The following is a 144,179-nucleotide window of genomic DNA, read 5'->3' as shown; positions in this document are numbered from 1 at the left end:
CACACACACACACACACACCCCACAGCATGCAGGTTATTTACAGTAGTAGGTGAGATGCAACACCCATTAACTGAACTAAAGCTAATATATGCCTAATTAGATTTAGTTTTCCCGAAAAAGCAGATCTCTAATGTTTTGCTGTCAATGTGTAAAAGTCCAGAACGCTATGAAGCCTGCCAGAAACTTACTTCAGGGTCTTTTTTAAGAATTAAGTCTTCATTTATTTCCAAAATTATAAACAAAATTACATAGTGGCAGCCATTTTACATGCAGTAAGAAAAAAAGAATATACTAAGAACCTAATTACGTAGGGTAAGTTAATCTTAAATAGCCTATTATATTATAGAAATATTACTGTTACCATCTACAAAAGATAATTTTGGTATGAAAACCCGCATTTTAATTTAACCAAGTATCCTGTATCATAAATACATGTCTGGCATTTGTAACAAACCAAACCGCTTGAAAATCGGTCGAAAATTCAGTGAGTTATGATGATTTTAATTGTGGATAGACCTCCTGCCTCCATACACACACATGCATTAGGAGACGCGGCTCCGTACCAACACGTTGATGCACAAGATTTAACCGCGAGGTAATGGAACAAAATGTAGTCTGGTTACAATTGTGAATGTGTTTTATTCTATTGAGTGGTAGAAGTAAAGAAAAATGTCTGACACATCCTTTGTTTTAAGTTAACCTTTGCGAAGCAGCTACTTATTGGAGGTCAGCCACCACTGACACACTTCCAGAGATCCTCCACAGACACTCGTACCGAGGGCTAATGTGTGTGGGGGGGGGGGTTCGGGGAGGCAGGTAGGCAGTGGACCAAACCACTGTGAGGCATATGAGGGGGGGGGGGGGGGGGCGCGCAATCTTTAGAAACGTAAAAACGCATTGTTTTGTGTCTATAATTAGCACAAGTGCTTTCAGTGCATATTATTATATTATTTTAAATTATATAGTTATGTTTACAATGATATATTGAGGGGGACAACTCTCTGTTTTTCCCAGGAAGGGGGGGGGGGGTCCGGACCCCCCTGTCCCCCCCGTAATTTCCGCCCATGGATACACTGTCATGATATTCTGATGGGTGCTAATTGCATCAGTTATTATCAATAGTCTAATATATTTGGTTTTTATTCCAGGGGAGGTCCTTCTTATAAGCCTATATGGCTTCTGACCTCTCCTGCACAACATAAAGTAAAGTAGTAAAGTAGTAAAGTAGGCCTACAGGAAATTTGTCACTTTTCGTGCCCTGCCATTTTTATCCACTAGATGGCGAACTTCCACCAGACTTTAGCTGAGAACACTGGGAGTGTGCAGTGTATGGATTCACATGCTGTAGATTCAAATCTTTTACCATAATTATTAGTCATGTTTCAGAAAAATAACCTTCCACAACACAGCATGATTCATTCAGTATACAGCCAAGGATGTGGTGGTAAATAAAAATACCTCCAGTTATCTAAGATCTACTAAAATGTATCCATGATAGTAGCTTAATTAGCATTATTGGTTTGTGTTTGCTGGTTAGTGTCTAGCTAGTTTGCTAGCCTTGCTAGCTAATTGGATAGCTAGCTAGCAAAAGAAACTGTACTAAAGTTACTGAATAAGGCCTTGAGGGTGGACATTGACAGATAGAATAATGATGTGAATTTCAGAATATCTTACCTTTATAATGCTCAACATGGTCTGTAAAGAATATCACATGAACTCTCTGTCCTCTCGTCCTTTTTGCAATGTTATTCAGTTACTCAGAAATGTTTACTCTGAGCACATTTTACACCAGTAATTTTACATCTACTTAAGTAACAGTCAGAGCTTCTTCTAATTGAGTTGCCTAAGATTTTGGTACTCTTGAAGCCCAGCTGTCCCTGTAAGTAAAACACACTAACATTTACAGCACAACACAATGAAACATGATGCTTCCCAAAACGTCACTTCACTTTCCCCACTTGTAAAAACCACTGGGAAATGATTGAGGAAACAAGGGTCAACAGAGAGGAAAAGAGAGGAAAGCCTAGCAGGATATGAGCTGTCATCACTAATGTGGTCATAACCTGTGAGCAGATTAAATGATTCAAGATTAAGTAGTTCTTAAAGATTTTTTTTTTTCATATTTCTAAAAAGATTATTGCTCCGGGTTTTTTTTGTTTTGGTTTTTTGCCAGTTTTTGGTGTCTGTCCTCTACTGATGGAGACCATGGGAATGTGTGTTGGATGTTGATAGCAGTTTCTCTCATCTCCTTCATTTGGTTTACAGGTCATAGTTAAAAGGAGTGATATACCCCATCTGTGGGCATTAGTACAAAAATACAAAAATCGCAAATTATATAATATACTTTCTGCACCGTCTCTGTCACACCTGCTGACATTGTGTAACCCTTTTAGATTCAACTGTTGGAGTATGTTTTGTCTCCAAATAAACATGTAGGTTACATAAAATCTAATTATATATTTTTCTACTGACATAATTGTGTGGAAGGATGTTTTGTTTTCTTTCATTCATTGTTGAAATCAATGTATAATCAATACTCAATCTATTTTGTTATGATTAAAGATGACATACAGATAATCCCGCCAGTGTTTTTTGTTCATTGGATAAAACAGGGAAGGAGTTTCTCTTATCTTTGAAATGTATGTAGGCAAGTCATCTGTATTTCTCCATGGCAATTTAATCTTTGTGCAGCATTACCAAAATGAATGCAATGTCTCTTTATGCAAATATCAGAAATATTAAACAGTTACATTCCATTTCTAACATAATAAACCCAATATACTTTTGTATTGGAGCAATCCAACATTTTAATTCCATAGTTAGGTCACTTATCACTTTCTATGCACTATCTATGATCTTACTGTAATAACATCTGGTGTAACAGCTGCACACAAAGATGTGTTTCATGAGCAACTCACAGCAGATATTAGAGTCAACATTTACTGTGCACAGCAAGACAGCAATTGGCTGTGGACACAATTAGGGTGACACAGATGAGATGCTGTTAAAGGCCCAATCTACTGTGGCACCCTCTGTTGAAGCTTGATACCCCACTGCTGGTTTTGTCTACTGTACATACAGTAGGAATTGATTCGATTGAGGACATTTATTAGTTTGAAATTGCTTGTCTAGGTGTCTTATATGAGGACTGAGAGTATGGGAACTTTAATCATGAGCTTTAATCATATTTCTACAGTTTGCAACAGGTTACATTGGTCATTTTCATCAACACCTGTATTTTGTGTTACCACAGGTTAAGAAGGTTTCCAATGGCTTATTTTAGATCTACAAGTCAATCTCTTTAAAAGCATCTGAATATACCCCAAATTTAGATGGTCAGTTAAGGTGTTGATTGGATCCATGTCTGTTCAGTGACATGGATTGCACTGATTGGAAGTATAATAACTGAGCAGAGACTAACCATGTTTATGTTCTTAATGGCACAACTACATAAACCTAGCAATGGAACCATGTGATTTAAAATCACATCTTTGACTTGTTCAACTCTGTGCCGGAGGTAAGGACTTTTCTTTTAGACATTACTTGTTGATGTGATTGGCATAATGTATTGGTGGTTGTAATGACACATTAAAGTAGTTAGTTGCTAACGTTAGCATGCTTGCTACCTATGTTGGCCATTGCTACGTTACTTGCTAATATGTTTTCATACCGTTAGAATACTTGGAACCCGCTTGGAACAGTTGCTTCACAACATTTTTTAATATTGCAAAGTTGCAAAGTTATGGAACTGGTCTGGATATCTTCATACGTTTGTGTTGACCCAGAGACATCATGTAGGTGCTGACCCAGGGACGTCATGCAGGTGTGTTGACCCAGGGACATCATGCCTAATGTTGACCCAGGGACATCATGCCTAATGTTGACCCAGGGACATCATGCCTAATGTTGACCCAGGGACATCATGTAGGTGTGTTGACCCAGGGACATCATGTAGGTGTGTTGACCCAGGGACAGCATGCCTAATGTTGACCCAGGGACATCATGTAGGTCTGTTGACCCAGGGACAGCATGCAGGTGCTGACCCAGGGACATCATGCAGGTGTGTTGACCCAGGGACATCATGCCTAATGTTGACCCAGGGACATCATGCAGGTGTGTTGACCCAGGGACATCATGTAGGTGTGTTGACCCAGGGACATCATGTAGGTGTGTTGACCCAGGGACATCATGTAGGTGTGTTGACCCAGGGACATCATGTAGGTGTGTTGACCCAGGGACATCATGTAGGTGTGTTGACCCAGGGACATCATGTAGGTGTGTTGACCCAGGGACATCATGTAGGTGTGTTGACCCAGGGACAGCATGCCTAATGTTGACCCAGGGACATCATGCCTAATGTTGACCCAGGGACATCATGTAGGTGTGTTGACCCAGGGACATCATGTAGGTGTGTTGACCCAGGGACAGCATGCCTAATGTTGACCCAGGGACAGCATGCAGGTGTGCTGACCCAAGGACATCATGTAGGTGTGTTGACCCAGGGACATCATGTAGGTATGTTGACCCAGGGACAGCATGCGGGTGTGTTGACCCAGGGACATCATGTAGGTGTGTTGACCCAGGAACATCATGTAGGTGTGTTGACCCAGGGACATCATGTAGGTGTGTTGACCCAGGGACAGCATGCCTAATGTTGACCCAAGGACATCATGTAGGTGTGTTGACCCAGATACATTGAGGTTTTTAAAAGTTTAAATTCAAAGATATTTCATAGATACAATTTCCCTCTTTCCTCTCAAAAAATTGAAGAGGAAGTACTGCAGACCCCAATCACAGTGCCTCAACTGTGAAATCTTGCTAATTAATAAGTCCTGCATTGCATTGCACAGCTAATAATGTCACCAGCTAAACCTGCTGTCTGTAGCAGCGTTATGAAACATATTTGGCCCTTATGTTTTTCTGGAAGCTGGAAGACCATAACATGTTATGGTAGCTGGCCATCACCCTTGCTGTGCATGAACTGCTGTGCTAATGAGACCCCTATATCCCCTGTGTGTGTGAACTGTCTGCAAGAGCTTGAGGTTGTCTTGGGCCTCACATCATTGGATACTGTTTTATTTCATTTGCCTTCGTACAGATGTGGGTCAACCATCATTAACTACCACCACCACATTTCAGCCAAGAGATTACACGGTCATAGGTGCACACAGTAGGGGTGAAGCGCATGCAGTTTCATCCCTGCAATGTTCTGTACATTTCAGTGAGCCTGTACTAAAAGTCTGAATAATATATGAAATAGTGTAGCATGAAAGAGCAGCATTTGTACCCAGTGTGTGTGTGTGTGTGTGCCTCTCGGTTGGCCCCTACTCCGAAGGGGAGGCGGGGTCGCACCCTCAACATCTCCTACTTAAAAAGGCTCCCGGTCCTCTGATTCTCCCCATCCTCTTTCTAAATGATTAACGAGCTCCTTTGTTGTGTGTGGCGCCGTCAATCTCAATACCTGATGAGGCTGTGAGATGAAAAGGAAGAGAAGCACAGACACATGCGGCTGTTAGTGCTGCTGTAAATTTAATCTCAGCTGGTAACTGTGACCTGCGATGCTGAGGCAAAGTCGGCACGCTCAAAGGGATCGGTCAGGCGCCACAGTCAATTTCAGGACATAGACTGTGAAACACGCTGCCGTCCCCATGTGTTCCTTTAGGCAGGAGTGACATCACCCAATATGAAAACAGGTGGCCGTTAAATCCGAAGAAACTGCACTGTGAATGTAGTCTACTTCATGGTGTTTTTCTTTTATGCTACGCATCAAGGCAGGTTGCTTTACTTTTTCCCAGCCATGGTGACTTGCAGCATCAAAATAGCCAGAAAACATCAGAAACTGCACTTTGAACATCATCTACTTCTCTTTTATGCAGCGCATCCTAACAGGGAGTTTTATATACTGTATCTCTATCTGTTTTGCATAGTGCTTTATATCTGGCAGCAGAGCAACAGTATGGCAGAAAAGATTTATTTGGTTGACAAGAAGGTAGCTGCTCAAGGACAAGCATGTGATCGATGATTTGGAAGGCATTCAAAATCTGAAAAAAGGAGAGTTAATCACCTCAGCCACTGTACTGACAACCTGTAATGAGAAAGCTCAGCCAGGCAAACAAATACAGAGGATTTACACACAGCAAAGCGTCATAAAGTAAAATATTCATCATATCAATGGCGATTTGATTTCACTGCTGTCAGGTAAAAAAACCTCGTAACTGCAATTGTGGCATTTCTCTCTTTTTTACTTGAACTGACAGTTTACATGGTCAGTTACAGTATGTGGTGAAAGAGTTTCATGACCCTTGACCCTTGAACCTGGTTAAAATCCAATTGTATAATTTCAAAAATGCATGGGTGTCCATGAGGAAATAAGGATTGTTTTCTTCATTCCTGAAAACCCTTTTTTTCTGATACATGGTTTTTATCTGACAGTAGCAAATTGGTGTTAGTCTATGGGATATTAAATGTGGTACAGAGAGTTCCTGGGTGTGCTCTCTGAGAATACAATATATCTGTCTGCAACAGGATGTTTTTATTATTTCAAAAGTGAAAGAAAGAGCGGCATCCATATGAATCACCTGAACTGCTGACCCAGAGCTTTTCCTATTATCAGTCCAATCTCAAGCTAACATGTGCAGGTAATAATTCTCAGTTCCAAATTACCTGCGGAGGTTGACAGTTGTTGATGGAACCAAATCGCCGTCTGCATGCCTGCATGCTTGCCGCTTTCTGCTGGCACAGCAGCCAAACAGTAGAAGACTACTTTATTGTCCAATTTACACAAGATAATCTGAATTTGTCTTCCCTGCTGTAGACACACAAACACGCACTCTAACACTCGTAGCCCCTTGGGAATGCATTTCATCAGAGAGACTGCAGTGCAGCAACCCTGCAGCAATTTGGGATCAGTGTCTTGCTCAAGGGCACTCTGGCAGAAATAATGGGCATCGTCAATGTCACCAGCCACCCTTGTAGTCACCTGCATGCAGCTGGAATACACCCTCCTGTCAGTGCCAGGGACCAGGGACCGTCCTACAATCAGGTCACAGGTTCGATTCCCTCAACAGCCAATGTTTCCATCCCTGACAAAGTGTCAAAATGGGGGGTGCCCTGGCTGCTCAGTGGTCTAAGGCACATACCATGTAAATGTAACATCCTGGGTTTGAATCCAACCTTGGACCCTTTTCACATGTCATCCCCCTCTTTCTCCCAATATTTCCTGTCTCTCTCTACTATAGACTGTCCAATAAAGGCAAAAATGCCCCAAAAAATAATCTTTAAATACAAAAAAAAGTGTCAAAGTGCCACTCCTGCCTTCCCCTGCACTGTGACCCCACTATGTGTATGTACTGTATGTCTTAAGCCCTATTCAAATGGACAAGTATTATGTGGGGACTTCATGTGATTAATGAATTACCCCCCAATCTCTGCGTTTTGTGGAACTTATTTGCACGGGATAACGAAATTCACTGGTGGAAATCAATGGTGTCCTGTACACAGTTGTATAAAGTCAAGATTTATAATTAATTAATAATGAATTAGCAAAGTAAAACTTTGTTTGTGCCAACAAGTTTGTGCCAAAAATGCATTCAGAACCTTCCTCTATAGATTCCACTACTGCCTCCATTTTTCATGACAGGAGGAAGATAGAAATCACACGGAAAAAACAAATTACGGCTGAAATCACAGAGAGTTCGATTCACACAAGATTAGTATTTTCAGGATTCACACAGGATTAAAATCATATCTCCACATTTATTACAAATCACTAGACATCTCCAGGTAAATCCCATGCAAATAGGACTATAAAGTGTACATGTATGTATGGCTCAGAAATAAATGACACATTCCACTGTATATTTTATCTAATTCAAGTTCAAGTTCATTATTGTCATATGTAGAAAACAAGTTGCCCTGAACAATGAAATTCTTAGTTTGCTGTCCTCTCTGATGCCAAAAACCAAAAAAAAGAGAATGAAATATTATACATGACCACTTGTTTAACTAGCATGAATGTATGCAATGCTCTAAATTCATTAAAAAAAAAATTAAAAAACATATGCCAGTGTTATACATCCAGCTGGGCATCAAAGCAGCAGTTGTCTAAAATCCCTGCTCCTGTCCCTAACCCTGCAGACCCCCATACTGCAAAGTGTGGTCAGCATCATCCTCTCTGATAGGTGCTGTGACAGACACTAATGAATCATGGGAGACATCTAGAGCAGTGGCTCTGAGGAAGGGAAACACACCACAGGCTGCAGGAGGAGGGAGGTGATTTTCTGTTTACTACCTTAGAAAAATCAGGCTATTTCTAAGGTCATTTAAAAGAGGAGCAGCGGGATGGATAACTGGGGTTTTGAGTTTTTCCTGACAAATTTAATCTCAGAGAAAAGTTTCGTGTCTTATGATTTTGCTAGGAGCTCTTTCACATCGAGATCACAATTTCTTTCTTCTTAGCCCTCTGATCTACCAGAAAGGCCCCCCACAAAAGGCAGCAGTGGGCCTGTCATCTGTTACAGCCATGTTAAGATGGGGGGTTGTAAATGAAAAAGAGTTAAAGTGAACTAAAAAAAGATGTGAGGCCCTTTTGAACGAGGCAGAGGACAACGTGAATACAAAGAGACCGTATAGTCTGTTATCTCTTGGTCCTCTTCAGGATGAGATAAAACTTTAATGATCTCCTGGGGTCAATCCAGTCACAAAAAATGGGACATAGATAAGAATACAGCAAATAAGACCAAAAAGAACACGTTGAAGATAATATAAATAAAGAACATATTGAAGATGTACACAGAACGGACACTTTATTATGCATTATTGTTTCCCTGTTTACAAAAAAGATCACTCCTCCAGACAGTAAGTCACATATAAATAAAGCATGAGTATAAAGAATGCAGAGAAGAGTTGAGAGGTTCAGTTACTGTTCGACTAAACATTAGACTGGCCAACATGCGTGATTTAAGCGAAAGTGGGTGGCTCATAAGTGACAGATGCACCGGTTCCAGCATCTCAGAAACAGTTACTTGCCTCGAAGAAGGTCTGGAGGCAAAAAGGGAGTTCTACCTGGTACCAGATAGGTGTACCTAATAAACTGGCCACTGAGTGTAGCTGCAACATCTTTCTCATGCTTATACAGAACTTCTACAGATGATTGCAGTCAACAAATTTACACCACATATGTGTAAATGTGCAGTGCTGAGTCTCCACATTATTCGGTTTACAGAGCAGTTTTTCGCAAATGTGCATTATCAGCTATTCACATGATCGAATTTACAGGTGGAGGCAACAAATGTACAGAAATGTGTCTAGATGTGTCGGCTCATGTGAGATATGTACAGAAATATGTACAAGTTAGTGGTGGAAAGAGTACTTGAATGATCTACTCAAGTATAAGTTACTGATATTTTACTTAAATAGAAGTAAAAGTACTGGTGTAAAAATCTACTTAAGTAAAACTAAAAAGTAGCTCATTTAAAATGGACTCAGAGTAAAAGTTACTTTTTCGAAAAGAAAACATTATTAGATGTGATCTTTTCCATCCAATTCTAAAAGAACGAGAGAACAGAGTTCAAACTAGATTCTTTTAATTGGAAAATGTGGAAATGACAAAATAAAGTGCACAAACAAAGTAAAGCTCTTCCCTTCTCTGCTGACCGTTAACTGTGAATGGATCCACAATTTGTCAATTTGCCTCGGTCAAGTTTCTGCTGCTGATGGAGAGGCACAAAATCTGTACTCTGTAATGGATGTGATTTAAAATGTAGTGAAGTACAATACTACTACTACTACTACTACTACGTCTTGTGTGTACTTGTGCGTCTTGCTCTTCCTGATGTTTGTCTTATATCATTCTGTTCTATGGTTGATTGTTGATTAGTTAGATCTAGTTAGGCTCATTCACTGTACAGTCCTTTAAGACATGCTTGTGATAAAGGGCTATATACATAAACAAACTTGAACTTGTACTTCAAAAACACACTTAAGTAAAAAGTAAAATTACTGACTTTAAAAAAAAACAGTACACAAAAAGGCTACTCAATTACAGTAACGTGATTAGTTACTTCCTCCCTTGGTACAGGTCATATGTATACAGATCAGATTGTGCTGAGCAGAGTAGTCCAGTCCAGACTAATGCAGATCATAGGAGAGCAGTGCATAGACACAATGCCGGCACCCAGCCATCAGTACCCACCTAATTGGCTGAGGCTGAGGCCATTTTGGCAGGAAGCATTGTGCAGCCGGAGGGCAGGCCAGTCCAATTTGTTGTTGATATAAACTCCCAAGAACTGGTAGGAATGTACCACATCTTCCCCCCGGTGACAGCTGTCGGTGGCTTATTGCTCCATCAGTCGTCCAGGATCAGCTGCTTTGTTTTACTGATGTTGAGCTGCAGGTGGTTCTCACTGCACCACACGGTAAAGTTCTCCAGAAACCTGCACTTATCCGCCTTGCCCCTCACTAATGCATCCAACGATTGAAAAGTCATCAAATTTCTGGACAGGTTGCATGACCTCAAGTTGACTGTGGAAGAAAACTCAGGATGAGAGAGTGGCAGTTTGACAGGTTTATTCAAGTTCGAGTTTTATAGTGCTGAATATTCATGATTATGTCAATACAGGTAGAATATAATAAAGCTATTGGTCAAAAAGTATAAGGTCATATGAACAAGACTGAACAACCAATGATAAGTATAGTTCTAGCACTTTAAGGAGATGCGTAATAAGAGGTGAGCACCTTCTTCTAGAAGACAAGTTACCATTTTGTCAGTGTTTTCTATGAGATTTGGGCATTTTCACATTCCAGGCTCACAGTTCTGTGAGAAACACACAAGTTTAATCTTATAATGGTGAAGCTGATTCAGTATTCATGAGTTTTAGGCACTTAAGGTGTGTATATGGGTCAAAGGTTAAATATTAGGAATGTTGCTTAGTATAGGTACTTTTCCCTTTTTTCCTCAACATGATGTTTGAGGTTTAGATAGCGAACAAGAAAGGTGACGGTGCTTTGAGCATCATGGGGCTAAAGAGGACAGACTTAGGTTTGATTTGAGTTGCAAAAGCATTGAACATTGTTTTTTTCACATTAAAGCCGAAACAAGCATGGCAGATAACTTGGTAAAGTGCGATTAACTATTGTTATCCACAGCATACATATGTACAGTGTGTGTGCAAAGGGTGTTGACAAAAGCCTGTGTTGGTAGGCGTTGTATGTGGCATGAAATTATGCTGCATGGCTCCTTAAAGAATTCCCTTAAGCCATACCTAGACTATGTCAGGCAAAAGAGAGTAAGAGAGAGACAGACAGAGACAGAGAACAAAAATAAAACTCCTCTTTTCTCCCCCAGGTTGATTCCAGTTAGAGGATAAACAGGCCTACCACAGGGAGCTGGGAGTCTGCGGATGACAAAGAAATATCACCGAATGCTTGGCGCTGAATGCTGCAGCTTTTCTTGGTGGAGTGTAGACAGATCCAGCTGTACTGTGTAGAGAGGATACTCATATTTTTTGTTTGATGCAAAATTTAATGGCATATGTAATATTCATACCTCTTTTCTGCTCCGTGGGCCCGGGGGGTAGAAGTACAAACCTGGAATAATATCAAGCATATCAAATGAGCTGATGGGTAAGAGGCTGTTGCTAAGGCCGAGCTCCAAAACATCAAATAAACTTTCATGGGGTTAGTGTCATTGTAATCATGCATTTGAAGCACTACAAAGGCCTGAGCTAGTAACAGGTTGGCTCTTGATTGGATTTGACCATGCTAATTACAGGCTGAATCTGATTATGTTAATTATGATCTGCTTTCAAACACAAGACCGCTAGACTGTACGCATGAGTCATGTGAAAGATATTTGCTGACATCGCAGCCTGACTTTTGCTTGCATGAATCAATGAACTTATTACCTGAGTAAACTCCACAAATGGTCTGTGTGCGAAGCAAACTGTTAAACAGCTTCGGTTGTTAATACGCTTTGATTGGTTCCCTTCTGCAGTACTCTAAGGTAGTTTGTGGTCACTTAAGGGGGATTCTGAGGTATTTTGGCAGTAACATATGGAGCATCCTGAAATAGCGTGAAGTGCTCTGAGGTAGTTTGAAGTGTTCACAAAAGCAAAAAATGCTGACTAACTGAGCAAGTAAGACTGTAATTTCAAGGCTTTATTGTTCCTAATTGGAAAACTGACTTGCAGCAAGGCTAGATAAGATAAAATACAGGAACATACATTCATTTTCATACTTGTTTACTCATATTCAGGGTAGAGCATGCAAACTCCACACAGAAAGAACTAGGGTTGAGATTAAAACCAGCACCCTCTTTTTTTTTTATTTTCCTTCTTACATCTTATGAAAAATGAACATTATCTTCCCCATCCCCCACCCTGCAACTATAGAAGTCCCATACATACATTAATGATTCTAAGCTGACATCACAGGAGAATAGATCAAATAAATATAAGTGAATAAATCAATAAATAAATAAATCATATGACAAAGATATACTTTGAAAAGAAGAAAAAAAAGAAATATACATATATATTACTTGTATATATATATCTATTGAATTATATATTAAGGAGAAGAAAGGAAAAAAATAGTTTGAAACAAAGACATTATTACTGATCATATAAAAACGAATTAAAGGGATACGGACAGACTTTCTTTGGTTGTCTGAAATGCTTTCTGCAAAGCTTCACACAAACCCAGCACCCTCTAGATGTATTAAATAAATACAGAAGCATACATTGCACACAGTGAAGTTGTGTTTCTCTTGTGGTTTCTTTAAATGAGAGATGGACAGAAGCCACACAGAAGAATGCCGTTGAATGCTGACGGAGAAGTTAATCTGCATGTCACATGTATATGAGTTTTTAGACTTGGGTTGATAGGATTCCTTTAGGTTTATTGAAACAGTATAAAGCGTCTGGAAGGCAGTATGTTTGCCCTTGAGCAAGCCACAGAGCCGCCTCTTGATTGTAAGTCGCTCTGGACGAGGGTGTCAGTTGAACATGAGTGGAATATAATGTGTTGATTGGATTCCTCCGTTTATTTTAGGCCGCGAATCCCAGGATTCCAGTAAACTCACAGTGCAGCGGCGTATTTACAGCTGAGAGGGATGCAAACGCCACATTTTAAGAGATGATGCTCTATATCAGATGCTTTTCTTACCTCTAAGGAGACGGGGCGGGCTACATCTCTCACAGCAGCTGTCATCCTGCCTAACACCGTTTTATTACTGTTTGTTTCATTGCCACACAGATGCAGAAGTGCGGGGAAAACACACACCAAACGGGTATATATTTGTTCCTTCCTCGTAGATGGTTTAAATGATGTTCCCGAAGTTTTCCCCACCCTGCAAACAAAACAAGAAAACAAACTGAGTGCCCTAAGCTATGTCTATCTCCATATAGCTGGTGGAATAGCTGTTAACAGCGCTGCCTCAGCTTCAGTTGCTATAAGCCTAACGCTGTGGTTTCAGTTTGTACGCACATGGCGTGAGTACATAAAAGGGCTGGGTGTCTGGGAGGGAGCTGTAGCCGTGTTGCCGTCTCTCCCAACACTGTGTTATTTTGTTCTGACATCTGGGCTAATTTGTAGCTACAGAAGAAGTCCTTTTTCTGCAGGTTAATGACTGCAGGTAGAAAAACAAAATCTTGGGAGGGGGAAATCGAAAATGGAAAGAAATCCTCCAGAGACGCCACCTTGAACCAAACAGCTGGAGAGAAAAAAACAAGTCACTTTGTCCCTAAATAGAAAATAATTAGAGTGGGGGGGGGGGGGAGTGAAATTCCCTAAGAAGTAAAAGATCAGAGAGAATACATGAATTTAGCAGATAAGGTTCTTGCAAAGCTCTTTAAATTCATGCCGCTGGAAGGTTAGAGATGCACGCTTGTGTCTGGAAAGTTGCTGGTTTGAATCCCCGTCAGAGGCGGAGGTGCTTAGAGCCAACAGTATTACTGCAGCAGGTGTGTGAGTGTGTAAAAGTGTGTAATCCTTCCTGCCTTCTCCCTGCAACTATTCCCCCAGGCCAGGACAGGTGCTGAAAACATAGTAAAGCTGCACTAAGCAAGATTTTCACATAAAAATCCACCTGTCTTATTAGCCTATATCACAAAGTGGGGCTGCAGTAGAGACATCCCCCGTAATCGAGATCCTATTGATTCACCGTTTTTGCCCAAATTACATTCTGGTTTGGGGTTTTGGATGTTTCTCCACCCATAGGAAGTGAGAAGTTGAAACTTTAGTGTGAAATACAAGCAAAATCAGCGAGCACAGTCCAGAAATACGTCTCTCTCATGAAGTGATTGGTAAACAGGAGCGTGCTGTGTGCAGTTTACTCACATTACATTACATGATTTCTGGGTTTACTGGATTTCTGTTATCTCTTGCTGCCATTTGGAGCCCCCAACATGTGAAGTTGCCTACTGCAGCTTTAAATCAGCGTTTAATTAGGTCTCTCAGTTTCTTGTAACAGTATGGAGCTAGAAGGTCAGTGACAGTTATTATTCTTTATTTATTTTATTTATTTAGTTAGCATTTATTTTATTTTGTTTTGTTTTTGGTGCCTTATTCAGTTATTATGCTCTGTTACTCCTGCTTTATTACCTGTACATATATTATTAAAAAATGGGTCAGGGTTAGGGTTAAATGCAAATAATAATTTAAAAAAACAAGGTAAATCTTATGTAAAAGTTGTAAAGGTGTAAAAAGGTGATGATGCTGTGTTTCCCCCGCTACTTAATAGGTGGAGTGAGCCTGGCTGTCATTGTGTGCTTATACAACAGGCAGTTGCAATCTGATTGGTCAAAGACGAGCTACAACAGTGCTGGTGATTCCCATAAAGCATGGCTAGATGTTGCTTTATTGGTTGCTATGCCAACTCTTGTTGGTAACCAGGGAGCTATAGAGTATCCGTTATTGTTTTCTCTTTTTTTTTTTTTTACCTCCACCAGCTCCACCAGGCTGTTTTCAACCCTTCTTTCTGTTTGTCTGTTTGTTAGCAAGATATCTCAAAAATGTACATGGATGAAATTTGGTGGACAGATAGCCTTTGGCCCAAGAATCAGCCGATTAGATTTTGGTGGTGATCCAGATCTGGGATTTACCCCATTAGATGATTATTGTTTTCTAGCCAAAACTGTTATGCTGCGTTCGTGAGCTGGTGGGAAAGTCAGACATCCAGGACTCCCAAGTCGGCTGCAAAACAGCGTTGTGTTCATATGCTATTTTGTTGAAAAATCACACCTGGAATACAAACGATAAACAAACATAAAGCATTATGGAGGCTGCAGCTTGAGTGACTTCTACTTTATTCTGATGCACATATACAACTCTGATGAAAACCTCTCTTTTGCAGCAATAGCACACATGAGGGTGTTATTTACTGTGATTACTTCGGCACTTCGGTACTTCAGCGACACTCAGCAGCACTTCATACCTATTGTATTACACTCATACCCTCTCAGCTGTTATTGTTGTAATGTGCAAGACACTTCCCACTCTGAAATTCATACATCTGCTGTGTGTCTCAGAGGGATATGCAAAGAAAGAAATTCATAATTACATTACTATGATATGGAGGAGTGCTCTAAACCTAAAAAAAATGCAAATCTTCAGCTCTTCATCCAGTTGCATTGACTCATTTTAGTGAAAAATGTCTTAATTTAATGTAATTTGTGATAAGTTGTAAATGTCTTAATATGCCATTATACGCCAGATAGCAGTATGTCAAATATAAAAGTCCTTTTGCATGCTGGGATTGTCTTAAAATTATTATATATAAATTATAAATTATATTACGCACACCCTCTCACTCATATCACACAGTTTAATCTGGTTTGACCGTTATTGAAATTTGATAAATTTGAATTTTTTTCTCCGAGCGATGTCATTTGAGGGCAATGAATCCTTGTTTTAGCCCAATAAAATTAAGTAGATGGGAAAAAAAGAGCAATAGAAATGCAGCCCTAAACCACAGTCAGGAATTCTTCTGGGGATTTGTGGTTTTAAACTTAATGAGAGTGAGTGGGATTGTTTGAGGACGTAAGAGAAAACAAAGCTTTAAAATAAAATATCTGATGAACTAATTTCTATGGAGTGCAAGTCTGCCAACAAATATAACAACAATACAATACAAATCAAATACAGTTACTTATCCCACAAGGGGCAATTTAGATAACGTCATTAAAAGTACAAATAATCGTTAAAAACAAACATATAGTACACACATAAAGAGAGACAGGACAGGACAGATTAACAGTTATCTATTTGCCTATTGTGCTATTAAGGTGCAGAGTGCCAGCAGAGTGCCAGCAGAGGTCAGCAGTCAAATGCATATAGCTAAAATAGTTTATAATTGTCCTTCGTTGGAAACCTTGCGATTCTTATTGAAAATTTGTATTGCTTCTGGTATTTTTCTTTCGACTTGTCCTGCACTGGGGAACCAGAAAACGCAGACTTGATGGGAGGAGGTTGAATTCATTGTGCAGTATGTATGACTTGTCATCTAACATTGCCTTTCTCAGGACCAGCTGAGAGCAAAACTCTCCGAGACTGTTAATAATAATAATAATAATACCAATTTTGGTATTACTTTTATCAAAGCCATAACTTAAAGAGTTAATTCCCAAAATGCTATATATGCACTTTGGGGAAAGAAAATGGTAACACTTTCCTCCGGCCTTTTAATAATGACCTTATCCCAGTGTATTAATGTGTGTATTAACTATATGGAAAGGTGTCTAATACATAATTTGCAAGGTAGGCTACTAATAAGGGTACAACACATTGTAACTACAAATATATTGTTTGTATACACTAACCCTAACCCTTCCACCAATGTAACTAACATATTAGGGAGATTTTCATTAGGTACTTACAAAGTATTTTTCTGTTCTTACAATACCTTTCCACAGATTGATACACTTGGATAAAACAATTGTAAAGTGGTTAGGGTTAGTGTTAGTGTAAAAAAAACACTAAGTCATTACCTGATATCTGTAGAAGTGCTATAAAATTTGTTTTAATCTTGTGCTTCAATCAATGGTGGCTATCTCATTTTGGACTGAAACTTTTTGTTTCTTCTCTGGAACTGCATATTCATCAAATCTGCATGCAGACTCTGTTTCAACATGACAGGCTGATTGGCACTCGACACTTACGAGGCGACTCCTGCCCTTCCTCTCAGCACTGCTCTCCAGAAATATTTCTATTCTGCAGATAATTGACTTGATTAGACACAGGATAGGGTAATCAGGTAGATACTGCCTTCCTCTGAACTGAGGCAGTTTGCTCACAGTCAGTATTCCAGACTACAAAGAGCATAAAACAGTCTTTAGATGACAGCAATGCCAGAGATGCACTCTGAGGAATTTTAAACAGAATTTAAGCCACTACAATGCAAGACATTTCACATCTTAACAAGTCATTTAATCTTTTATTCAGTCTTAAAATCTTCCTTATATGAAAGAGAATTGATTGTGAGAAAATCTGCTACTGCTCCTGCTACTGAATGAATGAAAATATAGGAGTAATGGGCATTATATACAAAATAAAATTAATATTCTTAACATTTCTTCAGTGACAAACCGAGATAAGGTTATAAGAAGTTAGAACAAGATGTCTTTTGAAATTTGGGTAGATAGATTTTGGTGGTGATTCAGATCTGGGATTTCCACCACTAGACATTGTCATTTTTTTACCCATAACTATTATGCTGCGTTCAAGTGCCAGTGGGAAAATCCGACATCCGGGACTTCTAAGTCGGCTGCAAAACAGCATTTCATTCCCATGCTGTTTTGCCAGAAAATGAAAACCCAGAAGACGAACAATAAACAAACATAAACTGTTAACGAAGGCTCCAGCTTTTCAAGTTGGACAATTGTTCAGCGTTGGCGGAGGTTTGTGTTCTACTGTGTCTTCTAGTTTGGTTTGTGTTTACAGCCAGACTCTAGTTTTTGGCAGGCAGCTGTCAGAGTGCAGCCATTACAAACACAGTGAACATTCCTTGTGCTTTGTTTTAAATAAAATACTATTTTTGTTTAAGTCCTAATCCGTGGTATTTTTTGCAGTCATGTGATTTTGGATTATATGACTTTTAGATTATACGACAGATGTAGATCAGTAAAGTAATTTGAACTCTGAAAGTAACTTTAGTTGACAAAACTACTTTTATCTTGTGGGTTGCTTTGTTGTAGCTTTGCTGTAGTTCAACCTCTTCCAGTATGAAGTAACTGGTAGTTTGTAAAACTCGACTTACTTCCACAACAATAGTCCTTGATGAAGCAATTTGTGCCGCATCAACACATAATCAATTACAATCAAGAGACTTGTCAACTCTCACTTCAGCAATTTCACAATTGTTTAAAGCATATTTAATAGTTTATTAAATATTCTAATGTAATAGTTAATTTATCCATTTTGGTAGGATAGAGAGATTGTCCACATGCTCCAAGCTATCGCAACAGTCTGTTTTTGAATTTACTTGATATATTTTCAATGTGTTTTCTGGGACCGAGGGTCGTGGCATTTACTCAAAACAGAAGACTATATGGTAAACTCATGGTAAAATCAATTTGATTAAAAAAAAAACATAAGAGCTCTTATTAATAGCCTCCCCAGTGAGGATGAACCCAGAGAGCGGGGAAGCCGTAATTGAGGACGACTGCCAGTTGGGAGCATCGCTGCATGGGGCGTTCTCCCAACACCTTTAATAAGCTGTGGGTATTGCTATGGCTGCACTGTGCTGCTGTCTTAAGCTGTTATCTTGTGCACATTCTCACATTAGTTCACAAGTCTCTCTCCACTGGTCTGATGTGTGACACCGGCCTATTGCAGAAGGCATTTACACTTACACACAACAGGAATCTTTGTCAGATGTACTGGAACACATAGTCAGCAGTGAGTTGCCTTTTAGTGACCGCCAAAGGCATAACGATAAATGACAGCACCATGAAAAGTTAATTTGGTCCTAGAACTCTTTGATAGGCCTTGAGTGAATTCACATTTGCATATTGCTAAAAATAGACTTTCATGCAGAGAATAAAGCGGCTGTTCAGCTCTCCAAGGACTTGAGGTTACTCAGGAGAATAAGGAAATGATATGGGAAAATTCTGTCAGTCTCAGCTATACTCAGCTGTGATGCTGATTCTCCTTTAATCTTTCATAGTATCTCTTTTTCTCACAGTTTCAAATATAGATTATAGCTGCTGCGCAGCAGTGTCGGGGCCCGGCATTTTGAGGAGGAAGAGGAAGAAGAAGAAGAAGAAGAGGACAAAGAGGAAGAAAAGGAGGAGGAGGAAGAAGAAGAGGAGGATGAATGAGAAATACATGAGGAAAAGGAATTTTGATTCTACGACCTACGGATCAGAAGTTATAGGCCAAAACGTAAAGTTGCTTGCTGTAGCGCCACCATCAGGCCAATTGACTTGGATTTCGTTACCTGAGTAGCGGCTGAGACTTTGGACCTATCTGCCAAGTTTGGTTGCTATAGCTCTTACGGTTTCAGAGATCCAGATACTTTTAGGGCAGAAACAGAAAAATAATAATAATAGTAATCCTAATAAAAACAATAGGGTTCCAGCACCGGCGGTGCTTGGACCCCTAATAACATTAACAAATACAAGAGGGACCGGCAGCAGAGCTGCTCGGTTTCATTATTTCTGTGAGTAGTGTAGTTATTTGCATAAGCCTCTTATTTTTATATTGTGAGAAAACTATTCAGTAGGTTATTTTGAATTCAAGTTTTATTTTCATACATAAAACATAATAATAATAAAAAGATAGGCTATATATAGAATAATAATAAAGTCCCATGACCCAGCACAGCTCAACAGAGATGGCATGAGGAGACGTGCAGCAAAGCATTTCTCTGCTTCTGTGGGAAAAAAAACACTTAACTGCAATTTTGTTGTCTTCCTTTTTCTTCCTTGAATTGAACACTTACCTGGTCATTTATGTGCTGAGACTTTCATGACCCTTGCGCTGCAAAAATGACGTTTTCCAGTGATTTTATCTTGTTTCTAGATCTATCAAGCTTTATTTCATAATATTTTTAGTCAAATTATCTCACTGCACTGGCAGATAATCTTACTGCTTTCAATAAATTTCACTCGATTCATGCCAATATGACTTCTTACAAGAAATCATCATAAAACAATGAAGAAAATCTGGAAACAAGAAAGTAAATGTCCTGAAACGAGTTACATTATCCTGAAAAAACAGTCAAATTTGTTGAAACCAGTAAAATGATCTGCCAGTGCAGTAAGATGATTTTACAAAAAAATAAGCTTGATAAGTGGATACAAGATAAAATAAATGAACAAATCTGTCAGGTTTTGCAGTGTGGGCTCTTAAAAACGTGTTAAAAGCCCATTGTATAATTTCAAAACACTGAATAAGAATCTAAATATTTCGTTTTCTGTCCAGCAGCAGTGTTGTGCAGCTCCACAGCTCGGCTAAAGCCGCTGCTGCTGCTGTCACACACCATTTGCCCACAATCTGCTAACCGGGGCAGAGAGGTCAAAGCTTGTTTACGTTCACGTTTGGTGTGATTTCAAAATACTACGCAAGGAGAAATCATTTGTGCAAAGCTGCAGTATGCTGTGCTGCTTGACCGCACACAGCTATGACACACTGAATATATATGTGTAGTGATATATATATATATAAATATATAGTGTACTGTCCTGCACAAATTCATGCACTGTCCCTTTTCATTTTTGTAAAAGGGTCAGTGTTGCCATGTAGCAATATGTAAATCTCTGTCAGCTACCAGTATTTCTGCACCAATCCAAGACAAATTCCTGCACATTTATTATTACTTGACAGCTAAATTGATTCTAAATCCGTGTCCTCTCATAGTGGCACACTTGCTCTCCTGGCATGTGAGTAATTATTATTGAGTTAAATTGAGAGGGAATGCGATTCGCAATTAATGAATTCACATGTATTCATATTCTTGCGGTGTAGGACAGCCTAATTAGTATTTATGAACAACTCTTCCATAGCTGAGAAAGCAGAGGAGCGAGACTCTAATCCGTGAAGTCAATTTTATCGACTCATCCGAAGTGCGTCTGTACCGTTACATCTAAATGAGCTTAATGTTATTGCAGTCTGTCAGTTCTGAGGCAAAGAAAGTCGGCGTAGTCAGAGTCAGAGTCGCAGTCACCCGCTCCATCTCTTCTAATGCATTCCCTACAGAGCTTTGTGTCATTAGGGGAGTGGGACGAACTCTTCCCTCTTGTCTCTTGCTATGGCAAACAGAATATTTATTAATATCGGATCAAATTTTCCCATGTTAGAGGAATTTCATATTTCAAATTTGGATCCTGTACGTGTTGACGTCAGGTGTAGAGGAGAGAGGTTATGGGACACCAGAAGCTGCTGTTGAGCCTCCTTGAGTTGTTGTGGGGATAATTCAATCACCTCCACACACACACACACACACACACACAGACACACACACACACACACACACACACATACCAGGTTTCTACATACTCCGCTGACTCCACAGTTTAATAGCCCAAGGGACAGATACATCAGATCATGTGTGCTGGTACAAATGCTGAAAGTTAGTGCCGTTCCCCTTTAAATAACTGCGATGAAGTTTGGCTTTCAAAAGAAGGTTTCAATTTTTCAATTTCAGGAACTCAGACGTCAAATTAGGAAGGTTCACAGAGGGCAAAGTCAGAAAAACACAGTGCATCTCCTTGTTTTGCAGAGTAATTATAGATGCGGGAGATTTTTAGGGTAATTGCTTCGTGTAACAACCAAGCTGTTTGTCCAGTCTAAACCCCTAAACCCCTAAACCACAGTCCGTCCGCTCAAATCAACCAGCTGACTGTGCCAAGCAACAATGTGGAAATTGAAAATCATGTAATCAAGGTTTGGCAAGTCAGCATTCAAGATCATCATCACTCTGACGTTTGAAATTAGCTAACAATTTGGATTACAGGTCACTAATTAATGCTTAATTCGCTTAATTATTGCTTAATTAATGCTAACAAACAATTAATTAAGGTGGTAGTTAGCACTGTAGTTATTAATTAATTATTAAGTACTTACACATTAATCAGTATATTAGTTGATCATGACTGAATCATTTAAAATCATGTAATCAAGGTTTGGCAAGTCAGCATTTAAGATCATCATCAATGTGTCATTTGAAATTAGCTAATACTTTATATTAATGGTCACTAATTAATGCTTAATTATCTTAATTATTGCTTAATGCGAACAAATAATTAAGCTGGTAGTTAGCACTGTAGTTATTAATTGATTATTAAATACTTACATTAATCAGCATATTAGTTGACCATGACTATATTAAATAACTAATATATTAACATGTGATTTTTCAATGCTTAATAACTAGTTAATTAAATATTAATTAGTGTACTGTAATGTAAAGTGTTACCAAAACTATCATTAGAAGAGGCTCACCTTATTGATTAGGTGATAAATATACTGAAACATTTTCTGTGTTCTGTCTTACATGCTATCCAACAGTTATTCAACACCAGTAAATAAACTTTATGTCTTTAGATTTTTCATCCACAATATAGCAAGCAGACCTGCGATGAAGAATAATTGCTTGGATCGGTGGAGTTTACCACACCAGGACAATCCAGATAGTGTCAGCAAAGTTGTCAGTTACAGAAAAATGTGCTAAATTGTAAATATCACCTGACATGAAATCCTTCATCGCACAACAGCCACGGAGCAGGAATGTGGACCAGCGTGGCTTCCACTGAAACCGATGTCCACACTGTGTCTATCAACAGTTTTGGCTCTCATCGTGAAGCCATTATAATTTCGGTGCCCACCTTGATCTGTTTACCTGTCTGGCGGAGCAGCGGGTGGAGGAAAAATGCCTGGGAGTCAGTGGTGATTGGGAGGCAGCTGAGGAGCCCAGGGGGATTCTGGGAAGCCTAATGAAATCTTTATCAAGGACATTCTCTGTGAGAGGCCGCCAGGGGCTAATTAGCCCCAGTCTAATACTCAACTAGTCAAAGAGAGAAAAGAGAAAAAGAGCCCACAGATTAATAAATCATACAAGCCAACTGTTCATAGAAGTTTAAGGGTTCAAAAGGAGCTCATTTAAAAATAATGAATGGTGTGTGCTGGGGTCTTTATAGAGAGGTAGCCTGGGAGGAGATACCGCTCTTCACAAGTTGTTCCCCATTGACAGTGAAACATATAGCGCTGTGTGATATACAGCGTGTTTGTGGGTTGTTACTTCTTGTTGCTGACAGTCAGGAGGATATCGTTAGCATGTAAACAACAGCTTGGTTTTCATGGTTTGTTTGAACATATTCAGGTTACAGATCGGTGCGGTTGGTCAAAAAGATCAATACAGTGAATGCCAGGAGGAAGAGGAGTGACTGACAGCTTGTCAACTATGGCATTTAGAGGGATTTCTACTGCTTTAAATTAGTAATCAGATTAATTACCTTCAATTAAGCGCTCATTAACTGATCGCATGAAAAAATGCTACTGTCAGAGAGCTCTTCAATCACACAAACACAGGGCCCTTTATAGAGTCCTGGCATTTCGCCCATGAAGAAAGGATAATAAATTTGACCCAGATTTTTGTGATGCCACTGCTTCTGTTGGTAATTGTTTCCATACTGATGTGAGGAGGGTTTGGATCTCCATGGAAACACATTGGATAGTGGCGACAGTCCGCTGATAATGAAGGTCTGGTCACTGATTCTGCTGGTGGAAAACATGTGAAGTGTTTTGATCCAAATTTGGATATCCACCTTTACAAAAAAACACCTATTCGTGTAAAATCGTTGATAGAAAAAACAAATAATGGTAATTTTGAAAGGATAATACGTGACTTAAGTCCTTGGCTGACACATACTGACTGATGAATGACAAACTTCAGGTAATGATTTTTTTTCCCAAATGGATATACAATCTTATCCTGCTGTGGTCTTTATCATGGGACAATACCTGGACGTTCCTCCAATATCCCTCCATAATACACGTATTACTGAAAATCACGTCCTGGGGAGAGAGGGAGGATATTGTCACTGAGATACGTTTCCTCATGCAGCATCTCCCGCAGAGTGCAAAGATGCAGTGTACCATACAACACCATTTATTGTTCAGAGGGAAATTCAGTTCGCAAGTTTGCCAGAACGGAAAACGTCAGCTCCCTACAGAACAACGGAGGATATATTCAAAAATGAAAAACACAAATAAGACCTTGTGATTTGACTGGCCCTCCTGAGTCATGCAGTTTGTGGAAAAATCAGCCTCTCTTTGCATTCAGGTCAGAGATGCAGGAACTTACACAAACATGGAGTCCAGTAGAAATCAGCTAATATCAACCCAAGGTAGTTTAGATTTTGTTTGTTTGTTTATTTGATAATCAAAAATAATGCACATGCCATCAGTCATCCTTTAATTAAAAATCATAGAGGATAACACATACATTTTCCAGAACTTATTTCCAATGTGGTCCTCTTTTAAAAGACAAGAAGGCTAAGAAAACGTGTCATTGGCTGAGAGTCACAGTCCATACAATAAGAAAACACATCAAATAAATAATTATAGAGGTTCATGAAGTGGGACTGTGAGCAGAAAGTCACTGGTTTGAATTTTCAGTCCAGCTGGGTAAAAATCAGTTGGGGATGAGTGACTCTCTCTCTCTCTCTCTCTCTCTCTCTCTCTCTCTCTCTCTCTCTCTCTCTCACACACCAGGCTATCTCTCTCTCTCTCACATCAGGCTATCTCTCTCTCTCTCTCTCTTTTTTGTGAATACCTGTAAATAACATCTTTGGTACCATCTTTCTTATGTTGATCACGTCCTTTTGTGTGTGTATTTTATCTGTCTGTCTTTATCTATCTGTTGTATTCTATATCTGTTATAACAATATGTTTTTAACAAAAGCCCATAGGGACAAACATTGCAAATTAGCAATTAGACTGTGTAGATTGTTTTTAAATGTTCTATGTCTATGTATCTGTCCCTATTCAAATAAACATTGAAATGAAATTAAATGAAATGAAAAGCTCTCCCCTCCCTCAACAACTGCTGCTGTGGAGCCCTTGAGCAAGGCACTAAACCCTCAGTATATAATCAGTATATAATTAATTGAACTGTCTCAAGTGTGAATGTGTGTGACTGTATGAATGTGAATCAGGGAGGTGCTTGAAAAACAGCATGCATGCTTAGCAAAAACTATTCCCTGGATAGATAAAGGTAAAAAAAGAAAAAAGAAAAATCCCAAAGTTTCTCTGTCTGCGTTCAGTTCAGCTCCGCAATAAACTTATAGAAATTGATAATGGATTGCCGGTTTGAATGGGAGGGTCATGCAATTAGCTGCCGAGTTCGTGTCCTGCTGAGAATGCTTGCTGACATGGTTAAATATGCCTCCCTGACATTTCGGCCCTCCAATATGGTTTGACTTGAAAATAAAATCTTGATGCGCTGGATGCGGTCCAAGATGTGCTTCAGTAACATTAATTGGATAGGCCGCTGCAATTTTCTGGTACGCCATCTGGATCATTTTATCCACTTAAAAGTTACAACCAAAACGTTCTCAATCTTCCAGACTTGTTTTCCCAGGACTGCAGGCACTAATAAGTGAAATATTGGGGTGTAAATATCATTAGCATATGAAGTGTCCATGCGAAATTGCACTAATGGCATAAAAATGGGAATGATGATGGATTACAAAAACCCTGTGAGGCCTCCACTCTGTTCCATTTGTGGATTACCAACCGGACCCCAACAAACCGGTGGTGGTGCCATGTTTGCATGCTGATAAATTGGCAATATCTCATTAATTTCAGTCAGACTATGTGGTGATGACAATGTTTATGACGCTATGAACTGTGAAAACCGTACGCTCCGGTCTCTGCTCTATCATTTTGCAGTGATTCCATATTCTTTAAATATTGACGCTCGTTTTGTGCAAAATAGTAGATACTATTTTGACTATCTTTAATATTTAGTGGGTGAAACTTGAGGGGGCTGATGCATAATGCACAGAGTTGGATGGTAATGGGGGCAGGAGTTTTTTATATTAAGCTAAAAGCTAAATGATTACACCATTTACAAATTTAGATGCTGGTTGCACTCTGTCCTTTTTTCGAACTTGTTTTGATGCCTGCACCCGCTGAAGGTGAACGATGTCTTCTTCTGCTGAGATAAATAGCCTAAGATGATAAAAACCCATCACATTTGCTGGTGTTTCAATCAGCAGATGTGAATATTTTATAAAACCTCTGTAGGGACATGGGAGCAATCTCAATACTCGTCATGTTCTCCAGTGGGCTAAAATACATGAAAAGCATATTGCAATGCTGACATTCTTTTTACTGCTAATTATATACCTAAATATACAGTTCTTGCATCGCATAAGTCACATAAGCGGAAAAACGCTAACATGAACAATAATATTCCCAATAATATTCTAAGGTTTTAGATATGACGTTAACATGGAACGATCAGTACCCAGTTTTCTCACATACATGAATATATGCAGATGGTCTAGCGGTCTATACAGTTTTCCCGCTGTGTTCATTAGTGGCGTGTTATTTTGATGCTTGTGACTCCATGGAAACAGCACTTGTGTTGTTCGCCAAACCCAACATAAACAGAATATTTGAATATCCTGAATATAAAGAGAATTTTAATGTTCATGTAAACACACTCGATGGCATGCATATGGTATGAAAAACAGATTTGGCAAAAAAACAAAAAAATTGGCTTTCCTCGTAAGAGACTTTGTGATGTCTTTAATTAGGTATTGAGGTGTTGTGCTTTCTTGTTACACATGGTTGACACCTACTTGAATATGAGTAAAATACACATAACACCCTGGCCACAGAGTATTTGCAATTTTTTTTAGTATTCAAGAAAAGGAAGCCAAGGCACTCTTCTTTTGGTATTGGTGCCAAAACATGTAGGGTAGCCACAGAAAAATAAAGGCTTTTTTAACTTTTGCACACAAAAAAAGAGTGCCTTGGCTTCCTTTTTCAACTATTCTTTCAACTATATCGACTCCAAACAGCACATTTCTTTTGCAAACAATCTTTAAACAGACTTTAATACTGAGAAGCATAAGCAAGCAAGGACGCACTCTGAAATTCCCTCACAACCTGCAACTGTACACATTTGGCATAATTTGTCATTTCAGAATTCTGACTTTAATCTCAGAACTCTGACTTTAATCTCAGAACTCTGATTTTAATCTCAGAAGTCAAATAATTTTTACACATATGGCCCTAATCCTCTTCCATAGTCAGCCACAGAGGAGTCTGCTAAATTGACACTGAAATATTGGCACTCTTTGATTTGTCCTGTGCCAAACTCCACATATCTGGTTACATGTGGAATAAAACACAAAGAATTATTTGACCCATATCTGATGCTCATACAGAGTGTGGAGACGTGCAGCATAAATAAACACAAAACATGGCTATAGACTATTCAATTGGACAAAATGCACATCATGCCTACGCCATTCAGCCGGGAACAAAATATCAGACGGCACTGGGAGGGAGTGAGCGCGCTGCCTCCGCCCGACACACACACAATCATACAGAGCACGGGAAGTGCTAATATATCTCATCAATCTGGAAAATCTGAAGCTATGACGCCGCACGGTCCCTGACTGAGAGTGAGCCGGCTCCCTGAATGTCTCTGTCACCCTGACCCCGGATTCCCTTTCATCTTCTCACAGCCAATTTGACCATCTGTCTGCATCCATGGTGGCACAATCAATAGAGAAACAGTATTATTATAGAGGGCCACTCTGTTTTCAGACAGTTTGTCATTATTGAGAAGCTCCCTGTCTCCCCTCACAGATTCTTCACACAGGGTTTTGTGAGGAGAACCTAAATTGCTTCACGCCGACTTCAATTTCTACGTCTCACTTCCCTCCATGCTGCACATAGTTATTGGTTATTGATTGTATAGGCATGTAGGGTGTCTATCATGTCTTCCATTGTCCCCTCATACTATTTACTATGTATGCGAGGTCCTGTTTTCTTTGTTTTAGCTTGTACTGTGAAACCCTGTTAGATATCAATAGGTGCTTCGCCAGTGTCACCAAGACAAATTCCTGTACATTTATTATACATTGTACATTTACTCAGCTTGGTCTCATGACATTTTGTGAAATTACCACAGTGTCTTGAAATGAAAATAACATGCTCTGTGCACGAGAAGTGATAGAAATATATTGCTCACCAGGAAAGGATTACATGGAGGAGAAACGACTAGAAACAGACAGGGGTTTGACATTTAAATAGCACGGTGCAAAGAAAGGTGCGGAGGTTTGGGGGTGGAAACATTTGAAAACGACAAAAAGCGTGTCGCACACTCTAGCTCCATAGAAAATATTCTTTATTTGATGACGTTTCGGCCTCAAGATCAACTCTTGATCTTGGTGCAGGGCTGCAGGGTCAAAACGTCATCAAATAAAGAATATTTTCTTTCTTGTTTTCTCCTCTCTACTCCTCTCTACTTCCAGCACCTCTAAACAATTTTTGGTGTGCGTTACATCTTTATCTTTTAGCAAAACTTTTCCTTATTGAATCATGACCAAAATCTTAACCCTAACCTCAATCAAAGTTGTTTTAGTTGCCTAAACTCAGCCATTAGCCAACCTTTGAACACGTGAAAATGCCTTGTCCTATTCATGGTATTATCACATAATACATTTGTGGTGGAAGAGCATAATCTGCATAGTATTTGTGTCCACAACAGGTAATCTGCGTTTCAGAGCTCGTGCCCATTTTACACATTTTTCCCACGGCGCAGCATGTGAGGGCATCACACAACAAATTCAGTTCATGCATTCAGGCAGTCAGTCAGTCAGTAACGCTTATTGAGATGTTGCTCCATGAGCGTACTGTGCAGTTGATGTCATCAGCGTGGTAGCATGAGCTGTAGCTCCCAGCTCCAAAAAGCTGCATTTTGTGAAAACGGAAGACTTTATTGAAACTTTTATGGTGGCGTGTACATGATGCTAAGCCCAAGGACACTCAATGTAAGTTTGAGCCACCAAGGAGCAGGCATTTGGAAGGCTTTGCTAATTGAAGTTCTCGGTAACTGTGAGTTGGATAAGAGAGGGTGGGGCTCACGGTTAGCCCCAACGGGACGCTAGTAATCGCATAGCCAGGTTAGCCAAAGGTCCAAAGGCTAACCAAATGGCTATGCCATTACTAGTGTCTAGTGTCTTTGGGGCTAACCGCGAGCCCCACTGCCGTTAATTTACATACATCCACGTTTTACATAACGTTATTACCTGTGGTGTTTAAGTGACGTTATTTAACGGTGTCGTAGTGCTTCAGTGCATTGAATTGAACACATGTGCCGTGGGTCTGTACAGGATCTGTGCTTGTTTTAGATTGTGTTGCAGCGCAGCACTAGATGATTAAAGTGATTCTGGTATGTTGAGAAAACTTCAGTATCTGCCTGTAGGGGCTTATTGGGGTGTTGTGCATTAGTGCAGGTGAGACATGTGAGGTATATCTATCCCATGTACTGAAAAATCAAAACCAGTTCATCTTGCAAATGGCAGAGCTTGTGCCGTGTGATTCCGTTAAGCACAGACAGAGCAGGCATGTGCACAAAGAGGCCTAAAAGCGAGATTTAGCGCTTGCCCTTTTTGCCAAATTGCTTTTTTCCGTGGACATTTCCAGTACATAACCCCAGGCTGCGTTTCCACGATCCACATTCATGATTTCACACCAAAATATCTCATAATTGTTTCCTTTTCCCTGTAAGTTCCCTCTCAATGTCTTTCTTTAGGGGTTTTTGGTATTAAAAAGTCCACCCAAAATGTCTGTGCGTGGTCCTGCAGGAGGGAAGTCTAAATATCGCTTCTGTCGGGTCAAAACCTTGTAAATCGAATGATGTTGTCGCAGTTTTTCGAATTAAAAATGTGCATCGTTATTTCCGGGTTCAGTGAGTTTCCATAACCTTTAGGCCAATAAAACCTGCTGTAAACACAGTGTATGGTTTCAAAAAGCATCAATTTAAAAAAAGAAAATCCTGTTCGCTTGATTCCTTGGAAACAGACCTTTTGGAGATACGTGGTTCTCGTCCGACAGTAGCGATACTGTTCATGGGAACAGTATCGGATGGGAAGACGGCAGGCAGCTGACAGATCTTTATGTCTCCAATTATCTTGCTACTCCACTCTCCATGTGGTAAACTGGTTTCACACTCCAGCAACATTCCAGATGGCTTCATTAACTTGGACGCAAGCTCGTTTGGGCCTCTGCCAGACACCCGAGAATGACAATAAACAAAGCAGAGGTTCTGCTGAATGAAACCCACTGCTGTCAGGGGTCGGTGCCACGCAGCCGTATATCTGGACGTCCCGCGTGACATTAGTAGTGTTAGCGACTCCCCCATATAATCCTTATGTAAGTAGTTTTATGTCAAAACACCACACATCCATCTTGTCTATAGTCAGAATCAGTTTTATTGGCTAAGTAACTTTGCATATACAAGGAATTTGACTTGGTTGGTTGCTCACGCAGGTCACGTTATAACACAACACAAATATGATAATAAAAAAACAGCATGTAAACAATTAAAAAGTAGCAATTTAGGGAATAGGTCTCTTTTAGAAGTGGTATATAAAAAAGTATAAGTAGTATCCAAGTATCACTGCAAAAAATCTTAACATCTTAACAAGTCGTTTAGTCTATTATTGAGTCCTAAAATCTTACTTTTCTTACAATAATTGAAAAAAAAAATCTGCCAGTGGAGTCAGATAATTTCACTTGTTTCCAGATGCAAATCAACTTGTTTCAAGAATTTTGTAGAATCAAGTGTCATTTTCTTGTATTGTCTTTCATTCATTTTCATTTTTCATTCAATTTCTTGAAAATTCCTGAAAGAAGTGGAACTGCATTGGAAGCGAGTGGAGTTATCTCACCTCACTGGAAGGAAAATAAGATCTGAACACTGAATATGAGACTAAATGACTTGTTAAGATGCTTTTTTGCGGTGTAGTGTACAGATCTAGAGAATATTGCACAGGGTTCTGAGTGTTTTGACCACTGCATGGAAAAACAAACACTGTAGACATGAGTTGGAACAGTATAAAAAGCATATAAATAGGTATAAATGTATAACTACACAGCCAGAACAGTGTTGTTATCTGATGCTCGCTGCACAGTTTAAGAAAGAGTCAAATCCCCCATAAACTCCTGCAGCAGTAATCCTTCAGTATCACCCAGCTCAATCTATGCACCTGCTACCAATTAATGGACTCACTCACTGCCATTACCCAGCAAACACTGCGTTCCCACAGTGCCAGAGGACGCTGTGTGTTGCTCACTGTGTACGTTTGTTGAATTTAATTTGTTGATGTTTATGAAATATTAAGTTATGCTTACTGGTAACGTGTTAGGGGCAATAAGTATGGTTTTTTTCCTGCCGTAGCACAACATGCCCATAATCTATCTGTGGGTGATGGATAGGGTTGTTGATCAATACCTCAGTGATTACTTCGCTAACTTTGGGCTTGACCCTGGCTTTTCGGTCTCATGGCGGTGACTCACTTTATAGCGGGGTTGGTCGCCATGGTACCATACATGAGAAAAGCCCGCTTCCTCACTAATCAACTGGATCCCATGGCCTTGGGTGCACAGATAGTAAGTAGGAGGGCAGCGTTTTCTTTCCCTGATGATTTATTAGATCAGAGATATAATAAAGCATAAAGCATTTACAGGCCATTTGCTGTAAATGATGGCTTCTGGTAGCTTACATTTTTGGACTGTAGTTATCCATAATGAATTAAATTTACTGTTGCATATTAAGTGCAATGAAATTCTTTCATAGGATAGTGATTTGTCCAATAGGTTGCACTCAAATTCCTTCACTGCAGCCCTGGGGACATGAGGCGGACTTTGTGAATAGAAAATCTTTGTACAGACTCAGTATGATGACAGAATACTGTATCCATCAAAAGTACGCCCACTGTGCCTTAATGACGGGCAGTGATAAGCCCGTGGCACAATCTGCAGGTTTCCTCCAGCAATTCTCTCTAGCCTTGACTATGCTGAACTTGCTCCATGAAATAGGACCAAGAAGTGAGATTTCTGGTTTTCAAAACTCACTTTCTGGGCTGTAGAACAAAAACGAATGTTTAGAGCGTACTTCTCAGATACAGGGAAGTAGCTAGTAGTCGTTAAGTATCGAAAACCCATTCACGCAGCAACACAATGATATTCCTCTTTGAGCTGAAGCCGATACTCAAACAGAATATCTCCATGATGTACAAGGAAGTCCAGAACAAAGACCTGGAAATTAAAAAAGGTATACATTTCATGTATGGCGGTTGCACAATAAGTTCCTGGTGTTGACCTCTGTGTAAATTAATAATGTTGTCCAGACAGTTGTAAAATTTGCTGCTTCATTCATTGAATTGTAAAATATTTTGGTATCCTAATCGGTAGCCTAATTGTGTGAAACACCAGATGTCAATCCAGACATCAGAGTTTACTCATACAACACAGTAGGTTGGTAATTTCAGACAGAATTTCATGAAAACTCACTGACAATTAATATTACCAGAGCAGATGTGGTAACGTAGTTTTTGAGTGAATCAGTGATTTCAATTCTGTGAAGATCAATGTTAATAATCTGTTTTTCAGCTAAATCCTCTGTCAATTCTAATACTGTCCAGATCGATGCAATGTGATTCAGAAATTACAGATGCTTTCCACAGTAGGCATAGTCTGGAATCTGACTTAATAGGCTAATTTATGGGAGAAAAAAGTAATATATATATGCTGTCCAGATTGTATTAAAATCATAATGTACTAGATTCCATTACCAACGTTGTCCTGCAATACTAATCCCCTCCAGACAGCCAAACAGGATCAAATTCCTGTGGTCTTAAGATAAAAATGACAGTCACCAGACCCCCCCCCCGGTAATAACAACGGCATCCAGAGAGCGGGAAATCTGGGGACATTTCCGGGGACAGTGCCAAACGGGGACAAAGCACCAAAATCCAGGGACTGTCGCTGAAAAACGGGAACGTCTGGTCACCCTTTGCCTTACAGCATCCACCCTAAAAACACATGACAAGATCCTGTAAAATGTTACTGTTTTGTAAGAGAATGGCTCAGTGTAGCGTTTTACTTTCATGTCAATGTTCATTTATCAGTATTTTATTAGTGCATAAATGGTATGTCACATTTGTTAAATGTTGGCTATCGTTTTGGAAAGGGATCAACTCATCTTTGTATGTAGGGAGTGTCCTGCTGGGTTTCTTTAGCCTCCTACTGTATATTAAGAGCCCATTAAAGCTCATCAAGCTCATTAAAATTACCATTGGACTCAGATCCTGACAGCATGTATGCTTTTTAAACCACAGAGCTCATGTCTCTGGAAATAATTGGTTGTCAATACGAGACGCTGGAGCACTATTGGCCTAAACCAGATGGTACAAACCATTCATACACAAAACCAGGCACTGGTTTCAATGCAGAGCAACGCATGAAACTTCAATGTGTAGCATGTTCGTGAAGCTAAATGGTCTGAAACAGTGGAAAATGTATATGACTTGAGGGAGGCATTGGATTAGCAGATAGTCTAATAGTCAGATAGTCTTCCTGTATTATGGTGTTTTGCGTAGAGAGATGTATTTCTCTTCCACACTTTATACTTTGAGTAGGATTTGTAATTATGTTGAAAGATATTGGATTATTTTGCTTGTGACATTCTGCAAACCCATCGGAATCAAATCACTCGCCTGCTGGGAGAGATGAAAAATGGCCACCATAAAATGGGAGTGGAGGGGAACTGCTACATCAAGTGAGACCACAGGATAACAAATATACTAATTTACTAATACCAATATCAAGACGGAGGGATTTGGGGGAAAAAACAACAATTTAACCAGGGAGTTGAGTAAGCATACATTAGTTCACCAGCCAGCTCGGGGATTCAAACCACTGACTCTCAAGTCATACGTCTGCTTCTTTAATTGGTGGGCTACAACCACCCCAAAATACCCTCAAATTAAAGCTGATAGCACTTAAACCTCATAGTCACTGAGCCATTTAACATCCAAAGTAATGAGACTACTGATCCAAAACATCAAAATGTGTTGTTGTGCTAATGCTGCTGAGACTCAGTGTGATGTGGCACGTTTGAAAGGTTGTTTTTTTTTGCATTAGTAAACCTTACACACTGAAGCAATCATACATTTCCTTTTATTCTGTACTCTCTTTGTGAGCAATGCCATTCAAAACCTGCATTTGGTGAGCAGGGTAATCATGGGTACTTGGCTGTAACAAATAAACACCTTGTTAGTCAAATTCACCAAGGCACCTGTTTTGTTTTTTTATACGGAAGTCTGAAAAATGGCTATTTGAACACATTCACACCTTACACCAAGTGACAGACACTGGTAGGAAAGAGTAGCTGTGTGCTTGCTTGCTCTGAGATATTCCAGCTCCCATGTGTGGTGCAGCAGTGTGAGATATGCCCCGTTAAAAGCACAAGCTGCTCCCAGCGATGGCTGTCGCTTTCAGACAGTTGTCCTTTTTTTTGATGAAGAAGAGGACCAGAGAAGAGAGACGGTAAAAAGGAGAGAGGAACACAAACAGTATCTCTCCTGATCCTCCTCGAATTACAGATTCAGACAGACAAAATAACGCATAGTACTAGAGTGGAGATGCACAAAATTACTCATGAATGTTGAATGATTATCATAGCATGATAGTGGATATAGTTCCTAGTGATAGTGATAGTGAACTGATGTTTTTGTTGTGTCCATAGAGTTTACCAGAAACCCTTCAGATATCAGCAGTGAGAGGTATCAGCTCCAAGGGGGAGAAGGGGAACAGTAATATTTGGTATTCAGGGACTCTCAGCAGTAGCTGTGCCAATGCCCATATCTCTGAATTTTTCAGAAATATTTTAAATTCATATTGGGCTGGTAAAGGTAAAGCCATCCTGTCATTTCCAGATTCTTTTGGACAAACTGTACCTTCCCTTAATACAGAACCTGCACACTGCTGTTGCATACCGATATGACACACGTACATGACTGACTGCAGAATAATTTGGGCACTGGTTGAAGGAGTCTGAAGGTTGGAGAAGGTTGCAGGTTTAAATCCCTGCAGGAAAACCTTAGCCTGATATTCAGATTGAATGGCCATTTCATTCCCACTCCATTATTCAGCCTGAGATTGAATCCAAGTTAGCTGTTTTCTATGTGGGGGGGTTGATTTTCCCCTAACCAATCACTAGTGACTGACGTATCCGGCCGCTCTGACATTATTTTCAGTCCCACTGATGCTGGACGTATTTGTTAACTTCACCAAGAAAGTCGTTTTTGACAAAAACATCGTCTTTGCAAAGAATGTTGACTTTAAAGTCGAGATGAAAACGGCATTTCGAGAGTATCTAACTTCCATATCGTGACGTATTTCCGAGTGAAACAGGAAAGATAGGCGGGACATAACGTTGGGAGGAATTTGATTTGAACGTTGAAAAGTGGGCGTGTCATAACACCCGAAGACACACCAAAGTACCATGCTGTTGCTAGCTAGCTAACTAATGAATCTTAGCTCTGTGCGCTAAAAGTTGAAGATTGATTGATGGGTGGATGTCATGATATTATTGGTTGAAATCGGTTGAGGCATGCTTACGTAAGCACACGCCATATTTTGTTTTACAGGAAGAAAACATGATTGAATTTTGATATAAGAATACAAAGAAATTGATTTTTTGTATTTTTTTTGACATATATTGTTAAATAGGTGCACAATATGACCGGGGATGTGATCTAAAAGGGTTAAAAAGGCATTTTTCATTCCATCTCGACTTTAAGAAAAAACATAATGACTTTAGTCCCGCCTGCAAAGGCACTGATTGGCTCGATTATTTCTCAGAGTGAGAACAACCCGTTGAATAAGGCAACACCAGACTCTCTGAATCGCTCGACAAAATCTGAAGAGTGGGCGGGACGAGATTCAGGATTCAGGAGTCTGGAACCAAGCTAGGAAAACCTAGGTGGAGAAGTGAATTAGAGGTGCTCTTCCTTCCCTCAGTGACTACAGTTGAAGTGCCTTTGAGCAAGACAATCAACCTTTAACTGCTCCCCTCCAGTGGTGTTGCTTAGTGGACAAAAGACTGGATATACTGGACCGCCTGTGTGTATAACTGTATGATTGTGAAGCAGGGTATTGCTGAAAAAGAGTATGTCTGCTCAACAAACATTCCCTGCCTAAACAAAGTGTTACTCAATTGCTCTATAGTGCGACAAAATGAGTCAATTTTAGTCTCAGCAATATCAGATTTGCTCTGCAGCAAAATAACTTATGGTTCCCTCAGAATCATCAATCTGTCATCGATTCCTATGGCACATTGAGTGCATCATCATTATTGCCCGTGTCAACCGTTATACATTATGCAATTAGCAGAGATTAATGTCATCATTATAGGGAAATAGGGGAGCGTCATTCGGTATTCATTTATTAATTTTCAGCCTAATCTTGTTTCATTAATCAAATCATGCTCAACACACTCGAGTTCAGGTTTGATATCGAGTTTCAGGCAAGTAGATCTGCAAACGGATCTGCAGCCCTGTGGCAGGAACGGTGCTGTCTTCAGTCACTGGAACATGATTTCCACTACAGCTGGCAGTGTGATATGCACAGGCAAGACAGCTAATGGAGAATAAGGACAGTCTGAAACCAAATGTGAAGAGCTGCTGTTGCTTAAACCTATATGCTGTGAAGTAAGCGTTGGTGATGTAGCCTTGGTTGGGCTGCGAGGGCTTATCACTACCTGAGAAGGGGAAGGAGCAAACAGTCTTTGACACTATTTATAAAACAAGTAGTTCTGCTTCTCAGTTTTGATTGGCTGAATCTGGTTTGAAGTTGTTGTAAAATACCCCATAAACGCACACCTGTGACCGCATAACAGTTAATTTAAATTTTAATGCACCAACTGAAAATCACCTCATACTGCCACTTATGTGTTGCTAAGCAACCACGTTGTTTAGCTACTTTTCAAGAGCTATATTGCTTGGTGAAAGAGTAACAATTATTTAATTATTAGTGATTCAATATCAAAGAATTATTGAAAAAAAAAATGTTTTTATTAGAATGATGCATTACCGCTGTTTTATAAAAGCAGTAAATCATTCACACCACTTAGGTTGTGCTTAACTGTTTTCAACCAGTTTCTGCCTAGTACACAGGGTTTTTTTTGTTTTGTTTTTTTAAGATTACTTTTTTGGGCATTTTTGCCTTTATTAGACAGATCAAAGTAGAGAGAGACAGGACAGACTGGGAGAAAGAGGGGCATGACACGACAGAGAGAGCAAATAGGGGTGAGTGTCTGTGATAATGGACCACTCATCTATACAATTTTCTGATCGCAAAGCATTTGATGCTGCCAAAGGTGAAATACCTGCCTTGACATCACTGATTGAGGTTTGGCCAGAATTTCAACCTAATGATTTTCTGCCCCTAGAAGCAGATGCAGGACTCACTTCTGAAAAACATGATTTAGTGCTGATTCACTCTTTCACAATGCCTTGTACACTGAAGCCATTGTAAAGTACGACCACTCGTTGCTTACGGCTTAAGCTAATAATTAGTCGCCCTGTTTTTTGGTCAGACTACTATTTTTTCCTATTTTTAATTCATTGTTAGAACAGTATCCACACAATCAACAATTTTACAGAATCTCTGGACTTATTAGACTGTCTAAAAGAAATGTACTGGATGTACTTAGAAACTGTAGGATTTTCATTAGCTCCTTGTTGAACTGTGCATGAAATGCATGTGGTAGTAACTGTTTACAGGCCAGCTGATGGCCCTTCTGTGGTTATTTTTCAGTGCAGTTGCATTGGAAAATTGTTTTTTCCATTTCACATTTCACTGCAATTCTGATTGCTTGTGGGAGCGTTTTTTGTAGCTGGTAGAAGATTCATTTCAAGTTCCCTGGTTTCCTGATGAAGTAAGTCAAGTCATTTTCCAACATTAAATTGTTTGATCTAGGTTTTGCATTTCATTTGTCGGACTTGTTCGTTCTATGTTTGCTTAATCCTTAGTTGAGGATGCAACATATCCACCATAGAAGGTCTTAAGTGTATGTTAGCAGTAATGTTAGTTGTAGTATGAGTTATTACTGGTGATTTGATTAGATTTTTCATTTTTATATTTTCAGGTCGCGTTTCAAAACTTGAAAGTGTGGAGTTTGTTGTTTTGTGTGCTTTGTTTTCTAAGTGTTCAGCTTTGGTCTGTCAGCTGTAGCCGGTCACATTTGTTGCCTGTCTTGGCTTTGTGGAAATATGGAGTTTGCCAAGATGCTCACAGATGGCAACAGTGTTGCCAACTCTCTTCCAAGGAAAGTAGCTACTGGCTGCTCAAAAAGTTTCTACAAGTCACCAGATGACGCCACACACTCATCTGCATATTAATACATTTGCTACAGCCTTCCGCTCTCGGCGAAGGGAGGGGGTTACGCTGTGCATGGGAAGTGCTGCGGTCATCAGATCTCTTTGGATTAGACAAGCACAACGGCATCAGCTGTGCCAATTTGTCACCAAATGTTTTGGGAGTCAACACGTTGACATTGTTCCCATAGTCTGAAAAATTTGCTAGATTTGTCGCTATTCGCTTTTGAGAAATTGAGTCGCCAGGGAGTCTGAAAAGTCACGTAAGTATTGTTCACATTTTAGCTCAAGGAAGATTTTGTGACATCTCCGCCTTTGAGTTCTATGGAGACAGTTTTTTGCGAGCCAGAGTTGTGCACGGTCCCGAGCAAAGTTCAAATAAACTGAACTTTGACCCCCCAGCCGCTGACCTCACAACGTTCAGCTAACGGCCTTACAGTAAGTGGCTGTAGTACACCCACCATCTTTGCAGTCTTGTCATGATTTCCAAAATGGAGGAAAAACTCATATCGTGTGTTGCAGAATTTCCCAAGTTGTACAGCAACTCTATCAGAGAATACCGAGAACACACAAAGACTTATGCATAGTGAAATGTTACATGTCACTCGTGTTATTCACTCCAAGTCTTCAGATGTAGGCTACTGCGCGGTTAGCTGCACGGAAACCGTAGGCAAAGGCAGATTCTTCATTGGTTTTCAACTGGCACCACCCAGTGTGCTACAACCCAGAGGCTACAGCGTTACTGCACTTTTCAACAGAGAGAGAGCGCAGTGCAGGAGCCTTGTTCTTTTGCTGAAATGTGAATAGACGAGTCGGCAAAAGTAGCTGGCAAGAATGTAACTAGAACTAAGCTAGTTTTCACTTCACTTCAGTCTCCCCCTGGTGCTCAGCAAGACACGTTGCCTTCAGAAGTTACTTTTAAGCTCCTATTTCTGTACGATACGTCATGAATTTGACTTTCAAATGCTTTTGGTGGGAAACATTAATGAAATGGATCCTGTAACAGAAGTATTCTTTAGTGGCTGATGTTTTATTTAGAAGTCAAGCAGCACAGAGCTCCTTTGTGCTGCAGCGGTATAATGAAGAGGAACATCATCAGGCATGATGCACATTCATTTTTTAATACCAAATGCATGCCAACTCATTCACCGCCCCGTAAACATCACATCTCAGCAGCTCGGCGGTGCGTTTCATTAGTCGTTTTAATCCGCCCTCGTTGACTTCCCCTCTGCCGTCTCAAGTACCGTTCCATTACTCTGATAACTCAAATGAACTTTCTGAGATCGACCCTTGGAGGGCCGAGGGAGTCACCAACGATGTACTTCAGGAGCGCATCTTACCCAGAATTCATTGTGATCATTCGTCATTTCCTGTGCATGACCCACCATGGTGGAACAAGTGATGTATAAGTGTAAGTAAACAAACAATATTTAGAGGATTTAAACTTATTTATGAAACGAACACATCTGCAATATTATATTAGCTACTCACTGTTCTATTTTTTTTTATTATGATTTATTATTATTAATATTAATTATTAGGCCTGCTTAAGGGCAAGTGTGTTCTGTTTCAAGTATTCTGCCCCCACCTCTCAGAACCCCCCACCCCCCTTCCCCCGCGTGACGTATGGTACTACGTATTATCAAAATTTACCAGGTGCCGAGGGGAAGTTAATGTTGGGGGGGGAGGGGGGTGGGCTGTTTAATGACTTATGAAACGGGGCTCGGGTATCAGAAAATCCCACTTGGACCACTTTGCCGGGTCATTCATGTGCGCATAATCATGATATTTCCGACAGCACTTGAAGGCAGCAGCAGAATCTGACGACAACCTCAGCAGGCAAAGAGACGAAAGCGGTCGGCTGTGCGATGTTATAAAACTGGCTCATGAAGTTATCCTGCTTTATTTTCACGGGTAGAGAAATAGCAGTAGGCTGTTTATGTGGATTAATGCGAACCAGGCTTCATGAGTTTATTTTTCTTTTTTGCACAATGTGAAGACACCTGATGAAACGCCGGGAGCTTTGTGCAACAGAGAGCGCAAAGAGAGACAGCACATCTATTTTGGTTTCAGACTTAAAACACGCTTGATTGGAGAAGAATGTGACAGAAAGAGGGGTTGGGGAGAAATAAATGGTAAGTGACGTGCAGTGCTACAAAACTCAGGAGATTGGTATTTAGGTGAGTGGGTAAAGATGTGATGCGTCTGGCTTGCCGCTGCCACAGGTTGTCTCATCTTTTCAATTAGCTTCCCTGTCTGTTTTTGAGCATAAATGTTGGCTGCAGTTACACTGTAATTCATAAAAAGCCTGTTGGAGCGCCAGGGCAGCTGTCCTTCAGGATGACTTAACCTGACATCTGGTCGTTTTGTTCAATGGATGCAACGTTAACACAATAGACAGTCACTGCAGTACCAGTCGGGATGAAAATGAACTACAGAAATCTTGTAATATATTTTAGGATACTTGCCAAAATAGCGTGCAGCTATACTATTGGTGAAAATATGCCACCTAAAATCCTATAAAATACCATAAAGTACCATCAGATCATATTCACTATGGCATAGCCTACTATAGTATTATAGGAATATTAGTGTCTTTTGTTTAAGAACCAACTCAGGTGCAATATGTTAATGATTTTCTTTTACTGAGATACATGAAGCAACATGTCAATTTAATGTTTAATAATTTTGCAGTTTACAGTTCATTTCTGATGTGAGATCTCCATCAATTGAATATTTGTTGGTTTAAAATCCTAGCAGTTTGAGTATAGGGCTAACTCCCAACTTAGTGACTGTGACAATTAAACTGGGTTAAAAAGAAAAGATACCAATTATACCACTGACTTGTCTGTTGTTTTTCCTGTCAACTATAACTGTAATATATGCTTTTTTGAAGTAACCGGAAGTGTTTCAAGATGTTTCAAGTCGTTCTCTTAGTTGATCCAATACCTATTTCCATGTCAAGTGGATCATATTACACTGTGGTCAGAAGGAAAGCAGTATATTGTCATAGACTCTAGTGCTGCTCCAATAGGTTGAAGTGGCAAGTGGGTGGACTGAGTGACTTGAATAGCTCATGACTTGAATGTGTGTGTGTGTGTGTGTGCGTGATTGTGAGTGTATGTGTGTGTGTGTGAGAGAGAGAGAGAGCGCAAGAGAGCGAGAGAATGGGTAGGTAGGGTACCTAGGTTACCTGGTGTGATTTTTTTTACTTTATTTACTTTATTTAACCTCTATTTAACCAGGCAAGCCAATTAAAAACAAATTCATATTTACAATGACGACTTGGCAAGAGGTAAAATACCTCTTGGGGTGTGTGTGCATGTGTGTGTCCATATATCCATTTGTTTGTAGCTTCTGTTTGTCTTGCAGATTGAAGTTATAGTTATTCATAGTATTCTGTCACATCACCACACGGCCATCTTGGTAGGAGAATAACAGGTGATTGTAATAAATTAACAGGTGATTACAATCAAATGACAAGCGCAGCCAATGAGTTGTGTGTATTGTAAAGCGGCATATTGGTAGCAAATGCATGTGACATCATGGGAATACTATGAATACAAAGATTTTGCGGAGGCAGAGCTACTCTGGAGGCAGAAATAATCTGCTGTAGGCTGGTATAGCTAGTTTGAACTTGGAATGTCAGCTAGGCTAACTAGCTAACCTAGAGAACTTAGTATCGCTAAATTGTTTTTTTTTTCCCATGGTGCAGCCGAGGGCATCACAAGGCATTCAGGTCAGTTAGTCAGTCAGTCAGTCAGTCGTCAACACTTCGTCAGATGGCCTCTAGAGGGCGTCTTTGCTGCAAGATACAGTGTTTCCCATACAGGCTCATCTGTGGCGTCTCCTGTTGTGAAAACGAAAGTGAACATTCCACAATTTGCTCCAAACTCGCCTGTGTTAGTAACAGGATTTGTAAACAGTATCTTGATAACACGTCTTACACACTTTAACGGTAGGTAAAGTTATTACTTTGTGGTATTTAAGTAATGTTAGTGGAATTAGGTAATTTTACCACTAACCGTGTCGCAATGCTGCGTGGGCCTGTAGGATCTGTGCTTGTTTCAGTTAGTAGCGCTATAGGAGTAGAGCACTAGGCTTCATAATATTAGCTTCCTCCTCTCGTGCCTTTTTCGCTGGGCTTCAGCCTAACTTACTTAACCAGAAAAACTGTTGTTCTTTGGCTCCACCCACTGACATTTAACTCAACCAATGGGATTATTTCTTCCTTCAGAGCACCTCTGCCTCTGAGAAATGTAGATCTAGAACTCTAATCCGTGTCTAGTGCTCTTCTTTATTCATTTTACTAATTCCACCATATCCATGCAGGTATGCACCTCCTCGATGGGCTGTGTCTTTAGGATTAGGCCACATCTCTCCAGCTGAGTATTTCCCTTACTGGTGTGTGGCCCTGGCAGTGTAATTACAGATAAGGCTCTGGATTGTGATGGAGCTCTGGAGACAAAGGCAGTATCGCTCTCTCCAATCGCAGCAGGAGACGATTAAACTCTTTGCCCTGCTCACCGGGCGTTAAAAGACTACTCGCATCTGTTTACTTTAAATAATATAACAATAAATTTAAGGTCTTCTTGAAAAACAAGGTTGCAAAGCGCACTTAACGTGTAAAATGACAGCTGAAGACATAAAAAAAGGAAAGCTGTTTAAGAAAAAAGTATTAAAAGAGAAGAAAGAGAGAGAGAGAGAAAAATCATCATTTCTTCATCACTTTCTCTGCACCACAGGTCATTTCTAATAATTACACCTTTCTACAGAGATAGCTTTACATCAGTAGAGTAGTTAAACTCACAGTGAAACCGCATTTTGAGAGCATCTTGCTTCCTTAATGTGATGTGTTTCCTGTTGCAACAGGATGTTGGGGCAGGACATAATGCAAGGAGGGGTCATTCAAAAGGGTAAACCAATGGGAGATCAGTGAGGGAGAGAAAATAAATTTGATTTAATGGGAGGGGCAGAGGGGCGGGATGGTTTGTTTTATTGGCTGGAATTTTTATGTGGCCTCCTGGTACAAGATCAAGTCATTGCTAAAGACTTTACATTTTCCAGGATGTAAAAGTAATTCAATTTTCATATAAAAATACAAGAAAACATTATTTCTTTTGTCATTTTTGTGGCATAAATTGTCAAATAAGTGTATGGTATGATAGAATGAGCTTATTTGAGTATAATTGTACACCCAGGTATACACACTTCATTTAGGCTACAGTTTTTGCTGTGCATTCAGATTAATGACCGTTACCAGTCTAGTTATGGTCACAGTATATAGTATAGTATGTCCACCTCCTCCTCTATTATCGCTACACCGCCGCGTTCAACCTCCTCTTATTAAAGTATGGTGTGTTGATGAAAACCCTGTCATCGATCCGTTCTATTTATATGTTCTTCTTTAATAGAATCTACTGAGATGATTGACAGCTTTAGCCGTTCAAGCAGTTTCTTCTAGCTGGAGGCATGCGACAGTGATCAGTGATAATCAATCATATACAAGCTCCAGTTCTATAAATGCATCATTCCAATGGGACAATTATTTATAGATATAAATATGATAGACATACAGCACATAACACCTATATAGCATCTGTCACAATGAGTGGCAGGTTCACAGGTTGGTCAGGCTGCATGGGAGTTGAGGATTGCTGGTTCAACCCAAATAGTGCCAAAATCCTTGTCTTTTTATCAGCCTAGTCCAAAGACAGGTGTTGAAAACATTAAAGCTGCACTAGGCAAGAAGTTCATGTAAAATCACACCTGTCTTTTCAGTCTGAATCACAAATTGGGGCTGCAACAGAGAAGAGCGTCCCATCTACTCTCCACGCTGCAGATTCTCCCTATTTGCCCATATCAGTTTCAGGTGTCGGGTATATGGTCACTGGGAGGAAATATTCTCTGCACATAGGAAATGATGAATCGAAACTCAAGGGCGAAATGCAAAACTTTTTCCTAAACAGCAGCAATGTGCTCCGTCCAGCTACTAAGAAATTTAAGTCCGAGGAGTGCGCAGTTTACTGATGTCATGTTACATGATTTCTGGGTAATGAAGTCCTTCAAACTCTCAAAAATGCAAACAGTTATCTCCTGCTGCCTCTTGGGGCCGCCAAAGTGCAAAGTTGCCTAGTTAGCTAAATACTATAACACAGTGCAGCAGGCAGTTGCTTGTAATATGGCATTGTGTTTGAATCTGTCCTAAACAAAAAACAAAAGCATACATAAGCTGTACATTGTATGAACTTGGAACTGTTTGTGAAGTATGTGAGTTTTTCCAATCTTTCTCTCAAAAAGCAAAAGCACAGTGTCCCTACACGGCTGTTAACAGTGAGTGATGTTATGTAGCGCCACAGGCAGGACTTGGCTACTGAACCAGGACTACCTGGCCAGCCTGCCTTTGCAATTAAAGACAAAAAATCAATAGTCTCCTTTTCTTTCCAAGGCGCCACTGAGCGCAACATTGTAGACAGACAAGCATTGCATTCTACCTGCCATCCTCTCCAAGCCCACTGCAAACTTTGACTCCAGGTATACAAACCCTGCTAATCTCCTGCACTGAACACACTGAACATAGTGAATCATCGACCTGCCGGTTTTCTCTGCTGCTTCAATAATGTAGAAAGTTATTGCGCTTCTGTATGAAGCGCAATAATCTTGGATTATGGCACTAAGGATTGTAAAATCAAATCCTGTGTATTGGTAAATGTCATCAGAAAAAGCTATTATTGAACCGTCTGACAAAGTGGATCACTAGTTAAACAAATCAACAATCTAAGAGAAACAGCAGGGACACTGTCTTGTTTCAAGGTTCCTGCGCCACAGTAAATCTTATTACAATATCGACAAGCAGCAAAATAAGAGAGGCTGATTACCTGCCTGTAATTCTGTCGCACCAGGGGTTAAAGGCCCAGTTCGCAACTGAAATACTATCGCCCCACTGTTGGCTTTACTTACATAGCTTGACATGAGTTTAGACTTGAGGTTGGAAAAGGTTTGTTTAAGAAGTAAAACAGAGCTGCATTTAGAGTTATGATGAGTTAAGAAACTTCCAAAAAGCTCATTTTCTATGTACAAGTTGAACTTTTTAAGAAGATGTGTGAATATGCCCAGAATTTAGATGTGTGAATCAATCCCAGATTGTATCTTTAAATTCAGCTATCTGGCTGAATTGTTTTACTCTGTCTGACACTGTGGAGATTTCTGGCATAACAAAATACAAAACCAAGGACAGGCAGGCCGGGGCACTGTGAGCGCTGGAAAAGGGGGTGATGATTCTGGCTCCCCAATTGTGGGCTGACCTTCATGCCTTCGGGAACAATTCACATCCCAATCTCCTCTGTCTTGCTCTTCTTTTTGCACCTTGCTCTTGTCTTGTAAAACTAACTTTTCTCTGCTTGGCTCTTTATGCAGCACTTCTCTGTTGTCTGAGCAATGTGGCCCTGACCCTTGCCTCTTATCACTGGTTGTGTTTAATGTTGATGATCCAGGGGTTTAAAGCATAACTCTACCTGAACCTTATTTCCCCATCTTTTTCCATGATACCAATCAATTCTGACCAAATCTCGTCAATTGCTTCACGATAGATCTACTTATGTCTGCTGCGGCTTGCTGCGGGTCTCCTATACAGTCCCATTAGGCCAATGGACTCTCCAAACATCAACCCCAAAAGCATCCAAAGCATTGTTTCCTCGCTCTGTAATGTAAATAAATGTAAATAAAAATGATCCAAAGTTAGGCCTTTCTCCTATAGTTTTGATGCTACTTTGGCCATTGCTTTAGCACTTCCTTGTTTACTCTTTGCAGCTGCAGTTGCCCGATTTGTTTTAGGATAAGTAGCTCTATAGTGAAGCAGATTTTGGTCAGACTCAATCGGTATGATGGAAAATAACGGAAAACTAGGGTCCAGGTCGAAAATGAGTCGGTATGCTTAAGTATTCTGCTGTTGCGTTCACTGTAAGGCATTCTGTAAAAGGGCACAAAATAAATGCCTGCAGTGTAAATGTAAAATCTCCAGTGGGCTGGATGAATATGACTTTCACATTATGTGACCAATGTTTGGGGGCCCAGAATTCCTTGCTGTGACCCAGAGGAGAGGCAATGCAGTTTTTCCTCTGTATTCATTAACAGCGTTACGCCATCGCAGCAAGACCACTACCACTACTGCCAGGGAACTCAAACTTAAAATTACACCCAGTTCCCCCTAAAACAAGTAATCTAGTCTTTATGTTTAGAATTCATGCATTTATTACGATCCAAAAGTATCCAAATAACAACATTTATTATTGCAAACTCATAGCCTGGACCAAAACAGGGAAGGATGCAGAACCGAAACTAAAATTAGACCGAAGCATCGCTGCTATATAAAACAACAAAAGAAACTCTGCAATATCAAATCAGCCATCCAGCGCTGCTGTCTGCCGTTGATTCCCATCATGATAAATGTTGCATTCATCGTGCGGCTTGTCCTAATGCCAGCTAATTTTGTAAAGCGACAGCTAAAGACAGCAGGAAAGAGAGATTTATGTTTCAGAGTTGTAAAACCTTTCACTGCTATGCCTCTCTCTATGTCTCTCCCTCTCTCTCTCTCTCTCTTTTCTCTGTCTCTCTCATACACTGGTTATTCTTGGGAGACGTGTTTTGTGTTTTCATGTGGCAAATCATGACATTATTGACAATCTGTTGTGATCTAGATGTTAAATAGCAATAATGAAGGTGCTGGATATGCTTCAAAAGCAGCATTCGCTTTACAGTATCAATACTGGGTCAAAAAAAAAACAATTTGGCAACATCTGCTCTTTCCAAGAAATAGACTGAGCAGGTGGAAGCTATAAACCAATCTTATTGATTTCACCTTGTAAATCCACAACAGTCACGAAGAGAAGTAGATAAAGGGAAAGAGACTGGTTAAAGAAGGATTTTTAAGTCTTGAGACAACAGAGATGTGGATTGTATAGTATTATCATATAAATAAGTGTGGCAGTCTGGCACAGAGGAAGTGATGTTTTACATTTGCAGCAGCAGTTTCTTTGGAATGAATAGAAGAAGAACTAGGTTAGCATGAGCAGCGATAGCCACCATGGCTGAACAGACAGAGAAAAGAGCGCCACCTACAGAAACTCAAACTGCATCAACAGAAAATCCAAGGAGAAAGATGTCAGTCTACACTGTTTGATTGACAGGTGATCTCTGGGAAGTGCAGTGCAGAAACACCACAGCAGTGAGCGCTTATAGCGTTAAACATGTTGTCAAAATAAAAACGAGGATCTCGCGGATTACCACTTTAATCAGAAACAAGATATATATTTATTGCAGCCGTGACAGCTGCCTGTACGGAGCCATGTGTCGCCGTGTCGACCGCTCCGTCACCGTGAGAATTACATCCTGAAAGCGACTGTCAGTCAATGTCTAAGTGACAAATTGAATGAGTGTGTGACATTGCCCTCTGCCTCGGGTGCTCCTCCTCCATCTTCTTCTCTAGACGACAATGTGAAGAGTCAGGCAGGAAGAGACATCCACCATTTGAAAAAGTGACATTTTATAGCATTAAAACAAAACAAATTATGGTACTTTTAAAGTATAGTAGGTAACTTAACAGTAGATGATCACGTGTTTGCAGTCTGGATTTTAGTGATATTGAATGATTAAGTTCAGGCTATTTCAGGTATTATGGCTTCATTTTTGAGTGTCAGGGCTGTTTATTAAAATAGTGACAATGCTGCTATAGATTTTACCCTCCAAAGTGCGTCAGTGCTGAAAAATTTCATTACCAAATGCTATGAAAAAGAACTTTAAAATCGGACTTGAAATCAATCATGCCATTGTTCAAAAATGTAAATGATTCTATTCTCAAAAGATGTTTTTGTTAGGGAGAGGTACACTACCAGTCAAAAGTTTGGACACACCAAATTTTTCTTTATTTTTACTATTTTCCACATTTTAGAATAATGGTGAAGACATCAAAACTATGAAATAACACAAATGGAATTATGCAGTGATCCAAAAACGTGTTAAACAAATTTTATATTTTAGATTCTTTAAAGTAGCCGCCCTTTGCCTTGATGGAAAGGCAAAAGGCTTTGGAAAGAAATTCATACATAGGCATCAACTTCACTATTTATATTTGTCTAAGAAACAAATTTCAAGCATTTAAGCAGAAGCCTTTAGATCAAAATGGCTTTAAGAGAATGAAAAACATAGAACATTCAATCAGGTGGGTCCAGACTTTTGACTGGTCGTGTATAAAACTAAAACGGCTAATAACGTAAAAGTGAGTTTTACTTCAATGTGTGAAGTCATTTTGTATCACATTGTGGAATAAAACTCTTCAGTGTTTCCTCTGCCAAAGCCCAGATCAGACAGCTCTGTTTTCTCCGTGATTTCTCGCCTGTCTATTTGTATCAAGCAGGGTTGTTGCCTCGCATGATCCATTGCCCTCGGAGCCTGCTCTTTATACGTGAGTGCAGCACCCAGCAAAGGAAGATGGACTGTCAGTAATACCTGGCTGTCAGAACACCTAATTGGATATGAAATGGAAATGGAGATACACTTGACCTGTCCTTTCGTCTATCTCTATCTGTCAATTCGGCTCGTCTTGGACCGTCACCTCCCCTCTCCGGTCGGCTCCTTGTCCCGTACTTGGTGATATCGGCTGACAGCGCCTTGTCCGTCTTCATCTTCTCATTTTCCACTTTTGTTCTGCAGTCATTTCTCCCTTTCCACAGTAATGCGTTAAGCAGAGTCATTTCATCACGGGAGCAGCGTGGCACCAAGCAGTCATTACTGAGTTTAAGAGATCGAGTCTGACGAGTGATGTGCGGCGCTCATGATAGACTGTCTGCATGTGGGCCGAGCAGTGCCTCGCCGCTTAAATTGCGGAAGTGCCAGAACCTCGGCGGTTTTACGATGACGCAAAATCACCTCTGCAATCTCCACTCGGGGAAAGGTCATCCATTTTGCAGGTGAGATGACAGCTGAGTAATGGCGCCGCTGGCCGGCTCCCCGGGTGTGACTGGGCTTCTCTGCGTTGTCACCGCATGATTTAGGGGTGAAGTCCTTCAGGCATCGCTCTGAATTTACCATTGTTGTAAAAGTCAGTGTCTTATCAGAGGCTGAATTACAGGCATCTGCTGCTTCGGCCCCCGCAGAGATTATTACATTGTACTCAAGCAGCAGCTCTTTGTTTGCAGAACAGTATTTGAGGATGTACTGTAAGATTGGAGGAGAATAGAGATGTTTGAGGTTATCAAGACACATGGCATTTTAAAAGGGCTCTTTATCCTCCTCCTCCTTGTAGACATAAAGCAGATATAACACAATGTAAGATTACTGGAGAACTGAAGAACTCTATGTCTTCATTGATATCAAAAGGACCTCAAGATGCTCTATGAACAACGTTGGCGTTCAGTGATTTGTCAGACAAGCTGCTAAAACCCTTTTATGTAACTAACTGGCAGGACTGGCACTCAAAAGTGAGAGAAACCCACACACTGCTCTTGCAATACAACACCATCTATTCAAATGTCGAAGGTCAGACTGGACTGAAATGAATGAAGTTGAAAGTTGAATGAAGGAATGGTGTTGTATTGCAAGAGCAGTGTGTGGGATTTCCTTCGCATTTCATCTTACTGGGAAATCATGTGGTGTACGATTGGATTTCTGCAACATGTCATGATGATAAAAGAAGGTGAATGTTTGTAGAATGCCTACAGTAAATGAAGCTGTACAGTACTTACATGAAGATACAGATAGAACAGATCTGAGGGGGGGAATAGGGGTACTGACTACCCAGGGGCCCCAAGCTGAGGGAGGACCCCTAAAGTTTATAATCATTTTATAATTGTATTTCACACTGCTCTGGTTTTGAAACAGGGTTTGGTTAAAACCACAAACAAATGAAACTTTCTCAAAAATACAATATCGCAACTGTTGTGTTGTATTATCTGAGACTGGAACAAGCAGGAATAAAATTTGGCCGAGTTTTTTTTGTGCAGACTAAAATAAAATTGTCCTTAATTGTCCATAATGGGGAAAAAACTTAAGTATCAAAAGTAAAAGTACTATTCTGAAGAACGGTCCCTTTCAGAGTGTTAAATGATTGCTGATTTAACCTTGAAGAAGTATTTTAATGTTGTAGGTCTAACTGCTCCATATACTGTTGGGGAGTTTATGAGCTTATTGGATGTTTTGCGTGTAAAACCTTATTCTGCAAAGTAACTAGTGACTACAGGTGTAAATATAGTGCAGTAAAAAGTACAGTATTTCCTTCTGAAATGTAGTGGAGTAAAAGTATGAAGTCTCACAAAATGGAAAGACTCAAGTAAAGTGCCAGTACCTCAAAATTGTACTTAAGCACAGTACTTGAGTAAATGTATTTAGTTACTTTCCACCTCTGCTCCCTAGACAGATTTTGAACAGGAGACTTAACTACTACAGAATTTCAGTCAGTGATTTGTCCGATAATTGATCAGTAAATGAATGTGTTTGAGTTGTGGATAGGTAGAGATACATGTTTGGAATAATGGTGGTGCGGGACGAGACGTAACTGGCGGGGGGGTTAGAGTCAAACATCAAAAACTTTAACCATATACGGCCCATAATTCCTAGCTACGCCCCTGCGACAGATACTTGCCTCTTAGTCCTCTCAGTCAAACTTCTAATCTCTGGCAGTCATGTGTGTACATTCCTTGTCACCCCAAACACGGCCTTCGGATACGAGACGCTGACCTTCAAAGTGTTTTTGTCCCTGACTGTTATGCCCAAAAGGCAGTTTATGAACATCGATCAAGGCAGATCAAGGGATGAATATTAATGCCATTCAAACACTTTGCCTTCCAGCTGAAACCGTAGTTGCGGGGGCATGTCAGCCGAGTTATTTTATTCTGTAGAACAGAGTTGGGGCATCACATCGCATCTATACGGGCCTCTGTTCTCATTAACAGGCAGGACCGAGGGCTTCTTCACAATCACAATCCCACGCTTAATGAGAGCCTCGCGGCACTTTTGCTCGAATCAAAAAAAAAAAGGGAATATATTCTACACTGGGGGGAAGATAAGACAATGATACATTCTGGCATAGAATACTCTTTTGATGTTTGACAGTCTTAAAGTCTCCAGTTCTATTTAGATCCAGGGGGAAGTAAGTGTTAAAGACATAGGCCCCTCTACTGTATATGTCTTCCCCAGGGGTGTGCGTGTGTTTCTGAAGCACAGGGTGTCACATGGAATTAGTTCCGTCTGTGACAGACCAGAGAGCTCGGCCTCGCCCAGAGGAGGGCTACTCCACCCATGTTATTAATACCAAGCTCACTTGAGGGTTGCATTTGTTTTCAGGGAAATAGAATAATTTAGCCGGCACAAATTGAATATCAGTTTCTAATTCTTATAGATGAGAAATAGTATGCTTTGCTCTAATCTCACAGAGAACACTTTCTTCTTCCTACCATAGATGAGAGAGAGAGAGAGGGAGAGAAAGAGAGAGAGAGAGAGAGAGAGAGAGAGAGAGAGGGGGGGGGGGGGGGGATAACATAAGACTACACTGCTTTGATCCTTCCTATTATGTTCTGCAATGTTCTGCAGAACGGACATTAATGGAACCAGCAGTGCAAATCCTTCCCCTTCATTATAGCTGATGGCTTGCTGAGATGTTTGTTTTGGTCTTTATTTCATAGCACTTTGTAATAGAGCTGAACGATGTTGACAAAAAATCTAATTGAGGTTATTTGACAGAATATTGCAATTGCGATTTAAACGGCGACTCATAATGACAAGTTTTTTTCTTGTCATACATTTTTTAGAACCTCCAATTTTGATTGTTTTTCGATTAATTGTTCAGCTCTACTTATCACTCCTCTCCTCCACTACCTCCTCTTTTCCTCCACTACCTCCTCTTTTCCTCCACTACCTCCTCTTTTCCTCCACTACCTCCTTCTTTCCTCCACTGCCTCCTCCTTTCCTCCACTACCTCCTCTTTTCCTCCACTACCTCCTTCTTTCCTCCACTGCCTCCTCCTCTCCTCCACTACCTCCTCCTTTCCTCCACTACCTCTTCCTCTCCTCCACTACCTCCTCTTTTCCTCCACTACCTCCTCTTTTCCTCCACTACCTCCTTCTTTCCTCCACTGCCTCCTCCTTTCCTCCACTACCTCCTCTTTTCCTCCACTACCTCCTTCTTTCCTCCACTGCCTCCTCCTTTCTTCCACTACCTCCTCCTTTCCTCCACTACCTCCTTCTTTCCTCCACTACCTCCTCCTTTCTTCCACTACCTCCTCCTCTCCTCCACTACCTCCTCCATTCTTCCACTGCCTCCTTCTTTCTTCCACTACCTCCTCCTTTCCTCCACTAACTCCTCCTTTCCTCCACTACCTCCTCCTTACTTCCACTACCTCCTCGTTTCCTACACTGCCTCCTCGTTTCCTCCACTACCTCCTCTTTTCCTCCACTACCTCTTCCTTTCCTCCACTACCTCCTCTTTTCCTCCACTACCTCCTTCTTTCCTCCACTACCTCCTCCTTACTTCCACTACCTCCTCGTTTCCTACACTGCTTCCTCGTTTCTTCCACTACCTCCTCTTTTCCTCCACTACCTCTTCCTTTCCTCCACTACCTCCTCTTTTCCTCCACTACCTCCTTCTTTCCTCCACTACCTCCTCATTTCTTCCACTACCTCCTCCTCTCCCCCACTACCTCCTCCATTCTTCCACTACCTCCTCCTCTCCTCCACTACCTCCTCCATTCTTCCACTGCCTCCTTCTTTCTTCTACTACCTCCTCCTTTCCTCCACTACCTCCTCCTTTCCTCCACTACCTCCTCCACTACCTCCTCCTTTCCTCCACTACCTCCTCCTTACTTCCACTACCTCCTTCTTTCCTCCACTACCTCCTCCTTTCTTCCACTACCTCCTCCTCTCCTCCACTACCTCCTTCTTTCTTCCACTACCTCCTCCTTTCCTCCACTACCTCCTCCTTTCCTCCACTACCTCCTCCTTACTTCCACTACCTCCTCATTTCCTACACTGCCTCCTCGTTTCCTCCACTACCTCCTCTTTTCCTCCTCCACTACCTCCTTCTTTCCTACACTACCTCCTCCTTACTTCCACTACCTCCTCGTTTCCTCCACTGCTTCCTCGTTTCCTCCACTACCTCCTCTTTTCCTCCACTACCTCTTCCTTTCCTCCACTACCTCCTCTTTTCCCCCACTACCTCCTCCTCTCCTCCACTACCTCCTCCTTTCCTCCACTACCTCCTTCTTTCCTCCACTACCGCCTCCTTTCTTCCACTACCTCCTCCTTTCTTCCACTACCTCCTCCTTTCTTCCACTACCTCCTCCTCTCCTCCACTACCTCCTCCTTTCTTCCACTGCCTCCTTCTTTCTTCCACTACCTCCTCCTTTCCTCCACTACCTCCTCCTTTCCTCCACTACCTCCTCCTTACTTCCACTACCTCCTCGTTTCCTACACTGCCTCCTCGTTTCCTCCACTACCTCCTCTTTTCCTCCACTACCTCTTCCTTTCCTCCACTACCTCCTCTTTTCCTCCACTACCTTCTTCTTTCCTCCACTACCTCCTCCTTTCCTCCACTGCCTCCTCCTTTCTTCCACTACCTCCTCCTCTCCTCCACTACCTCCTCCTTTCCTCCACTACCTCCTCCTTTCCTCCACTACCTCCTTCTTTCCTCCACTACCTCCTCCTTTCCTCCACTACGTTGTCCTTTCCTCCACTACCTCCTCCTTTCCACCACTGCCTCCTCCTCTCCTCCACTACCTCCTCCTCTCCTCTACTACCTTCTCCTTTCCTCCACTATCTTCTCCTTTCCTCCACTACCTCCTCTTTTCCTCCACTACCTCCTCCTCTCCACCACTACCTCCTCCTTTCCTCCACTACCTCCTCCTCTCCTGGTGGAGGAGATGAGAGAAGCCACTCCTGAAGTCTCCTTCGGCGGAGGATACACAGGTGTTTCCTCCCCAGGAAGTCTTTAAAATTTTTGGGGGGATAGAGGTTGGATCACAAAGCTTTTTGACTCCTCCTCCTGTCCTCCCCTCCCTCACTACCACTCCTCTCCTACCAGGAAGCAACTTGGAGGAGACGAGGGGGGGAATGGAGTGGAGAGGAGGGAGGGAGCACAGTTTATTTGCTACTCCATCATCAAAAATAGACGTCTGCTATTGATGAAGTGGCCCCAACTGACACAGCCTGAATCCATAATACACCTCATGGCCCATCAAAGTTTTTATGCACACCCATCAGGATGGCAGCACAGGCGAAATATGAATATGACATTCATATTTCATTTGATTAAGTAACATAGGCTATACAGTTGGTCTGTGTAGTCTTATTGTGCATTCATGCGCTATTGGATAAATCGTAAAAACAAATTTCCTACTCGGAAATTTCACATGAACGCCCTCCAAAGTCGGATAATTAAGTCGGAAAGTGTAATAAAATTTTGCTATCTGAGCTTCAGAAATAAGACGCAATGGTGACCTTTAATCTTCTCAACAAGGTGAAAAAATAAATAAATAAGAAGAAAAGAAAACACATATCTATGCACCTTTATTGCAAGTTTGAGTCAGCCAGACTAATCTAACATTTGTTTGAATGAAGTTTGTCAAATTAACTTGTTACACTGCAAGTTTCTTCTTCAGGTTTTGTCGATGTTATTTTCTCGGTATGATCATAGTGCGCTCACCCAAAAAATTTAAAAGACTTCCTTATCAATTTTAGGATTTTAGGTGGAGGAAACACCTGTGCATCCTCCACCGACGGAGACTTAAGGAGCGGTGTCTCTCGTCTCCTCCAGCAAAAGCATCGCGGTGGCACAGACATCAATTTCCGGGTCGTGGAGGAAAGGAGGAGGTAGTGGAGGAAAGGAGGAGATAGTGGAGGAAAGAAGGAGTGATTTTTTTTTCTTTGGAGCTTTGGGACGCACCCAGGGCCATTTCATCAATAGCAGACGTCCATTTTTGATGATGGAGTAGCATTTAAACTGTCCCAAATGGCCTCCACTTTCCCTCCTCTCCTCATCTCCATTCCTCCCCTTGTCTCATCCTAGTTAGTTAGAGGAGTGTTAGTGAGGGAGAGGAGGAGGAGGAGGAGGAGTGAAAAAGCTTTGGGACGCAGCCCAAACTAGAACAATGAGAGTCCTCAGAGGTGAGACAGCAGGGGGCACACACCTCCACACGGCTCTCCGGCTGTATTATACTTTGAGAGATAAGTAAATGATGAGTCATCTTGGACTGAGAAGTGGCAGTTTTTTGCCAAAGCCTCTAAACGCTGCCAAGGAGCGAAACCCTACTGTGAGACAGAAAATGGGAACCTTTCATGCAGGTATTTTCAATGAAGTTCTTTGAGAATATTCTTATGCTGTTTGATGACTGGAATGCAATGGAAGGTAGGGGTTATTATTCATTCATGAAAGGTATTATCTCAGCTGAGAGCTATATTGTAAATCTAAATAATAAATGTTATCTACCACTTAAAGGTCCCATATTATTCAGTTTTCATTATTTTGTTTATAAATATACTATGGCTCAGGATAACAATACTGTCCATGATGTTTTGCAAATAAGTTAAAGGGGTATTTATTATATTTATCGAACTTGAAGACTAAATCCTCACAGGCAGAACAGTGCCAATACTGGATCCTGATTGACTGACAACAGCAGCTCCTCTCATTCAAATGAGGTAAACCTGCTGAGTGGAGGCTTTCCAGTTCAAATGCTGCAAACTGGCCTGATGAAGGATTTCAGTAATTGTTTAGTGAGGGGGGCCAATTAGGACCAAGTCCAGTTATGGTGCGTTTACTAGAGTTAGTCTGAAACTGCTTGTAAAAGTGGGTGTGTTTTTGAAAATGCACTGAAAACTTTAAAATTAACCACTCAAACAAAATATAATTTTAACAATGTCTGCATTAAACAAATTAGATCATACATGTATATAAAAAGAGGAACATTTGAATTCCTACAATAGTGCCCCTTTAATATTAGATATCTGCTAAGTAATGCTTTCACAATTGAATTTGTTACACAGTGAATGTGGTGTAAGCTCAAATCAAACAGGAAAATACTCTAAGGGCCAATAGAGGACAATGATATAGCTTGCCATTGAATTTTGTTTTATAGTTGAAGATGCCAAAGCCTCTGATTCTGTTAACATGCTGAGTGACTAACGTCAAGCAATTTAATTCCTGAACTTGCTTTGTATTCCTCTGCCTCCACCAAGTGGCTGAGTCATTTCAGCAGATTTTCCTTGCTTAGCAATTCTGATTCAAAATCAAGACTTTGTCACGGTTGCACCGGTGCAGAGACGTATTGGCTACTGCCAGGTTTTCACAGCACATACTGACACACATGGTGCAAGGACAGGATGTTAGATTAAGTGTAAAGGGACAGGAAGGTCATTGTTTCAATTCCCTAGAGCAGCTGGGAAGTCTGGGTGGGGAAAGTGAACGAGCAACGCTTCTTACTCAACGGCTATTGTGGAGCTACACTTGAACTAGACAATTAACCAGAGTTAGTGGAGCTTGTCCATAGTAAACAACAGAAGACAGTTTGTACTAACATGTGAATGTATGAAACTGCATGAATGTGAAGCAAGGTGTTGCTTAAAAAGAGAGAGCATGCTTAGCAAACCTTCCCTGGATGAATAAAGGTTAAAAAATATTTAGCTATTGGGCTATCTAGCATATCTAGGCTGAACCAACACCGTTTAATTTAGTGTAATATTAGTGATATTCAGAGTTTAGTAATACTGGGTTTAAAATTAGTAAACCTAGATTTAATCCAGTTTAAAAGTTAAACAGGATTAATTTGTGTTGTGTGCACCTAAACTGGTCTCTTGTCATGTGTGTTTTTCCCCTCGGAGCCTAGTTGTATTCATGCCATGCTGCTGGTCTGGCCCACCTGTCTGCAATTATTGGTTCAGCTGAAGTCTGTTGAGAGGTGGTGTGGGTGCGGCAGTCGACCGTGTCCGTGACGACAGCTGCCATTGAGATGTTGTGTCAGTGACAGTCACCACTTAGCTGTTCTGCTCGACCCAGTCCGGTTTAATAAGCCCTTCCTCTCGGTGTCTGTCAGCAGTCGCTCGTGACTCCTCGAACCGCACAACATTAGCATGCAAGGTACGGTTTTTGGAAAGGTGGGAGACGAGCTTGGCATACAGTAACCACACAATAAAACCAATTTTCAGATGGAAATCAATTTATTTGGTTGTGTTATATTATAGAGAATGACATGAATTTCAAAACCCTGATAGTACTGTTCATATATCAGTATTTTTTCCCTTGCGTTTCCAATCTCCCCCTGGGAAATTTGATGGAATTGTGTATTATTATTATTATTTTTGTAAAGGTGGCATCTCATAGATCTCACAGTTTACACGCCTGCTTTAGCTGCTAACAGCCTCTACATCCTTCGTGCTTAGGTCTGAGTTTTACCGTTGTACCTTTAAAAAATAGCAAAGGGATCAGTGAACAGCCAAAACTGGGGTCGTCATCTCTATCTATTATCTCTCTATCTATTTATTAGGATTGTTGCCCTCTTTTACACATGCCAAATGTTACACATATTGATTATGTCCTTATCTTTTGGGGTGAGATTATATTTGTTTTGAGTCTTTTAGGTTTCTCATCTGCACATGCTGCTTCTTTTCTATCTGTTTTCAGTGTTTTTATAATTTGGATAAATAAACTGCACTAAACTACAGCAGATTATGAGGGCACTACTCTTGGATGTTGAAAATGTAACATCCCCATGTCTGTGTTGGGGCCTCTGGCCTTAATTGCTCCTTGAATTGATAAAATAAAAAGAAAAAGTGGCAGTTATCATTATGCTTTCTGTTTACTATTTTTTGTTTTGTTCTATAATGACTCTGTTTGAATGACATCTCTATGCAAATCACACCTAAATGGCTCTACTCAACTCAAGGATCAAATCTTTGAATTACTCAGATAAGAACTGGCATGTCTTTACCTTGAACACCTATGTGATGATCATGGCAAAGATTATCTCCTTTTCTTTGCACACAGTCAAATGGCCAATGAAAACACAATGTAGTGATGGTATTGATTGTGAGGCCTGCCTCATGATGTCTGATCAATGTATTCATGAGACATAAGAATGTTTAGGTAAAAAACTGAGAGCCATATATTTTCATTCATTCATTGTCTTTACCTGCATATTCCTATTCAGGGTCACAGGGGGCTGGAGCCTATCCCAGCATGCACTGGGCAGAAGGCAAGGAAACATCCTGGACAGGTCGCCAGTCCATCACAGGGCGCTACACAGTATATTTTGACTGTCACTGTAATATGCTTCCTAATGTACCATCTGTCTGTTTTGTCTGTCACAGAATGACCTCTGACCCTTGAGAGAGCGCTGTCTCCCTGGGAGTGGTTCCAGGGAGGGTTAGGCCCCGCCCCGCCCCGCCCCGCCCCGCCCAGGGATGGAGATGGAGAGGCACCTAGGGGACACGACCACAGGACCCAACATCTCAAACTGCACAGGCCCGCCAGCCAGCAGCCTCCAGGTGGTCAGGTTCACAGACAAGATGGTGGTGGTGGTGGTCGTGCTCGGGCTTCTCACCCTCCTCACAGCTCTAGTCAACGGAGCCGTCATCGCCGCCATCTGCACCACCAAGAAGCTCCACCTGCCCGCCAACTACCTCATCTGCTCTCTGGCCGTCACCGACTTCCTGGTCGCGATCCTGGTGATGCCGATCAGCATCCTCTACATCACCATGGAGACGTGGTCCCTGGGTCAGGTGGTGTGTGAGGCGTGGCTGAGCGTCGACATGACCTGCTGCACCTGCTCCATCCTGCACCTGTGTGTCATCGCCCTGGACCGCTACTGGGCTATCACCAAAGCTATCGAGTACGCCCGCAAGAGGTCGGCCCGCCGCGCCGCCGTCATGGTTGGGATCGTCTGGGTCATCTCGGTTTTCATATCCATACCTCCCTTGTTCTGGAGGCAGAGGCCCAGCAGCAGCAGTGGCTTCAAACAGTGCATCATAGAGCACGACCACCTGGGTTACACCATATATTCTACTTTTGGGGCCTTTTACATCCCTATGATCATCATCCTCATCTTATACTACAGGATTTACAACGCTGCCAAGACGCTATACCAGAAACGCGGCTCCTCTCGCCACCTCAGTAGCCGCAGTATGGGTAGCCAGAACTCTGTAGACCATTGCCGTGTGTCGCACACGTTTTGTGTGTCAGACTTGTCCAACTCAGATCCCACCCTGGCTATTGACAAGCTCAACGTCGCCATCCGCATCCCGTCCTTTGAAACAGACATGGATGGGGCCGATGAGAAAAACCAGATATGTACCTTGCGTGAGAGGAAGGCAGCGCGAATCCTTGGCCTCATCCTTGGGGCTTTTATTATTTGCTGGCTGCCTTTCTTTCTAAAGGAGCTCTTAGTGGGTCTAAGGGTTTTACAACCTTCCCCACTTATCTCCGATTTCCTGACTTGGCTGGGTTATATCAATTCTCTCATCAACCCCCTGCTGTACACCAGCTTTAATGACGATTTCAAGCTGGCTTTTAAGAAACTACTCAAACGAAAAGAGCATGCGTAAGTTTGAGGTTAAACCTAAACATTATACACCAAAGGGAATGTATACAAGACCATTAATTCACATGCAGTCTGTCTATTGGCAATATGGAGTGTGATGTTGTGCTTTTTCAAATAAAAAAGGTTACAAATTAATGTGTTGCTTGTTTTACTCAGTTTAGGCCTTTTGAATAAAGTGTATTCTTCACTCATTAGTGGCAAAAAAAACCATTGCTGTCACACTATGTTCCTGTTATTTTATATCTACTCCATATTATGATGAACTACCAGTAGGCCTTTCTGTGATGTGCATAATGTTTGCCTGTATAATATGCGTGCATGAAACCACCAATTGACCAAAACGTCTGAAAACTGAAAGGCCAAAAGCACAAAGAAAAACAATGGGGCACATGCTGCATAGTGCTGTATCCACATCTTTCAGCAGCCTCTATATTTTCTGCACTGAACTATGCAGTAATGCCAGCAGGGGACCTTGTTTGCATCAGTGCGTAAACATTGTGTCGTGCTGAATACGTACGCGGCAGTGGTACGCGCTGGAGTTGGGTGTGAAGATGGCGGACGAAGAGGCCGAACAGGACCGTAGTTCTGAGAGCGGTATCAGTGCAACGATTGGGGCACTTAGACAACGTTTGCAAGATCTGCAAGAAGTCGTGGTTAACGAAAGCACAGACTCTCCGGCCCAGTCCTCTTCTCAATATTGCCAAGAGTTCTGTCGGGTATGTTCCCTCACGGTATTTAGCTAACCAGCTAGCTAGCTAACTAGCTAGCAGTAGCTAGGTTACTGGTAACGTTACGTTCTGGTTCCTCTGGATAGCCCAGGACACGCATGATTTAAAGCCGAAGTATGCCCGAATGGGCGGGGTTGTTATTATTGGTGTTTGGGCCAATAAAGTCACAGAATCGAAGCAACTGGAGTGGTTAAACTCCGACTACCCGGTGAAGTAGATCGCGCAAATCAAACTCACTCCGGCTATCAGTATAGCTAGCGTACCTTTCTACTAGCATACCGTAGCTAACTGCTGTGTCTGCAAGAACTGGCTCGCGCTACTAATGTTAAAAATCAATTCATTGTAGACAACGAGCCAACTATATATCGCAAACTGGTTGTCACAGGTTCATACATGATGGCTCTTATAATTTCGTGCAAGCTACTAGTAACCAGCCATCAACCCAGGCTAAACGTTAGCATGTCAGTTAGCTAACGGTAGCGCTACATACAATTAGCTTAGCTTTTGAGTCTTGCATGTTTGGCTGCATGCGCGTGCACGTGACAATTATTTCACCGATTGTCTCTGGCGTTAGCTTTCAAGCTAGCAAATGGCTTTCGCTTCCACTCAGCATTTAGCCTTTCTGCTAATGTCCCAAATTGTGCATGAAACCACGACCTGGTCGTTCCAAACCACCATGTGTAACATATAAGGTAGTATTTATTTGACAGGATTGCACAAGGGAACAGTAAGAACGTGTTTGCTGAAATACATTTAGTGGGTGTGTTAGTACGTGCCTCTATTTACGCGAGCATGTGCAGGGCAGGCGCATCATTATTCACGTCAGTTGTATAAACTAAATTTAGGTTATTTTATCATACGTTGCCCTTTAGTAATCCATCTCTGTACAGTTCTGTGGCTGGAATTAATGGGCTTTAGGTGTTGTGTGAGCACATCTGGGGAAGGGAGAGTGGATCTGCAATGCTGCACGTATGGTGGTGCCACTAAAGCAATTTTTGTGGCAGTATACATGGTCAACGCCTCCAGCAACAGGCAAGCGAGACACTTGGCTAAAATCTATTAAGGTATTTCCTGGCAGTAAAATGTACCAGTATGATAAAAGCAACAATGCAGAGGCAACTTTGTGGGCACTGTTGCCCAGCAGTGTTGCCCCCCAAAAGTTGCCTTGTGTATCAGTGCCTTTACAATGAGCTCACGTGGAGGGCTTGAGGCACATCATCAAATGGCCTACTGTAGTTCTGATGCCTGGAGACCAATATAATTTTGTTGAAAATAAGTCTGAGTTTAATGAGCATGGGAAACTGATGTTGACACATTTAATGTGGTGCAGAAAGAGTCTCAAGAGTGTAATCATTCCCTGAAATTTGAGAGCAATCAGTCCCTGATTACTGATAGCATGATGCATGATTTTTAGTTCCATACTTATTTCAAAGTAACAGTGGGGGCTTTTTAGAAATTAGGAACGAAGAGGTTATCATGTTTTGAAGTGCAGAGAGAGCCAGTAAGTGATAAAAACCAAACCCAACCTCTACACTTATGACAGCCAGCCCACTCTGATATGAAACCTCTGACCCAAAGCAAAGCCTTGCAGCTGAAGTTTATTGCTCTGGATGTTTTATGGGTTGCGTGCTTGCCTACGGTTCTTTTTTTATTGTGTATTCATCTTCAGTCACCTCTAGGTATTTATCTCTTGAGCCAGAAGGAAAGGTAGGGACTTTACATAGACGGGGAGAGACAATGGTGAGACGGTTCTCACAAGATTTGATCCTAGGCCAGCAAGTTAACCTGTTGTTGCAGAGGCAGGAGTCTTAACTACTACACCACTTCTGGGCATGGTCAACAGTACTACTAATACAGTGAAGACAGTAACAGTTAGCTTGGGGCTAGTTGCTGTAAATCTGATAACTAAAATCTGTAAACTAAAAGAACAATCTGCCGATGAAAAGGTTTTGTTTTTCTCCAAAATAGTATGTAAAACCTACTAATGGTGATTGGAGAAGCATTATTTAATCAGATTTTACACGATTGTACTTTACACCAGACAAACAAGATTAAATCATGCTTTTCTAGTCTTAGTGTCAGTTAGGTCCGCTTACAAGAATGTTGTGGTCCCTTGAAACATTTTTGACTGTTATCATTATCATAATATCGGGTTATCATTTGGAAATGACTTGCAAAAACTGAGATCTGCACTCACATACCATGTCTCTGCAGTTTTTGTGAAAGAATAAACAAAAAATGACATTTTGCCCTAAGGCTTCATCATGTCACCAGCCTTAGGGTGAAACAGTCATTTTTAGTTTTTGTGTAAGAATAGGCCTAAACAAAAACATGTTATGTGAGTGTGAATCTCATTTTTTTGCAAGGTATTCTTCTTTATGAATTCATGTACCACCTAGAGACATTTCCCTAAGACAGTTGGCAATATTCAGGCCTTTACTTTGTATCATTTCTTTTTATCTACTTTGAACAGCTTCTGAAGTGCAGTGAAGACACTATGAAAGCAACACAGTCTGTCTGACCAGATCACTAGAGCTAGATTTATGTCCTCTCTGAAAAGTGAAACATTACTTATGCACTCCTTACAATTTTTGTAATTGATGCAGTGTGAACAGACAGACAGAATGCTGGGTTCACAGGAATTTTCTGATTGTTTCCCATGATGAAATCAGGGGAGGGATTATAGATGGGCCTCAGTCTGTCCATCACACGCAATGTCTTGGACGCTACTGATTGGATTTCGACAAATCTTTGGGAAATGATGCGTGTCATGACACTGATTGGCCTGGGTAGCGCTACTACAATTGTTGTGCTTCACGCACGATATCTCGGAAGCCAGTGATTGGATTTTGAAGCAACTTCGGCGGGATGCTATAATGTTTGTTTACTTGTTACTGATTGGCCCAAGGGGCGCCTGCATCATTCATGGGGGATGATATATTTACTTGTTTCAATATGGGGTGGGAGCAAATACACCCAGTAAACATCAAAACATCAACCGCCAGCCAAATGCTGATAACATTTGGTTGCATTTGATAAGACAGTTGTTTGCAGTCTGGGTTAAAACTTAAATGGAAATCATAAGATGGAGGGGTTGTTTTAAATTGCTTTAACTATGTATGTTATAGTATCCTAGTACTCTGTAGGACAGTTCTGGGAGTATGGTTGTCAAGAAACCTGTTCCTGCAGTGAGACACCTACAGTAGTGTTTGCCAGACAGTCCCCCCCCCCGGTCCTCCTAATTCACCTAGACTGACTCCATTCAGGCCAATAAAAGTTAACAAAAGCCAGATTAAATGGCATTCTTCATTGATTCCAATCAAATTCTATCTTAAACAGTTGAAAGTGAATTGCGTTTCTGTTGAATATGTGTGCTCATTTTGTCCAAATCTATCATTCTCAGGCCTTGTGCCTCCCCCGCACATACATTGCCCTCTAACCACCTCAGAGGCTTTAAATTGATCCCTCTGTCATGGTATAGGAGTTTCTGCTGCCTTGTGCAAGTCAGTATTGTTTTTCTTGACCATATAACACCCAGTAGAGTAAACCGCTCAGAGGGAGATGCCGTGGGTGGAAGATCACGAGTGTGTGTAGGCTGAACTTGAGACATCTGAGAAGGAGAGAGTGTGTTCTGTAAATGGAGCCGTTTGTCTGCGCACAGCTCGGTCCACTTCCCTGCAGGCTGCTTCTTCCCTGCAGGTATACAGCCAGCCTGACAAGCCTCCCCCTCTCTCTCTCTCCTTACCAAAGGCCAGCATGAACGCTCATAATGACTAGGCTGCTACAACAGGGAAAACGTGTCAGTAGGTGTTGTATCTTTTGCATCATAATTCAGCATGGATCAACTTTAAGGGCCACGTTTCACACACCATGTGTCCGTTTCAGGAAGGAAAATCATTATGGATATTTTTTGCTAAAATATGCAAGTGACTGCATCCTTAAAATGGAAATCCACGAGATTGTTGTTTTTTGATTTTAGCCATATCTTTGGTGCAAAGCGGTCATTTCTGTGGTGTTCCTGCACTGCATTTCCTAGAGATCACCTGTCAATCAAACAGTGTGGGCGGGGACTGTGACGTCTTTTTCCTTGGATTTTCTGTTGATGAAGTTTAAGTTTCTGTAGGTGGCGCTCTTGTCTTTGTCTGTTCAGCTACGGTGGCTATCCCTGCACATGCTAACTACCCAGTTCTTCTTCTGTTTATTCCAAACAAACCAGGAAAGAGCTACCAGACACCGGGTGTTTAGAACAGCAAAAGTAAAAACTTTTATGAACTGGATATAGGTTGAATCACTATTGTGTTATATCAGTCGGCAATAAATGAGTAGTAGCAAGACGGACATTTATTTATGTGAAAATGTCACAGATTATTGCTTTAAAAATGTCATATTGTGAGCAAAGATATCCTGATAGCCTGTAACCATAGTCTTATTCCATAATGAGTTTTACTGTTATATCAGATGGTGTTTTGTTAGAGTAGGTGATTGACATGTTTTTTCAAATAGTGAATATTTAATTTTGGAAGACAGCTCCTTCATTTGTTACCTTGTGTTATTACATTGAAACTGTCAGCATAACTGACACTGACAGAATAACATTAAAAGTTGTAGCCTAATCTTAATGCTCAGGAAAAGGACTTCCCTAAAAGAAACCAATGAATTTTCAATCAAAACACAGTCTCTTAAATTGCCATTTGGTGAGTTAATGCCTTTGGTTTCCTCTCTGCAGACACTGTTGGAGTATGCAGGCCGTTGGAGGATTGAGGAAGACCCTCTGCCCCTGGTGGAAGTCTACATGGTGGCCCTGCTGAGCTATGCCCAGGCCTCTCCATACCTATCCCCACAGTGTGAAAATGTTCCCCTTGTGCTTGAAAGGCTCTCGCTGTGAGTACTAATAAAAGAGATTTGATTAATTATAGCTTCTCTATAGGTTTTACGCTCATAATCATTATGCTGAGTGCACTCCGGTTTAAAAGGTACGTTATTCCTTGCTCGCTAAAAGCCTATGGAACTGTAGGCGCCCATGTTGAAAGTGCTGTACTTGACTGTACTTGATAGCTGGTGTGTTAACATGAACCTGTTTTGGTTGCTTCTCCATTCCTTGTACAGGAGTTTTGTGGAGCTTTTGCTTTCACTAAAGGAGGAAGTTCCAGATGGCTTATGGAAAGAATTCAAGTCGTCTGTCCAGGTAAAGCACAGGCTTGTCAGTTTCATGGAGAGATAAATATACAGCTGTCAGTCTGTTAAAGGCTAGAACTGTCACTGAAGTATGGCACCCCATGTTGAAACACTGTCACCCTACCGCTGGCTTTGTTTATACAGTGAGTTTTTGAATTTAAGATATTGTTTCACTCCTGACAACTTGACAGTATGCAAAAACTGAACTTGTCACATGCTTTGGAGCTCTAAATGGTTTGTTTACATTTGTAATTTTATCATTAAACACTAGAAAGGCCAAGCCACCATCAACTGACAGCTGATTTGACCCCCAAAATTAATTGGCCTTCCTAGTGTTAAGTAAAGCAGACCTATATTTTGAGTAATGATTAAAGTTTCCAAAAGCTTGTTTTCCATCTACTAGTCAAACTCTGCCAAGAACTTACATGAATATACTCAAAATGTAACTTTTGGGTTGTGCCTGTTAAGTGACGTAGCCCTTCTGTTGTGTGCAGTATGCCCACGCCAAGCTGCAGGAGAATGGCATCACCCAGCTGTCCATGCTGTCTGCTTTGGGCCAGCACACCGGTGTTTGGACCAACAGGGTCCTGCAAGGCCTTCTGTCCAGTGAGAACTTACAGACAGAGCAAGGTGGGTCTCATTTTACTCTGGGTTCCTGCACAGGTCTGGACAAGTTTGGAAAATGAATGTGATAATATCCCAGCTGTGAAAAACTTTTTGAATTGCTCACAAAGTCAGAAAAAGTATGGGGGATTGTTCACTCCTGATAAACATTTTGACTACACATTTTATATAGTTACAGACTCACTATCATGTCACATATTGTGATATTTGTTGTTGTGAGGAATAATCTTTAGTAATAGATTGATACGGCCTAGTCGACTGTCATACTGCCCAATCACTGTCAACATTCATCACATGCATGCTGACCAAAACCCTCAAATAGAGCCAAGAAATTCAGGTCTGGAAAAAGTCTGAAATTATGAAACTGAAAATATGTAGGAACCCTGGTTTTATGCAGTTGTAGGTCTGTTATTTCACATAATGTTGAGCTGTAGAGTGTAGTAGCCTTGTTGACAGTCACATTGCGTAGCCACTGTCAGCATGGCATCCATCAAGTCCTATATGTCACCAACATATTTCTAAATGCATTTTGGAGATGCTTGTCAATGTGGCTTTCTATTACTCTTAACTGTCAAATTGTTAAAATCTCATTTACCCTGTTTTCCTGTTCATAAAAGAAAGCAGTAACAGAAAATATAATTTCTGTTGTTTTGATCTAATGGGTAGATTATTTTTCTACAAGTGACAGTTACATAGTTGCTAATGGGAAGTTGACAGTGCAAGCATTTACAGTTTTTGTTTACAGTTCTTAAAATGATGCATGCACTCCTGTTACGCATTTAAAACCATCAAGGCGCAATTAAAGAGTCAGAACAGACAGAAGTTATCAGGATTTCCTCTGACTTGCAGTAGATGGATTTCTGGCGCTGGAGGGGCCGGTCTTGTTGGAGATGAGAGTGAAGCATCTGATCAAAGAGAACCAGATGGGGAAAGCTGCTCTGCTGGCGAAGACATGCTCCGAGTGTCCTGCATTCGAAGGGAAGGGACACTTCAAGCAGATGCATCTTGTCTGCCTCTGTGCTACCTCAGAACAGGATCAGCTGATGCACGAGGTAAGTTAAGTTGAGTTTATAGTTAGTTTATTAGCTTGTAAATGGTGAAACACAGAAGGAAAAAAGGGGAAAAGTATCAGTTGTACTGTTCGGATTAAGGGTGCGATCACACGTACCGTTTGTTTTCTTTGGTCCAGTTGGAACGGTTTACTTGTTGCATTTTTGTATTTGGTTTGTTTACATTCACACTGCCTAAATACAAGTGAACCGGGCCTTGTAAATAAAAGTCAGAGATTGTGGCTGAGATTTTGGCGTCAGTGGGGGAGAGTCAAAACAAATCTGATTCCAGTCCCTGTAACTTTAGCTAAGCATGATGGACTTGTCTGTGCTCTTTGCTGTAATTTACCTGTCTGTGGAATGCATGTTGCACATAATGTGCCAGTTGTCCAGAGCGGTTCTGGTACACACTACTCAGATTAACTCACTGCTAACTAAATTCATGATTCAATACCTGAACCTTTCTGGTAGTGAGTGCGGTTGTCCCTAAGTAGAGACTTTTGAGCTGGCAGAGCATGAAGATTGAGGACTGAATGGGAAACCCAGGACAGATTTCTACAAGTCTTTAACCCCTTGTTCCCTGACTTTAGCTGACTTTACCCTTAAATTTCCCCATAAGCAGCTTCAAAGTTAAAAAAAAAAACAATGTCACATCCATATTCTGTATCTGCTCGTTCCAACGCTTTCTTGAAGCTCTAGCTGCTTATATTGAATGAAATATTAAAATACAAGACGCCATGTTTTTTATGGCTGCACCATTACATCAAATGGAAAAAATGTAGATGTTTGTGCATCATTTTCTACACATTTCCCTGTAATTCAGCATGACACACTTGTTATCTTGACTAGAATATAAAATAAAGTTCTGTGGGTTTCAACAAAGCTTGGCCGTGCAACCTGCATTTGTAATGGTGGATCCAGTGGCGGGGGCGGCAGGGAAGAAGAGGTTAAACTTCCCTGTACAAAGAAAAAAGGCGTAACAATGTTTCAGTTCACCTTGATGTAAAAGTCTTACCCATCCTGTCAGTGTCGTGCCTGCTGCTGCATGCTGCAGGCTTCCTGTTGGACCTGTTTCTGTTCCTTTTGCCAGTTCATCATCCACAAGGTGGCAGGCTACTCTTAAGAACAGGTTTTCATGCTGTCAGCATAGTTCAAGCCAGCATCCAGAGCCAAGTCTTCTTGAATATTGCATATAAAATGTCAGGCTCCAGATTAAATTTTTCCACTGGTGGCACTAATGCCACCAACATTTTAAGTTGTTGGCACTAGCAGATGATTTGGTGCTGCTAATGTTTTGGTCCGCAGTTTCACACATGAATAGGTTCTCTGTTGAAATGTGTTGCTGTTCCCTGCAGAGCAGGCCCCTGGAGCTGGTAGGGATTCAGGTTCTTGCTCAAGGACAGTAAAGCAGGGTGGAAGGACGGACAGTCCCCCAACTCCCTGCACCACCCTGCTGCTCTGCACCCACTATCTTTTTATTAGCAGTGATTGAGAATAATTTTGTTTTTGCTCCACATCGGTCACTGTTTTGGTCTTAGTTTTGGTTGTGTTGTGGGTTTCAGTGCTAAAACTGTTTTTATATGGATTGTTTGTTATGATAAAAGTACACATTCTTTACATTGACCCAATTTGTGTTTTAGGGAACATTTGACTAAATCATATCATTCTTTAGCCTACATTTTACAGTGTTAACATTTCATTTTACAATGTGTTTATTCCAGTTTATTAACTTGATCATTAACCTATGAAAGAGCATTCTAACTAATAGTCTTAATGCAGGATTTTCATTAAGTACTTGGACATTTCTATTACTATTACACATATAATATTGTTCCATAGATATACTGGAATAAAGTCATTGTAGTCCCATGGTTTCCCACCACTGCTGAATTAGACATTAGATCCACCATTTAAAAAAAGAAAAGACAAATGGCATAAAATTGGAACAATTCCCAGAACCTTTTAAGGGATAGTGACTAACTTAAGTCCTCGGTTGACAACATTATAACACTTTTACAGACTGGATCCTCTGTGATTTTGAAATATTGAATGATAAACTTCAGGTTATGAATTTCTCCCAAACTGGATATATTGTGTTTTAACTCTTCAGGTAACTGTTATGCATTGCGTTTCTCTCTACAGCTTTCTAAGGTGGATTGCCGTGATGCATTAGAGATGATCTGTAACCTGGAATCGGAGGGGGATGAGAGGGCAGCTTTCAGCTTATGCTCTGCCTTCCTGACCCGCCAGCTTCTCCAAGGAGATACATACTGCGCTTGGTAAGAAAACAACAGTCACTCCATTTGAAGTTCATCTACATAGGACTTGCCTGTTTGATATGCAACGGTAAAAACTTTAGTCATTTCCCCTTGACAGAGCAAAACAATTAACATACTGATTAAGCACGTCTCCATACACACAATATTTAATATTGTCGCTCATAAGACTGTTTATATGTGTCTACATATCCCACTCACAAATATCTATGTATGTATACTTGAATGAACTGAATAATTGGAATTTTTCCACGGAAGCTGCGCTTACACTCCATGAAAATCAATTATCAAAGGAATAAAATTGATTTAACCCTCAATATCACATAGTGTCATAAATTCTAGGTATCATATTACCCTTTCTCGGAATTTTTATATGGGATTTTCAGGTTAAACAGGATATGATGTACTCCAAAAATGGAGTACTTGGAGCATCTCAGATTATAATACAATATTGGTCTGCATGTGCATATTCATTAATTCAGTATGATTGAACCATGAAATGCACACAATAACTCACTTGGCAAGAAATCAATATGTGGCTTTACTTGAAGCCCATTCATGTCCTTGATTGATATGTAGGAGTCTTTACATACATACACACAAATGGCTAATATGTAGACTAGTTGAAGGTTCAGGTTCAGTTTGAACTGAGTATAGACAATATTTTCACTTTCCTCTCACCAGGGAGCTCACTCTGTTTTGGAGCAAGCTGCTGAAGCGATTGGAGCCATCAGAGCAGGCCTTCCTTGACAGATGCCGGCAGATGTCCTTACTCTCCAAAACAGTGTATCACATCCTGTTCCTCATTAAAGTCATCCAATCAGAGGTCAGTAAACAGTCAGCTGTTGTGTTATTTATCAGATGTGGGTCCTATGAGCAGGGGAAGTCATCGTCACCCTCTGGTGGTTGCATTCAAATCTTGGCGAGACAGGCTGGAATTCTCCATAGAGTATTGATGGAAAATGTTCTAACATGCTGAATTAAATATGACAGATTTGGTTTCCATATAAAAACAATGCTCAATGTAGTTACTTGGAGGCTAAAAAATTCTAAATGCAATCGAGTGCCATTACATTTATTGTTTGTTTTAGTTAACCTTAATGCCAGATGGGTGGGCTTTGCCACATAAAATGCAGAAAATACAGTCAGTCTGTTTAAGAAAAAGTAATGATTCATTAGGGCTCCCCTCTTCGACTTGTTATTGGGGTGTGAAATTAACACCCGCCACAAGCCAAATATTGTTTGGGTTTTTTTTGTTATTGTGAATGGAAAGTTTGTGTACCCAACCAGGAGATAACACACCATCATTTGGAAGTGTTACTCTATTCTAAAAAAATAAAAATAACAGTAATAGTGGAAGTAGCTGGTGAGTTTTGGAATAGTTTTTGCCCTGTCTGTATCAGCTTAAATGACGCATCCCCTTATTCTCTTTCTCATAGCTTGACAGCGTTGGACTGCCAGTGTGCATCGAAATGTGCATAAGGGCTTTGCAGATGGAATCAAATGACGGAAACACAAAGACCACTGTATGTAAAACTATTTCCTGTTTGCTTCCCACTGACCTGGAAGTCAAGCGAGCCTGCCAGCTGACAGAGTTCCTCCTGGAGCCCACAGTGGATTCATACTACGCCGTGGAGACTCTTTACAACGAACCGGATCAGAAACTAGAGGAGGAGAACATGCCTGTTCCCAACTCGCTACGCTGCGAGCTCCTGCTGGTTTTTAAGACCCAGTGGCCTTTTGACCCGGAGTTCTGGGACTGGAAAACACTGAAGCGTCAGTGTCTAGCGCTTATGGGAGAAGAGGCTTCCATAGTGTCATCCATTGACTTGCTGAATGATAGTGAGAGTCCCGGCGCTCCCGAGGAAGAAGAAGAGGCCCTCGGTCAGGAAGGGTATAAGGATGTCTCAGACTGCTTTGTGGACACCACCAATGAACTGAGGGAAATAACTGACAAGAGACAGAAAAACAGAGAGATAAAGAAACTGAGAGAAAAAGGTTTCATATCTGCCAGGTTTAGAAACTGGCAGGCGTATATGCAGTACTGTGTGTTGTGTGACAAAGAATTTCTCGGCCACAGGATTGTACGCCATGCACAGACTCATTTTAAAGGTGGACTATACAGCTGCCCAATATGTACTGAAACTTTTACCTCAAAAGACACATTGGTTCCTCATGTAGCATCACATGTTAAGCAGTCATGCAAGGAAAGGCTAACTGCAATGAAAACAAACAAGAAATTGGCTAATCCTAAAACAGCTGCCCCTGTTATTGCAGCATTAAAGGCTAAGACAGAAAATCAACTTTATACAAGGGAAAATGGTGATTCCCAAGGGCATAATGGGTTGACTCACACTGTTCAGACCAGAGTTGCTGGGTGTAAGACAGAAAATAGCGAGGAAAACATGTGCCCTGTCGCAAGCTGCAGAAAGAGTTTCAAGTTTTTCAAAAATCTTCTTGCACATGTTAAAGCTCATGGGGAGAATGAGGAGGCAAAGCGTTACCTCGAAATGCAGAGCAAAAAGGTTGTTTGTCAGTACTGCCGTCGCCAGTTTGTTAATGTCACCCACCTTAATGATCACTTACAAGTCCACTGTGGTGTGAAGCCTTACATTTGTATACAGTTGAATTGCAAGGCCAGTTTCCTGTCTAACACTGAACTCCTTGTACACAGGAAGGAACATGCTGTTTTTAAGGCCAGATGCATGTTTCCAAATTGTGGAAAGATTTTTAATGAAGCCTTCAAACTGTACGACCACGAGGCGCAACATTATAAAACGTTCACTTGTAAAGTCCTGGACTGTGGAAAGGTATTCCATTCACAAACTCAGCTGGATTTGCACCAGGAGGAGCATGCCACTCAAGAGGAGGAAAGCCCAGCTTTGGAGCAACAGACCTCACAAAATGCAGACCTTGGTCCATCACTGATTGAGCGAATGCTCTCTGATCACACTCCCCTTAAACAGGAAATTTCCCAAGACTCAAGGAACTGTAACGATGAAAGCACTTTTCATCCAGACCATGGAAGGGTGGCACAGTCCATTGAGAGCTTGCTGAATTCTTCACAAGGACTTGAGGAAACCTTAGAGCAATATACCGTCAAAAGTGAACCCCAAGATCAGCCTTTGTTCTCAGTCAGTCAGACACAGTTTTCAGATAATTCTGTGATCCAGTCGTCTATGAATTGCCACTTGTCTGATCCTAATAGATGTAGAGATAGTTCAGATGCTCGTTCTTTTGATTATTTGAAACCAGCCCTACAGAATCAACTAATACCTCAATTTGAAGCTAATATAGATGAATTGTCACATACCTGTCATACAAATGTCTTACAAGGCCAGCCACAAATGTTCTCCAGTAATGTAAATGCTGGATCAGTGAGATACAACTCTGACTGCAACATACCATTGCCAGAACAGCTCCAGGCCATGTGTACTAACAACCTGTTAACAGTAGGCCCACAGCAGGACACCATGCCAGCAGTAATGTCTCAACCACTTCCTCCAACAGTAACCCCTCTGCCACCAACTGGGAACAGGCCAGAGAACTCAATGATTTCCTCAGCTAGTACAGTTCCCCCTGCAGGAGAGAGAGAGCGATATCACTGTGCATATGAAACATGTACAAGGCACTACAGCTCCTACAGAAGTGTTACCAAGCATATGAAAACTGTTCATCCAGACTTCTATGAGCAATGGAAAATTGCTCGAAAAAATATCAAGATTACCCACGCTACACCACCGAGCACGTTATCTGTCGGAAATCCCAACTCAGTTGCTTCACTTGAGAACCAACAGGGCAACGGAGTCCCAATGCACGGAGTTCAGAGGCAGAACGTTATTCAACCACCCCCTTTTACAAACATGGTTCCAAGCTCAAACTATGCTACTCCACCTTCCCATTCCTCATCCAATCAAAACCAGAATACCCCTGTACATATGGAAAATGTCTTAGATCCCATTGTTCTGTCTCAGTTAGGAAGCACTCCAAATCCATTAATGCCAGTGCAGTCTCAAGTTGCAGCAAATCAAAATTGGCATTCAGCTCCTGGAAATGAACAAATTCAAAACTGTGGCTCCTCCCAAGTCTATCCATCTAACATGCAAGGGATACCACAAATGGATGATACCAATGGAGTTCTGGCACTTGGTATCCCGTCTTGCTCCATGATGGGATCTAGCATGAGCAGACCTGCAGAGCCCCTTCAATCACCACTGATGGAAAATAGGTCTCAGTCTGTTTTACCCTCTTACATGGACAGTGCAAAAGGAGTATCTCAACAAATGGGAAATTCTCTTCTGCCATATACATCACAGATGCAAAACAATTCTGTCTCTAATTCCAGGGGCCCAGAAATAACAAAGACAATGCAGAATCCTGTGCAGTCAAATCTCCCCTCTTCAAACAGTGCATGCCAAGCAAGCCATAACAATCAATCTCAAAATGGCCAAGTAATTTCCAGAAATATTCAGGAAATTCCAAAGCGAGTAAAAAGAAACAAAAGAACAAAGTGGCCAGCCATTATTAGAGATGGCAAATTTCTTTGTTGCAGGTGTTTTAGAGAGTTTGACAGTCCTAAATCCCTTGGAGGTCATTTGTCCAAGCGTTCACACTGCAAAACATTTGATGAGACGGACCTGAACACAGACTTGCCAACGTCATTTCTTGACCTTCTCAATTCAGAGCAAACTGTAAACACCCTTCAACCACAGTTATCTTTTAATCCTGCTACAGTTTATCAGGAGAAGCCTTGTCAATCAGTTACAAGTAATTCAATAGGAACAAAAGATTTTCCCACCCCTAATTATCCACAAGCTAATTTGCCAGCTTATGGGAATGGTGAATCAAGTGATGATATTCTTAAACAAATCATGGCTGATTCAAACATGGCCGATCTGTTTGAGCAACAACCTGTTCCCCAGCCATTGTTCCAAAACCCATGTGTTCCCTATGGAGCTGTTGAGCGTTTGCCAGAGAGCTCAGTCATACAACATACTGGAAGTGTCCAGGTGAAGAGGGAGGACAACTCCTATACAGGCCATTACCCTCAGTCAAGTGTTGCTGCATTTGGCAATAGTGATTTCCCTGACCCCCTTCTGTCTCAGATCCTCTCAGAAAACTCATCTGCTGGTCTTCCTGGCAGTGTTCCCACAGACCACGTGACCCCTGGAGAAATCCTCAGTGATGGGTATTGCTCTGGGACGACCAGTCAGACACCAGATACAATTTCAAACCCAGTGAAGCAGAACCAGTTACCAGATCCTCAGCTTAGTCCAGCATCAACAAGTGGCAAGCAGACTGAGACACAGAGGAGGAGCACTGAACAAGATGTAAAGAAGAGACTGCGGGAGCAGATTTTGGCTGGGGACTTCCAACGTAGAAACAGCTTATGTCATTCAGTCAGCATTGACCCTAATGCCATTTTAAAGAGTCCCATGTCATTAGGTCCAACGTGCAGTACTTTCAAAAATGCTGGACTCCATCAAATCCCTCAAGATGCAATGATTGACACAGCTAGTGCAGGGCAGATCATTCAAACAAACTCAGTAATAACCCCTGCATCTTCTGGCGAAATTCAAGGAGCGGTGAACATGCAAAGCTTTACTTGTTTCAGAGAAGCCTCTACCCCGCAGCATGAGGTACTGACCCCAACCAGCATAGTGGCCAGTGATGTAGATTTTGGGCCCACTCAGTTAACTGCAAGCCAACAACAATGGATGATGGAAATTCAGAGTGCATTTGAAAGGCTTGATTTGGTCAGAGAGATATCTGATCAGATGTCATCCTCCATGAAACAAAATAGCAACAATATTCACAGTGAGACAGGGTCAACAAAGGTTGATTCACATAGCTCAGCTTTGTCAACCTCTGTCAAGCCGTTTGCTTGTGAGAGTGACGACTGCACGTTTAGGTCCATGTCATCTGAGGCACTATGGAAACACCTCTCTAAAAGTCACAACTACACATATGAGATGATAAATGTGGTTAAGAAAAAACATGGGAAATTTGCACCTTTCTGCTGTCAAAAATGTAGTAAAACATTCACCCGTAACTCAAACCTCCGTGCTCACTACCAGTCAGCTCACAAATTGTCACTTGACGAAATTGCAGATCTAGACATGAAACGCAAGTTAGCCAAAGCTGCCGCATCCAACATTCAGAACCAGTCAAGTGGTGGTGGAAACCCAGTTCCAGCTGCCCAAACCACCATTGCTGCTCATTCATTAGTGGAGAGCAGAACACATCCATATTCACTCCAAGATGTAGTAAAACAAGAATACCCATCACCGGCTTTTGGACAACATACAAACATGGATATAACTAATCAGAAATTGCAAGATGACAATCACTCCACAGGAATTCATCCCCAGCAAACAATTCCCATGCACAACCAAGAATTAACTGCAATGGCAAAGGCCCAGACCTCCACGTTGGCTGTGCAGCCTCTACAACCAGGCCCTGCTGCAGAACATTGGTCAGATGGACAGCGTAGACCCTTCTCCACAGTGCCCACTCAATATGTGAGTGGTCAACAAGCTGGAGCCCATTTGCCAGTAGTGTCAACTCATCCGACCCAGGGTCCCTCTGCCCCTCTTCAGGCTAGTGTGTCTCAGTCTCCAGACAAACAATCCAATATCAACAAGCAGGCAATGGTTAAGACAAGCATAGATGTTACCAAGAAGACAAAGGAGAAGAAGCCCGAAGACAATGCCTTTAGTCCGTACAGACCATATCGCTGCGTTCATCAAGGCTGTGTAGCAGCCTTTACTATCCAGCAAAATTTGATCCTCCACTACAGGGCTGTTCACCAGTCTGCTCTGTCAGCGTTGGAGGTGAACAAAGAGCAGGATCAGACTGAGGGACTGGACGAGTCGAAGGACCATGAGGAGGAGCCAGAGGGTGAGGTCCCTCAAGTTTCAGAATTCAGATGCCAAGAGAGGGACTGTTCAAGAGTTTTTCAAGAAGTTCCCAGCCTTTTGCAGCATTATCTCCAACTCCACGAATTCAGCCTTGATAAGGCCGGTGCTCTCTTGTCCAGCATCAACCTTGGCAGGTTTGCTTGTGGTCAGCAGGGATGCACAGCATTCTTCACTGCTTTCTGGAAGTATATTGGACATGTCAAAGAAGAGCATGAAGATGTAAAACTGTCCAAACCCGAACCAGTAAATGGGATGTTCAAGTGTGACATTGAAGGCTGTGACCGTGTGTATGCCACAAAGTCAAACCTACTCAGACATACAATGAAAAAGCATCACGAGATTTACCAACTTAAACTGATGAATCAACAGATAACTGAAGAAGGTGTGAAACAGAACTCCAAGAATTCCCATTACCAAATTACAAAGACAAGCAATGGGAAAGAAAACATTGAGAGCAATAAAAAGATCCCACAGAGGGGAAGTGACAAAAAGAAGACTGACAAGGCAAAAAACAATCACTGGACTAAATATGGAAAACCCTCCTTGAAATCTAAGGAAGAGGCATCTGCAATGTGCACAAAGAAATCTGCTCTACAGTACCCCTGTATGATAAAGGGTTGTGAGTCTGTCATGAAGTCAGAGCGGAGCATAATGAAGCATTACATGGGACATGGACTCTCAGAAAAGTACCTGGAAGAGCAGAGGAGCCACTTCATATTCTGCAAAAAGTTGTCCAGGCAGAAATACCGCTCAATCAGGAGTGACGATTCCAAATCAGAGAATACCTCTGACCTGTCAGAGACAGAGGACACGGCAGACACTGGCCTAGAAGGAAGTGAATATGAATGTTCAAAGCCTGTCTTGAGGAAAAGGGTGACCGCGGAGATCCCTGCTGCGTTGTTTGACAGCAAACTGTCAAATGATGAAAGTTCTGAACCTTGCTCTGACGGCTCTGTGGTAGTCAAACGCAAAAGAGGACGTCCGCGAAAACTGATTGAAAAAATTGTGAAACGCAAGAAGATCCCAAGGTCAACAAAAAGTCATGTAGTTTACAACAGGGATGATGAATCGGACTCCTCATCTTGCCCTGCCCCACTGCAGGAGGAGATGAATGAGCAGACTGCACCGTTGACCTCTTTTAAACCCATGGGTTTTGAAATGTCCTTCTTGAAGTTCTTGGAGCAATCAAATAAGTCTGAATATCCCTTGAAGAGGAAGGTTGAGCTGCCAGGAATGTTGAGAAAAACAACATCCAGTTCATGCTTGGACGCCAAAGAAACCTGCGTGGAGTTCAGTAACCGTCAAAATTTGAAATCCCTTAGTAAGGTTAGAATTGTTGTAGATGGAGCCTATTCAGATGTCACTGAACTTCTGTTGAAACAACTTCAGGACATGCGACCTACAGTGATACTGGAAAAAAATGACTGACTGATTTTTTTTTTTTTTTTTTCTAAACATAGAATCTCAGGAGTAGAATGAGTGAAATCTGCTGCAGACTGGTGCCCTACATATAAAATGTTTGTTTTTGTTTTTTTAATATCCAATTATTCAAAAAACATGAGTTTTGAAATATACTGTAATATTGTCTCTGCAAAATTCCTGTCTTTTTATAGGAAAGTGTATAGCATGTTTATATTTATGGACTATAAAATCCACTGAGAATTGATGAAAATTGCGAAGAAAGTAAAACATGACACCAGCTTATGGTGTCTTAATTATCCCCATGGGACTACTTATAGACAAATGGACACTCAAATGGATTGTAATGTTGTGTATAGTTTGTGATTTGAAGATGTTGAAGTTGTGTCTGTGTGTATATATACTGTTTTGAATCACCTACTGCCACCAGCAGTCTTAATATAATTAAATGAACAGCTTTTATTACAACAAATTTTACTTGCTGTTTTTTAATTGCATTTTCCGACTGTGCAATTTTCATTTGATTTAAATAGAAGTTAAACACCACCCAATTGAGGAATTTCCTGTATGTTGTATGGTCTAATGTGACCCGGAGCTGCTGCATGGAGAGTGAATGGGAGACTGATTTTGCGTAAGTGTTTTTGCAATCAAATGAGCTATATGCTATAGTGTAATGAGTTCTGAACTAGAAAATGTACTGTTATCCCCAGAAATTACAACCAAGTACAAAAGCATATACACCTGGGTAGAAGTGGTTCACATCAGGGCAAGGGGAGAGGAGGGGAAGTACTTAAAGCTTAGGTGAGGTGGTATTGTCAGTGATCACTTGTTATAATGATTCTTATTGCACTTAAGCAACATAATGATAGCAATTAAATAGTATTAAATTGCTGTTTTCTAAAATTAAAAAGCTAAAGTTCAGTGTTTGTTTCACGCACCATGGGGTGCCCAGCCTACATTGGCTCATAAGACACAATATGAAGCATATACAATGAAAGATGCACAACATATACAAAGTTTATAGAAGTTATAAATGTATACATACTCAGGATTGATATATCTACAGAAGGTTAACTATAATTGGAGTTCTTATGCGTCTCACTTTTATAAATAAAAACATTCTCCTTACTCACACATCTTTTATGAACAAAACATTATTTCTTCTTTCCTAAGCTGTATTTACATACTGAGCAGTGCTGAATAATGCTTTTGAAAACATCGGTTCAAGTCTTTTGTCCATCCTCCAAAGAAAACCATTCAAGGTTGCCATGTCTCAAATCATCGTACAAAGGACTGTAAAACAAAATCGATTTCATTCTCTACGTCTCGTAACTCTCATAATAGACACGATCTCTGTTCCTCTGGGATATTAAATCGGCCCGTTTCTATAGTTAATGGGAGTTAGGTTAAGAGTGACATGATTCAGGTAAATACTCAAGCTCAATAAGAGTGTTTGCTTTCTGCTTAAGCAAGATATCAGCTGCCCATTTTTCCCCATATCTAAGAAATGGCTTATTGTTTTGGAAGAGTTGAATTCTTCAGTTGTGCTCTTTAACCTTGGCCCCTGAAAACAGTTCTCATTCTACTACAAGTTACTGTCTGAAAACTGAAACATTAAATGTGACCATTGTCCATGTATTTGTTGGTAACAGTTGACGGAGAGTTATTCAGGTCTTTATGGGAAAAGGAACTTTCAGTCAATCCCATTTAAGACAGGTCCGGCTGGTTTTCATTTGTCGACGATGGCTGTTGTGGTTTTGCTTCTTTGTTTGGTGTGGGCTGCAGTGTGGCGGACTTGTTGACAGTGGCAGCAGGTGGAGGGCAGTGACAGTAAGCCCTCCCCTGCACAGAGACGTACCTCTTCCTGAAACACTTCCAGCACTGCTTCCACACAATGTACAGCATTTCCACAAAATTTAGCGCGATGCACAGAATGGAGGTGCAGCCCATGATGTAGAGGAAGATCTTCTTCTCGGTGGCTTTGGAGACGTAGCAGTCCACAGTGTTTGGACAAGGGTCCAAGCTGCAGCGAAGCAGGATGGGCACCTCGAAGCCGCTGTAGAGGAAATAAAAAGCGAGCAGGGAGCCCACTTCGAAGGCCGTCTTGAAGACTAGGCTGACAATGTAGGTGCCGAGGAGGCCTCCGTCAATCCGGCCCCGGTCCTCATAGAGTTTGTGCCCGTGCTTGGCCTCCCTGTACTCTCTGTAGGCCACATGGAGGGCCACCAGCAGAGAAGGAGTGGACACCATGATGAGCTGCAGGGCCCAGAGGCGGGCCTGGGAGATGGGGAAGAAGTGGTCGAAGCAGGTGTTCTCGCAGCCGGGCTGCCGGGTGTTGCACACAAAGTCTTTCTGCTCGTCCTTCCACACCTGCTCGGCCGCTGCGACGTACACCAGGATGCGGAAGATGAAGACGACGGAGAGCCAAATGCGGCCGATGACAGTGGAGTACTTGTTCACCCCGCTCAGGACATTCTCCAAAAAGCCCCAGTTCATTTTCCTTCAGTCTTCACTCTCCTGTAAAACAATAAGGCAACATTTATTAGATAAGTGAAATATATTGACAGGCCTATTTTTACCCCAGCAAATTATCCCTAATGAAAAATAATACTGAGTTGAGGAACTTTAAAGTTTGTCTATGGCACTCAATAGTGATTTATAGGGATCTTATCATACTTAATGGTATTTTTTTTTTTATCTCCTAATGTATCACTATAATATTCTTAAAATGGACTTGTAGTGTGTATGTGATAGGAACAGTGAGTTTATATTCACCTTATGGTAGCTACTTTATGATATTTTTTATCTCCTACAGTATCACTTTAATATTCCTACTGGGACTTAAAGTGTCTGTACTTTTTAGTGACCTTATTAATGGTACTTTGTATCTCCTATATCATTATAATAATAGTATACGCTAACGTTCCAACAGGGAAGCAGTAGGCTCAGTTATGAGCTTTTCCTAACCTTTTTTAAAATCTCATATGGTATCATAAAAGTTATGTAGCTAATATTCCTATACAGATTTACAATTTTTATGCACCCCTCTGATATTAGGATTGCCACAGTTCTTTTCCGTAAGACATTCATGTAGTAGCCTAACTGTATGGTTTTGAAGCATCAAATGGAGTTAAGTTAGTTTTTAGTTTTGAGAATTAGTCCTAAATGGCTTATTCTATGTTTTATGATGTGAGCGTTAGGCAACTATCAGTTTTTCCTATTTAAAATTTAATTTCTCAGGACAGAGCGCCTCCATTGTACAGTAAGTTATTGTGTGCGCTTCTCATTTAAATGCGTTTTAGCAGGCCTAGGCTGTATTTTAACCTGTCGACCCATCTCATTTATAGATGCATTTCATAAAAGCTGCAGACCCTTGAAAACAGGTGATGAGAGAAGAAAACTTACCGCCGGTGGATGTCTCTTGGCTTTAATTGAAGGTCTGTGTGGGTTTTTGTCCCTGTTCCCTCTGCTGTCTCGCGCACCTGCGGGGGGACAGCGCCGTGCCACACCTTATGTAACCAAATACCTTATTTAAATAGCCTAGCTGCTTCCTCACAACATTATATTCTTTATCTTAGTTTTTTAGGTTATATTGAAAAGTAATGATTGTGAATCCCAAATGTGACCAAGAGCTTTCCACTAGGTGTTTTTTATGTTGAAAACACAGGTATAAAGTAAAGAAGAGTCAATATCTGTCTATTTACACAAGCCTGACAACCATCACCATGGTGCACTCTAATGCAAATAACATCTCCATGTCCTGTTGTGTGGGTGAAATGCATAAATGAACCTCAATGAGGGAGCGAACTGCGTTTTTTTCTCCTGATTTCACTGGCGTGTAAGGAGACTAATCATGTAATTTTGATGAGAGTGATAGCCTATTGCGTTACACTTGCAATTAATAATACATTCAGGTTTAGGCCTATCTCTTCCAATACAGTTCTGGCCTGCATCTCTTTTATTTTGATAGAATTAGATAAACTTGACAGGTTATATAGAAAATCATAATGAAAAATCACTATCATATTCCTATAATATTGCGCTGGACACTTATGTGTGTGTGATACTCAATAATTAGTCTATAGTGACTTTATCATACTTTATGGTATTTTTTCTAATCTCCAATGATTTTATAACAGAATTTTCTGTGGTATAATTTTTATTTTTGAAGATTTTGATGAGATTTTTGTATAGTATCCTAAAAAGCAATATCATAGGGTTACTATAGTTGTACATGTGTAGTGTTGACTGTATTCCAACCACTTGGGGGCGCTGTGGGGTTTTAAATTGTATATTTTTGTCACTCTCACTACACTCGTTGATTGTGATGACTTTGAAACATGGCTGCACGCAGAGAGCCAACATAGCCCAGAAACCTGCAATGTTTATCTGTCAGACTTAATTTTTCCTATATTTATCCAGAGTGGGAACTTTCATAAATTTGACTGGATATGGCAGACACGGAGGCCGGTAAAGGGAAGGAGGCTCCCGCGGAAAAAGGGTACAAAACACCCGGCCTGAGGGGCGCACGGACCACGACGCTTTTCCGGGCTGTCAACCCTGAACTCTTCATAAAACCAGTAAGAGCCTTGAACACTTAAATCCTGGAATGTTGCTGCATTCAAGTCCTGTGGGAAAGACTGTTGATAGCTTCGTACTTTAAAATACCATTAAAAGTCAGCTTCTGGGTGGTATATACTGCTTGGGAAGTCGTGATTTGGCGATGAACACCAACTCAATACAATAACTAAATACAAACACAAACCAGCAGTCAAGAGTAAGGGGTGATATGTTGACTTAAAACAAAATGAGCAACGTGAACGATTTTCATTACGTCAATCATTTTATTGTTTTATTATCCTTAATTATATTTAATCGTAACTCTTCACATGTCGTGGCAGGACAAAACTAGGCTACTTGTTTTTTTTCGTTTGTGGTTCACATTGCAACGTTTGGTTTGCAGTAAAACAAGAATTCAAACGATTGTGTGAAAAAGTCGTTGCTTTCAATTGTTAAATCGTTACGACGGTTATTCCCACTTTACGTGAATGCAGCAGCAACAGACAGATTGGCCTTTCCGTTAGGCTACTGTAACGAATTACTTTTACCATTTGCAGTGATATTACAGTTACCAGTAAAGAAAAGTCGTTGTTTATGTTACCCTGACTTATCCTGAGTTTTTGAGGTAAAACCATAACGATACTGTACGTTATTTTTTTTAAGTAAACTGGATAGCGTAACATGAACTCGATTTATTATTCCAACCATGCCAACACTGAATCAGATTATCAGGTTAAAAGATGGTCCCCATGAAAACCTTTCAGTATAACTCAGGCTGTGTTGTCTTGCAGAACAAACCGATGATGGCGTTTGGCCTGGTGTCCATCACCCTGTGTGTGGGATACCTGGGCTACATGCACGCCATGAAGGAGAACGACCAGCAGCTTTATGAAGCTGTTGACAGCGAGGGGGAGAGATACATGAGGAGGAAGACTTCAAAATGGGACTGATGACAGGGTTGCAGATATCTACACTGCTACAAGTTTGTGTGTATGAGGACTGAGTGGATTAAAATCCGACTGAACTGTACCACAGGAGTATGTTATTGATTTCTGCCAATGCTCATTTCATTTAACGGTAGAAGCTTGGAAACCGTTGTAAAATAGCCTACACTATAAAGTCACACCTATGACCACATAATGGTTAATTTCAATCTCACCACTCCTACAGCTACTCATGTGTTGCTAAGCAACTTTTGTAATACAATGGTTTGTGGATAATTGCTTAAACTAATAACACCCTGATGGGAAGTATATGCAATTCAGTTTAGCCTTCTGCTACATCATAAAGGGCATTTCTATCATATTTTTACCCAAGTGACCTACCCACCTAAACTGTCACTTTTAGGTTGCTAATTGTACCACGATATAAGAAATGGTTATAATCCAGCTCCAAAGCCCTTGGCATCATTCAGCAATTGAGCCACTGGGCTTGCCTTGCAAGACTAAACTGTTGCTGTGATAGAAATTCAGAAATACTGTTCAGAAAAATAGAAACACCATCTCACCCTTCCCTTCATGGATAAAGGATCAGAAAAACTCACAGTAAGAAAACACAAGTCCCAATAGCAGGCAGGGCTGGATGGTGACATGAGGATACAGCTTAAAGTTTACTGTCACACACACACACACACTGTCTATTTTTGTATTGTTATTCCAGTCAGTATATCTTATAAAATGCTGCTCTTGGGGCAGGAATAGTGTACTGCAGGCATTTGGCATTCTACCTTTAGTAACAGCCAATTGTATACAGTCATGCTGCTCTTGGGACATTAATAGTATCCTGCAGGCATATGATATGTTACCCTATTAGCCTATTGGGCATCGCTGCTCTTGGGGCAATTTAAAACATTTTATGTTGTAAGAATTACAACGTTTTGGTTCTGAGACCTTCATGACTGGTGACTAAAATCTTTCCTGTCGAAGGTCTCAGAACCGAAACGTCATTCTTCAATCAAATGTTTTAAATTGCAAGTATAGACAGTGTGCAGGAGTCTCTTCGCATGTTCTGTAGGTCTAAGGTAGGGTCCTGTAGGCAATTGCTGCAATTCCAGCAATCCAGGAGACATCGGAGTTAAACCTTTGCTCCTCCACATTGAGAGGCTGGATGTCCTCCAGCAGGTTTACGGCTGACTAGGAGGAGACCTCAGAGTAGACCCAGGACACTGCAGGGACTACATTTCTCAGCAGGCCTGGGAGCGTGAGGAGACCATGAGGAGCTGGAGATAGCTGCTGGGGAAAAAACATCTGGGATGCTTTACTCATTTACCCTGACTGGGATAAGTGGCTAGATGGATGGATATTTGTTCAATTCAATTCTTCAAAAGTAGAAAAAATATCTGTCACTCCCTCTGTCTGTCTGTCTGTCTGTCTCTCTTGTTTTGACCTGACAAGAGACTTCCTGCTGCAACCTGAGCACACCAATAATGTGGCCAGCAGGAGGAACAATGTGGTTCATGAAGAGGTGAAGCCGGTCAGCATGTCAAGTACTGAGAACACCTGAAGGGAAGAGAGAAACATGGCTCAAAAACAAGTCAGGGTGATGGAGAAGAGGTACGAGGTTCAGCTGATGGAACTAAAGCAATTGCAATAACAAAACTCAGGAAGGATCTCCAAACTGGCCAGTAACTCAGCAGGTGGATGTGGACTTCCAGAGACTTTTCAGGATTTCAGTGACCAATGTCAAAGTCAAAGTGTTTTATTTATCAAATGTACAGTATCACACAAGGTCATTCTGAATGCTTTGAAGACTTAAGGCCCAATTTCGAGCCGAATTTATCCTCCCTCCGACAAAAAACTCTAGTGGGGGAACAGGAGATCACGAGGGCAGCAGGCCTAATATCCTTACTTACCTATTTTATCTTCATTTATTTATTTATTTTTAATGTCATTTTATGAGTTGATAATGTAATTTACCTGACAAATTATGTATTTTTTGTGTTTTATGTGAAGCACATTGAATTTGTGTATGAAATGTGCTATATAAATAAAGGTTGCCTTGCCTTGCCTAATAGCCCATGACCATTTAATAAAGTCAATTTTTAGCTGCAGTGAAGTTTAATGGCTTGTTTTTTGTAAAAGCCCCTGTTTAGTCTTCACTGATTGGGATTTGGTCAAGAAATTTGATGTGTTTTTTTCCTTGCATGGTGATTAATGGGATTCAGATTAATGTGATTACAAAAAGTAGGGAACTACAGTTATTGAAAAACACTATTCAGATTACAGATACTTAAAAAAATAGATAATATCTAAAAAAATAGATAATTTGTTGTTTTACTGAGTATGTTATGCGAGGAGAAAAATGCGGTTTGATTGAAATCATAGATCAAAACATTAGTCCAAATGGTTGACTATAGTTGTATGTGATGAAACACTAACACTAATCAAACTATAGTCTCTGAGTTAGAATCTATTTTGCTTCACATTCAACTGTTCTTTTAGGCAAAGTGACCCAGTTACAGTTTAGTTTAGTTTGAGGATTACTTATAATCTGAAGCAGGTAAACAGTAATCTGATTACATTTTGAAAGTGACCTACCCAGCCTTGTTTGTTTGGCACCAGAGGGCACCAACCAATCCAAGTTTCCACTGTAACAATGTGTGAGTCCAGTAGATTATCTTTGTTTAAACAGGATGGCCCGCCCCTTTCAGCCCACGATGATTTACCATTCTCCTTTTCCTGCCGATTTGTTTACCAGCGAAATGGCTCGCAATCCTAAAATTTCAGCCTGGTTTCCTTTCAGTCATGAGATTCACAAGTCAAATGAGGTCAAATTCCGATCATAGTTTTGGCAGCTTTTTGATTCATAATAGATTTTTGGAGAGTAAAATCTGTCCAGATAGAAAATCTCTCCTTCAACCCATCACATTTTCTCTCTCTGTCTCCTAATTTATGCCACAGCAGCTGCAATTTCCCCTTTCTTTAACCCACATTTTAATTTCTTTGTAGCCCGACTGGAGCACTTTGATACTGAGTGGGAGGACTCACATTAGGCCAAAATAATTAATAATTAATTCAGCTTGGCTTATGTTAAAGCCAGGCTGTCAGTGAGTGTAATTCTCAGGCATGTAGTCAGACCAGTCCAGTGTGTGTAAAGGCCAGGTAGGTCTTACATCAAACTGTGCTGTTCCCACACACACACACACACACACACACAAAGGAAATACTTGCACATACAGGCATAGCCTACTAACCTACTAAATAATCACACACATAAATATACATGTAGGCCTATATTACTTCCATTGCCCATACACAACCATATGAAACACCTGCATACAGTGTATTTATATTTATGTACACTACCAATCAAAAGTTTGGACACACCTGATTGAATGTATTATGTTTTTCATTCTCTTAAAGCCATTTTGATCTAAAGGCTTATGCTTAAATGCTTGAAATTTGTTTCTTAGACAAATATAAATAGTAAAATTGATGCCTATGTATGAATTTCTTGCCTTTCTCTGCCTTTCCATCAAGGCAAAGGGCGGCTACTTTAAAGAATCTAAAATATAAGATGGTTTTGTTTTGTTTAACACTTTTTTTTTTGGTCACTGCATGATTCCATTTGTGTTATTTCATAGTTTTGATGTCTTTACTATTATTCTAAAATGTGGTGTGTCCAAACTTTTGACTGGTAGTGTATATATATATACATTGCACATGCAGGCTTATATTTATGTGAGTGCAACTGTGTATGCCCGTGCAAGGGTTTCATAGCCTGTGTGTGTGTGTGCAGTAAAGTCTGAATGAAGCCCCTGGCCTGCACGACCTTCTCACACAGCATGTCCCGTGTTTTCCTGTTTCCTCCGCCCCTCTCCATCTCACTCCCAGGTTATAAAGCAGACCCGAGCATCCAGCCGGCGGGGTATTCTGCTCGGCCGGCCGCTTCTGAACGGACGCAACATGGCGGAGAGAGGCAGGAACCAGCAGCAGGAGCCCGACTCTGTTTCCCCACACCACAGTTAGTAGAAATGCTCGTCAGTAACCAGATAGTAAAGGGAAACTTTGCTTGTCCTTTACCAGAAAACATTGTGGAGGAAAACAATGCCTTAGAGAGCTGCGAGTGAGGATTTCGAGATGAGCCGACACGCAACAGGTAGGAGATATGAGGAGACAAGTGCAGCCTCCTTCTCCTTTATATACTGTGACTAATGCGGCGTTTAACATGCCTATTTATGCGATTATAATAGGATAAACAAATGTAGAATTTCGTGCTGTAGTCTATTCATTTTCTTCAGTTTTATACTCCTCCTCATCTGCCAACTTTTGCTGGGCGGAGAGGAATTTGCTGGACCGGTTTTTTTTTTTCTCTCCAGTGGACATGTTGGAAAAAATTCTTCTCCTCGGGCATGTTTTCAATAAAAATAATCATTTCCCACAAAAACTTCCAGACATGCAGGAGTCCGTCCCCGCCCCGCCGCCGCCGCTGCCGCTGCCTGCGGATCATGTGCTCGGCTCTGGAGCAGTGTTGTTCCCTGGTAATCCAGACTCTCCACGGTCTCACACACACACACACACACGTTTATATTGATTTACTGTATGCAAATGCTGTAATGTGGCTAACACTGCAATCAATGACAACCTTGGCAAGGAATTTGTATTTTGTATGCAGACTTATCAAGCTTATTTCAGGATGATTTGGGTCATATTATTGCAGTGGCAAGATAATTTTGCTGGTAACTTTTTTTTCTGGATGAAATGCATTTGCTTGAAAAAGATGAATCATCCTACAAACTGAAGTTATATTGACATTAATAAAGTGAAATGTATTGAATTGGTCTGCCAGTGCAGATTTAGGCTAAAATAATAAAGTGAAATGTATTGAATTAATCTGCCAGTGCAGTTTTTGGACTAAAATAACAAAGTGAAATGTATTGAATTAGCAGTTTTGGACTAAAATCATAAAATGAAATGTGTTGAATTAGTCTGCCAGTACAGTTTTTGGACTAAAACATCCAGAACTAAGGTTGGTAAGGCTGAATTCAAGATAAAACAGCTTGCCAAACGTGTCATTTTGTGCAGTGTGGACTATAAATTTTAGATAACCTGTGTGTGTTTTGTGTGTGTTCAGGTGCTTTTGATCAGCATGGCTGCCCTCTGATCGTGTTCCCAGCGGACGCACAAGCCAAACTCTCCTCCGATCTCAGCAAAGCAGAAGTGGTGGACTTCATAAACTACTTTCTGTATCTGCACAAGTACGTTTTGAGTCAAAGAGGCTTATTGTCTGCGGGGGTATGAGCGCGAGAGAGAATGTGAAATGCTTACATAATGTTATATAAGCACGAGATGTATTGACCGGGCCGATAACTGTTCCCTCTCCTCATGACAGTAAAAAGCAGGAGAAGGCCGGCCTGGTCTCGGTCGTGGCCGATTTGAGGAACGCCTCGCTCTCCACCTCCAGGTTCATCGCCGAGACTCTTCTTCTCCTGGAGGTATCATGTCATTTTACACTGCCTGGTTCTGCTGTGGATAACTGGCCTGTGGCAAGTTCCCATGCTTCTTCTGAAACTAGATATCCTCCACATGCAGAAAGTGACACCCAGATTTCCAAAATACTGGCACAAAACAAATTGAGGGGCTTTGTAAGGGACTGTGGGTAATTTATGCCCTTTAAGGAAATGGAAACACTTTAACAGGCTGGATCCTCAATATCTGAGAGACTGGATAAGGAACTAGTGGGTTTTTTTCTCTCTAAATTGATTTATAACACTTTGGAAATTAACTGTTCATATACAGTCTTTGTCTTCTAGTATTAGGGGGGTGATATATGATTTTTTGGGGGAATATATATGGATGACACTCCAGCAACAAGCAACAAAATGAGACACCTTGATAGCAGAAACATTTGGATAGATTTCTAAGTGATTAAAGTGATAATGTCCAGGCAACTCCTTTGGGTGCTGTTGTCACTAAAATTGTGTCACTACCTTTTGAAGTACCTTTCTTTAAAGCTGCACTAGGTAACTTTGCATGTTGGCAGCCCCAAAATGGCAGCAAGAGCTAACAGTTTGAAAAATTATCACTTCAATATCCAGAAATCAAGTGATGCAAAGTCTGTAAACTGCACACATCAATGTCATGTTTCACCAACCCGGCCGGTCTGTGATGCTTTATACCAAAGGAAACCAAAGAGATGAGAGAGGAAAGCTTTTCTATTGCAGCCCCACTTTATTTAGGCAGATAGGACGGGTGTATTTTGCTCAGTGCAGCTTTAACTGTAAGTTAAGCTGTAAACTGTAGCTGTAAGTTCAGTTTAGAAACATTTGGTTACAGAACTGTCCGCTTGTCATAGTTTGATCTATGGCTTTAGCTGCAGCACCTGGCCATTTCTGCAGCGGCTTATTCTTCAAGATGTAGTGAAACGAACAAGAGGAGTCGCTCCTCAGCACACGACGTTCGGCTTGTGATTGGCCTCTCGGCTACCAAAGCTCCTTTCTTTCAACATAATGTTACGCAGCTTTCACGTTAGCCATGTAAAGCGCTCACGTCCTGAGTTGATCTTCAAAGTATAATGCCACATGCGTCACTTCCTGGGTCGGCGGCGGTCATAGTGGAATTCCTCATGGGGGGGGGGGGGGGGGGGGGGGGGAATAGCGGAGCTGTCAGAGAGGCGGTCACATGGGTTGTCGGTCACACACTTAACAGTTATTCAATAGATCAGCCTCGGCGAAATTACATTAAATGAGCAGAATTATCTGATGGATTTTGGCATTCAAATCAATTCTTTGCTTCTCAGAAATGAGCTTTTAGAGTTTTTGTGGTGGAGTTGCTGGCTGATGACAGCAAGTATGCAGACAGTTTATACATTTCATTTTGTAATTGGAAACTGCTGTGATGGAAAAGCTCAATTCAAAACATACACCCTCTTATTATTCAGGCTGCTGGTGCTGCTTCATTTAAACGAACGAACGAAATGATCTTTGGTGTCATTTGCCTGAATTTTACTTGGAAGGATGGTTCATTGTTGGAAGGATTCTGCTTAATTTTTGTGTCACTATCTCTCTTTCTAGCTGCATAAGCGGACTGTCCACACCGTTTACATGATTCAACCCAAAAAGAAAGACGTGGTCAAGCTGCTGCTGAAACTCCTGGCTCCATCCAAGTCTTACACTGCTTCTTTCAAGGTGAATGAAACAACACATACATTGGATATTTCATTTAGATGTCACTTGTTCCCCATAAGTAACACGGCTCTCTTGCTCTGCAGAAAGTTCTTCTGAAAGAAGCGTCGGAGCTCTGCAACTACATCGACCGCAGCCAGCTCACTGCGTCTCTGGGCGGCTACTTCATTTACTGCCATCAGAGCTGGGTTGCTTTCATTAAGGTACATTTTAATACATACACATAATATGTCCGTACATCCACACGTATAAGAAATCAACAAATCCTGACCAGTTCTGTGTATCCAAGTCAGCAGAGTGTGTGATTTTATTGTAAAGAGCGGTCTTGTTGGCTGCAGTGTGATTCAAAGGACAACTTATGAAAGAGTCTTATGATCAGCCATATCTCCAGTAGAGGGTTTAACACAAAGTAACATTGTCCTGCTCTCCTCAGCAGCAGCACACACACACCCACACACACCCACAAACACACACACACACACACACACACCACGGTTCTTCCTAATCTTCGTACTAGTACACAAACACATGTTCTGCTCATCTGTGACGTACGTTACTGAGGGAACATTGTACCAAAAATATTTATTCCAACCAAATATTGTCATGGGCGATTGTGATGGAAAGCGTGCTGCTGTTGAGCCGAGCAGTCGGCGAGGAGATGTTTTCATTTGTGAATCCATTCATGAGATCCGTCGAAGCGGCCTGCGTCTATTGTTCGTTACCTTGGTGAAGCTTGCGCAAATGCCTCGCGTAATCAGCTGACCTTATTAGCAAGTGAAAGGGGCCCCTCTTTCCATTAGATTATATTCAGTCATGTTCAACTGGGGCATTCGGCCATGTTGACAGTATTCATTAACCCCGGGAGCTCTGATGGGAGCGTTGTAGTAAAGCTGTTTAGGATGCAGAGTTGGCAGCAGAAGCTCATATAGACCTAGATCTAGATTGTGGGCATTTGGCAATCGCAGCAACTTCAAATGAGTTGCTTTGTGTTTTGTTGGGCGTTATTCAGAGCAACCTTACAATGAGTGCAACAGAATGAGCTTAAATTGATCATGAAACATTACAATTAGAGCAAGGAACAGTGCCTGGTTATAGAAGCAAAAAAGAAGCAAATTCTGGTCCTGAAATATCTACTTAATTGTCAATAATTAAAGACTGCTAGAAATGAAAGGTGAGCAGAAAGTTTTTGTGAATGATGATATAAGAAACCTGTAGGTTAAGGTTTAGTTTTCCTCAGCCAAAAAAACCCAAACTTGTTTAGTAAAGACAGAAATCCAAGCTGTTTTTCATAATCCTTTACTTTCAGACTTCAATTTCTCAATTTTTAAGTTGAGCCGAAATTGTTTATATTAATTCTGAGAGAATACATATCTGAGAGCGGACATATTTGTTTAAACAAATATTTGTCAAGTAATATGAAAATTTGTCAAATAAATAATACATGGAAAATATATCTAGATGACATTTTGATACAATTCCTTATCTTCATAACTAAAAGTTTTAATGAGTTTCTAGAGGATAAAACAAATTCTTACAAAGATGGGAGCTATAAATTGCATTTTCTAACCAGCTTTTTAAAAAAATATATTTTTGAATCCTTATTCAGCACTAACCTACAGTATTTGTAAAGTGATCTGTCATATGCTGTACACTGTTGCTTCACATGTGATGCCCTGTTGTACCACGTGTGTCAGTGTGTGCTGTTGTTGTACGGTTGATACACAGTCAGGCTGGTGGACTGGGTTTCAGTGTATCAGAAAACTTGCCTTTTACTTTTACAACACAACCAAACGTCAGTGTAACAGTATATGTGAACGCAAAAGATGCAGCACCATACATACATATATTATACAAGCAGCTTCACCGAATCACACATGTATATATCCAGTTACTCTACAGTTGGTGTACTTGGTGGTTAAAGTGACTCTGGTTCTGTCCCTGCAGGAGATCGATGTGTTCGTCCAGGACTTCCTCTCTGTGGTGCAGCGGCTGCCGTCCTGCATCTCCACCCTGCAGGCCCTGTCCCGGCTGCCGCTGCCCGCCTCCCGCTCCGAGCTGCAGCTCTTCTGCTCCACCAACGAAGCCAAGTTCCAGCAGCTCAGGAGGTCAGGCTTTCCCGCTCTGGAATATTTCAACTGAGTTTACTCTAGCCAAAATGACAATCTTGATTTATTTTTTTTAGCCACATATCATCAGGACTAGTAATTGTAATTACAATATCTAGTGAAATAATCAAGATCATTTTGCCTCCCAGTTTAAGGATTGTATAATTATATAATTATGGCTAAAATGATAGTCTTGATTATTTCACTAGGTATTATGATTACAGTTACTTGGCGATTTGAGGATCAAAATTATTTTACTGCTCTTTTTGCACTTTGCATTAATATCTTGACCATTTTCAGCTACAGCAGACATACTTTTTATTTTTTTAAATTGTGGAAACTAAAATTGCAATATTACAAAAAAATGATTATGTGACTAATCGTGCAGTCCTTACATTCCTTTATTTGCTTTGACAAACTTTCAATTTCAACATTCAAAGATGACACAACCCTAATTTTCTGCATTTTTCTTCTTTACTCCAAAGTTGTTTTTTTCACTCCAGGTTTTAAGATTATGTGAACTTATAATTCCCATTCATTTCTAGAGGGGATGTCCTACTTTTGAATGTTTTGAGAGCATTTCCCCTGAGTTTTGTCCATGATGAGCCTCCCCTTGAGCAAACAGGATTTGAGTTTCAGGTAGAGCAGCATTCTTACTGTAGGGATTAAATTACTTCCATCTAACTTCCTAGCCAGGTCTCTCTACATTGGCGCTCGACCTAAATAACAAAAGGTGAATCCTGTCCTGTGTATTGGTAAATATCTCCAAGTTTTAAAGAGTATTCAGAAACCTTATCCTGAAGTCTTCCTTGAATCTTGTGATTTTTGTGGGTGTGGGGTGTCATGTGAACAAATGGCCTTAGAGTATAAACCTTTGATGATAAACCTTGTTGCTTGCAGTCAGTTTTGCTTATTCTGTCTAAGTAAGCATACTTTGTATTTCTCCAGGGTAATGAATCCTGTCCTAGTTGATAAATGCCTTGTGAATAAAGTTATCTTCTGTTTGTCCACTGGGAATCTTGGTTTTACAGGAGCGTAGTTAAACCACTCCTCCTTTTTAGTATTTCTTTTTTCTTTACTGAGACAGTAGAAATGGAGAGAGGGATACAACAGGGGAGAAACAGGAGAGAGGATTCAGATGGGCTTTGTTCCCATGCCAACAGGGAATACAGAGCATTTTTCCAGAGGCAGTTACAGACCTTAAAGGAAAAATCCACTCTTGGATACTCTTACAAATGTTGTAATTTAACTTTTTTGGTGAACCCACTTTCACTCAACCTGCCTCGTCTACTTCTACTTCAGTTAGTGGTATCCTACATTTCCCAGAATGCCTTTTGACAACCTCAGAGAACAGGTGTGAATTTGTAGCTTTCAGTCAAAGGTGGACATATGTTAGCTAGCTAGCTATCTAGTTCAAACATTGGGGCGTGTCTATGATCGCAGCCACGCCCTCAAAACACATGTCTTGTTGCTGCATTGCATTCTGGTCTATTGAGGCTCCTGTGGGTGGAGAAATTGGTTTCTCTCCTCTTCTACGATGGAGTTCTCCCTGTATGATTGTTGAATGTTGGTGCAAAATGGCGGTGCTACAAAGAAGCCCTCGCTGAAGCTGATGTTTACCACTGATGTTTTAGATAGCTGGAAAAAAAAATAGATCAAACTCTATTGAACCTGCACTGTAAATATCTCAACGTAATGTCACATTGTCTACATTTGGCCAGTTATCCTTGGGAATAAGAAAAATAAACCACTAAACAACAAAATAGGCTAAAATGTTTTAGGGGTGGACTTCTCCTTTAACCTCTACACCATCTCTGAACACAATGTTATTTATATATGCTATACCTGTTGTGTTCTCTGCAGGGAGCTGGGCCTGGACGAGCTGCTGAGGCATTGTGAGTGTGTGGTGGGGAAGCTCCGGCGCCCGGAGCAGGAGCCGTGCTACCAGGCGATGGCCGGCACCGCCCTCTTCACACACACCGCCTTCGACATGCTGCAGAACTACAGCAGGTACTGGGGATCGCTGACATAGAGAAACGTTGTGCTCAAATGTGTGTTTCTTAAACCTCTAATAGTTCACGGTATGTGTGAAAGTGTGATTAGAGTTATGTTGCAATGATCCTGTGTTGCACAACAGGTAGAGCATGGTGCTAACACTAGGGTTCGACTGATATGGGGTTTTGAAGGCTGATAAACATATTTATGTATTGAAGCGATCGCCAATATTTTGTGCTGATCAATATCTTTAAATTTGACAATTTTTATGCACAAAAACTATTAAGTATTCAGGGTTTCTTCTAGAATGTCTTTCTTTGTCAGGGTGGAAAAGCCTCTGAAACGGCATTTAGACCGTAATGGGACACTCAAACTCTCCATTGAAACCCAGACTGGTGAAATTCTTTAATGTTTAGCAGCTCTTTAAGGCAGCTCCCTGTCACACTTATTCAATGGTAGAGGAACTCTGGGATACATTACTGCTATTTTAAGTGAAGAATTCATTGACAAAAAAAAAACATTATTGAATATTCAAATGGGGTGGGGGGGGGAGTGTTCAAAGATAATACATTTGATTGCATTTTTAACTATTTTTATGTAGCTGTGGTCAGGGTGGAGCGACACCAACTGGCAAACATCCAATATTTAACAAATTGTAGCTGCCAGGATACTAAAAAATCATGTGTTCATGTTACTGAAACACATTTTGAATAGCACATGTTGTAAAATGACAATTGATGATTCCAGTTCTGTAGTTCCAAGTCTTTTTTTTTTTTTATTTAAAGGATAACTGCAGCTGTGGAAAAGGTCGAGCTGCTGTGGCAGCAGGCCTTCTCTAAGGCCCGTGTCCAGCTGCAGGTCTTCCAGCTGCGTGAGGAAGCGCTGCAGGTGGGTCAGAGGGGAACGGCTGGGGAATGTGAGCAGTCTGCCCAAGTAGATCTGTTTCCAAATTGAGGATACAGTGACACAGGAAACGTCCTTATCTTTAGTGCCTTCTCTTTAGCCCTTTGGTCCTCGTGTCTACTCCAAAGCTCTACGAGTTGTAGCTTGAGAAGAGTCAATGCAATTTACTGAAACACAGCTGCTGCGCAAATCAGATGTATTGACAACAAAACGGTGATGGTTAGCTAATGAGATAATGTAGGACAGCCAAGTTGTTTAGAAATGTAGATCTTGTTCACACTTGTTCACATTGTCTTGTGGGAAAAAGTGTTGAAATGTTTACCTCTGCTTACAGATCACAGAACAGATTGAAACTCTTCTAAATGAAAAGCTCCAGCCTTACAGAATGGAGATCGCCAAGGATGCTGCAAAGGCGGGAATGCTGGCATCAGAATTTGAGGCGTCCATTTACACCCATGCTATGGTAGTTTTTATGTTTTATTGTACTCCTTTCACAGATAGGCACAGTGCATTGGTGAGGAATACAAATTTGATGATTTCATTATGTGCACTGGATTTGATTTCCCTTATTTGTCATTCAGGCATTTTGTTGCTTTTGCACACTTTACCTCCTTGTTGGGTTGTGATGTCATTGTACTGTTGTCCAATTCACTTGTCTTTTGATTTCTTTCTTTCCTTCTTTCTTTCTTTCTTTCTTTGTGGCAAGAAGCTACTTTTGCACACCTGTACAGTTCATTTGTACCTGCAAATAACCTCAACCACAGTTGAACTATAGCCTGTGTAATGGTAAAATGTTTCCTGTCAACCCCAACCCCCCCCCTCCAGGCGCTGGTCCGCTGTGCTGACGATGTGATCCACACACTGGTGGAGATTCTGCCGTTTGGTGACGGTCAGACCAGAGAGAGCTGGGTCCTGGATCTGGAGAGGCTGAAGGAGAAGCTCCAGTCTGCTGTGAAGTTCCCTCAACAAACCCTCAGAGCCGTTTCCAACTACTATCACTACTACAACAAGGCAAGTTCTGGGTGTTTGAGGAAATTTAAAGTAGATTACCTTGTCTCTCTTGTTAAAATTTTGGTGATACCTTTTTAATTAAAACAAACCAGGACAAACAATTTTAATTAAAAGTTCCATTCCAAACAAGTGCTATCTTATCTTATCTTACAAATGAGAAATGTACCATTTGAGGGGGAGTCATCTACAGGGATTAAACGATATGCTTATTTCCCGTTATGATTCGACAAGTGATATGGTGTTCACAATTCGACACAACAACGATACAATGTAATAAATAACAGTTCAATGACAACAAAGTATGACTGTGCATTATGTTAATTTCTGAGCCATGAATCTTTTGTATTGCGAATTTATTGAATTTTGATATATATTGTCCCATCCCTAGTCATCTACTATTATAAAATAAATGATAATACAAAGTTAAAACAAATTATATTGCCTTTTTTAAAGAACAATAGGTAATTTGTGTGAATGGTTGACCAAATTGCACTTAAACAGTCTCTACTTAACCTAACCCCTAACCCTGCCCCCGCCTCTCCCACACACACACACACACACAGGCCAACAGCTGGTACAATCTCGTCCTGTGTGAGAACGTCCTCCAGCAGCTCCTGTCGGGCGTTAAAGGAGACGTCGCCCCCAGGCAGCGGCAGGGGAGGAGTGGTGGGACGATCCCAGTGTGGAGGCAGAAACTGTCCGTCTTCCTGAAGAGGAATCCCTCCCCAGATATGGAGGAGCTGGTTCATCTGACTCATCTCTCTAATGTCATCCCAGACGGCCGGGTTCAGCAGGCGGGCAAGCAGCTGTCCCAACGGTGAGGAAGCAGTGGTGAAGGTTGCATTTCACAAAGAACTTAAAAAATGAAACCATGAGCATTTTTGGAATGGTCTCAATTATATGTAAAACATAAGTACCATTTTTAAAAGCACAATACATCTTCAATGGATCTCTGAAACTTTAACTACAACAGGTCTTTGTCAGGCTTTACTCTTTATTTTCATTTTGGTTATTCCATCATGCTCTAAACCTTTTACTGACCACTGTCCTAATAAAGAAATAACAAATCCTTTACTTTCAGTTGATGAAAAAGGCCCCTCCTACAGCTAATTTATGCCCCTACTATTAAACATTTGATTTAATTCATTTGGAGATGTTGTCATGAGTGAATGCATCACATCGCCACCATGTTGGCTGCATTATCTTCAAGTTTCAACTTCTACTACAGACACAGAGAGATTGAGCTAGGCAGGATCTATGTTAGCAGGGTACGTACTACTTGCCCAACACTCATGGATACATTCCTGTCCAAACAATGTATTTTTAGATCAATGGTGAACCAAATATTGTTGTGCAGCCATTTTTACAGTAGCTTTGCTTTCCCGCCAGGTGCATGACCCTCAGGAACCTTCTCAGCTCATCGGGGTCCGTGGCCGTCGGTGACCTCCAGCTGGCTTTACAGTGGCAGTATGAGCTGCTGAGGAGCAGCCATGTAAATCGGTCCCACGCTGACAAGGCCACAAGCAGAGCAACCGAGAACGTTCAGGACGGCCCTGATACCTCCACGAAACCTGCTCCCAGATCAGAGCACCACATTAAGGATAATGCAAATGGCCATGGTTCTGTTTCTAACCTCACTAAATGGGGAACTGGAAAGGAAGCGACCCACCAGCAAGCCCTTCTTGGAACGTCCCCTTCCGCTGCAGTACCTGGGACGGTGTCGGCTGAGGGCAAGCCCCCCTCGCTCAGCTCGTTCGACTCGGGATTCGACGGAGCGGGGAGCAGCCACCTAGAGGCTGGGGGAGGCAGAGAGGGATGGGAAGGATTGTCCAGATCAGCCGGGACTAGGGACTCGGTCAGACCTGCCGCCAGCCAACCTCAGATCCACGAAGAAAACATCTCTAGCGTTTCCGATTCTGAAGACCACAGAGAGGAGTTTGATTTCGGCTCTGTGGGAAACTCCTCCAGGGCCAGCATCCAGATAATCCCCAAAGTAACTGTGGATTCCCTCAACTTCGAGATCAAAGTAAAGCGATCCGCTACGCTACCCACGAATCCATGGCTTAGCCTGCCAGTGGATGATCTGGAAAACTCGTACACTGTTACCATCACGCAGAACCCACCAACACAACAGAAAGACCCAAAATGCTCAGATCCGTCAGACCCGTACCTTAACATCGACCAGTCCAACCGGTCTCGAGACCAGCCCACGCAAACGCAGGGATCGACCAAAGGGCCACGGACCAGGGACTGGATACTGCAGTCACAAAGCAGCTTTGAGGATCCAGAATTGAGCCCCATATGTCACGTCCTGTCCAGCACTATTACCGATGGAAGAGACAAGTCCATCTGCACCACAGAGGGGATTCCCACTCTTCTCTGGGACTCTTACGACCTCCATGATCAAAATCAGGATGCTTGTGATGGGTAATGTATTATCTGTTTCAGGGCTAGGTTTAATACAATTAGGCTTCAAATCAAATTACTTTAAACTGCATTGTGTCACAGTCAGGGTAGGAAACCTTTTTTCCTTGAAGCCACATTAGTTCATGGATTCCAAAAAATCAGACACTTGATTTTCCTTAAGAATGTAGTGTTTGTTACCTGCCAAAGTGGCTAGTAGAGTAAATAAACCTAACAGCCACAGCCAGAATATACCAGTATACTGCTGGTGTTAATATGTTAACATCTTCTTGTTTTTGATTTTCATGTTTTAACTTTAACTGGAGGATCACACGGTGAGAAAATTCTATAACCTCTTATGAAACCTTTTCAAAACCTACTGGATAAACTCAAAAATGCAATCTGAAAGTAAGGCTGTTTTTCTTAGTTTCTGAAAAGTTTACATTTGGGAGATACAAGGTTTTCACTCGACAGCGACGATCTAGAAAGCAAGCAGAGGTGAAAAGTATTTTCAGTCACAAAACCACAATGGAGCAGGCAGAAATGAGTACAAGCACAATGCAGAACACTTAACGCTGCAAAAAATGCAGCAACAACATTCACACAAGTAGGAGAGTGTTGGAAGCGTTTTTATATTTTTACAAATTCTCTTCCCTTTCCAGCATGAGCAGTTCGATGATGGATGTCTCCCTAAAGGACTGGGATCTAAAGGAGCAGGAGGGTTTGAAGGAGGTGGAGGAGATCCTGGACAGGGCTGATGTAATACTGGAGGTGAGATATCAGCCATTTGAGTGGGCGAAAAAATGGCTAGTCTGGTGAAATAATTGCTGGCACGAACGGAAAACACATTATGGAAACACATGCATTAGCAGTTTCAAGACTTGTGTTTAGAAAATGGTAGCTTTTTTGAGAATGGTATCATCTATGTTTGATAAATATTGAGTGATTAAGTTGAGGTAAGTTCTCAAAATGGGTATAAATGAAAGACTAAAGACTTATTGCCAAATGTTTTTTTTACAGCAGTTTTGAGGTTCTATTCTTTGATATTCTGTCTAGTTCTAGACTAATCTCATTTTGGTTTAGTGTACAACCTCCACCATGACGATCATCCCCTTTTCCTGTTGTGTCCTTTGTTGCAATTTTAGGAGTCTTTGTGGTTATTTTTATGATTTATCAAAAGGGCTTTATTAATTTAACTTTAACTCTTTTGTCTTTTGTACTCCAGGAAGAAGAGAATGTTCTGGCTCAGGAGGCCATGCTGGATGTTCTCATGAGGTCAGAGGGAAGACAGAACCAGTGGGCATTGTGGGACAGCAAGGACCAGCTTGGTGCGGTATGTTAAGCATTATGTATAGATTTTTATTATTATTCTTCTTCTGTGGTGTTTTTGCACTGCACTTCCCCGAGATCTTTTGGCAATACAGCAATGTGGCCAGTAGTGTGATGTCTTTTTCCTTGGATTTTCTGAGTACTTTCTGAAGTTTGAGTTTCTGAGAACTACCCAGTTCTTCTTCTGTTTATTCCAAAGTAGACACACAATGCACTTCCTGTGTTACATAATAAACTGCCCTACAAACCTCTGGTTTCATTTCACACAAGGCTGTATATTTACATGTGCAATAACTGAACATACCTGTTCAAAAGAGGAACTATTGTTTGGGTGAGGAGTTGCCAAATGGGAGTAAATATTGACTGGCTGGTAGGTTAGTCTATTGTGGGTAGGAAACCAACAATCATTCAGGAGTCCTAGTGTAAAAATTAGTGTCATTTGTAAAATAGTGGAAGTGGTTGAGCTTTGTTATTTACCAGCCAATGTGACCAGCAGACGAAAAAATGTCCTGCCCTTGTTAAACTACACAGTTTGTTCATACATACAGTTGAAACCTTGACTATGTCCATTATCCTTGTCTTTTTTGTTTGTTTTTTTGTTTTAAAGATGTCATCCAGTGAATTGGCTGAAGCCGGTGTACTTGGCCTTGAAGACTGTCTCGTCTCAGCAGAGTCGGAGAACATCACTGAACGGAAATCACCAGGTTCTGCAAGTGAAAACAAGGCCTCTGATGACAACGAGCGCTACATTGAAGGTGTGACTGCGGCAAGTACGGTGGTACCCTCCAGCAGGCCGGACCTGCTGACTGAGCTAAGGAAAGTCAACATCCTGGACGAGCTGATCATGGAGGAGAACCTGAAGATCCATGAGCTCAGACGGTGTGACGAAAACCCGGAGGAGGAACTCCCAGCGAAGAAACCTCCTGACGCAAACGGGCTGTCAAGTACAAGCAAGGAGAGGCAGGTTTTCCGGCTACAGCTGGAAAAGGAGAAAAGGGAGGTGGAGAGGATGGAAAAGAGTTTGAATAAAGAGCGCAAAGTCAAGAAGCACGGGAGCAGAGTCAGGAAGGTTGTGAAATGTTCTGTAATGGACAAGACGAGAACTGAGAACCTGGAGGACCGAGCGCTCTGGGACAAGCTTTTATCCGGAAGTCGGAAGCGATGCCAGAGCGCACAGCATTTGACGTCGATGGTCCAGCACGCTTTTCTCGTTCAGGATACAAGTATAACCCGCAACACTCAGGCAGAATTGGGTCCAGACATTGCCGAAGAGACTGTGCCACCAGATTTGGGTCCATCTGTACACTCCCAGTGTCAAGAAGATACTGTAACAAACTGTAATCTGAAGGATGGTTCTGTTGCTATACCCGCAGTTCCCACTATAACTCCACTAAGTAGTACCTCTGATCTTAAGGAACCTTCTGAAGAGGCGGGAATCCAACCTCAGGGATGTATGGATGAGAAAGAATTAGGTAGAGAATCTGAGGAAAACTCTAGAACTTGTAAACCGGAACCTTCCTTGACTCTTGAAATGAGGCCGGACGATGGAGCGTTTGACCCAGGCGGTAAATCGAACCTTCCTCCTGTGCCTAAACCAAGAAAGGCCTCGCTTTCCGTGAACGACGGCTTCGCAGAACACGAAACTCCTCATTCCACAGAGTTGATGAACGCAGCTGTGTCCTCAGTCGCTCGAGATCCAGGTGTCGCACAACTTGATCCACAAGATGCCCCGCCAAAGCCCAGAGAGCGAAAAAACAAGACCCCGGCCAACGGTCACACCTGCAGTATCAGTCCGAATGTCAACGAACACAGCAGCAACAACAACAACAACCACTCCCTAGTTGAGAAGTGCATGGTGTCACCTGATGACCACAATGATTCTTCTGAAATATCTACAGAAAACAGAGAGAACTCAACAGAGAACTCAACAGATTTACAACTTTCAGAAGAAATACAGACTCTGTCTCCTGCAGATGAATCCCCAAATCTACAGTCACCACCCCAAGTGCCTCCTGACTTGCCTGTAGCATGTGACCTAGGTGGAGGAGATGAGCTATGTGAATTCATGCCTGATGGCCTTCATTACTCTGAAGCCACAAGGATGTCTGCCTCTAGGTCACCTGTAAACCAGGTCCAGCTTAACATCGACACCAGACAGGTATCTACTGTAATATACCCTGTGTTTTAGTTTTTCAGTTGTGTTCTTGTAAACCCCTTGAGTTTAGCTCACTTAACCAAATTAAATTAATTATTAATTCTTAGGGTTAGGGTAAAAAACAAAATCAAAAGCCAGATTTTTGAGGAATACCTTGAATATGAAAAGATTAAATGTTTTTGTTGTGAAGATATTGCATAAAAAACCACCCAGGTCATTTGCATCTAAGGGGTAAATGAAGGATTTTAGCCTTGACACAATTGAGCCATGGGTTGTTGTGCAAAAAGGGCTGTTACCCAATATTGGTTAATATTCACAGTGTTCTTGTTCTTCTGGTTCAGTAGTTGTTTCTTTTTTCACAATTTTGCTTGCAGATGACAGACTTTAAGACCCCCATCGTGTTGGACACGGGGTCTGGTTTGATGAAAGCCGGGTTTGCAGATCAAGACCTCCCAACAATTATATTCCCAACCATTATTGGGCTGCCCAAATATGAGGTAACGGCATAGCCTGAATTTAGCATGGCAGTTTTCTACAAAAAATACGGTCAAATAGTAACACCGCTTTCCTTTCGGCACGCCTTTCTGATCAGCAGTTTGTCTTGGTAGGAAATAATGAATGGCAGCCTTGAAAGGGAGACCTACATCGGACATGAAGCTCAACACATGAGAGGCGTTCTGGCTCTGAAGCATCCCATGAAGAACGGAATAATTCGCAACTGGGATGAAATGGAAAAGGTAAGCAGATATGCAAATGCAACCTTCCAGTCACAAGCCGACTTCTCCACACAACCTAATGAGAGTCTATTGGTTTCAGATTTGGCATCACACCTTCCAGCAGCTGAGTGTGGATCCAGAGGATCACCCAGTTCTGCTGACGGAGGCAGCCATGAACCCCCTGGAGAACCGGTCGCGGATGGTGGAGGTCATGTTCGAGTGCTTCAACGTTCCCTTCGCCTATGTGGCCATGCAGGCAGTGCTGGCACTCTACGCATCAGGCAGATCCACTGGTAATGTTGTCATTTTATGCATTGTTTTATGCATTATTTACACCATTTTTGGTAGTTCATTGATGGTCCATGTCTTATCAACTCCTGGAGAAAACCTGGGACATATGAAATTGATTTAAAGGTTTTCATAATTTACTTTTTATTGAGGTTAAATTGGTAGATAGCTTGATAGAGATATGGCAATGGATCGATTGTTTGATAGATATTCACATGGATGAATGAATAATTTATTATAATCCCTATGAGATCTAACACTTTTTTTATGGCTTGGACTTCTATCTGTCTCATCTTTTCATGTACTGTATATTTACTAGCTGCTGTGACAACCACGTTTTCCCTCAGATCAATGTTTTTTCTTCTATTCAATCTAAGATTTTATTATTTTATTCTAATCACTGTATCTCACTGTAGGTGTGGTGTTTGACTCTGGGGACGGAGTGAGCCACAGTGTGCCTGTGTTTGAGGGATACTGTCTGCCTCATGCTGTGCAGCGCTTTCCTCTGGCTGGCGTCGATGTTACCATGCATCTTAAAAAGGTATTCAGAGATGCATTACTTGTTCTTTAGATGGGAGTTTATAGGCCGTGATGTGAATTTTTTGGGCAATGTAGATGAATAATGCTTCCACCAACAGGCAACACAAGGCCAAATCTTATATTAAAATATTTTCTGGTAACTAGATGTTTCTATATGTTTGTTTATTTATTTATTTATTTATTTACCAGGGACAGTGCACATTAATCAACATTTCAGTTTCCACATCAATGTAAATGTGCCAGAGTTAGATAATGAGCTAATTTTCATCTGTAGTCCCTGGGCAGGTTATTACATGGGCAGGTTATTACAGCAAATTACACTAAAGCAGTAATGCTGAGGGAACACCTTAGGCACTATTCCACAAATTTATCAAAATTATCTTTATCTTATCGTATATCACTGCCTTAGGTTACTTGTCCACTGGCAACCTCTCTTCACAGCAATGGCTTCTTTTTCTTATTTTGAGTGTAAAGGAAACATTGTACATTCCTGACAACGCTGAGAGCTTAACGTGTTCTTAGCGTGTCCTGTTTTGCTGTGAAATGTAGGTAAAAAAAGATGAAATGTGTCTAATTTATGCAGTGAACCCTGTATGTACCGTGTCTATTTTTGTGCACTCTTATGTGCAAGCTTTTATTCTATAGGTATAGGTGCACTAAATTGAGCATTTGGTCTTCCTGTGTGTCTTTTGAAAGCTTCTTCAGGAGCAGGGGGTCTGCATGCGGACCACTGCAGAGATGGAGATTGTGAGGGAGATGAAGGAGAAGTGCTGCTGTGTGGCTCTGAACTACGAAGCGGAGCTGACGCAGGGGGGGTCGTCCAGCAGGGAGATGGGTTACAGCATGCCTGACGGCCAGCTCGTCTGCCTGGGCACCGAGAGGTTCAGGTAACAGTCTGCCCATCACATCCTGCTTTAAATGGACACTTAACCTAATGAGTAGGGGCCATCGAGGGCTGCATTACCACGGGAACTGTAATGAACTTGAGGTTTAGTTTGTATGTTTTTGAATAAATCTTACTTGCTGTCAGGATGGGAAATGAATACTAACCACCAGCTAAATGCCGGGGTGTTTTAGCTGTAGCTAGTAAGTCTGCCTACTCTACTTGGCTGGTAAATTATTATGCATTATATTTCTTTCTCAGTATCTACCTTTTTGGTTTTTGTCCTACACACCTGTCACTCAGACTTTGAGATGTGCAAAAATTCATTTTTCTAAATTTTGAATCTGCCAGCCACCATGACCAAAGGACAAATAAATTAATTTCCTGCCCTCCTGGCTGTGTACAACTAGATACAGGGTGACTCTTTATTATGTTGTACCATGTCTAAATGCAGTCTGTTTAAAGCCATCTGGTACCAAACAACCCTGATTCATAGCAGACTGTTCAGATGGGCCACCTGCTCCCCTCTCTTTCATCCAGGGCCCCTGAGATTCTCTTTAAACCTGAGCTGATTGGACGAGACCATTACGGGATGCACGAGAGCGTTTTCAAGTCGATCCTCAGCTCAGACATCGACCTGCGGCGGGGCTTCCTGGGGAACATCGTCCTGTCAGGTAACAGTTGGTTTTGGTTAAGGTATTACGCAACAGGTTGTTCTCTGCCAAGACAAGAAAATGTCCAGAAACACTTGGTGGTAGAATATGGAGTCCTTTTATTATGATAAATAATATGATTGTTTTTTTTATTACATGCAATTTTTAATTCAACATCAAAAACACCAATATAAAAGGATTATGACATTAATAAAGATCACATACCAAAAAATTAACTAAATGAATAAATAAAGGGAAAAAAATGTATAAATAATGACTTATGATAAATCCCATAAAGCACTGCTTCCCTGTTTTATCTAAACAGAACTTCTGGCAACTAGGGAACTAGTTAATCTTGTTTCTCCTGTTTTTTGTTTTATTTCCAAGAAAGCCTTTCAGACAGTACACACGCATTCAGAAGTATTGCGTAAAAACCATGACACGACAGCATTTGCAATATTACATTCTGTTCCAGTTAACTTGATAAACCGCCCTGAATGAGTTTTTCATTTCCTTTGCGGAGGTGGAAACACGCTGCTGCCCGGCCTGCCTGAGCGGCTGCAGGCTGAGGTCGAGGGCATGGTCCCCCCCGACATGGCGGAGTGTGTCCGCGTCACCAGCCCCAGAGACAGAGACTTCTCGGTGTGGAGCGGAGGAGCGGTGCTGGCCAACCTGCCCACCTTCACCTCCGCCTGGATCGGTCGAGAAGAGTACGAGGAGTTCGGACCGCAGATTGTCTTCAGGAAGTGCTTCTGAGCTGGACTCGGGGGGTCTGCGGCGCCGGACTGGACTCTGTGTGACGTACGGCTCAAGTTCTCACACCAAGTGCAATATACATACAGCTCTTCTACAGTGCCATGCTTCTGTTCTGAGCCGTTATAATCTTTTATCAGTGTTTGTCTTTGTCTTTTTTTTTAAGTATTGGTCACCTTTTTTCTGTGGAGTCAATTTTATCCTCGTCATCCCGCTGAATCTTGACTTGTGCTCTCCAGATGGAAGCTCTTACTTGACACTAGCGGGTGAATCTTGACCCGCCGCTGAGTTTACGCCTTGACATTTTCTTTATCAAGATCTGCCAGCTTGGCAAGGATGAAACTGCTGTTTTTGTTGTCAAATCCTGGTCAGTTTGATGGCATCGTCCTCAATAACCTCTGGCTGTGTTTCCTTAAATTTCCCATCTTGGGAATGTATTCCTGTGTCCCAATTCTTGATCCTTTTTATGCTGGATCACAGGGTTACTACTCTGTATGCCTTTTCTAAAGTACAGCACAGGGAGAATTTAAATGTTTCTGGAGTATTCCCTACCGATTAGTGTGATTTTAAGGCACTAGAACTATAAGTAGGTAAATTGGAGCTGCGAAGATGGCCTTAATTTAATATTTTATTGTTGCCTGCTATCTTCTCATTTCCAGAATACCCAGTTTAGAGACATACAGAAGAAACGCAGTCAGTGTACTGACCCAAATTAAATTTAAATATAATTCTAATATGAAGTTATATGAAATTTTTTAAAGTAAATTTTTGGAAAAACAAATTCTAATCTTGTCTTTTCCATGTAGACGTGGCGAAAGTTGCATTAACTTTGAAACTTGCATCAGTACAGACAGTGCAGTGTGTTTTCCCCACTGGATTCTTTTGTTTTTGTTTAGAGTTGAAAGATCCAGACTCGCAATTTAAAAAATAAAAAAAATCACTTAAAATGGACAAGTCATCTGTGGTTTACATCACTTCAAATCACTACAAATAGAGCTGTAATGCATGCAGTATGAGTTCTGTATTTGAGAAAACCCCTGGCTGATTCATGTCTTAATAGTCATGTTTTCTTGCCTTGAGTTTTCCCTCTTAATCACTGATTCTCTACTTGAACCGATCTAGTTTTTGTAAAGGTTTGTGTATAGTCTGTAAAAAATAAAAGTGTAGTATTGGCCTGGTAATGCCTGTCACTTTGACTCAGTCTGGTATGTAAACAGACGATGCCAACTGCAACTGCTACAGGTACAATATCTGTCCACTGAATTCTGAGTTTTGTCTTTTTGTTTTGTTAATATTTGCTATCACTTTGAGTGCAGTTTCTTTCAGACTAATTTCTGTCTTTTTTTTTTCCTTACACAGCTGAATCTCAGAGTAGTGTGTGTGTGTGTGTATTTTTTTTTTTAAATACCTGTACAGTAGTGTTTGTTGCTCAGCATTGTGAAAGGTGTTCAATGGTGCCAAAACCGCTGCATTTGCCTTGTTACCTTGAAATGAGAGAATTTTGAAAAACCCTTTGTCAACCCCATGCATTTACTCTTGGCCTAAATTTTTGGAGTCACATTTCCTTTGTATGAAGTTTATTTTGTTGCACCTTTTTGCATGTTTTCATTTGTGTGTGTGTGTGTGTGTGTGTGTATGGGGTTTTTGTCTTTTTTTTTGTAAACTGACACTCTAAAGGCATGGGATTGTCATGCGATCCAAACCTCAGGTCTTAAGTGGAAATCGCCATGCAATATGAATATGAGGAACTGTGAGCCTTATGTAAGGGCCGAAATAAGAAACCGCTCAGTAAAAGTCGCCTGTTAACTGGTAATTTGAAGTGAAAAGGCTCCCTGCCTTGTCCTCCTCCTCCTCTAAATGTACTGTACCAGTCTGGACTGAGTCTTGCAATGTTTCACCTAAACCATGCTATTTATGTCATGTCTGTTTTTATAATAAATATTTTAATCTACATTTTGTTGTTGTTCCCTTAGTTCAAAAGTCACATATTTTTGGATGTAAGGGGGTTAAGTATTCCCAACTCCAGTGGCAGACAAGTAAATTCTTTACTTAAGCAGGAAGTAAAGAAGAAATGCAACAGTTGGGACAAAATGTCTTCAGTCCACTGGCCAATTTCTATGTGAGTAACAATATCAAAGTACTTGATATGCATCTGCTATCAAACTCAAAGTTTAAAATGCAAAACTGCACATTCATTGCAGTGTTCAAGACTTATTCTGCTCTCCACCTTCAATGCATTTAAGCTGCTGTATATGGATTAAGCCAAAATTGTCAGAGGTCCCGGTCACATGAAAAACTGTTCTTAAGTACTAGTGCTTGAGTAAAATAAAAGTACTTAGTTACTACTGGTTGTAGCCTATACATGCACTCAAGATGTCCTCAAGTAAGAATAGAGTGGTGAAGTTAAAATGGAAAACCTAAATTTAGCCTAACTTACCTGTAAATTTTGTCAAGACAAAAAGTGTTTACCTATCTTTGACTTAAGGATGAGACATAAACTCATAACCATCCTGTACATAGGCCTATGCTTTATCTGTAGATTCTGGTGACTCAAAAAGTTGAGGTACATTGCAGGGTAATAGCAGGTATTTTTTGAACCCCCAAAATGTATGGCTATTGAGCTTACTGTATATTTAAGACTAAGCAACTTACTTTTCAAGGAAAAGGTTCAAAAACGCAGGGAGAATTATCTCCATGGTCATGACATGAATTATACATTTGTTTCTGACCAATTGTGACTAAAACTCAATGTTTTAATGTTTGTTATTGTTGTAAAAACGCCTTTAGGTTGTATCCAAAGAGTTACAGCACACTCTCGCGGACAGAGTGTGAAGTGTTACTATGGCAACCAGTTATCAACAAGGTGACGGGGTGCCGTGGTGAATGGAGCTCTGTCCTAACGTTAACTAAGTAGGTTAACTAACTGTGGCTAAATTAGCATACTAGCTATCGTTAGAAATGTCCCGGGCTCAAGCAGAAGGTGTGATTAAAAACATTATCCGTGAGATAGTCCAAGAATGTGCAGTGAAGGGACATGCTGTGTCGGAGACATTGGTGGCGTTTATGGTAAGTTAACGTAACTAACGCTAATGTGTTGCTTGCTAAGATAGTTAGCTAGGTTAGTTAAGCTAGCTGTTTAAGTTGATGAGTCATGTTTTAATAGTCTAGTGCTTGCATGGTTTAGATCAGTGATTCCCCAACTTGTTCATGTCTAATAACCCCAAATACATGCCTCAGACCAAGTACACGCATTTGATTAAATTTGGATAAAATCCCATTAGACAAAATCCTGAGGAACAACATCTGAGAGGAGATTTGTTGTTAGTTTATATATTCATATGTTAGATATGACTTGGTATACTAAAACAGGGAGGTAACTGGGATAGTGAAACCAATGACCAAAACAGCCAGCCTTCTGTCATTGTGCTAACTTCTAGTGACTGTAATCACAGTGAAATTATAGGCTACTATTCCTCATTTTGCTGGGGGATCTTCCTGGAACCCCCTCAAGGACCCCAGAGGTCCCCAGACCCCGCTTTGGGAACCACTGCTCTAGGTTTCTGTTTTGCTCTCAGGTGAAAGCTGTTGTGCTGGACCCAACAAATGAGTTCAATGTTGATCGCACACTGACCAAGCAAGATGTCCAGAAACTTGAGGAGGTGAGTTAGTCTGTTGGATTTTTAAACTGGGATAAACCCCACTAACCCCCCTCAACTCAGTATACCCACCATTTTACTTTTGGAAATTTACCCATCCTTTCAAGCTGATATAAATCTTTATGATATGCGTTCATATACTGAGGTAAGATATTGAAAATATGATCTTTAAAACAAGTTAATACTATACTGATGATATTTTGTTATTTGAGTTATCCAATACAGTTATCATCATTTTGTATTCAGTTATTATTCATTTAGTTTGGAGATTGTTCAGTCTCATCGTTATCACCGACTGGAGTTACAGTTGAATGTTTCCCACATTTTTATTTACCACTCACTGATTTTATTTGTCTCTTCAAACCAACACAGTGTGAACATTGTCCTCGAAAACTTCAAATTATTCATGTTTATGTTTATGTCTCTCTCCAATATTTCCTTTTCTTTACAGCTGTGTGTGGATAAACTTATGGAAAAGTGTAGCCCGACCCTTGACACTATCAAAATGCAAGTCTATTTTGATATGAATTACACCTCTCGACGTAAGTGAATCTGTACGAAATGACATACTAATTTCTTCTGTTTATAGTAGACTTTATGTCAGCCTGGGACCCAAATAGCAAATTTACTACATCATTAAACCATGCTGGCACTTCTTTTTGGGTCCTCAAAAGTTATAGTAATGTAATGGTTTTTAGGATTTCTGCTCTATGAATTACTAAATGCATAGTTTATGGTATACTGGTTTGCCCCTCTGAGTGCCTGTCTTGTGTCAACTTTCAATTAAACTGCATTCATCAGGGTAGAAAACGACCTTTTAATTCACCAGCCACTTTACCTATTTCACCAGCCAACTCCATTTTTAGAACAGAATAGGACGTCTAAAAAACCCAAAGAGTTGGCAAACTTATTGTAGCAGCCACAGTCAAAATCAGCCAACATTCATCTGGTTGCTGCTGCTATCGTCCCAATCTGTGTTCCAGTTGAAAAGGGCTTGTGCCACTTTGTTCTTCGACGCAGGCGAGTTCATCGAGGAGCACCGCCGGGTGCTTCAGTCCAGGCTGAGCCCAGTGAGCAGAGAGATCACCGACAGCAGGGTGAAGACACGGGACGAGGTGGAGGCCGTTTACCGCAAGATCATCGATTATGTCCTGCTGCGCTCCGGCATGGGCTCGCCCACTGATGTCAGCACACAGCGAGAGGCTACAGGTTTGACGTAAACTGATTCTTTCACCGTTTTCAGTCGTTCAGCTCAGCGGTCTCTAAGCTACCAGCACTCCGGGGGTTATGAGTGAGTTGTGACCTGCTTCTCCTCCTCCTCGCCTCTCCCAGCTGCCTTACAGAGCGTCTTCCCTCAGCCTGAACTGGGAGCCTTCATGTCGCTCGTGAAGAAGGAGAAGGAGCAGCAGCTCAGTGAGCTGACCATGGTCGTCGCAGGGATCCGACTCTTCAACAAATTCACCAAGAAGGGAGGAGAGGGCATTGATGACCGTGAGTTCTCCACGCACCACATATAGCAGCCGACTGACATTCACAGCACCTGGTCTTCATCATTCAATATCTCAAAATATAAGGATCCAGTCCATAGAGGTGGTATCTTTTTTCTAACCACAGGCTTCAGGTTTTTATTTTGTGTTATCAATTGCTTTGTCAGAGTAGGTTTCACTCCTTCACAAATGATGGATATCAACAATGACACTTCTTTTTCCATTCTCCCTTGTACAGTACCTGCGATTCTTAATGAAGTTCTTCCAGCCACCAGTAAAGGCATAGAAAATGAACTGAGTCTATCGCAGAGTTTGGCGTGGAAATACACGGCTCTACTGGAGAAGCTGACGGACTCTGACAGACAGACCGGGGAACGAGACGTGTCCCTCGACCTGCTGAGACAGGCTCTCTACAATGTCAGACAGCATGAAGTTTTCCTGAAAGTCATATTGGTGAGTTAAGAGCAAAAAAATAGTGATCGTTTGTGGTTCTGCCCCTCAGTACAGTGACTGATGAAATGGTAAATTAGAAGGCAGCGATACGGCTTGAGCTAGCAGTGTAGCAAAAAAGATATAGTGTTGTCCAAATAAATTTTTATTTAGCTTTCCCTTGAAATGACCATACTTTTATGACCATTATGCACACATACATGCAAAGATTTGGATCAGCTTAAAAACAAAATGCCCTCCGTTATGTCCCTGAATGAAATGTTTGGAAAAAATAACAATGTGTCTCCCATTTGTTGCCAGGCTGATGTATGTTTATGTGCCAAGCAAGTTGAACTGCTGCAGACTCAGCTGGTGTTGCAGATGAAGCTGCTGAAAGAAACGGTGCATTCAAAGACAGCTGTACCCACTGCACAGGTTTTTGTACGTGTCTTGGTTGCTGCTTCTACAGTATATATGTCTTTTTGTATTCCTTAAACGCACATTACACATGTAGCATATTATACTCAAAAGTGTAAGGTACACGTCGATAGAAAATCCCACAAGTTATGGACAGGCATATGACACAAAAACGCAGCAAAGAAGAGGAGAGGAAAAGACAGAGAAAAAAGAAAGAAATGTTGAGTGAGTCTATGGAGGCATAAGGAGGAGGATTAAGTTGTTTTATATGATAATAATGAGAAATGGAATTGATTTGTGATGTGTACAGACACAGCCTTTTCACCAATATTTATTTTACAGTGTTAAAAAGTGTTAATTTATGTTTATCAGGGTTTTCCCACTGGACATGGAATTTCTGGAATATCATGGGATTTTGAGAGGTGTTTTCCAGACAGGGAAAGTCAGGGAATTTGATGAATTCTGTGGGAAAGTCAGGGAATGAACATGAGAGATGAGGCACGACTCTTTCTCAGTCTAAGAATAGTATACTGTAGCTTTATAAAACTTTCATTATGAAGTTCTTCTGTTGTGTCCTTGTTTCTCCCTTTTCCACACGCTGCCCTACATAAAAAGGGAAGTCAGGGAATATCAGGGAATTTCATAAATGGATCACTTTGCAGGAATATATCTGTAACAGGTGTATTCACTTTAAAGGAAATACATTCTATATAAATAGAGGTTTTACAACTTGATTGCATTAGATGGTGGTGCCAGCTGTTTTTCTCCACAGCAAACTTAACTGTAGTGGAATCCAGACTGTTCACCCTGTTAGAGCTTTTCTTTTTTCTTTTTTTTTTCTCACAATATTTTTATTTACATTTTCAACACCATGAAATACAGCCTTTTACATTCATATAATATAGAATACAACATAAAATTGCTGCATTAACACAAAACAAAAATACAACAAGAATGCTCCTCCTGTTTTAACAAATGGTAATCTAAACAAAATGGAGTATATTAATTGCGATAGATACAAAATATAACAAGTATTTAGAAGAAAAATAATGAAAAAAAAAAAATTCTACAAGCTCAGAAACTGCATTGTCCACAAAAATTAGTCATTCACTTGATCATCTGTTAAATCTAAGTCCTTAACATAATTAATGAAGGGCATCCATATAGTTAGAGCTTTTCTGAGTTGAAAACCAAATTTAATAAACTAGGAAGGAATACAATTTTTAGGTCATGGAAGTGCTCCGACTTAGTTATGAAAAGTCATGGTAAAGTCATGGAATTTTACATGAGGGCCATGGTAGGATCTCTGCCTCACGGTTAAGACCAGGATACCTTGTTTAGCAGGTTATCTGAAGCACTCTTCCCCTAAAGAAAATGCAGTTTCTTGCAAATTGGAAATTGTATAAGTCAATATCGCAATACTCAACACTTTCAGTGCTTTTTCTGCCGATTTGTACGGCCTGACTCATCTCTCATTCCACACATATTTTCTCTCAGCCACACTTCACGGCTCTAGCGGAGCTGTGGTCTGGACTCCAGGATGAGATGGGGCTGCTGAACATCCTTGGCAGCATGGCGGTGAACCTGCAGCCCTTCCTCGCCGCTCAGTCGGAGATCTTCACGGAGGCCCGGCTGGACGAGCGGCTGGAGGGGGCGGAGGTGAAGACGGACGAACAGAGAATGACCGAGTCCGCAGGTGCAGTGACAACAAAGTCTGACTGTGCAGGATTATGTTTATTTCTGAGCCACAAATCTTTCTAGCGATGGCATTGGCTCGCTAGAATTTAAGCAACAATATAAAAATGTCATTACAAAGTGTAAATAATAGTTTTGATAGAGAGCTTGTGAAATTGTAATGTGCAAGCCGTCTCATTTGTGATTACTACAGCAGAATAAAATGTAGCTAATAACACAATTCATTTTTCTGCCCCACGATACGTATTGTCACATTTTTGTATTGCGATATATTGAATTTCGATATATCGTCCCATCCCTAATAGAGGATGGCATTAACGCCGACAGAGCTGGGTTTTCTGGACTCCAACAAACTGAACCACACTCAGGATCATTCCATTCATTCGGGTTTAATTTATTTCACCATGTCAAAGTGAGGAACCGATGCCACAGCTTGATGTTTCGGCCACTATATTACATGCCAGATGAGGTTACTTTCCAGTCACGCATCTCGATATGAAAGAAACCACGTTGGATGAGCTGAGTTGTCTGGTTTTCTTGAACTGAGTTTTAGAAATAAATGAGTGTTGCAGTTTAAACGCGGTCATTGTGCTTTATCGTGCCTTTCAGATGACCGCATCGATCCGTTTGAGATTAAGACTCAGGAGTGGCTCCTGCCGGAAACAACAGCCAACTTTGACAAGCTGCCGCTGCAGTATAACGGAGTCTGTGGCTTTACGCTTGTGAATAAGGACGGGCTGTTACTGCCAGGTACTGTATGAGATCTGATGTGACAGGAGCACACTGTTCTCATGCTTGTCTTCAGACCTATATTGAAATGTGATACATGGAAGTATATAAGCTAGATGTTCCTTTTATGTCAAGTATGGGAATATATACTACGGTATGTAAAAATGTGCAAATATGTGCCATATATGTCAGAGTGTTAAATTCATTCTACCACAAATATTTATCAATTTCCACTGGTCTGAATGTGTCTGCATGTTATAGATAGAGTGGCAAAATAAAAATGTATTGAAACCCGCCACTTCAATCTATTTCAGTTTTGGTTTTTTTTTCATGAAGTCTAACAAATCATAGCCTCCAGATATTAAAAGCGGAAATAGTTTAATGTTGCATTCCTCCAAACGAATGTCAATATTTTTCAATCAGTACATTCTGTTTAGGAAGATATGATCATCACAAAGATTGTATTTGCGATGATTTCTACGAACTGAGGACTATTGGTGCCTCAAGTCCTGACTGACCTGCATTTGTCCATTTCAAATTTTGGGAATATTTTTACATTTCTTGCGACAGGTAATCCGAGCATCGGCGTCTTGAAGCACAGGGAGAGGTTCTACATTTTTAGCTCCAAAGAAGCCGCCTTGAAATTTGCCTCCGCTGCAGACGGGTTCATTGCGCAAGTGGCAGAGAAAACCAAGCGTTCCCCTGAGCTGATTCAACTCCTCGAACTCCACCAGCAGTTTGCCTGCGTCACTCCGTACTCTGAGGTCAGTAGCTTCTTCTGGTTGACATTAGTCCATGTTGATTATTCTCAAAGCACATACTTTACTGATATAGCCAGATATAGCCATATAGCTTTATCATACCAGAACTGACTTTTGGGATTCATACTGCTTGAATAGATATTGTTTATCTCTCTCCATATGTGTAAATATGGGAAAGTACACGCTCAAAAATATAATCAAAAATTGAAGCTTGCTTTCCCTCATCTACACATATCAGTCGCTCAGTTTTGGGATTTTAGCACCGGAGAAATAATAATGTTTTTTTGGCTGCAAAGACTCAATTCATCGATTTCTCTCTCTCTCTCTCTCTCTCTCTCTCTCTCTCTCTCTCTCTCTCTCTCTCTCTCTCTCTCTCCCTCTCTCTATACACACACAAACAGAGAACAGGGTGTATCAGAGGTGTGTTGATGTCTGTGACAATAGAAATGTATGGATCGGGTAGGCCTAAGATAGTGAAGTGTGTGAGCGCATATGTGTGCATCTGTGTGTGTGTGTGTGTGTGTGTGTGTGTGTGTGTGTGTGTGTGTGTGTGTTATAGTGTGTGTGTGTGTGTGTGCCCAACACTTCTACAGCTGATTTTTCCCTTTTGGCTTAGCACCAAAATTTATAGCCTCATCATCTGTTTCTGTCTGTTTTTTCTTGGTGCTGGAACTCTTTTTTCATGACAGTCAAAGCTCAAAGGGAGTTTCTTCCAAACTCAGTTCTTGCGTTCTGACTTTGCAGATGCAGTCGGGAGAGAGTTTCCTGGTGAAGCCCATCACCAAGTGTGACAGCTGCACCCAGACTGAGACCCACCCGCTGGAGACAAACATCGTCAAGTCGTACGAGTGGAACGAGTGGGAGCTCAGACGGAAAGCAATGAAACTGGTCAGCGAGATGATTTTTGTTGGTTAAACCAGAATCACTATGTAGTTTTAGGAAGAAAAGAACTGATTTCAAATCTCATCAGTTTATCCAAAAACATTTTGAGACAAACTGAACCAAATGTAAGTCAAGAATATGCTTCTTTGTATTGTAAAGTGGTCGGAGGATGAGAGCACCACAGCAAAACAACTTGTCTAGTATCAAACAGTGTTCCAGGGATTACATTTTACATTACACATTATTTTGAAACTTTATTCAGTGCAAAAGCTACATCATAAACATCTCTGACATTTCAGACTTTCAAAATTCCCTTCTTAAATTATAGAGAAAAAAAGTAGGACATCCAAAAAATAAACGTAGTATGGCAGAGTACTCACTTTTAACTTGAATTTATTGGCACATACACAATACTGCTGATGCGTTTCGGCCTATAAGGCTTTCATCAGAGCATATAGGCCGAAACGTGTCAGCAGTATTGAGTATACTAACTTGTATACTAAAAGTATACAAGTTAGTATACTTTTCTTAGATTTATTTAACTTATCTGACACTACCAGAATTCCCCTGATGCAGAAAACCTTGCCCATTTATCACTCCATGCAGATTAGCATAAGCACAAAGAACGATTTACAAATTAATAAAATAAGACATGCATCTTACAGTATGATAGTACTCTTTAAAGAACAGTAGGTTTGTTTTACAAAATGACTATGTAGTGTTTTGGAATTGATCTATTCAAAAACTGCTTGTACAGGGACTGACACAGAGAAACTTGTTATTGTAATGCCAAATATAGACTTTTTTTTTTATGTTTCATAATTCCAGGCTAATCTTCGGACCAAAGTGACGCACTCGATGCAGACTAATCTGAGTCATATGAGACGGGACAACGCCACTCAGACCTTCCTCCCCAAGGACGCCGCTTGTCAAAGCAAGAGGGACGGCGAGACAAACGTGCCGCGGCCTGGGGTCTACCTGGCCGGTCTGCGAGGAGACAAAACTGGACATGTGATCAAAACAAACCTGACCAGGTCTATTGATGAATAATTAAGTGTTACTGTTGATGAGAAGTTTGCCTCAAAATTAAAGTTGAATCAAACTATTTTGCCTTTGAGTTACTTGTTCAAGTATTAGAAAACTGCACACAAATTTAGATGAAAGACCATGAAACAAAGATGAATGTAAGAGCAGGGCTGGATAAATGCATTGATTTAAAGGATAGTTTCACACAAATATATGTTTTCAACGACATTTCTTTAATTGAATAAATATGTACAGTTTACAGTCTGTTTTTCCTTCAGATCTTTCTCAGTTTTGCTATTGGAAGTATACATTCCCATTAACAGCTTAGAAAGTTATTCTGGCTGGAAAATAAGTAAATCACATCGTTGCTGTTGGCCTTCCAGAAACGCTGAATGTAATATTCAAGATCCTCTTCCTGGCAGTACTGACAGTGCTGGCCTTGAGATACACAGGACTCATTTCATCAGCTGTGAGCGTTAAAAGCTCCAGATGGAGACTAAATTTACAATCGTCATTTCCAAGTGGCTCCAAATGGCAGGGTGGGTAAGTGGTTGGATAGCTTGTCTCATCCCTGAAAGGTCAGAGGTTAAATCCCCACAACCATCAATGTGTCCATCAACAGACATTTGCCCTGACAAAGTATTTTCTAGGACAGGCGATCAACATGAAACAAGCCTACAAATTATTATTTTTAATGAATGATTTTGGTAGTAAAATGTATGGATGGGCTTAAGGGGCAAAATTGCTGCTTTGGGAGCAAGACTGGAGTTTAATGAAAAATTACTATAATATTCCTATAATATTCTTATAGGGGCTTGTTGTGTGTCTGTGGTACTCAATACTGCAGCTTATAACATGGTGTCACTATAGTAAACCTATAATATACCTATATGGACTGATAGGTTCGCTGTTGTATAGTATCCTTCTAAGATTTATTATAGGATTATTATGGTTCTAGTGTTTTCCATTACTGCTATGTTGATCAGAGGTAGGACTGACTTTCTGTGCTTGTATGGAAACATAAATAAAAAATAATCCGAGTCCACCGGATTTCAGCCGATTAGGTTATTTATCTCTGTCTTTACTTCATTGGCATAACTGTTTATCAGAAACATTACCAAAGCAGAATGGAAAATGTGAACATAAACAGTTTACATTCAAACAAGATTAATTGACTGGTTTGAAAACATGTACTATGCAACAGTACATAATAGCCAGTATTTAGTCTATATATAATAACATTTTCCCCTATATTTTTTTTTTACCTTAACTGTCGCTGGAGGCGCTATTGCTGCAGAACAACAACATAACTGCATGTAAACTTTTTTTTTACAGTCTATGATGTAAACAATGTCGCAGCGAACAGACTCGCTGGTGGAGCTGAAGCAGAAAGTTGGCCGCTGCATTGATGAAGCCAAAGAAAAGCTGCACCGCCTCAGTCAGGACATCTGGAGCTGTCCGGAGCTGGCTTACGAGGAGAGGAAGGCTCATGACCGGATGGTAGCGTTTTTCTCTCAGGAGGAAGGCTGGAAGGTCGACGGTCACTTCAAACTTGAGACTGCGTTCCGTGCCACATGGGGACCCGGCGGCGGGCAGGGCGCCGTGGTCAGCGTCGGGTTCCTGTGCGAGTACGACGCCTTGCCCGGTATCGGACACGCATGTGGGCACAACCTGATCGCTGAGGTTGGAGCTGCTTCGGCTCTGGGGCTGAAAGCTTTGGTGGAGAGCACGGCCGACTTCCCAGTCCGGGTGCAGGTAGGACAGGATCTTATAAGACATCAGTACAGGCTCTGTCGTATAAGACCGGGGCTGGTTGTCACACCTTTTACGGGCGTCATGTTTGGAGTGGTTTATTCAAACTCTGGGGTGTAATTTGGTTCGTTTGGGCAGGTGAGAATGATGCTATTTAAACGCAAGTTGCACCAATAACCAATCACATCATAAAAAAGAAAAAGATTCTCAGATATTACACTATCATCCTGCCTTTTTCCCCATGCTTTACAAATGAAGCCAGCAATATAGCTACCCTTCCCAAAACTTAAGGTTTTTCATAATCATCATCAAAAGAAATGTATAAAGACAGAAGTAATTTTGTTATACAACAAATTTCTTCTTGGGTTCATCTCATTCTCAGTTTCTCCCAAATCACAAAGTAGACATTCTTTCATCTTCAGGAGTATTTCTGAACCTACCAAACTGCAGTCCAGTTTAAGATTGAGAAGTGATTGTACCACGTGATCAGGATGGTCTTACCAGGCTAACCAACTACAGGAAATGACCCCAAAACATGTTATTGGTAAAAAGAGACAGATATCTGATAGCCAGCAGTTACATGCTTGGAAAGTCTAGCATAACAAAATGAACTGAGGGCAAAACGCAGTCTTGACTGATCAATGCTCATATTCAGCTATTTCTTCATGTGTTCTTAACTGATATGAACATCAAAGAAGGTACATTTCAGCAAAAAGTGCAGAGAAGTCCACCTTGCTTAGCTAAAGATGCAGGAACTGGAACTGTATTTAGTTTAACCCCCGCCCCACTGCCAAAATCAACCTTGCAGGATGACAGGTTAATAAAACTCTGTTCAGTAAATTAGCTTCTTGTGAGTCCATGTGACTTTTGTTTACAAGCCCTGGCTTGTAATCGGATAGTGTGAGCCGCAACGAACAAACACAAAAATTCAACAAACTTTTCCACTATGGTTTATACCAAAGAAAATGACCTGTAGGTGTGATCACACCGTTACTGTCAACAACCCTGAGCAATAGTTTTTTTTTTATATGTATAGAAAGCATGATATATTGGGTTGAAATTGACACCACTTTCACTTATTTAGCTTATTCTGATAAAAAAAAGTTATTAATTGTCAAATACAGGTTGTGTACTGTTAATTTGTCCACCTTGTTTTGATAACGCGGTGTTACACACAACCCATGTGACAATCAGCCCCGTTCTCCCCTTCTACTCTTCTATCCTAAGGTGACATGACATTAATGAGTTAATAATTGTCTCCACAGGTGACGGTGCTGGGGACCCCAGCTGAGGAGGATGGTGGAGGTAAAATCGACATGGTGAGGGAGGGTGCGTTTGAGGGCCTGGATGTGGTGTTCATGGCCCACCCCTCTCAGGAGGACGCCCCCTACCTGCCCTGTGTGGCTGAACATGAGTAAGGTTTATCTGAGCTCACACATCTTGTATATATGAGTAAGTTTGAGTTCCAGTGCTTGTTGTGTTCTTGGAAATGCAGAAGATCCTTTACTGGAGGCCAGGTAATGTGATACAGCACATTGTGCCAGCTATATAAGGTAACTGCTCAGTTACTGCATATGTCATTAGTTTGGTGCCCCAGTCCCAGAATAGATAAAATGGAAGAGGCTCTGAGTGCCAACACTCATTTCCAAAAATACAGCATGGTTTATTGGGCTATAAACAATCCCAACCTATAGGTCAGGAAAAATGCCCCTTCTCCTCAACAGATTTGCTTCTCTCTATTGTCAGAATAGACCAAAATAATATTTGACTCTGGTTTTTGATTTAGTTTCCAGTGTCACTATATAAACAATGAACACTGTGTTTCATATACAGCTTCTTCAGGTTCACTCTACAGGGAATCTCAGCCTCCTTGTCTGCAGTGAATAATGAGTACGGTTTATTTTGGCTCACACAGGCTTAGTTTAAGTGTCATTTTTGCAGTAAATGGTGTGCTTGGAAAAGCTTTGGTCTGTTCCAGCTCAAGGCAGCAGTAATGCAACACTTCCTTCTGTTTATTTTTGTTAATTGCACAGTTATGAGTCTGATGCTCCTCTTACTTACTTCCAGAGCATACCAGAGTGATATGTGACTGTGGTTTCTCTCATCATTTCCAGTGTTACTATAAAGTACCACGGCAAGGCCTCTCATGCCTCAGCTTACCCCTGGGAGGGAGTCAATGCGCTCGATGCAGCGGTGCTTTGCTACAACAACCTGTCTGTCCTCAGACAGCAGATCAAGCCAGACTGGAGGATCCATGGTGAGGAACAACACTTGAACAGCTGATACACCTAACACTGATCTGTTATTCTGAGGAGCTGAGCAAGCCCATGCATCACAGTGTTTCATCCTGTGGTCTTGTGCAGGTGTCATAAAGCATGGTGGAGTGAAACCAAACATCATCCCTGCCTACACTGAGCTGGAGTACTACCTGCGGACCCCGACACGCTCCGAGCTCCCCATCATCAAGGCAAAAGCTGAGATGTGTTTTAGATCGGCCGCCATGGCAACTGGCTGTGAGGTAAGAAGAGTCACAGAAGCACAATGAAGGGAGGGAAATAGGGACATGCTTGTGATGTTTAAAGTGGCAATAAGTAGTTATGATCTTTGTCGACCTCTATTGGCGACCAGTAGGAATTGCAACAACATTGACTCTAACCCAATAGAAAGGAGTAAGCTAGCTAATAAAAGCATAGATCCAACAGAAATATCTAGTGAAGAAGTATTATATCACCATGCAAAATATGTAATAATAATACTGCTTTGTTATTTACTATTTTGGCTTTCTTATTGCCCCTTTAAATGATCAGTTTAGTTTATATTTTATTCAAAAGGCAGGTCAAGACATCAACCTAAAACTCTTTAATCTCTCCCTCAGGTTGAAGTCGAGTTTGCGAGAAATACATTTGACAACATCTTGCGAAACGCCAGACTGGAGGAGCTGTACGAGAAAAACGGCAAATCTCTGGGGATGGAGTTCACCACAGATGAGGAAGTTCTCACTAACGGATCCGGTGAGAGAACGCCCTCTCTGTAGTTTGTAAAACAGCAACCTTCTTATGGACGTAAGAGAGCAGATGCAGGAGATTTTCATTTCTGCTCATGAGGTATCTAACTGGGACAAATTGAGGAGGGAAGCTGGGGAGTTTGGGGCTTGTTATAAACAAATTTACACAGTCCCTCCCTGCCCAGCAAGCATTTGACAGATGGTGACATGCAGGAGGAGGCCAAGTTCAACATCAGCCCTAACAAGCTCAAAATTATCACAATATGATGTTATGACACAGTAAAAAATCATATTAAAACAGCTTTGGAAACTGTTTTGAAGTGATGTCAGAAAGATATTTAGATCCCACTTTCTTTTTGGCGCTATATTTACACAGGTTTTATGGTTGGTGTAGGTATGGATCCCCATACCTAACAAAGTTGGGACACCCTCTTCTGCAACCACATGTCCCCAGCTGGCCTCCTCTGTCTCCCTCTGTCCTACTACCACCCACTCTCCTTTGAAATAATAATGAAAAAAAGCAAAGGGAAGCAGCACTTCGCCTCTAGCACCACGCTTGTTTAATCTAACCAGATTACAAACCAGCAACTCTACAGCTGTGTAATATGTCATCAAATTAAGATAGTGTGTTATCTCTTATATCCACAGGCTCCACAGACTTTGGCAATGTGTCTTTTGTAGTTCCTGGGATCCATCCCTACTTCTACATTGGCTCTAACGCTCTGAACCACACTGAAGGATACACTGTCGCTGCTGGTAAGACCCCCCACACCCCCTCACTCCCCAAAAAATAAAAAATGCTACTGCTCATACTGCATATTTGTGACATTGTGACTTTGGATCCAGCTCTCATTTGCTTTCAGTTACATTCAGTCACCTGTTATTTCTGTTTTTCTCCGCTGCTGTTTCATAAAGCAGAAATGCCACAAAGATCATGTTAAGTGTCAGTGTCATCCACTTCTGATGTGATGGATATGATGCAGTTTGTTTGATTACATATTATATAATTTATCAATTCTACACTATTTGTCTATGGGAAGCTCTTAACTCGAATTGATTCTAATGCAACATTATTGATTTCATTTCACACAAGTATCCATGAATAGGTTATCATTATTGGGATTATTATTAGTAGTATTAGTATCATTCTGGGTTTCAGTGGAGAATTATAGTGTCCCATGGTCTAAAAAATGTTGTTTCAGAGGCTTTTACACTCCGCCAAGAATAAAAATCTAGGGGAAACACTGAATTTTTTGGCTTGAAAATGGTCAAATTTAAAGATATTGAAAATCAGCATAGAATATTACCTGTTGGTGGTTTCAGTTCAAAAATATACGTATCGGCCTTAAACCAATATGGGTTTTTGAAGCCTGATACCAGTATTTTGATGTGTGTGTGTGTGTGTGTGTGTGTGTGTGTGTGTGTGTGTGTGTGTGTGTGTCTGACTCCCTGCAGGTGATGAGAAAGCCCAGTTCTACACCCTGCGGGCAGCGAAGGCTCTGGCCATGACGGCCCTGGATGTGCTGCTGTGTCCGGAGCTGCTGCAGAGGGTGAAGGAGGAGTTCGCTGAGGCCAAACTGAAGGAGGACAGGATGCTGAAGACAGGAACTTCAAAAACATTTAAAAAGAGAGGTGGAAGAGCTGCTGCACACAAACTGCATACTAGCCTCCAAAAGACTGAATCTGTGTAGTCAAATGCAACCAGTGGTGAGAAATACTTTCCTGTATTTGAGCAATGAAATGTTTATCAAAGTTGATTTATCCATGGATGATGTCATTTGGCACTATGCACTATACATTTATAATTTGTATGTGTTGTGATGGCAGACAGCTGCTTTTGACTTTATTATATTACACTTGCAAAAAAATGTATTCATTTTGTTGCCATGTTTGAAATGTATTTTTCACTTACAGGTGTAACGTGTTAAAGAATACACTCCCATGCTGCAATATTTTATGAAGACTTTCCTGTCTGGATTGAATATCATATTGAAATATTGCTTAACTGTGTGTTGTCTGCCTGTTTATCAGCCATGATGAGGTTGTTTGAATGATATGCTCATGACTTTTTATGGGCACTAACACTGTCAGGGTCAAAGGTTCAGTTCCCATTTGAACCACCCATACTAAAAATGTACGCACTTTGAAGTACTGCAAGATACTTTGGATACAAGCAACCACCAAATATACAGTATGTTAGGTGAAAGGTGTGAAGATAGGCAGGGAGAAGGAATGAAAAACATCAGATGACTTTTTTAAACATCTTATCTGTCAGGACAGTCCTGCAAGTCAGACTGCTCTCTCCCTGTCTTTCAGCGCCTAAGAGGATTCTGCTGATTCAGGGAAGCTGGAGGTGTTTGTGAGGCTCGGAGATTGCCATGTCACATGAACAGAATGAAAAATGAGAAAGTAAATTAAAGTAACAGTTGCTAATGTAAATATTTACCCGAGCAAAACAAGTCGTCTTGCTTGCATATGACGGTGGTAATCGATTCTGTCATGGAAACATAACATAACATAACATAACATAACATAACATAACAGAGAATAGATAAGGGGATATAGCAGGTCAAAACGAAAAAGAACTATGGTAAAATCTACATTTTAGAGTTATTAAACAAATATAGGAGCAAAACTATGAATCCCTATACACTGTTAATATAGTGATGCCGTAAGAGATAGAAAAATACCATAAAGCATAATAAGGTCACTATTAACTCATCATTTAGTCCCACAGACTCACAGCGAGCCTCTATAGGAATATTGTAGTGCTTTTTTTGTTAGGGTTATTTTCATTTTGAGGAAAGGGTTCAAATCATTTTAGACCCAGATATCTAAATTCTTGTATGTTTTTGCCCCCTTTATTTTAATAAGTTAATTTACAAAACATCCACTAGGTGGCAGTAATGTAGTATCATTGGATATCAAATATTGGAAAAGACATCAGAAGAGGAAGAAGAAAAGCAGGAGGAGCAACAACAAATGACAGTTTGTCAACTCGTGATTTTGCGCTAGGCAAACAGCTGGAGCATATATCTTCACGTCCTATCAAGCTGAACAGAAGTGAAAACTTTGCAGAACAACAACATAACTGCATGTAAACAATGTCGCAGCGAACAGACTCGCTGGTGGAGCTGAAGCAGAAAGTTGGCCGCTGCATTGATGAAGCCAAAGAAAAGCTGCACCGCCTCAGTCAGGACATCTGGAGCTGTCCGGAGCTGGCTTACGAGGAGAGGAAGGCTCATGACCGGATGGTAGCGTTTTTCTCTCAGGAGGAAGGCTGGAAGGTCGACGGTCACTTCAAACTTGAGACCGCGTTCCGTGCCACATGGGGACCCGGCGGCGGGCAGGGCGCCGTGGTCAGCGTCGGGTTCCTGTGCGAGTACGACGCCTTGCCCGGTATCGGACACGCATGTGGACACAACCTGATCGCTGAGGTTGGAGCTGCTTCGGCTCTGGGGCTGAAAGCTTTGGTGGAGAGCACGGCCGACTTCACTGTCCGGGTGCAGGTATAAAATCACCAGTGTCAATGCTTAAACTGCACAGCCTCTGCAGTACGGGAGGCCGGGGCTGGTTGTCACACTTTTTACTCTCAGCAAAATTCCTCTAAACATACTATACAGCAAGGTTATTGTCACAGTGAAATGAAAAATGACTTTTTCACTTGTTAGGTAATTCTTAATATCATTGCCTCCACATAGAAATGCCCCCCAAAATACAAACTTTAACAGCTTTCAAGGTGACACAAGTGGCAACATCCATATAGGTGCTCTTTTGGGTGTTCACCCCTGAAAAAAAAAAGCCCTGCTTCGACCTGCTAGCTGGATTTTTTTCATTTTGGCGAATCAGAGATTTCTGACAGCTCAAGATCAGGTGTGGGAGGAGCCGAGCTGTCCAGTACAATATAAGCTACTGCAAGCATCCAGTTCTTCTGCATAACTTTCCCTGTTTGTTATGGTCCAACATGCCCACTTTTGAACATTCGATCCCTGTGTTATGTCCCCCTCCAACGTCCTATTTCAACCAGAAAATGAAATCATTGAAATGCTGTTTCCTTTAATTTTGATATGTATAGAAAGCTTAAGATGTTGGGTTGAAATTGAAAAAAAAAGGTTATTACAAATACAGGTTGGGAATTTGTGACAAACAACCTCATGACAAAGTAGGTTGTCACACAGTGTAGGATTGGTTGCTTCCAACTCTTTTAGCATGATGAATAAACAGAATAAAACAGCGTACCTCAAGTTTAATTTGAACATTAGGTGGAGCTAACATCATTCAATCAATCAGCCTAAAAAAAAATCAGAAATCATTGCAGATTCTTACAGTAGATTTACTCTCATATCATTTAGTCATATTCAAAATCAAGAATGGCTAAATCTAAAAATGGCCGTGAACTTAGGACAGCTCTTTGAAAACATTAATTAACATGAAACCTTTTAAAACACGCCTTTAAACATCTTTGCTTAGCAAAACTGCAGTGAACATACATGAAAAGACACGATGAATGGCCTCTGACCCCAAATGACAATATTTGGACATTCATTTTTTTAGACAGCACAGAGCAAGATATAAGCAGTGTGACAACCAACACATGTTACAACCAGCCCCGGTCTCCCCTTCTATTCATCTATCCTAAGGTTACATTACATTGATGAGTTAATTATTGTCTCCACAGGTGACAGTGCTGGGGACTCCAGCTGAGGAGGATGGTGGAGGTAAAATAGACATGATAAGGGAGCGTGCGTTCGAGGGTCTGGATGTGGTGTTCATGGCCCACCCCATGCAGGACGACGCTCCCTATCTGCCAGATGTGGCTGAACATGAGTAAGGTTTAAGGCCAGTGCGTACTTTCCTCAGTGCTGTCAAAAGCAGGAGATATCCGGTATTCAGCAGGAGAAACCACCACACACAAGGAGGCGGAGATGATTGGTTCTGTAATTAATTATATGTACAAACGCAATAAAACAGTAAATAACACATTAGGCTATATGTACAACTTCAGGTGTGCTCTACAGAGCTCAGCCTCCTTGTCTGCAGCGGTTGTCTCAGGCTGAATAATGAGTACGGTTTATTTTAGCTGACAAAGGCTTAGTTTAAATGTGATGGACTGTCCCAGCTCGAGGTGGCAGTAATCCAATGAATGGCAGATTGAACTTTTATTTGTACAAATATTTTTCAGAGGCAGAGCTGATCTGGAGGCAGAAATAATCCCATTTGTTGAGTTAAGGCGGAGTCAAAAAACATTTTTTCAGTACAAGTTAACCAAAACTAACTAAATGGCAAAGAAAGACCTCTGGTCAAAATACTGTATGTAAAATAAATAAATAAATAAAAGTGATAGTGACTTCTTTTTTCATTCATTCATGATCATGATATTCATGATCTTGGAAGGTCAGCAGCTTACTACTTTACCTAGATAACTTAATATGACTAGATTGCATTTTTTTCAGTTAGTGCTAGGCCTCACAATATTAGCGAGCTCCTTTCTTACCCTCCTTGCCTTTGGGCTTCAATCTAAAGCTATTAAGCCAGTTAAACTGGTTCTTTGGATCCACCCATCAAGATTTAACTCAACAAATGAGATTGTTTCTGCCGCTAAGAAATGTTTAACTAAAACTCCTATCTGCAGGACTATTTAAGTTAAAGGCTTTATGAGTTTGATGCTCCTCTATTTCCAGAGCAATAGTAATATGTGACTGTGGTTTCTCTCATCATTTCCAGTGTTACTATAAAGTACCACGGCAAGGCCTCTCATGCCTCAGCTTACCCCTGGGAGGGAGTCAATGCGCTCGATGCAGCGGTGCTTTGCTACAACAACCTGTCTGTCCTCAGACAGCAGATCAAGCCAGACTGGAGGATCCATGGTGAGGAACAACACTTCACATCACAGCTGATACACCTAACACTGATCTGTTATTCTGAGGAGCTGAGCAAGCCCATGCATCACAGTGTTTCATCCTGTGGTCTTGTGCAGGTGTCATAAAGCATGGTGGAGTGAAACCAAACATCATCCCTGCCTACACTGAGCTGGAGTACTACCTGCGGACCCCGACACGCTCCGAGCTCCCCATCATCAAGGCAAAAGCTGATAAGTGTTTTAGATCGGCCGCCATGGCAACTGGCTGTGAGGTAAGAAAAGTCACAAAAGCACAATTAAGAAGAAAATTGGGACATTTGTTGAGACTGTTTTTTGATGTTTAAATTAACCAGTGGAGTTGTCGGTTTTATCCAGAAGTCTTGCAGGTCAACATTTTAACTTTTTAACATTTTAACAAGACAATTTCCCCCTCAGGTTGAAGTCGAGTTTGCGAAAAATGCTTTTGACAACATCTTGCGAAACAAGACACTTGAGGATCTGTATGAGGAAAATGGCAAAGCTTTGGGGATTGAATTCACGACAGATGAAGAAGTTCTTACCAATGCTTCCGGTGAGAGTTCACCCTCTTTGGCACCTCTATACACACAAATCTGCAACATATTCCTGTGTGTTAATAGTTTGCATTAAAGTATAGGTAAACGGCACCCTGTTTGTTTAGAATAACCAAAATTACACTCTGACCTCTCTATATATCCACAGGCTCCACAGATTTCGGTAATGTGTCTTTTGTGGTTCCTGGGATCCATCCTTACTTCTACATTGGCTCAAAGGCTCTTAACCACACTGAAGAATACACCGTCGCTTCCGGTAAGTCAAACAAGCAAACCCTTACTTGTTGTTTGTGTAAGCTAAAATCTCATTATTAAATAGGGGGAAGCCACCACTATAGGGTTACACTGACATCAGTTTGCCGATATATCAACCTTTTATTAAATATCGATATCGGCCATTGAGGCTCCTCCCTGACTACAACTACATAAAATCAGTCTGTGAAATCTAGACTAGAATCTCTAATTGTCGTTGCATGTTTTATTCATTTTTTCAATTGTTCAACATGTGCTTTGTAAATTATTTTTCATTAAGGACAGTACGTATCCCAGAGTGTCCCCTGCCATTGAATAGGGTGGGTCACCTTGCCTTAAAGCTGCAATAAGTGACATTTTCTGACCACTAGAGGGTGACAGAAACCACAACACATTTGTAAATAAAACCCAGCAAAGCCACTGCACTACGGAGGCCTAAAGGCTAATAGCTAAGGTAACTCTCGCCGGTTACCAGTCTCGCTTTGACAGATCATTCTCCCGCTGAAGGTTACATGTTCCACAATGACTAGTGAAGAGGTAGGTAGCAAGTTTAGTAGTTTAACAAGTTTACTTCATCGATTCCGCCATTACGATAATGTTTTTCAGGAATGGGAGGGGGTGAGGGACGCTTTTAAACAGCGAGGGAGGAGCCAAGCTAGTGTTAAAAGAATGAAAAGCTACTGAATGGACCGGGAGGAGTTCAGGAGCGGAATTTGACAACAAACTTTAGAAAAGAGGTGAAAACGGCAACACAGCTGGTCTGCGTGTGTGGATATTGGTTTATATCGTTATGTCTCAATGAAATCTCCACATAGCACACATTAGTTTCAGGATTGGTTATAGGGTCTGAAATCACTTATTGCAGATTTATAACACAAAAAAAATGTTGGTGGTTTCAATTCAAAAATATCAGTATTTTACTTCAACTGATGCAGGTTTTTGAAGGCCGATACCAATATTTTTATTTGTGCGTGTGTGTCTGACTCCCTGCAGGCGATGAGAAAGCCCAGTTCTACACCCTGCGGGCAGCGAAGGCTCTGGCCATGACGGCCCTGGATGTGCTGCTGTGTCCGGAGCTGCTGCAGAGGGTGAAGGAGGAGTTCGCTGAGGCCAAACTGAAGGAGGACAGGATGCTGAAGGGCGGACAGCCTGACGACACTCCAAAAAACAATTAAGGCAGGTGGAGGAGCTGCTGCCCACCACTGAGCTCCCTTCACACAAACTCACAAAGTCTTAGAATTTTACAATGGTGCTACTCCAAAAAACACTACTTCACTATCTCTGGCGTGCCCAGAGATAGTGAAGTGGTTCAAGTCCACCGCTGCTGAAACCCTACTGCCTCCCTCACTCTTTCTCCCTCTATACTTTCTGTCTGAATAAATAAAAAATAAATCTAAATGGACCACCCACTCGCCTTTCAAAAAAAAAGAAAAGCCTCAATTATGTTAAATTTTCAGAAAATCATAATAGTTCCTTTACAATTTGAATTAATTGTTGCATGCTGAATTGTTTGTGCACTATATCCGTTGTATTTCCAAGTCATATTTCCTCTTCCTTCATGACTGCATCTTAAATACATGAACAGTTTTTATGTTATGGTCACATCATTCATCCATTCTTTTTATTAGAAGCATTTTCATGTGTAATTCTCAGTCTTTTGTCAAAATTAGTTTGTCAACAGTGAAAAATTCATCACATTTTGCAAAGCTCTGTTTTTGTCCACTACTACTTACAAATTTTGCGTAATCCACAACAGATGTTGCATCGACATTGCATAAGAATAAAAGCAACAGAAGGACAAATTTCAAAGCTACACTCAGAGTAAAACCTCCTGAAATGTATTGATGCTGATCTCGAGAGAGACGCTTCCTTTTATCTGTTGATCAAGCAGATTTCATTTTACCCAGACATTTCAGATGTGTTTTGATGTAAGTTCTGTACACCAGTGACAATATTTCAAGGTTGCACATTTCCCAAAGTAATTCAGAAATGTTTTTGCAGAAAAGAGTTTGAGAACAATCTCTAGAAGAAAAACATTTTAATCAAGAAACCTGTACATCAAAGACTGACCACAGACAGTGTTAATAAAGAATGTCAATATGCAACTATGTGGATAGATGAGGATAGTTAAAAGAAATGTAGAAGGTGAAAGTAAAAAAAGGTCCTGTTTCATTTGAGGTGTACACTAATGTCTGTGACAATTTCCATACAAGTACTAGTTCAAGCATATCCAGAAACCGGTCAAATGATCAAACGGTGACATGAAACCATGAATGTTGCCCTGAAGTTTTGGCTCAACACATACAGTTCATTGCACACTTAGCTGCTCTTTAACTGCAAACTCCCCATGGACAAAATCTGAACATGATCAAGTCCAATCTATGTATTTGTCACTGCATTAACTGAATTCTAAATCTAATGATATTGTACATAAATTGTATATAAATAATTACAGTTTAAAAAAAATGGTTTAACACAATAACCAACACAATGACCAACCCCCCCCCCCCCAAAAAAAAATAAAACATTTGGTATAGCTTTATCCACCCCTACACAAGTTCACAAAAACAGAATCCAGATGCTCTCAATGTCCATCAGACACCTTGTGTCAAAATATAGGATTTTCTGACAAGAGTCATACATAATTACCTACTTTGAATGCCCTTTTCTCATTAAACATAAAGATAGCCCTATGAAACGGCATGGTTTCAAAATGTTGTACGTTCATACATCGAGTAGGATCAGAAGTATCACTACAACTTATGACTTCTATCTGTTAACATACAATTTGAGGACAGAAAACCCCTGAATCTGTGAGTTCAGTGCACGGTTTCCCCTCTACTGCAGTACATCTCGTCACCGCTTTGATGAGCGAGGCGGCAGATTTTTCACACTTCTTGAAGCGTTCAAACCTTGGCTACTCTTTTAGTCTGTTTCAGTCCCATGCGTTAGCAGTAGATAGACCAGTAGATGATGTTGAAGAGTATGTACGCCGCAGGAAAGATGACCCGCGAGTATTTGTCTATGGCGTGCGTGTCGATCCAGACGTTGCTGTAGGCGCTGGAGCCGACGTGGCCGGTGATCTGGTCGCTCTCCATCGCCAGCTGCACCAGCATCCTCTCCCTTTTCACCCCGTTCTCCTCCGGCATGCCGTAGGTCCCCGTGGTGTTGAAGTCCACATCGCTGTAGCTGTCCGACATCATGCCAGGATGGGCCATACCGCAGGTACAGGGCAGCTGCTGATGGACGAAAGTACTTTAAGCGTTTCATTCTAAAACACTGTATATCCATTCTGGAGAAAAACAAATTGTGCCCTGCGTTTGAAAAATATATCTAAAGAAGTTTAATCTAGTATTGTGCAATGCAAATCAATCAATTTCTTGACTGAATTTGTCATTTTCTTGATACTAGTAGAGCAATTTGTCTAGTGATTCTACCTTGTTTATAGTGATAGTGACACTTGTTTCTAGAGAATTCCTGGAACAAGTGAAACTGCATTGGAAACAAAGGTAGAATTATTTCACCCCATTGTTTCACTTCTCACACATCAATGGGAAGTCAGTTTCAAGTTCAAAATATAAATTACACCATATATAGTGCTAGAGAAGTGTGATTGGCACCAACCCGTTCTCGTAGTTTCCTTTCCTTGCGTTCTTGTAGCGTAGACAGGTAGTTCACAGCGGCGTACTCTATCACCGATAGGAACACAAAGACAAAACTGACCCAGAGGTAAATATCCACAGCTTTGATGTAGGAGACCCTGGGCATGGAGGCGTTAACCCCAGTGATGATGGTGGACATGGTGAGCACCGTGGTTATACCTGAAGCACAGAAACACAGGACACCTGGTGAGAGCTGTTGAAACCAGGCCTAAAATCAGATGTTTAGGTCATGTGCTGCACTTGGCAAGATTTTTATGTAAAAATACACCCATCTTATCAGCTTAAATCACAAAGTGGGTCTACAATTGAGAAGAGCATTGGATCTCCCCTAATTGAGACCCCGAAGAATCACCCTGTTTGCCCAAATGAATTTCTGGTGTCAGGTTTGAACATTTCTCCACCCACAGGAAATGACGAATCAAAATTTAAGAGTGAAATCCAAACTGTCTCCTAAACAACAGTGAGCAGCGCTCCGTCCAGAGAAAGCTGGACTCACCAACGTTGGATCTTTTTCCTCTCTCATCCCTTTTGGTTTCATTTGGTATAAAGCATCACAGACCGGCCGGGTTGGTAAACATGAGCGTGCTGTGTGCAGTTTACTGACATCACCTTTCATGATATCTGGGTATTGAAGTTCAAACAGTTACCTCTCACTGCCATTTGGAACTGGCAATGTGCAAAATTGTCTGGTGCCGCTTTAACCAACGATCTATCAAGCTGTTTAACTAACCAACCCACATACAAACCAACTAGCTAACCACCAAAAAACTAACCAGGCAATCAGCTAACTAACCAACCCACAAATCAACTAACTAGCAACAGCCAAGGACTCTCACCCAGTGGCACTCTGGCAGGGACGGCCCTGCGGTCGATCCAGAAGGACACCCAGGACAGCATGACCATCAGAGTAGCAGGGAAGTAGGTCTGCAGCAGGAAAAAGAAGATGTGACGCCGCAGGGTGAAGTTGATGTACAGACGGTTGTACCAGCCTGGAAAGGAGATGGAATCAGATGTTGACATCAAACTTGCTTCAGAAATATGCACGTTTTTATAAGGTTTTACCCTTTCTTGTCTTTTATCTCCATTTTTAAATTATTTATTTATTAAAGGTCAGGTGTGGTGTAATGTTTTCAAAAGGGGCCATAAAAGTTAAGGTTACCTAGAAAGCATTTGCACCAAGCATATTTGGAGCGGTTTATTCAAACTTTGGCGCATTTACTCCTTTAGTGCAGTTCGTTTGGACAGGTCAGATCAATGCCATTCAAACAAGGGTGGCGCCAAATAATCGCATCGAGACATCTGAAAATGCAAGTGTTGGTCCTCTTCAAAGTGAACTGCAGTGCCGTTCATTAGGAGTAAGAACATAATCCAAACCAACTGCAGGAAACGACCCCAAAATCCAAGGATTTATGGGGATAAGGAGACGGATGTTGACATCTGATATCCAGCACTCATGCTTGGAAAGCCTAGCATAACAAACTGAGCCCAGGGCGAAGTTGAGAGTCAAGATGATACTCTTCTTCAGTTTCCATACCTTATTTTGGTACCTTGGAATGACATGAAGCTGCACTCTTGATGCTCATATTCAGCTATTTCTTAATGTGTTCTTAACTAGTATGAACACCAGAGAAGGTTAATTATGGCAAAGAGCGCAGACAAGTCCATCATGCCTAGCTAAAGTTACAGTCAGATTTTTTCAGATTGTCTGAATCTCTAACCTGCAGAATGACAGGTTACCAAAACTCTGTCCAATAAAACGAGCTTCTTGTGAGTCCATGTGACTTTAGCCCTGGACACTTGGACGAATACGAAAATTCAACAAAGGAAACTTTCCCACTATGGTTTGGTGATCGCACCCTAAAACTGAAACTGCCCATCAGTACCTGTGCTGCTGTAGAAGGCCAGCCTTGTGGTGGTATGAAACTCCTGGATGAGGAACTGGGAGAGGGAAATTCGCTCATCTGTGTTTAATGATTGGTTTCCTTCCTTCCAATACAGCATCAGGTCATCATCTGTATAAGCATCTGGGGGACAAAGAGCATGGACTAACCATCCGCAGCACAAAATCCTAAACCATCACCAAAACCTCACTATTTGTATAAGTGATTTAGCACAGAGTTCTGAAGCTGTCTATGCTATAGTTGGAGAGAGCAATAACTATGAATTTAACCATCTTTTGTTGGGGACCCCCTGGGAGTCCTTGTACCCCACTTTCGGAACCACTGGACTAGACTCTAGCAATTATACTTGAGAGGACGTTCTGATTACGGGTACAACAGTGAAGTATTTACCAAAACAAGGGTATGCTCTGAAAAGTTGTCTTCTTCAATGTAGTGTATTTACATAGAAATAAAGAAGCACGAGAAAACAAGAAGACTCTCGAACAATCTCCCCAATTACCACAAGAATTTGTATAGCAATGACCATGGGAATTATCAGAATTTTCTTTGACTTTTCAGACTGTCTGTCTGAAACTCTCCATCACGTAATAGGGTGCAATTGCATAGCAGAGGAAAGACCACATGGGACTTGATCACATCAGTCACTTACAGCTCTCTATCTCCAAGGAGCACGTCTGCGTATCGAGAGGAAAGCGGCTCAAGTCCATGCTGCACATGGCGGTGACTGTGACCCTGCATTGCAAGACAAAACAATTAACATACTGTACTGTGTGATGAAAAAACATTGTCATCAGAGGTAGAGTTATTTCATTGACATGCAACTGTAGGAATGTGACAGCGAGCAAAGTCATATTTTTATTTAAAGGTGCATTAAGTGCAATTTTCAAAACTCCCTTTCTGGCCCTTACTCCCATTTTCTCAGTTTCTGAGCCCCATTCGCATTTCAAGATACTGTAAATCCCAATGCTTTTGGGGAATATTCAGTGGGAGCATTGACAGTGGCTCTTGATGGATGGGAGATAATTGGTCATTAACTTCCCACACCAAGATTTTTCTAGTTTGCCTGGGGAGAAATAAAACATGCCTAGTGATCTTTCAGTCACGAGCACACTTGTCTAACCTTCAGGATAGCACAACCTCGTCACAGGCAAGTACACCGTGGGTCAGGGGTTTCGGCAGAGATTTGGATGCCAGCACAGAGATGATAAATGAAAATAGTGGCCATAATCCTCCAGCTCACTGGAGGAGAGAAGGCTACACGGTCTGCAAGCGAGGTCTACAAACTGTCATCCTCGCTCGCCAATCTGCCTCAGTCTGGAAAATCTCCAACCAGCGCCAACCCCAGAGAGATTAGCCCATGCCATGTGATGAACCTCCTCTGTTTACCATGAACTGTTCTTCCCTACCACGAATTATATTAATTCACAAACTGGCAAATACTCGCAAAGATCAGGATCTTTGACTGCCATGAGGCACCAACCAGATGACGGTTTAGATTTTGTTGCACAGTTTGCATTTTGTTTGATTTCATTGTGCAGGTATGGCTTTATCTGACCATTTTGACTGTTCTACTGCACTTTGACCATGAAAGACAGAGTTTGTAGGTATTTCAGTGTAAAAGTTTGGGGCAAATGTTGTCTCCAATAATGTATTCTAAACAGGCTGCACAGAAGTTGTGTGATCATGATTAATTCCGTCTCTGTGAGACAGGGATTAGGTGTTTCGAGAGGAATTTTTGTTGTTGGACCTACACACCAGATTTTGAAAGAACTGTAGCAAAACAAAATTTAGGGAGCGTTTTAGGGCGGTCTCTGATCATTAGGCCACCTTACCATCAATCAATTCACTTATCTATCCCTATCTATCAGTGGTAACATTTTACATATTTCAAAGCAATACTGCTTAAAATAATGACTACGGATGCATTGATGATGACAATGCATCCATATCTCTATCTGAATTTTGGATATGCCAAGTGTTAAGTTTTTATTTAAGGCAGTGTATGCTAATGGCCACAACAGGAGGCAGATAGCCAGCTGTTACTCGCTGCCAAGCTCTCTAATGTGGATTACAAAATCGAGTATATTGGCATTAGGCCTCCGATTGCTCACCCAAATTACAAGGGCGTGCTCAGTAGGATTAAGGCTCATAATTGGCAGAACAGTATCTCACTAAACACATATTGAACAGTGGCAGCTGGCGCCACTTTGTCTAGATGGGACAATCAATGGCAATTAGATCCCTGACCACCCACCACCACCACATCCTCCCCAATGCATAACCCAGAAAAATGTATATGTAAACAGTACTACAAAATTTGAAGGCTTTCATTTCTGAGCGTTCTTCTTCCAGCATTCACAAACGTCAATAAAATTTTAACACTGTAGTGCCTTTATTTGCTAATTATAGGCTTCGTAGGTGCAGTTACTTCAGGCTGTAGTGCAAACTGTGTCCTCAAAAAGCCAGAAGGTAACCCGGCTCAAAGGCATAAGCACATACTGCCACCTTGTGACCAACAAGCATACAAAATTTATTTCTGGTACATCAGTTTTGCTTCTTTCACTCGTAGCTTGTCAGCCAGTGCTTGCCTCTCGACTGTTGTTTGCTTCAGTTATTTCATATAATTTTGTTTCTTCTCTGTCTCATCAGAATACTGTTCAATTGCTGTATGTTGTTGTGCACCAACAGCATTCGACTGTTTGTTTTAATAGACACAAACTTGGTGCTAGTCCAGAATTACTGTTTAGTCATTTGCTCACTCACAGGGAAAACAAAATATATGAATTCAGTCCCACTTGCAGTGATTTGATTTACTTGTTGAAATCTAGTTGGGACATGGCCAAAACCTCCCCATTTTTAACAGTCACAGTCGGTAGTCTCGTACAGAGATGAGCACTCAGTGTCGGGCCTTGCCAACATAGGGAATTACCTGAGGCTGTAGAGGACTTTGCCATCTGGGTAGACTCGCAGCATGACGTTATCGGTGGTGGTGTCGTGGGTGAAGGACTTTTTAGAGTGGACAAAAAACATGTCCGGTACCCAGATTTTCTTCACCAGGCGGCCATCGAAGGTCATGCTCTGGTTGTTGTTGCTCCGGAAGGACAGGCGGTCGTCTTTCCAGTAGTGCCTCAGATACAGGGTCATTGTAAAGTCCTGCAAAAAATCAAAAAGATATGTTTGTTTCAATACGATCTCAGCTGAGAACATTCTCAGATAGACATAGAAGAACACATGAAGAGGTTTGGTCCAAAATTAGATATCCACCATTTGAAAAAAGTGACACCTACACCCGGCAAAATGATTCCTGACAAGACATTAAAAGCTTAATAAGAGGAAAAACATACATACCATGTCAACCTCTGAAATTGTATCCAGACTTTCAACCTGAACATCAACTCCAACTGGGACTGCAGGACCTAGAAAGATTTAGAGTAGTTTACAGTGATCCATTAACCTCTAATTTACAGTTTACAATTTACTGCTGACAGGAGTGTTATCCTGTGGTACAACCAGAACAACAAGAGCACAGATGTATCAGTGGCAATGTTTTTCTTTTTCTGAACTGTCTGGATTATCTATCATTATTCTGAGGTCGCGACTCGTTTTTATTCCAACCTTTCTGTTTCAAACAATGACTTCTGCTCCCCTTAATCCAAATCCCTATAAAAGCAGTTTGGGGGCAGATTTCCCCCAAATGGCACAAGGCCAGTAGAGTGAATACTCTAATCCTAATTGACATTATGGTGCAGGCAGTTGAGGTTTCTTTTTTTTTCAGGGTTCCAGATTTAATAAGAGAAACAAACCGCAAAAATCCTGACTCATAGCTTGGATTTTTTTTAGGCACAGTATTGAAGTATTACACTTCTAAATGACTTTTCTGTGCAAAGTAAAGGTTTTAGCAGACTTTACTTTGGAAAAGATGCATGGTATTTCTATTTTATGGTACTTTATTATGGAATTTTGTAAATTGGAGAGGTTTGACTGAACAAAGACTAAAGTCGACACAATGAAATTTACAACAAGAAACTTGCAACTCTTTGTTCACTGGATTGAGCCAAAGTTAAAGACTACACATTGCTTGCTTAAGAACCAGGAAACCTGCACATTATCAAAAATAAATTGTTGTTTCATTGTATGCACTGAAGAGGGTTGTTTGATTGGAACATTTGTTGCACCACATCTTGCACTTTTGCCCTTTTGATAGTGTGCAGGTTTTGTATTGTGTGCTATACTACTACTGCTACACACCTAAAAAAAGACTGAGCTTGAACTTGAAGGAGACACGGTGAGTTTACGCTAAGTGATGAGACCCAGTTGCACTTCATTTCCACAATGTTATTAAGAGCAACAGAGAATGAGCAAATCTGCTGTTGCAATTCGTTACACTAAACCGAGTAAAGGCTTTTAAAGAAGTCTTAATGCGGTGGGAATCCATGTGAGCTTTCTAACTTGTAGAGGAAATGCAAGCGTCACAATTTAGAGAGCACACAGATTCGGGCTTTGGGCCTTGCTAATGTTGTAGATTAGACAGGCGTTATTGAAACCTAAAGCTACAGACTGGGGCTGCTTGGTAATTAATCACTGGCCCACAGCAGCATGGCTCAGACATAATCCTAGTCTGGTTATGTCATCTATTCAAGCCAATGTTGTGACATGTGACATTTACCATATAAATTGGGTGGGAGTTAGCATAAAGTCTGCAAGATCTCGCAACTAATGAACATTGAATTAACACCAAAGTATCTTTGAAAACAGGTCTGGGTCTAGATGAACGCTGAAACACTGAAACACCGGCTGCCTGCCTGATTTGTCGCTGCTAGATTCATTTCAGAAACTGAACTCCTTGAACTCCCTTACCTCCAAAGCCCGGTCGCATTGTAAAGTCATGGTCATCGATCCTCAGGAGCTGCTCCGACTTGGTAACCGAGGCTTTCGTTACATCAGGACTTCTCTTGTATATGGGACTGTTGGAAGGCAGTTGCAGTTAATTTCCAAACCACTACAAAAAAATCATTCAATGTCTCTAAAATATAGATGAACCACTCTGTGTTGGCATTTTGTCAATTAAGGACTTGAGTTACTTAATATTCTTTAAATGCTCCATAATTTGTTTTAAATTAGTGCTATTGATCATTTTCTAAAAGTAGCTGTCAGTGTGGATTGATCATTTTTTAACTAAACTCAGTTATTTAATAATAATACAAAAGTAATGATCATCATCATCAAAACCAGCGTTTGTCTATCACCCCTAGCCTTTGCCCCTCATCCACATGCAAACACACAGACACTTTTTAGTGATTTATCATTTTTCTTCACATTTGTTCATGTGTCGTGGTTTTATGTGTTTTTAATCATCTTTCAAAACTTTGTAACACTGTTTTAATAAATGGTCAATAGAAATGCTTACCAAGGGTTTTTCCGATCCCTTAAAATCTTATTGTATTCATCAGCAGCTATTAAAGGGTTAATTGATCATAAGCCTTTCAAACTACACCCGATATTTTCCCAATTTTAAGATTTATGCATTGTAGCTTGTTGACATCTCAAGATGGGTTTATGCAGCACAGGCGAATAATCTTGTGAACTTCCTAATTCTTAAGGTTAAGAATGGATTATATTGGGCTTAGTAAAATGCTGAGAAGCAGACGATCCCCCTAACTGGATACTCAAAACAATAGCATGATTAAAATGTTGACCATGCGCTTCTAAGTCCTGCTGTTTTAATTTTCACTTGTCAGATCCTCCTGTCTGGGCTCTGTTATCATTCTGTTCGGACCAAAAACAAAAAAACCCACCTGCCAATCTTGCGACTGAATCCCACTGTCAGAGGCATTTCTCTTGTCATTCTGAAAGGGAAAAAAAAAACAACATTATGCGCTTTTACTCAAGGATTACGCAATGTCAGACAGCACTGACTGCAGTGTAAGATTATCAAAATCTTCAAGTAAGAGTAACATGTTGAGAAACACAGAATAAAGACTTAATATCATGCAGTGTTGCATTAGCTTTGTGTTTATGCCGTCATGTCTGCCTTTGATCCCATGTATGGCTTTGACCATAAACTGCTTTCTGTGCTGTGATGTGATTCCTTTCATGCTCAAGAGCCCAAACTGTTCAAAACAGTGATCAAACGTGGAGAAATAATCCTGAGAGGGTCATTTCAAAGAGAAAACTTCTGAAGTTTCTGTGTTTTGTAGATGTAGAGGCAACTGTCAGCTCCATTAAGACCCATTTACATTTGGCTACCAGAGCTTTTAGGCAAAAGGGCAGAGCAAGCTGATTTTACTTGACCTGAGGAAACTGGCATCTCTCTCTCTTTTCAACCAAACTAATATTTCCCTTATAAATTTATCTGGTTTTGTGACATACCTACTGACTAGGGCTGGGCGATAATTCAGTACTATCGTTTATCATCTTTCAGTGGAATCATATTGTGATCATATGGTGATTTGGGAAAATTGTGACACACAATTCTGCTGTCGAAATTGATGATAACAAGCAAATTTTATTTAAAAACTCTGACAAAATGAGGTATAAAACATTTTAAGGAAAATTTCAATCACACCCAACATTACCATCCAGTTCATTTGATTATTTAACATGATTTTGCAGATGTGGTCCATATCGTGATATATTTTGATATTGAAAAAAATCAGATTATCGTGATATTGATTTCAACCATATATCGCCCAGCCATACGCCTGACCCTTCCTGTGAAATAGGTGTGTTTTGGCACTAAGGTCATGAAGAGGCAATCTCTACACTTGGACATTATCAATCAACATCACAGTTTACAGCACTTGATTAAGCACTTAAGTAAGTTGTATTATTCTCAAAATTTAACTTATGGATCTCCACACCTTAGCTGCAAATTTTCACACAATTCCTGCAATCCGCTTCTGATATGCAGAAGAATAAGTCATCACAATGAATGCTCTGTAGGACTGTCCAGAGTCTACTTGTTCATAAATGGTTAGAAAAAACAAATTAAAATGTCATAAGGAAGTATGAACAACGTTGGATCCACTTGGACTTCAGTCTCATGATGTGTCTGGTGATTTTAACCAATATCCAATTGAAAACAATCTTGTTTGTGGAGATATTTTGGCAAAAGTTTTTGATATCACCATTCACTAAGCCCTGAATTCAAAACTAACGCCACATACACACTTATCAAACAGTCCTTCTAGATTTAGGAATCAAAGTATGAGCGGGGACCCATGATGAGGAGTGACGCTATCGAGAGGTGGCTGACGTTCAAATCTCCTGTCATTACATAAACAGTTACAAAAACACATCAGCTGGTGTGAGTGCTGAAAATAAAGATTCTCTGTCATTTTCCTCTCAAAACCAATGTTGACAAAATTCCCCTACGTATCAGTAAGTAAAGAAGGTTGCTCTAAAAATCCACAGAGTAGATGGAGCCAGGTGGTGTGTATGCGTGTGTGTGTGGTGTGGGGGTGGGTGGGGGTGGGGGGTGATGCTTAAAATAAACCTCAGAAAGAAAGATAAGCTCAAATCTCTCAGCAGATGCCTTTGGGATATTAGATAACATTATCACCATCGTTGTGTTGATTGTTACAGCCAAACACTGGGAGAGTCACATCTCTTGAAAATGACTGTTGAGTAGGGAAGGGACGATATATCCAAATTCAATATATCGCAATACAAAAATGTGACAATATGTATCGTGGGGCTGAAAAATGAATCGCGATATTAGCTCCATTTTATTCTGCTGTAGTAATCACAAATGCGACGGCTTGTCCATCACAATTTCACAAGCTCTCCATCCAAATCAGAAGATTTGCGTCTCAGAAACTGCACATAGCTTTTATGTATTACATCGTATCGTGGTTGTATCGAATCGTGAACATATCGCAGATCGAATCGTGAGATAAGCGTATCGGCCCATCTCTACCATTGAGTTATCATTTCCCTCCACTGAGCTACCTTACGCAGTCTGTTCTACATGGCAGGGGATTGTCGGCAAGAGCGTGGTGCCAGCATGTCCATTTGTGGCTTATTAGTGAACATATGGAACATGCGGATCCATGCAGCATTTGGCAAATGAAATATCAAATGCAGAGATCCTCCTGGGTAGGAAAGTCATTCCCATCTACTCATGACTGATTGGAAAAAAAGGGCAAAATGTGACTGGAAAGGGAAATTCCTGCTTCAAGCTAAAAAGTTGAGAAGTATAGCTGATGACCTAAAATTCTTAATGTCCTCCCTTGAAGAATTAACGTCAAGCATCTGAAAAATGTCTGTCAGAAGTCAGAAAAGTGGGGCTGCAACAGAGAAAAGCGCCCCTTTACCCCTAATTGAGACACCATAGATTTGCCGTATTTGCCCAAATTCTGGTGTCGGGTATGTACCCTGGCAGGAAATCTTCTCCACTTGCAGGAAGTGACGAATCGAAACTCTTAAGAGCAAAATACAAAAAACTGTCTCCTAAAAACCAATGAGTGAGTCCTCTGTCCAGAGAAAGCTGGACTCCCCAACGCTGGCTGAGCCTCTTCACCACCTCCACAGATGACAGAGGTGTTACATGAACGTTGTAGCGTACGTGAACACTGAAGCTGATAAAGAGAAACAATATTCCCAAAAGTGTCATGTAGCCGTCATGTAGGCACAAGAACTTGTTGATAGGCCAGCTGGGTCTCACATAAAGTGTTACTGCAAAATTACCGCTTTAATAGTACAAAATTACAACAAGCAATTAACTTGAAGTATTCAAAAGTAGTTTTGGTCCAGATTGACTGCATCTGTCCAATGTTCCATAACATGCATTGAGCTTGCGCAATCTCCGACAGATGTTGGGCGAGAGTTACGAAGGTTAACTCTTCAGGACCAGACGGGCCGGCTAAATTTAGACCAACCTCTTCTTCGCTATAGTGCATTTACCTTAACTCACCCGCTCGGATGCAGCCAAACCGAGAGTGATTAAGCATCTCATTGAGGATCGAATGCGGAGGGGTCAAAGTGCGTACGAGCTGTCTGGGCAGCGTCTGGTTTGCTTAACGGCACTTAAACCAAGAGCCAAGCTGATTTGAGGATAGATTATGAGTATTTTAACTGCAGACCGCCTTCACAACATACATGTAATGGGACAGTTCAAGATTTTCGGACGGATAACTGATCATCAACAAACACAGTGTATTGAAAATGTTCTCACACCATTCTTCTAATTATGGAGAAAATGACTGCAGCCTCTCCGTAGCATTTGTTGCCTTCATTACAATTTCATCACAACAGCACTAGGCAACATTTTATGTAAAAACACACCCATCTTACAACTGCCGCAAAGTGCCACAAAGTGGGGCTGCAACAGAGAAGAGCGTCCCATCCGCACTAATTGATTCGCTCTATTTGCTCAAATGAAATTCTGCTGTCAGTTATGGTCACTGGTGGGAATACAGAAATGCAAAACTATCTCCTAAACAGCAGCGAGTGAGCGCTCTGTCCAGAGAAACCTGGACTCACCAACGACGACTGAACCTCTTC

At 41.1% G+C, this 144,179-nt stretch overlaps 9 protein-coding genes across 10 annotated transcripts; 7 read left to right on the top strand and 2 right to left on the bottom strand.

Moving 5' to 3' along the window:
- The first annotated feature begins 40,526 nt into the window (after positions 1-40,526).
- Positions 40,527-59,987, top strand: htr1e (5-hydroxytryptamine receptor 1E). Its single transcript, XM_078289931.1, has 2 exons — positions 40,527-40,544; positions 58,755-59,987. The coding sequence occupies exon 2, from the start codon at positions 58,848-58,850 to the stop codon at positions 59,985-59,987; it is 1,140 nt and encodes a 379-aa protein (XP_078146057.1). The 5' UTR covers positions 40,527-40,544; positions 58,755-58,847.
- A 547-nt stretch (positions 59,988-60,534) lies between these two features.
- znf292b (zinc finger protein 292b) lies at positions 60,535-78,885 on the top strand. Of its 2 annotated transcripts, none has more exons than XM_078289752.1 (8): positions 60,535-60,699; positions 65,438-65,592; positions 65,818-65,896; positions 66,381-66,516; positions 67,363-67,562; positions 69,702-69,838; positions 70,520-70,661; positions 71,275-78,885. In XM_078289752.1, exons 1-8 carry the CDS (start codon positions 60,535-60,537, stop codon positions 78,181-78,183), a joined length of 7,923 nt encoding a protein of 2,640 aa, XP_078145878.1. In that variant the 3' UTR covers positions 78,184-78,885. The 2 variants fall into 2 exon arrangements, with proteins under 2 accessions (XP_078145878.1, XP_078145877.1); XM_078289751.1 differs by having other exon boundaries at positions 67,360-67,562.
- A 160-nt stretch (positions 78,886-79,045) lies between these two features.
- gjb7 (gap junction protein beta 7) lies at positions 79,046-81,677 on the bottom strand. The gene is made up of 2 exons (XM_071927416.2): positions 81,580-81,677; positions 79,046-80,691 (listed from the first exon to the last, which is right to left on the bottom strand). The coding sequence occupies exon 2, from the start codon at positions 80,668-80,670 to the stop codon at positions 79,882-79,884; it is 789 nt and encodes a 262-aa protein (XP_071783517.1). The 5' UTR covers positions 80,671-80,691; positions 81,580-81,677; the 3' UTR covers positions 79,046-79,881.
- An 808-nt stretch (positions 81,678-82,485) lies between these two features.
- On the top strand, positions 82,486-83,763 carry smim8 (small integral membrane protein 8). Its single transcript, XM_071927426.2, has 2 exons — positions 82,486-82,754; positions 83,526-83,763. The coding sequence occupies exons 1-2, from the start codon at positions 82,626-82,628 to the stop codon at positions 83,682-83,684; spliced, it is 288 nt and encodes a 95-aa protein (XP_071783527.2). The 5' UTR covers positions 82,486-82,625; the 3' UTR covers positions 83,685-83,763.
- A 3,929-nt stretch (positions 83,764-87,692) lies between these two features.
- Positions 87,693-106,593, top strand: LOC139933356 (uncharacterized). The gene is given in 23 exon segments (XM_071927419.2): positions 87,693-87,831; positions 88,127-88,213; positions 88,807-88,934; positions 89,072-89,167; positions 90,746-90,859; positions 90,919-91,059; positions 92,801-92,961; positions 94,825-94,971; positions 95,742-95,844; positions 96,194-96,322; positions 96,685-96,870; positions 97,479-97,687; positions 98,260-99,297; positions 99,936-100,044; positions 100,499-100,606; positions 101,210-102,760; positions 103,132-103,254; positions 103,366-103,494; positions 103,574-103,766; positions 104,178-104,302; positions 104,998-105,188; positions 105,725-105,858; positions 106,361-106,593. Coding segments are annotated over 23 exon segments (5,454 nt in total). The 5' UTR covers positions 87,693-87,812.
- A 2,955-nt stretch (positions 106,594-109,548) lies between these two features.
- On the top strand, positions 109,549-117,696 carry cfap206 (cilia and flagella associated protein 206). Its single transcript, XM_071927427.2, has 12 exons — positions 109,549-109,656; positions 110,166-110,249; positions 110,698-110,788; positions 111,267-111,455; positions 111,579-111,737; positions 111,972-112,186; positions 112,484-112,603; positions 114,077-114,275; positions 114,884-115,024; positions 115,574-115,767; positions 116,509-116,652; positions 117,475-117,696. Exons 1-12 carry the CDS (start codon positions 109,549-109,551, stop codon positions 117,694-117,696), a joined length of 1,866 nt encoding a protein of 621 aa, XP_071783528.2.
- Positions 117,697-119,022: 1,326 nt separating this feature from the next.
- On the top strand, positions 119,023-124,119 carry LOC139933355 (xaa-Arg dipeptidase-like). The gene is made up of 7 exons (XM_071927418.2): positions 119,023-119,427; positions 120,690-120,838; positions 121,539-121,681; positions 121,788-121,942; positions 122,300-122,435; positions 123,077-123,184; positions 123,884-124,119. Exons 1-7 carry the CDS (start codon positions 119,023-119,025, stop codon positions 124,117-124,119), a joined length of 1,332 nt encoding a protein of 443 aa, XP_071783519.2.
- A 1,288-nt stretch (positions 124,120-125,407) lies between these two features.
- On the top strand, positions 125,408-130,516 carry LOC139933359 (xaa-Arg dipeptidase-like). Its single transcript, XM_071927425.2, has 7 exons — positions 125,408-125,937; positions 127,107-127,255; positions 128,153-128,295; positions 128,406-128,560; positions 128,724-128,859; positions 129,009-129,116; positions 130,106-130,516. The coding sequence occupies exons 1-7, from the start codon at positions 125,533-125,535 to the stop codon at positions 130,285-130,287; spliced, it is 1,278 nt and encodes a 425-aa protein (XP_071783526.2). The 5' UTR covers positions 125,408-125,532; the 3' UTR covers positions 130,288-130,516.
- A 1,544-nt stretch (positions 130,517-132,060) lies between these two features.
- Positions 132,061-139,653, bottom strand: LOC139933354 (gamma-aminobutyric acid receptor subunit rho-1-like). Its single transcript, XM_078289821.1, has 8 exons — positions 139,533-139,653; positions 138,024-138,091; positions 137,605-137,828; positions 135,325-135,407; positions 134,658-134,798; positions 133,611-133,763; positions 132,729-132,933; positions 132,061-132,355 (listed from the first exon to the last, which is right to left on the bottom strand). Exons 1-8 carry the CDS (start codon positions 139,549-139,551, stop codon positions 132,061-132,063), a joined length of 1,188 nt encoding a protein of 395 aa, XP_078145947.1. The 5' UTR covers positions 139,552-139,653.
- Positions 139,654-144,179: the final 4,526 nt, after the last annotated feature.

This window comes from Centroberyx gerrardi, chromosome 18 (genome assembly GCF_048128805.1).
Source record: "Centroberyx gerrardi isolate f3 chromosome 18, fCenGer3.hap1.cur.20231027, whole genome shotgun sequence".
NCBI lineage: Eukaryota > Metazoa > Chordata > Actinopteri > Beryciformes > Berycidae > Centroberyx > Centroberyx gerrardi.
Note: the sequence above shows the minus strand (reverse complement) of the source record. Positions and strands in the feature narration are given on the sequence as shown.

Coding starts and splice junctions, on each gene's coding strand:
- htr1e (XM_078289931.1), top strand. CDS start 58,848: ATGGAGATGGAGAGGCACCTAGGGGACACGACCACAGGACCCAACATC.
- znf292b (XM_078289751.1), top strand. CDS start 60,535: ATGGCGGACGAAGAGGCCGAACAGGACCGTAGTTCTGAGAGCGGTATC. Junction 60,700..65,437: donor ATTGCCAAGAGTTCTGTCGG/GTATGTTCCCTC, acceptor TCCTCTCTGCAG/ACACTGTTGGAGTATGCAGG. Junction 67,563..69,701: donor AGGATCAGCTGATGCACGAG/GTAAGTTAAGTT, acceptor TTCTCTCTACAG/CTTTCTAAGGTGGATTGCCG.
- gjb7 (XM_071927416.2), bottom strand. CDS start 80,670: ATGAACTGGGGCTTTTTGGAGAATGTCCTGAGCGGGGTGAACAAGTAC.
- smim8 (XM_071927426.2), top strand. CDS start 82,626: ATGGCAGACACGGAGGCCGGTAAAGGGAAGGAGGCTCCCGCGGAAAAA. Junction 82,755..83,525: donor CTGAACTCTTCATAAAACCA/GTAAGAGCCTTG, acceptor GTTGTCTTGCAG/AACAAACCGATGATGGCGTT.
- cfap206 (XM_071927427.2), top strand. CDS start 109,549: ATGTCCCGGGCTCAAGCAGAAGGTGTGATTAAAAACATTATCCGTGAG. Junction 112,187..112,483: donor TTTTCCTGAAAGTCATATTG/GTGAGTTAAGAG, acceptor ATTTGTTGCCAG/GCTGATGTATGTTTATGTGC. Junction 115,768..116,508: donor GCGTCACTCCGTACTCTGAG/GTCAGTAGCTTC, acceptor CTGACTTTGCAG/ATGCAGTCGGGAGAGAGTTT.
- LOC139933355 (XM_071927418.2), top strand. CDS start 119,023: ATGTCGCAGCGAACAGACTCGCTGGTGGAGCTGAAGCAGAAAGTTGGC. Junction 121,943..122,299: donor CCATGGCAACTGGCTGTGAG/GTAAGAAGAGTC, acceptor TCTCTCCCTCAG/GTTGAAGTCGAGTTTGCGAG. Junction 123,185..123,883: donor AGGATACACTGTCGCTGCTG/GTAAGACCCCCC, acceptor GACTCCCTGCAG/GTGATGAGAAAGCCCAGTTC.
- LOC139933359 (XM_071927425.2), top strand. CDS start 125,533: ATGTCGCAGCGAACAGACTCGCTGGTGGAGCTGAAGCAGAAAGTTGGC. Junction 125,938..127,106: donor ACTTCACTGTCCGGGTGCAG/GTATAAAATCAC, acceptor TTGTCTCCACAG/GTGACAGTGCTGGGGACTCC. Junction 128,860..129,008: donor AGTTCTTACCAATGCTTCCG/GTGAGAGTTCAC, acceptor ATATATCCACAG/GCTCCACAGATTTCGGTAAT.
- LOC139933354 (XM_078289821.1), bottom strand. Junction 137,829..138,023: donor CAATTTCAGAGGTTGACATG/GTATGTATGTTT, acceptor GATTTTTTGCAG/GACTTTACAATGACCCTGTA. Junction 133,764..134,657: donor GGCCTTCTACAGCAGCACAG/GTACTGATGGGC, acceptor TCTCCTTTCCAG/GCTGGTACAACCGTCTGTAC.